The sequence below is a fragment of the Argopecten irradians genome, chromosome 9 (assembly GCF_041381155.1).
Source record: "Argopecten irradians isolate NY chromosome 9, Ai_NY, whole genome shotgun sequence".
NCBI classification, from domain to species: Eukaryota; Metazoa; Mollusca; class Bivalvia; order Pectinida; family Pectinidae; genus Argopecten; species Argopecten irradians.
In genome coordinates, this window is record NC_091142.1 from 19,831,144 (window position 1) to 19,934,697 (window position 103,554).

General features: G+C 36.5%; 7 protein-coding genes across 7 annotated transcripts; 3 read left to right on the top strand and 4 right to left on the bottom strand.

Annotated features, from left to right (window-relative positions):
• The first annotated feature begins 33,784 nt into the window (after positions 1 to 33,784).
• Positions 33,785 to 43,918, top strand: LOC138330862 (ras-like protein family member 10B). Its single transcript, XM_069278364.1, has 2 exons — positions 33,785 to 34,238; positions 42,967 to 43,918. Exon 2 carries the CDS (start codon positions 42,984 to 42,986, stop codon positions 43,617 to 43,619), a length of 636 nt encoding a protein of 211 aa, XP_069134465.1. The 5' UTR covers positions 33,785 to 34,238; positions 42,967 to 42,983; the 3' UTR covers positions 43,620 to 43,918.
• A 14,994-nt stretch (positions 43,919 to 58,912) lies between these two features.
• Positions 58,913 to 62,636, bottom strand: LOC138331722 (complement C1q tumor necrosis factor-related protein 3-like). Its single transcript, XM_069279474.1, has 2 exons — positions 62,310 to 62,636; positions 58,913 to 59,667 (listed from the first exon to the last, which is right to left on the bottom strand). Exons 1-2 carry the CDS (start codon positions 62,551 to 62,553, stop codon positions 59,276 to 59,278), a joined length of 636 nt encoding a protein of 211 aa, XP_069135575.1. The 5' UTR covers positions 62,554 to 62,636; the 3' UTR covers positions 58,913 to 59,275.
• LOC138330609 (uncharacterized) lies at positions 62,564 to 74,652 on the top strand. The gene is made up of 3 exons (XM_069278168.1): positions 62,564 to 62,580; positions 64,932 to 65,133; positions 74,505 to 74,652. The coding sequence occupies exons 1-3, from the start codon at positions 62,564 to 62,566 to the stop codon at positions 74,649 to 74,651; spliced, it is 366 nt and encodes a 121-aa protein (XP_069134269.1). The 3' UTR covers position 74,652.
• A 3,144-nt stretch (positions 74,653 to 77,796) lies between these two features.
• Positions 77,797 to 79,895, bottom strand: LOC138331723 (complement C1q tumor necrosis factor-related protein 3-like). The gene is made up of 2 exons (XM_069279475.1): positions 79,558 to 79,895; positions 77,797 to 78,558 (listed from the first exon to the last, which is right to left on the bottom strand). The coding sequence occupies exons 1-2, from the start codon at positions 79,799 to 79,801 to the stop codon at positions 78,167 to 78,169; spliced, it is 636 nt and encodes a 211-aa protein (XP_069135576.1). The 5' UTR covers positions 79,802 to 79,895; the 3' UTR covers positions 77,797 to 78,166.
• A 2,973-nt stretch (positions 79,896 to 82,868) lies between these two features.
• On the top strand, positions 82,869 to 86,384 carry LOC138331724 (collagen alpha-1(VIII) chain-like). The gene is made up of 2 exons (XM_069279476.1): positions 82,869 to 83,209; positions 85,618 to 86,384. Exons 1-2 carry the CDS (start codon positions 82,933 to 82,935, stop codon positions 86,007 to 86,009), a joined length of 669 nt encoding a protein of 222 aa, XP_069135577.1. The 5' UTR covers positions 82,869 to 82,932; the 3' UTR covers positions 86,010 to 86,384.
• A 3,476-nt stretch (positions 86,385 to 89,860) lies between these two features.
• LOC138330610 (uncharacterized) lies at positions 89,861 to 91,175 on the bottom strand. Its single transcript, XM_069278169.1, has 2 exons — positions 91,044 to 91,175; positions 89,861 to 90,746 (listed from the first exon to the last, which is right to left on the bottom strand). Exons 1-2 carry the CDS (start codon positions 91,173 to 91,175, stop codon positions 89,877 to 89,879), a joined length of 1,002 nt encoding a protein of 333 aa, XP_069134270.1. The 3' UTR covers positions 89,861 to 89,876.
• Positions 91,176 to 92,591: 1,416 nt separating this feature from the next.
• Positions 92,592 to 93,769, bottom strand: LOC138330611 (uncharacterized). The gene has a single exon (XM_069278170.1). The coding sequence runs from the start codon at positions 93,765 to 93,767 to the stop codon at positions 92,592 to 92,594; it is 1,176 nt and encodes a 391-aa protein (XP_069134271.1). The 5' UTR covers positions 93,768 to 93,769.
• Between the last annotated feature and the right edge of the window lie 9,785 nt (positions 93,770 to 103,554).

Here is a 103,554-nt window from a genome sequence, read left to right on the forward strand (position 1 = left end):
CAAAATTCTCCAAAGAATCATTAGGGACAAACTCGTAATTCATATGGACGAGAACCATCTCTTCACAGAACATCAACATGGCTTTAGATCTGGTAAATCGTGTACTACCAACCTATTGGAGGTCCTTGAACATTGGGCAGAAGCCATAGATAAAGGGAGTAATGTCGACGCTATTTATATTGACTTCAGTAAAGCTTTTGATAAAGTCCCTCACAAACATCTACTTAAAAAACTAAAGGGTTACGGTATCACTGGAAAAGTACTGAAGTGGATAGAAGACTTCCTATCCAATCTACAGCAACGAGTTGTTATTCATGGTGAAACTTCTGGACTAGTAGATGTGACCAGTGGTGTACCACAAGGTAGTGTCTTAGGTCCTGTTCTATTTCTGATATATATCAATGACCTGCCCGAAGTTGTCCAACATAGCACCATAAAATTATTTGCTGACGACTCTAAAATTTTTAGAAACAATAACAACCCCACCAAGTCTCAAGAACTTCAAGCAGACATAGACAGTGTAGTCATTTGGACTAGAGACTGGAAAATGGCCTTGAACACTAAAAAAATGCAAACACCTCAATATAGGCAATCTAGAACAAGACACGCATTATTCCTTCCCACAAAGTGAACAAATAGAGAAGGTACAGTGTGAGAAAGATTTAGGTGTACTTTTCGACAACAAACTTAAATTTAGTCAGCATGTTAGTCAAGCAGTTAATAAAGGAAATCGCATACTGGGTCTAATATTCAGGACATTTGTCTATATAGATATAACTATGTTCTTAACCCTGTACAAAAGCCTAATTAGACCTAACTTAGAATATGCAACCCAGGTTTGGTCTCCACTGCTAAAAAAAGATCAGATCGCTCTCGAAAACGTCCAACGTAGAGCCACTAAAAGAGTTCACTCTATTGAAAATTTACCATACCATTCAAGACTTAAAAAGTTGGGACTTCCCACCTTAGAATATAGACGTAAAAGGAACGATGTGATCGAAGTCTATAAAATTCTGAATGGTATAGATAAACTAGATAAAGATAAGCTATTTACAATGTCTTCAGCTAATACTAGAGGTAATAGTTTTAAAACTCTTTAAGAAACAGAGCAGGACTAAAGTCACACAAAGTATATTTAGTCGGCGAGTGGTAGATTCATGGAACTCCCTTCCCAACTTCGTAGTAGAAGCCCCTACTCTGAACTCGTTTAAAAACCGACTGAACACTCACTGGAATTCAGTACCATGCAAGTTTTACCCCAGTTTTTATATGGCACAACGGACAACTATTACCAACATGTGATGCCTCCTAACATCAGCCATGTATCTCATATTACATTGAACTTGCAGAGTCTTTTACATGTGAAATCATGACATAATAATGTGTCTCAAAGGACAAAAAGACATATACAAGTTTACTGTAACAGATTAATGTACCATGATTAAAGAAAAATTTAAAATATGACTGACATTTTTTCATCCACAACTTACATTTTGGTTCATTTATAAGCCCCTTCTCCACTTTGTTACAATTATTCAAGCACCCTGGGTGCTAATTATAGCGAATATGGTATCAAGACACCATAACCACTTAGCCTCCCCAGACTAGAGATAGAGCACTGTATAGTAAATGTCCAGACACTGTAACCATTCTCCATAGACTACCAGTGGACATGTTATAACTCTTGAAATTTGGAGAAAGTTTCTACCATCCCAACTGGTTTCATCATTCTTACATAAAACTTACATTTATCTCCTATGTAACCACTGATTTTGGCAGCAGTAGTAACGGGCCTATGGTAGGCCCACCCTGACTTACATCACCACACATCTAGAGTCTGATAGACCTAACAGTGTATTTTCCTATTAAATATAAACCTGCCTCCCAGCAGGCTATAATTGAGAACACATCACAGTGGTTATAATATCTGTTTACTACTACCAATAAAAATGAGAAATAAGAGAATCCGAAGAAATTAAAAACTGTTTCTCATAAATTCTTTGAACAAGTTTATAAAAAACAAGGTTATAAAGTACCTGTAAGATGTACGTCTGATTCGTGAATACTTGAAAGTCTCCTGTAGCACTGGAACATGTAACTCATATAACACATATAATACACGTTTTATCATGGTGTTTTATCAGGCTATATCCATTCATTCACTTTTTTTTCAAGATTTTTGTTTTATTTTCCACTCACTTATAATAATACAAATGTAATTCGCAGGTAATTCGCAGGTTTTCCGGCATCATTGGAAGTCAGGAGACTTATGGAGAGGTATGATGGGCTCCGTGATTGCGGTGACTGATAGGGGGTTTTTTAATCTATGGATCATAATCAACATTTTTTTGGCTAAAGATATGTAAATAAAATATTGATGAACACATTTCTGTTCAACTTGTTAAATATTAATTAACATATTAGAGCTAACTTCATTTAAATACTGCATTGTAAAATATTATGTGTATTTAAAGGGACATAAATCTAACTTCTGAAGTCTTTGATTTTTACATTTTCTAGGGGAAGCAACTCTGGTTTCCATATGTTGTAATGAACTTGGATTTTTTTTCTGTGTTTTATTCCCAAAAGAAACACGGTTTGAATATTTATTGAAAATTGGCTTGATTACTTGTATTCTAAGAAAAAGGCAGAAATGGAACAAATGAATATTTGATTTGAAATGCCAATTAACACATACATCTGGACATTTTCGTTTTATGTGTCAGCAACAGACATTGATAAAATTGTGCCAGAAGATTTGTGGCTCAGTCTGATTTCTTTAATGTGTCAGTATAGAAAAATTCTTATTAATATCTGAATATGGTAATGGTTTTGTAGATTGGAACAAAAGATAGAGGGGTTTCAATTTGTGAAAACATTTAGTAGGGATGTTGTTTAACTTTGTTTTTATATCAACTAGAAACTAATTGGCTATATCTCTTGACATCATTATAATCGAGATGCGGGCTTTTTTGCCCTATAGTAATTCAAATCGCCTTTCGGTGTCCGTCGTCTGTCTGTCCTTCCGTCCCGTCCGTGTACGTTTTTTTTCTTTTGCCGCATTTTTCAGAATGTATGGAAGGGAGTGGAGTAGTAGTATTTTCCCCATATTTTACATGATGATTCAACCATCCAATCCTAGATCTGCCTTGGTAAGTCTGTTACCAGCTTTTCAGGCTGAAATTAAATTAAAAAAAATCGGGGCTCATCTTGGATTTTAACATTTGGGAAAAAAAAATCACAATGTTGTTGCTCTTAACTGATAACATTTTGTTATAACATTTTATGATGCAAAGTTGTTCAGAATTAAACAATAGGAGTTGACTGTCCAAAGTAGGTAAGGGTCATGGGAAACAAGGTTACTAAGTTCAAAGGTCAAGGTCATAATTTATTTTGAGTTAATTTGTATGACTCTTAATGTATATGTTAGCTTGGAATCAGGATTCCAGTTAATATACTTGGAAGGACTTTTTCCAAAGAATTATAATAATGTACCAATCATCGGTTTCCCATTAATATTGACATTAATTATTTATTAGGCAAACATATAGCTAACACGGACAGAATTCGTTTCAAAAATACTACTGTTTCCATAGTTAATCATCGGGTCAGCACCATGAGCGGGCCATCCTTTCTGACGTGTCAGTGTTCTCTAGTTGCAGAAAACTTGTGATATATCTAACATATGAACTCCAATTGTTATAGCTATATCTTCTTGACATCATTATACATCTTTTTGAACAATGTTTACCAAATGAAAGGCTTTTTCATCATTTTATTACTGATATTTCCCACCCCCAAAAAAAACACCCCAATAAATAAAAACTGTAAGAGAGAATATTTAAGTAGTAAAATGCAAACAGATTTTGAAATAAATACGTTCTCTCGCTTTAAAAAAAACAAGAAAAACAATTCCATGACTAACAGATTCTGAAAAAGAACTATGTGTCATCCAGGATCGATTTGCTCCTATAAAAATGAGAGTGGTGGAATTGAAACCATGGACCGTCTGCCTCTTTACCTTGGAAAGTAGAGTGTTGGAAATTAAACCATGGACCGTCTTCCTTTTCACATCTGAAAAGGCTTAAACAGCGCTAATGTAGACAACAGTTTGATATCCCCGATCTAGTATATTTCACATGGAACATATTGGTTTCCCATTGGTGGATATTGATGACTGGGCTCTCCAGACTAAAATGTGTTTTTAATGGTCAATAAAGTAGAGGCTACTTTTCCATTGGTCCATTGGGTAACATTGTGTATATGGGTCTGGAGTAAAGACCATCCATCTCCGTGATGGATTGTAAACACACGAGTATCTCACCACAACACTGTCGCTCCACCATTGGTGGGTTTTGGTCTTTTTGTTCTTTATTGAAAATCTACCAATGGGCAATTCTACCAATAGGCAATTCTACCAATAGGCAATTCTACCAATAGGCAATCCTACCAATAAGCAAATCTGCCAATAAGTAAATCTACCAATATACCGATAGACAAATATACCAATCGACAATTATCTATCAATATAGGCAAATCTACCAATAGGCAAATTCATAGTAGGTGATTAATTTGTCACTGACTGAATTAGCATATTAAGTCCTCATGTCAGCTATTTTTAGCTCACCTGGTCCAAAGGACCGAGGTGAGCTTATGGGATTACCGCAAGCGTCCGGGTCCCTTTCGTCCGGCAACAATCGACAACAATCGACTTACTTCCATAAACCGCTGGTCGGATTTCAACAAAATTTGACTGGTAGCATCCTTATGGGCTACTAACTGAAAATTGTACAAATGATGGGGCTGACCCCCCAGGGGCCTGAGGGGCGGGGTCAAATGGGGTCAGTTTGGCTATTTCCATATAAACGACTTCTTCTCTGAAACCAAGCATGGGATAGCACCCATAATGCAATGGTAGCATCCTTATAGGGTGGGGATTCAAAATTGTACAAATAATGGGGCTGACCCCCCGGGGGCCTGAGGGGCGGGGTCAAAAGGGGCCAATTTGGCTATTTCCATATAAAACGACTTCTTCTCTGAAACTAAGCATGGTATAGCACCAATAATGCAATGGTAGCATCCTTATAGGGTGGGGATTCAAAATTGTACAAATGATGGGGCTGACCCCCCGGGGGCCTGAGGGGCGGGGGTTCAAAAGGGGCCAATTTGGCTATTTCCATATAAACGACTTCTTCTCTGAAACTAAGCATGGTATAGCACCCATAATGCAATGGTAGCATCCTTATAGGGTGGGGATTCCAAATTGTGCAAATGATGGGGCTGACCCCCCGGGGGCCTGAGGGGCGGGGTCAAAAGGGGTCAATTTGGCTATTTCCATATAAATGACTTCTTCTCTGCAACTAAGCATGGTATAGCACCCATTATGCAATGGTAGCATCCTTATAGGGTGGGGATTCCAAATTGTGCAAATGATAGGGCTGACCCCCCGGGGGCCTGAGGGGCGGGGTCAAAAGGGTCAATTTGGCTATTTCCATATAAATGACTTCTTCTCTGCAACTAAGCATGGTATAGCACCCATAATGCAATGGTAGCATCCTTGTAGGCTGGGGATTCCAAATTGAGCAAATGATAGGGCTGACCCCCGGGGGCCTGAGGGGCGGGGTCAAAAGTGGTCAATTTCCATATAAATGACTTTTTCTCTGCAACTTAACATGGGATTGCGCTCATAATGCAATGGTTACATCCTTATAGGGTTTGGATTCAAAATTTTGCAAATGATGGGGCTGACCCCGGGGGCCTGAAGGATGGGGTCAAAAGGGGTCAATTTAGCTATTTCCATATAAACGACTTCTTCTCTGCAACTGAGAATGGAAGAGCACTTATAATGCAATATTAGCATCCTTATAGGGTTGGGATTTGAAATTGTACAAATGATAGGGCTGACCCGGGGCCTTAAATGGCAATAGATGCGAGGTCAAAAAGGTCAATTAGGCTACTATTTTCATATAAATTACTTGTGTCTCTGTATTGGATAGCATATTTGTATGGTATCAATAGCATCATTGTATGATTGTGATTCAAAATTAAACTTTGGGAGTCAATTTTGCTTATTTTTCTTATTGTCAGAGTCTTGTGATAATTACTAACAAAAAACCAGGTGAGCGATACAGGCCCTCTGGGCCTCTTGTTTAAATATATATAGGTAACAGACATATGATAAGTGTCTCCTGACATCGAAGTCTGTGAGCCATTGATGCCCTACTGGACCTTTTTTAAACATACCACACCGTAATGTAGGATATTCTGGGAATTAATCTACAAAATATTTGCAAGTACTCGTCATGCACATACATATCTCGTGCAGAGGAGATCATTTTTATAGAATTGCGAAAATGCCACATCAGATAAATCTAAATCAAAGCAATTAAGCTACTAACAAGAACAATATGGCTTGCATTGACTCACTGGCCATCTTAGAATTATGAAAAATCCTGTGCCCAAAAGAACACTTACCATTCTATATCAATGCAGATTAGAACATGTGACAGAAAAATTAACTTTATACACTTCATTTCTTTTATTCGAGAACCCGATATTAAACTGAACAAAGGTTCTCTTGTGTGTCAGTAATTGAAGAAACATTTTATTTTTAGCCCACATTTCATCAGATGGTGAGCTATTCAAATTCGCCTTTCGTCGTGGTTCGTCGTCCGTCCGTCCGTTAACAATTCTTGTTACCGCTATTTCTCAGAAAGTGCTGAAGGGATCTTTCTCAATGTTCCCCTAGGGCGGCTAGTTGTGCATATTGCATTTTGGGACCAATCGGTCAACAAGATGGCCGCCAGCCAGCCATTCTTGGATTTTGATAGTAAAAGTTTGTCACCACTATTTCTCAGAAAGTACTGAAGAGATCTTTCTCAAATTTCACATGTAGGTTCCCCTAGGGCCCTAGTTGTGCATGTTGCATTTTTGGGATTGATTGGTCAACAAGATGGCCGCCAACCAGGCATCTTGGATTTTGATAGTAAAAGTTTGTCACCACTATTTCTCAGAAAGTACTGAAGAGATCCTTTCTCAAATTTCACATGTAGGTTCCCCTAGGGCCCTATTTGTGCATGTTGCATTTTGGGATTGATTGGTCAACAAGATGGCCGCCAACCAGCCATCTTGGATTTTGATAGTAAAAGTTTGTTACCACTATTTCTCAGAAAGTAATGAAGGGATCTCTCTCAAATTTCATATGCAGGTTCCCTTAGGTCCCTAGTTACTCATATTACATGTTAGGATTGATCGGTCAACAAGATGGCCGATAGGCCACCATCTTGGATTTTGAAATTGAAGTTTGTTACCGCGATTTCTCAGAAAATTACTGAAGGGATCTGTCTCAAATGTCATGTGCAGGTTCCCCTAGGGGTCTTGTTGTGCATATTGCATTTTGGAACTGATTTGTCGGCCACCATCTTGGATTTTGATAATTGAAGTTTGTTACCGCTATTTCTCAGAAAGTACTAAAGCGATCTGTCTCAAATTTTTTATGTAGGTTCCCCTAGGACTTTAGTTGTGCATATTGCATTTTCAACCAATCGGTCCACAAGATGACCAACAGGTAGCCATCTTGGATTTTGATAATTGAACTTTGTTAGTGTTATATATCTCAGAAAGTACTGAAAGGATCTTCTCAAAATTCATATGTAGTAACATGAAGTAAAAGTTTGAAAAGCAGAGAAAAGATCCCTCTTTCCCATTATCAGACATAGATCATTCTTTGGTGGGAGCCAAGAGTGCCCTCTTAGGATCTCTTGTTTAAATGTTTGCCTGAATCTAAATTTTCCTGCACATGTTGTGGCATTTAATGACTTGCAGATAGAATTTTCTTATTTCTTTAACGGGTCATTTATGTTGATTTACCCATTTTTTGTAACGCAAAATAATACGAGGACTGTACTCGAGTATAAAAGCTAGAGTAATAACAGAAGTACTTTACAGTGGCACTTTATGTTTTATCTAAGTGAGAAGAACAAGTCATTAATGTTGTTTTTTTCCTATACTGATAGTGAGCCTAATAGAATCGGTAGATTTAGCTCTGACACACGATTCTTTGTGAGACTCCGAGGAACCAAGGCAATTGTCCTGTCCAGCATGCTACATAAAATAGGTCTTTATAGAACAAGTGTGAGCTAAATCGTTATTCCATTTCAATTATTAATAGGATTTATCTAAATGGAATTGTTCAGTGAAGTAAGCATCAATCAACATGTTTTTTTAAAAAAAAAAGAGGTTAAATATTTATTTTTTTGAAATAGTAACTTAACTCTTGGTTAGTTTGCGTATTAGGCTCTATGTCCTATTAACAACTACGGTCATTAAGGGCGATCTCCCCTATATGCAATATGTAATAGTAATACTTAGAAGCTATGTGGGTTATCCATGTCTCGTAATGATAATGGAAGTTAGAGATGCTCCACCGCTGTCAGACCATAAACGATACTTATCATGTGAACAATAATTGGGATTTTATCGTGAACAAATATGATGAATGTAAACAAAAAATAACATTAGATTATTTATTTTGCTTTTCGGTACATGCGTAATCTGTACTTCATTCCATATTGGACATAGTACCATGGATGTTTTCGGGACGCATTTTTTTAAATTTTTGATGTTTTTATTTTGAAGTAACACTAGAAGCTCACATTTAACTTATAACATTATAAATAAAGAGCTAATTTGAAATTTAACCTTCTACTGTTATAGTAAGTACTTATTTTAGTGTTCCTAAGCGATAATCCTGAGCCTTTAAGGACAATGAATAATTAGCCGCACTACCCAGTATATATATATAGTTCACCTATAAAGAGTATAATACATGTTTGACATTTACGAATCCCCGTGGGTAGTATATTGTACGGTACTATAATGTTAGTAACATTTTCCGCTTTAAAATGGAATAAAACACGAATGTTCGTTTCTATTATGATGTTTATTTATTCGGCGCAAAAATATTTGATCTTAAGGATATTAAGACAAGGAAAGATATAAATGAATTTATGAAAAAAAATCTATTTTGATTGTAACAAGCATTTTCATTAGCAAAAAACCTTAAATGAATTTAATTTGGAATATTGAAGCGATTATTAGATTGAATTATAATGTTTCATATCTATAGATAAAATTTTATGCTATGGAGACATAACAAACATCTGACGAACACTAAATTAAACGGAAATTTTCATCCTACATAACAAATTAATTTTCTTGTGACCTCTGTGCCGCTGGACTTATGCCATATAATCATAAACATGCATTAGTGGTTTTATAATCATTACCAATTAACAATGTTTATTGACCAAAAAGAGAAAAGACTATATATTAAACATGCTATGGGAAAACATACTGTGGTAAAAAACAACGCTAAGGAGCAATTGTCATATCATCAGCGATTAATTATATATGACTGTACACCGTTATTATAGGTTATTTTCGCCAAAGAAAGAAATACCCAAAAAAAAATATTTTTATGCTTAAAATGCCATAATTAGGTCTTCTGTATTGTTATTTCTGAATTACATTAGTCAATTATTTTCGATATGTTCGGTATTCAAATAATGATAATCGCGAACTGTTTTTGGTATAATAATTATATAATCCCTTTGTATTGTGAATCAAGATCAATTAGGTCCTAACTCTGCCATTTTTGCCATGCTAATATCTAGGACATGTTTAGAACGGAACGAGGTGATTGGACCCCGTAATAAGGCCATGCATTGCATGTCAAACATCAAGAGTAGCAATTAGAACCAATATCAGAAAGCCTGTGAAGTCACTGGTACGTCTTTGAAGCTTACTTATCTCGTGTGCGTGCTGGTATCGAGTCAGATCCAGCACAAGCTGTATCAAACAGAGCACATATTAGTCAGTAGGAATTGACTGTGCTTAACAGGTCTGTCAGCGTGTTTTAGTGGACCTCATTGTTTTAATAGCAGGTCAAAGGGATTATGATGGTAACACTATCGACAAGAATATGCTCGAGGATTGCTGTTTCTGCTTTCCTTGATGAGGTAAGGGTTGTTGCGTTGTATTATTGTTCTCTGTCATGTTTATTTTATATAATTATGCTGTATGAAGAACGTCTGATTTTAAAAGACGCGTGTTCACTTTTTATTCAGTGGATAGATTCTCAGATTTTATTATTTTCTAATAATTATGTTTAACCTGTCTCCATCAAAAATCACCCTCTCGAAGAAGATAGGTGTTAACAAAACATGTTTTAGTGGTTATTTAGTTGTATGCATAATATCGAGACAATTTCTACTCCTTAGATTATTTCAACTTGTTTTCTCTTTTCGACAGCATTTAATATTAAAAATCATTTTGATGTACCTGAAACCATGTGCTCAACTTAACATTGATAACAAATTCAGGGAAAATTCCAATAATCGTGAGATTTAGGTCGTTATTTTTACAACTAGAACGCTTTGTTCCTGTTTTTACAAAAAATATCAGTATCTGCATACCAATCACTCGCCGCAGTTTACAAGCTCATGGTCATTTACTTAATACGTCATGTCAAGTTAAATTGAGGATCATAGCAAATAGTTGAAACTTTAACTGAAAAAAAAATATCGAAGTTAAATTATAAACATATGTATATTATTAAACGACTATGATACGCTACCGACATATCATACAGGCATGAGTGCCGAAAACATTTTCTGTTTTGTTTTATCTATTTATTTTTTGCTTTTTTGTTTTATTCAGCACTGTTGATATCCTGTTGTTATGCTGCGATTGTCATGATATTTTTTCAGTGAACTATTCTTTAAAGTCTTCAACGTTAATTTCTGTCTCAATTATGAAAAGTATCAACCCAACATTTTGTCGTTTTTTGTGTGACTACATGAACTGACGCAAATACGCGTAACATCCAGTATACTACAAATGCGAAGATAACACTGATGCATGTTATTTTACTGAAAACAACATTCCTGTATATACGTGATTAGATCTCTGTATCACTAGTATTGTGTTAAACCCCTACTTATCCCTATATTGATCTTAGCATATGTTCTTCTCTACATAAGCTTTTTTCTGGACAAACTGTTTAACAGCAGATGAGGAGAATTGCTGGGTTTTTTCTCCGCTCTAAATCGTCCTTGGTTTGACGTTGGTATTCCATGTTCATACATCACCGACTTGATTGATATGTAACTGATTCCGCTAGCCCGACAACTTCATAAGATCGTCTGCTTCTATCTACTTCCATGTCGTATAAGGAGATGCGGTCATTGTAGAAGATGTGTGAAACTGCTGAAACTCACAGCGGCCAGAATTGGGATATTTCATCGTTTCTATTATTTCTAAAGCAAGTTTATTCGTCCTAGCGTCTTCCTTCACGCTGTCTGATTGTTGGCCTTTCGGCAGGGCTCTGTCCCAAGGCCGATATACACCAAAGTCTATAATAAAAGCGGTATGTGATGGGCCTGTTCAGAATTAATGGAGTAAGACGATTGGTTTGCCCGTTGTTAGTGCTACCGGGTGGGTAGTCCGCTAAAACTGACCATAATCGCAGGCTCAAAATTCTGACTGATCGCCTGTTTATGGTCAGCTACCTACTGCTCTTGAAAAGCCGGGGATTGTAGTACAAATCTGGCGACAGCGATTATGGGACTTCTGTAGGTTTAATTGGGGTCAGAAAGGTATTGACAGTTAAAAGAAAACATTTGGCACTCACTTTAATACATGTCACATCCCAACTCATCACATAAATGATGCTATGTCCCTAGTTATGGTCGAGACGTCCGAGAATTGGGTAGCCATCTTTGAAGACTGAAAGTTAATTTTAACACCCAATCAGACAGCATGGATCGATTTCCGGTGAAATTCGACGATTCTAATTGGCTGTTTAAATTAACTTTTGGTCTTCAAAGATGGCTACCGAAACACTGATTCTTGGACGTCTCGAACATAACTAGAGACATAGCATCGTTAATGTGACGTTTTCCTTCAACTTTTACTTTTATTTGACCCCAAACCAACATGCAGAATTTTCATAATCGCCAGATTTGTACTACAATCCCGACTTTTTAAGAGCAATAGGTAGCTGACCATAAACTTTGTTTGTTTGTTTGTTTGATTAATTAACGTCCTATTAACAGCTATGGTCATGTAAGGACGGCCTCCCATGTACGCGATGTGTTGCGTGTATGTTGTGCGAGGTGCGTGTTTCGGGAGACTGCGGTATATTCATGTTGTGTCTTCTTGTATAGTGGAACTTTAGCCCTTTTTATAGTGCTATATCACTGGAACATGCCGCCGAAGACACCAAGCAACACACCCCACCCGGTCACATTATACTGACAACGGGCGAACCAGTCGTCCAACTCCCTTTTAGCTGAGCGCTAAGCAGGAGCAGAAACTACCACTTTTATAGACTTTGGTGTGTCTCGGCCAGGGGACAGAACCCAGAGCCTTCCTCACAGGGGCGAACGCTCAACTCAAGGCCAAAAGTGAGGCGGTGCCAAGGGAGGCATTAGGAAGGATAAAGTCAGTTAGGAAGAATAGAAAAGATAAGATCCTAAATTTAGTCGCCTTTTACGATCATGCAATAGGGGCAGCAAGTACAATTCTCACGCCCTACCTGCATAAAACAGGCGATCAGTCAGAATTTTGAGCCTGCGATTATGGTCAGTTTTAGGTGACTACCGGGTGGGGTGCGCTGTTTTGTGTCTCCGATGATATGCTTCCGTAGGATATCACTATATAAAGAGCAATTAATTCAACACGAATATGCCACAGGCGTAAAGTCATACAGGATTTTTCATAACAGTTATTGAGGTATTATTTCTAGATTATTGATTTGCTTCTAATGTTGCTGTGCATTTTCTGAATTGTTTTGAATTCCTAAACTCAATATATTTAGACAATTCCGCCAATAAGTCCATATGACTAAAACGATCTTATCTATATCACTGACTATACGAGATATTCGCATTATAGCCCGTAGTTATGATTTCTGATCTACGTTATAATTACATTACAAAACTGAATTTTGTTTTGTAACAGGCTCTTGCCCATGCCGTATTTACGTTGTCGTGTCGGCTGTTTCCGTTGACATATCGGCATTTGATTTAACACAGTGACCTAGTTGTGTTCTTGACAAAATATGAGATGTTGAGCTACTTCCTGAGTGCCAAGTCCTAATCCTAATATCAGCACTCAGTTGTGAATGACATTTTTAGACTTTGAATATCACAATGGCGTTTTGTGTAATATACAGGCACTGTCTATATGAACAATGCTGCATAAAGTGCGCATTTTTGCTATAGTGAATTAGATAGCATGACGATAATTTCCTTACATTGAGATCTGCGTTTGAACACTTTTACGAGTTCAAAGTAAATCAGACGTGACAAGCAGAGATCTATACATGGCTTCTGGCTTGCATCACTCATCCTCGGGGGACTTCCGAATGGGAAGGGTGCTCCATCATCATATTCATTTATATTTTACATTACTTAACCCAACATACGATAAACGCGGAATGATGAAATAAAGACTATCAAGTATATCCTATACCATTATCAACGGTGCGCGGTATCCTCTCGGGAGGTTTCGTGTCTGGAGTGTAACTAAAAATGCTGTCAGCTACAGTCAATATAGACTGATGTTACGTTGTGATGTTACAACGAGCGCAAAACTGAAATAAGGAATATGAAATATGAAAAAAATAACAAGGCAAAAGTATTGCTAAAACGATTTGTCAGTAATAAGCCCTATTCCAGACGATCTTGTCTGTGTTGTCTTGACTAATATAACAGTAACTCATAAATCTAAATCTTTGAATAAAGTGTTTGCCATATGAGGATTTTGAACTCTTCGGATTTGTAGAGGACACGCATAGCTCATATGTTATCAGTATAACATATAGCGTAGACGGCGTCGTTGCTAAGTGGTTAGGATGACCGAAAATACAACAAAACGTCGGTACCAAAACGTTAATTGAGTGCAAGTTACAGTCGATTAAGGCCATCATCCGGTGATTATGACAGATCAACCAATTGGTACTCCAATCTTGAGCTCTTTGGTAGCATTCTTAACTTTTTCGGCATCCAATGACTAGCTGCATATCAATATACCCCAATGGTAAATTATTTAGGTTGTCTGACATGCCAGTACCATCCCTTTATGGGTCATGGCATGTATGAGCAGTTACTAGACAATGTCCGCAGTTCAATGTCTTTCATCTCTTTCCAAATTTTAAGCAACCAATTAAATACGTTTTACGGTAGGAACTACGTGTGAACGAAATCAGTAGTTTATATGCAGACAAAATACAACATGCAAGTTAATAAAAAATAGAACTTCTTGCAATGTACTTTCCTACGAAAGTAATCAGTGGGATTTTTTCAGGGAAGTCGAGACTTTTGGCGCCATTCGATTTTTGTATATCGCCGGGAAGGACACACGTAGCTGAAATCAAATTGATTGCACAAATATATGAAGACATTATATGGTTTAAGGCAACGTCTAGCCGCCACAGGAACTAAATGGTCATTAGCCTTAATTGTTGTGAACAAACATATTTTTATGATCTCGGTAAGTGCTTTAAAAGATGATGATAAAGCCAGTTCGCACGCAAAGCAATCGCTAACAAAATATAGCTTGAATCGAAGTTGGACTAATAAATATGGCTTTCGTGACGTTTTAATGTTATTGTACTTGTTTTGTCAACAATTGGTTAATGTTAGTTTTTTTCGATTGGAATCGCTATTTCTATTAGTGTGGTCATGTAGTGGTTATATTTAAGAATACATTTCTATGTTATGGAGATTGATAGGAGATAAAACATAACATTTGAGCTAAGAGAATATACTAAGATTTTTGTGCTCTACCATAGCATATATATATATATATATTAACTATACAGGTAATCTCATCAACATTCCAAATTCATTGTAAGGCCAATCAGAACACGGCCAGTCACTTTTTGCTAAATATGAGCTAATAAAGTCATTTTAAGCCAATGAAATACCAGCTTAATTAAATGTATGTTATTGAGTAATAATTGCTAATTCATCCGATACCCATATACCATATTTTATTTTCGCTGATAATCAAATGTCAACTTGCAGATTACTTTTCATAATTTCTAATCATTGGACATTGTTAGGCCGTGTTTTTTCTTCTCTTTCTCATCAAAATTGAATTGAACGACAATTTATCATTCTACACTAAGATTGAATTTTTATTTAAATAAAATATTTAACTAAATTAAATAAATTGATTATATTATTTTCTTTTAATTCATGCATGATCAGACAATAAAAACAAATATATTTTATTCATTTACCGTTGAGGAAAGATAGCATTTGAGACTATTTGACTGTAAAATCGTTTGCAGCAGTTGCGATCCAGGAATGTTAGGATTAATCAAGTGAAATGACACATCTAGATCATAAGATGCCCACAGGCTATAACTATTGAAAGATATCAGCACACCCTTATCTTTGAATTTCAAGGACAAAATTGGGAAAATGAGGCTATGGAATAAAGAGGTTTTGTAAGATTTATCGAAGTTTAGTATGCCTTTGGTGATATTAAAATCAATAATTATATCATGTTTCAAAATCCGTTCATCAGTCTGTCGTAAAATGCAATTTCGTTATTTTAACAAGCTAATTTATTTATTCCATTTGTGTAACATAATCATTATAATCTTTGCGGCAGACCTTTTTCCGAAAACTGTTTGTATCGTATTTTTAAACATTTACGTTACATATTAACAATACCTTAACTTAAAAGCTACACGGTTAGTATCTACTGCGTGTATATGAGCAATCAAATGAGCTTTACAATACATTTGAAAAAAAACTCTTTCATATTTTGTTTCTCTGATGTTGTTTCAAATTTGCTTTACAAATTAGGAATGGTTTACAGTATGGCTGTTATCTCAAAACATTACGATCCTGGTACGACGAAATGAAGTTAAACTGTATCCTGTTTTTTCATTGATCCAATTTTCGCGACCACTTATTTTAAGATGACTTCAACCACCAGAGTGCTTTGTGTTGCTTGTGATGAATGTGTGTTTTGGAGGACTGTGGTACGATCGCGTTTTGTTTCCTTGAAGTAGTGGAAATATTGTCAATAGGACTAATTCATGTTATATGTTAATTCATATTACCCCGTAATATTTTTGCGGGAGTAGTATCTTCAATGGTGGTGGAACTTAACTCTTTCTTATTTTCCCGCTAAAATGATGTTAGCGCGGTAAACCATCTTTTAATCATTTCATCACCAATAGAAACAATAGTCCCGTCAAAACATAAATTAAACGCATGATACGTGAATTAGTCCAATTATAGAATGCTACAGAGCACGACTTGTCGGCTTGTCTCGAGGGAATTTGAAGTTCGACCTATAAATATGTTTCTGTGATGGTTATTCTAATTGCGTAATATCTTGCTGCGACTGAAACATGCCTTTTACGGTAAATGCTATTCTGTGTTTATCAATTTACTTTCTAATTCAGTAAAGCTAATGAAATGTACAGCGTTGCATATTCATCACTTATTTATGAATCGATTCCAATCAGGACGGCCTCTATACATCCGTGTGCGTTTCATGCCACATTACCTCTTTTCATGTCTTCATCAAGAGTTGTGCAACATCGTTTGAAACTCTGCACATTTTGTGATGATCTGCTTGCTCGATTGATATCTAAATCTGCATTTTTATTATTTCGCACCGGGTCGGTTTTCAAACTAGGCTTGTGTGTTAATAACGCAAAACAACAACATGCCAACAAATATATGAAACAATGTTTTGTTTAAAAGATGACCATTATTGAAATAGATTTAATGGCAAACAAACTGTAGGGGTATTTCATCAAAAAAGTAAATAATTCATATTATAATGTCATTAAGTTTAATGTCAATACTCAGTGTATATTGATAACAGAAAGATGAATTATTCATATTTTGTTACGTTTAGATCATATAACAAGATATGTTATTTTGATATATAAAACTCAATTTTCTTATTTCGATTATCAATATTTTATCATCAGTTATCATTGCATATTTTAAAAAGTCACAACAGTAGTCTAGGATCTGTTTGTAAACAACCATTGTCACCGCTATTTCTCAGAGAGTACTGAAAGTGATATGTCTCAAATTTCAAATAAAATATACTCATGGGCCTTAGTTTTGCAAATGGTATTTCTGGACTGACCTGACAACAGGATAAGGTAGTAATCTTGAATTTTAATAGTTGAAGTTTCTACCGTTATTTCTCAGAAAGTACAGTAACTGAAGGAATCTGCTTTGCATTTCACATATAGTCTCCTATACATACTTTATTTGGAGTGTTTCCTGTAATTGTAATACTACGGTCATCCTTCTGAATCTCACACTCCATCATTATTTTGTCTTTTATGATCTGTTTTATTAGTGCTGTAAGGTAAATGTAACAAAACCTGAAAAAAGAAAATATCATCAAAACGATAGCCAATATTATCTTGCACTGCAGGTAAAAAACGTACATAGTACATTACTTAGGGGCTAACCAAAATACTAAAAGACAGTTTCGTTCTTGCCATATATGTTTGGCGCGGAGTGTCTTCGACAACAGAAGAAAAACACATATGTAAATCAATAACACTGCAAGAAACGTAGTTTGTTTATTGCCGTTATACGTCCTATTCTTTCCGCTATAAAACAAACAACTGGCTGGAACGCTCCTAAAATGACAACACTGATGGTTATTAAAGACGTCATCTACCCTAAAAGTGTTACCACAAATACTTATTGATGTAAATGAGGCCTACTTTAGCCCCACACCGCTTCCGGTCACGTGTTTTGCCACTTCCGGAATCAGGAAACGTGACTCGGGGTTATAATCAAATGAGATTTTATGAATTCTGTATTTCTGTGTCGATACAATAACCAGATAAGTATGACCGCGATTTGTATTGATCTATCCCCGGGGACACACGGCTGCCGAGAGAAAATGGTCTCTGCGATATGCTTTGTTAGGATAACTAGCCTTCAGTCTTGTCGGTATCAGCCGGTGACTCAATCACATAATGGTTATCAGCAAGGAAACGATCTTTAGTTTAAATATGTTCTATAAAGATACATACTAGTGTTTTCCACGCAGCTGTAGTACATTCTCTGAACATTGACACAAAGAACGAAGCACAAAGAGTGCACAATTGATACTGTAGTTAAGTGTATTCTAGACTCATGGTTCAATAGAGATAATGTTAGCGTTGTAAATTCGTTTCCGTTTATCCTAATTATAAGAAAATCTGTTGTTTTGAATAACAATAACAGAAACCACACCTAGCCGCTATAGTCTTGAATCGACCAAATTCAACACATAATCCTATTGCCATCGGGTGTGTATTACACACGCATTTGTTGGTATAAAGAAAAGATTTTTTTCCTAAGCGGGTGCCAAAATATTTTTTTTTCTTTTTAGAATATAAATAAATGAAATACCTATCATTCATGTTATTCAATTGGAAGATTTGATGCAGGAACATATCGGGATTTAATTATTGATTATATTTTTGAAATATCCATTCAGAGAACATGTCATTCTTATGTAACGGCAAGTTCGATGATATTGTTACCGTTTGAGAATTATCCATGTAAATCTATCTTTGATTAAACATTCCACAATTTTAAATTTTGGATTGAAAGTTCGTAGTACGTAAAGCTAATTTCATTTTGAGGGGTGCTTCGGTCTTAAGTGGGTCTGGTCCACAATGTGCTGGTATTGATTTCTCCGTGCGTGGTGGTTTACCCGTACGTATATAAATATTGTAGGATTTGAATGTTGAGATTTGACCCTGTATTGCCTGTAGCGTCATACCAGTCGAAATCAGCACAATCAGCAGACGTATATTAAACGGCGTCAATCTAGGAACCCAACTCCATGATATCTCATCGACTTTATGTCATGTATACTGAAAGAGAAGCGAGCAATTCGATTTGGACGGTCGTCCAAGAAATTTGGCTTCCTAGTATATTTTTCATCCAATTTGACTTCTATACATCTGTTAGATTCCATTATCCGCAAAAATACATACACAGTACATATAACGAACGTAACATGGCGATAAAGTGTATGGTATAACATACAAGTCGTCTTTTAATTATATCACAAAGTGATTTTATTTTTCATAAAGTCAAGTATATTTTGTAAACATGGTATACATCATTGATATTTATTGAAAGTTATACCACTTTTAAGGGATCAACTATTTCCCAACAAAACAGTGTACTCTAAATAAAAACATTAGATGGCGCATGCCGATATTACACTATGTTTGGTATCAATGTAGCTCCATAATTTGATATCTATCCACGTTCATTGTCATGAGTCAACTTCAACAGAATTTGTTATGATGCACTCTCATAGATATAGCTAGGTCATAGATAAGATGTGATGTTAAAATGGAGACTTTAGTTTTACATTATAAGATGTAATATTCTAAGTCAAAGAGAGTGCTTATGCAAAGAGAGATCGAATCATAATACACAACAATTAGAGATATGTGGGGGTGACTGATAGTGTATGGGGTATGTATCGGTATGTGGGGGTGACTGGTAGTGTATGAGGTATGTATCGGTATGTGGGGGTGACCGGTAGTGTATGAGGTATGTATCGGTATGTGGGGGTGACTGGTAGTGTATGGGGTATGTGGGGTGACTGGTAGTGTATGTGGTATGTATCGGTATGTGGGGGTGACTGGTAGTGAATGAGGTATATATCGGTATGTGGGGGTGACTGGTAGTGTATAGGTATGTGTATGGGGGTGACTGGTAGTGTATGTGGTATGTATCGGTATGTGGGGTGACTGGTGGTATGTGTATGTGGGGGTGACTGGTAGTGATGAGGTATTAGGTATGGTATGGGTATGTGGGGGTGACTGGTAGTGTATGAGGTATGTATCGGTATGTGGGTGATGGTAGTGTATGGGTATGTATGGTATGTGGGGGTGACTGGTAGTGTATGAGGTATGTATCGGTATGTGGGGGTGACTGGTAGTGTATGAGGTATGTATGGTATGGGGGTGACTGGTAGTGTATGAGGTATGTATGGGTATGTGGGGGTGGACTGGTAGTGTATGAGGTATGTATCGGTATGTGGGGGTGACTGGTAGTGTATGAGGTATGTATCGGTATGTGGGGGTGACTGGTAGTGTATGTGGTATGTATCGGTATGTGGGGGTGACTGGTAGTGTATGTGGTATGTATATCGGTATGTGGGGGTGACTGGTAGTGAATGAGGTATATATCGGTATGTGGGGGTGACTGGTAGTGTATGTGGTATGTATCGGTATGTGGGGTTGACTGGTAGTGTATTGGGTATGTGGGGTGACTCGGTACTTGTAGTGTATGTGGTATGTATCGGTATGTGGGGGTGACTGGTAGTGTATGAGGTATGTATCGGTATGTGGGGGTGACTGGTAGTGTATGTGGTATGTATCGGTATGTGGGGGTGATTGGTAGTGTATGAGGTATATATCGGTATATGGGATGACTGGTAGTGTATGATGTATGTATCGGTATGTGGGGGTGACTGGTAGTGTATGTGGTATGTATCGGTATGTGGGGGTGATTGGTAGTGTATGAGGTATATATCGGTATATGGGATGACTGGTAGTGTATGATGTATGTATCGGTATGTGGGGGTGACTGGTAGTGTATGAGGTATGTATCGGTATGTGGGGGTGACTGGTAGTGTATGAGGTATGTATCGGTATGTGGGGGTGACTGGTAGTGTGGGGTATCGGGATATGTGTGGTATGGGTATGTATCGGTATGGGGTGATGGTAGTGTTGAGGTATGTATCGGTATGTGGGTTGACTGGTAGTGTATGAGGTATGTATCGGTATGTGGGTGACTGGTAGTGGAGGTGTATCGGTATGTGGGGTGACTGGTAGTGTGTGAGGTATGTATCGGTATGTGGGGGTGACTGGTAGTGTGTGAGGTATGTATCGGTATGTGGGGGTGACTGGTAGTGTATGAGGTATGTATCGGTATGTGGGGGTGACTGGTAGTGTGTGAGGTATGTATCGGTATGTGTGGGTGACTGGTAGTGTATGTGGTATGTATCGGTATGTGGGTGACTGTAGGTGTAGGTATGTATCGGTATGTGGGGGTGACTGGTAGTGTGTGAGGTATGTATCGGTATGTGGGGGTGACTGGTAGTGTATGTGAGGTATGTATCGGTATTGGGGGTGACTGGTAGTGTGTGGGTATGTATGGTATGTGGGGTGACTGGTAGTGTGGTTATGTATCGGTATGTGGGGTGACTGGTAGTGTATGAGGTATGTATCGGTATGTGGGGGTGACTGGTAGTGTATGAGGTATGTATCGGTATGTGGGGGTGACTGGTAGTGTATGAGGTATGTATCGGTATGTGGGGGTGACTGGTAGTGTATGAGGTATGTATCGGTATGTGGGGGTGACTGGTAGTGTATGGGGTATGTATCGGTATGTGGGGGTGACTGGTAGTGTATGAGGTATGTATCGGTATGTGGGGGTGACTGGTAGTGTATGGGGTATGTATCGGTATGTGGGGTGACTGGTAGTGTATGAGGTATGTATCGGTATGTGGGGTGACTGGTAGTGTATGAGGTATGTATCGGTATGTGGGGGTGACTGGTAGTGTATGTGAGTGGGTGGACTGTATGGGGTATGTTCGGTATGTGGGGTGACTGGTAGTGTGAGGTATGTATCGGTATGTGGGGTGACTGGTAGTGTATGAGGTATGTATCGGTATGTGGGGTGACTGGTAGTGTATGAGGTATGTATCGGTAGTGGGGTGACTGGTAGTGTATGAGGTATGTATCGGTATGTGGGGGTGACTGGTAGTGTATGAGGTATGTATCGGTATGGGGTGACTGGTAGTGTATGAGGTATGTATCGGTATGTGGGGGTGACTGTAGTATTGGGTATGTATCGGTATGGGATGACTGTAGTGTATGGTATGTATCGGTATGTGGGGTGACTGGTAGTGTATGAGGTATGTATCGGTATGTGGGGTGACTGGTAGTGTGGGTGTACTGGTATGTGGTATGTATGGTAGTGTATCGGTATGTGGTATGTGACTGGTAGTGTATGAGGTATATATCGGTATATGGGATGACTTGTAGTGTATGATGTATGTATCGGTATGTGGGGGTGACTGGTAGTGTATGTGGTATGTATCGGTATGTGGGGGTGATTGGTAGTGTATGAGGTATATATCGGTATATGGGATGACTGGTAGTGTATAGTATGTATCGTATGTGGGGATGATGGTAGTGTATGAGGTATGTATCGGTATGTAGGTGACTGGTAGTGTATGAGGTATGTATCGGTATGTGGGGGTGACTGGTAGTGTATGAGGTATGTATCGGTATGTGGGGGTGACTGGTAGTGTATGAGGTATGTATCGGTATGTGGGGGTGACTGGTAGTGTATGAGGTATGTATCGGTATGTGGGGGTGACTGGTAGTGTATGAGGTATGTATCGGTATGTGGAGGTGACTGGTAGTGTATGAGGTATGTATCGGTATGTGGGGTGACTGGTAGTGTATGGGGTATGTATGGGTATGTGGAGGGAGTGATGGTAGTAGTGTATGAGGTATGTATCGGTATGTGGGGTGACTGGTAGTGTATGAGGTATGTATCGGTATGTGGGGGTGACTGGTAGTGTATGGGTATGTATCGGTATGTGGGGTATGTGGGGGTGACTGGTGTGTATGGGTATGTATCGGTATGTGTGGGTGACTGGTAGTGTATGAGGTATGTATCGGTATGTGGGGTGACTGGTATGTATGGGTATGTATCGTATGTGGGGTGACTGGTAGTGTATGAGGTATGTATCGGTATGTGGGGTGACTGGTAGTGTGTGAGGTAGGTATCGGTATGTGGGGGTGACTGGTAGTGTGTGAGGTAGGTATCGGTATGTGGGGGTGACTGGTAGTGTATGAGGTATGTATCGGTATGTGGGGGTGACTGGTAGTGTATGAGGTATGTATCGGTATGTGGGGGTGACTGGTAGTGTATGTGGTATGTATCGGTATGTGGGGGTGACTGGTAGTGTATGAGGTATGTATCGGTATGTGGGGGTGACTGGTAGTGTATGAGGTATGTATCGGTATGTGGAGGTGACTGGTAGTGTATGGGGTATGTATCGGTATGTGGGGGTGACTGGTAGTGTATGGGGTATGTATCGGTATGTGGGGGTGACTGGTAGTGTATGGGGTATGTATCGGTATGTGGGGTGACTGGTAGTGTATGGGGTATGTATCGGTATGTGGGGTGACTGGTAGTGTATGGGGTATGTATCGGTATGTGGGGTGACTGGTAGTGTATGGGGTATGTATCGGTATGTGGGGGTGACTGAGGTAGTATGTGTGGTATGTACTGTAGTGGGTATGTGGGGTGACTGGTAGTGTATGAGGTATGTATCGGTATGTGGGGTGACTGGTAGTGTATGAGGTATGTATCGGTATGTGGGGTGACTGGTAGTGTATGAGGTATGTATCGGTATGTGGGAATGACTGGTAGTGTATGGTATGTATGGTATGTGGGGTGACTGGTAGTGTATGTGGTATGTATCGGTATGTAGGGATGATTGGTAGTGTATGAGGTATGTATCGGTATGTGGGGGTGACTGGTAGTGTATGGGTATGTATGGTATGTGGGGTGACTGGTAGTGTATGGGTATGTACGGTATGTGGGGTGACTGGTAGTGTATGGGTATGTATCGGTATGTGGGGTGACTGGTAGTGTATGATGTATGGGTATGTATGTGGGGTGACTGGTATGTATGAGGTGATGTATGGTATGTGTGATGTAGTGTATGTATCGGTATGTGGGGTGACTGGTAGTGTATGGGTATGTATCGGTATGTGGGGTGACTGGTAGTGTATGAGGTATGTATCGGTATGTGGGGTGACTGGATAGTGTATAGGTATGTATCGTATGTGGGGTGACTGGTAGTGTATGGGGTATGTATCGGTATGTGGGGGTGATGGTAGTGGTATGTATCGGTATGTAGTGACTGGTAGTGTATGGTAAGAGTATGTATCGGTATGTGGAGGTGACTGGTAGTGTATGAGGTATGTATCGGTATGTGGGGGTGATTGGTAGTGTATGAGGTATGTATCAGTATGTGGAGGTGACTGGTAGTGTATGGGGTATGTGTCGGTATGTGAGGTGACTGGTAGTGTATGGGGTATGTATTTGTATGAGATGTTTAATGGTAGTGGGGGATGTGTATTGGTATGTGGGGGTGACTGGTTGTATGTAAGGTATGATTTTATTGTCGTAAAAAGCACCTTTATTTTTCCAGGTATTCCTAATGACATTGTTCTACCTAATGTCTCCATTAACACTGTGACCGGGTGGGATGTGTTGCTTGGTGTCTTCGGCGGCATGCTTCAGTGATATAGCATTTAAAAAGGGCAACAGTTCCACTATACAAGAAGACACAATATGAATATACCGCAGTCTCTCAAAACACGCACCTCGCACAACATACACGCAACACACCGCATACATGGGAGGCCGTCCTTACATGACCATAGCTGTTAATAGGACGTTAATTAATCAAACAAACAAACAAACAAACAAACAAACCATTAACACCGCCTTACCTTTGGGTATTATAGTTGGCTGCTGATGCATCTGTCGGCATACTTTGCTTACTTATCGTCATAACAATGTTAATTTTAACCAAAAAAAGAAAGCGACGATTGTAATCTGTTTACACATTACTTCATATATATATATATATATATATATACCACGGTTAATATCTTACTTTTCTATATTTGGGTTGGTCAAATTAGGAATGCGTGAAATACAATACTTCAATTGATTATGAAGTTACCTTCTGCTGCAATGTACTTCGTCAGCATACCATGTCTTATGCGTTGATTAGCATGCATGATAATGATTTCCAAGGGAATAACCATTTGGGTCCACATTCAGAAAAAAAAACCCGATTGTCACAGGGGGGAAGCAATCTAAACCTTTATCCACCTAACTATCGAAAGTTCTAAATCGGGATCCATTGAAACCCTTAGCGGTGTTATTTTTGAAGGTCCCAAGAGGACAGCTATTGAAGCCTATACCCATCTAAATACTGGCGGAATGTGGCTATGCTTCAAACGGAGTGATTGGATCGAGGTTATGTAGTTAATGTTCCTGGCCGTTATAGGATTAATCAAGGTCCATTCATCAGGGCGAGCCTGACTCTATATGGATGCGTCCAATGTATTTATAGAAACCACAATATTGTTATAACCGTCAAGAGATGTACGGAAATACAAACATTTCGCAATTTATAAAATCCAAGGATGGACTCTTTCTAGGATTGTACATGTATATACAAACACTGTCTCTATTCATATATAACGTGATAAGATGTGTATCTAAACCTATCAAATGAACGAAAAGTTGTTCGTGTTTTATTTCAATGTTTAATTTTTAACTAATCCTCCTTGAGGTATCATGGAAAAACCTTCCGGTGAAGATTTTTGCTTACCAATCTTCTTCTTTATTATGTCTTTACACAGCCTTTAGTTCCACAGTAAGAAGGACATTGGCATATTCTCTTTTTCTCTTATTATTGCCTATCTTTCTACTTCCAATGTCTCACTCGCTTTTCACCCTGAGGTGATCGTTGTGGGTTCTATCCTAAGACACACCATAGTCTAAAATGTTGCAGTTATTTTTCCTGCTTTGCGCTCAGCATAAAGAGAGTGAGACAACCGCTTTGCATCTTTATATATTTACAGTTAGATATGCCTTAGTGAATTATCGGTGTCTTGGCGTCATGTTTCAGTAGTTCTAACATTCGAAAATAACAAAGCTTACTCAAACGTGCACTTATCATACACAAGACATGGTCCTCAGCGTGAATAAGAAGTTTACCAAAATTAGCCAACCATTTAAAATGCTTTCTGCTATGTCCATCGTGTAACAGTAATTAATTTTTTTGATTAGCACTTATTTTTGTAAATGGTTCATGAACCAAACTAAATATATTCAATTGCTAAGTAAAAATAATGAAATTGGAGTAACGTGACTTAGTTGGATGATATAGTAAAGTTAGGCATCTAATTAGAGGTTATTATGGCAATTGTGATATAGCACTCTTTATCAGCCCGAGACCGCCATATCAGCAAAGGGCCGCAATTACTTAATATGAGCTGTTTTAGAATTGAACGTTTTATCCGCTGTCCCACTTAATGTCTGCAACGGAAATCAAATTGAAGCGGTAACACTAAAATGTGGAATGAAAAACCCGGATGACGTGATATCAGCCCAGTCCGTTAACTCATATTTTACCCGATGTCAGTATAATGTGACCGAGTGGGGTGGTTTGTTCGGCGTCTTCTGTGGCACGCCTCAGTGAGATAGCACTGTAGAAAGGACAAAAGTTCCACTATTACAAGGACACACAACACAAATATACCACAGCCTAAAAAACATAGCCGCCCACCCACCGCAATCACATTGCACACATACAACGCCCTCCCTAAATGCCCATGGCTGCTACTATGACATTGATATAATAAACCTAGACCACACCAAACCTTTTGGTGAAATAATAATATAGATGATAACACCTCGTCCTATTTAACCATATAAGAGGCATAAAAATAATGCATTGGATGTTATCACTACGCTCACAGCTATTCTCTATACTCCAGGAAAATAATTGACGTAATTTTTTATCATCATGCTCTACGAAATTAGTCTGAATTGCTGAGTAATTGGTCTATTACTGACTAGACACGATTCTGGGTCGTGCCCGGAAGCTGTCTTTACGCTGAGTGAACATAAATGAACGTCTTGAGCTGAAATAACTTCTGCTATTTTGGGTTGCCCCGGCTTTAACCTCACGGCATTTTGTCACTTATTCTGTTCACTGAAAAACAGATGACTGTCAAAACACGCAATAGGTTATCCATATCAAGAAAAAAAAATAGACAAAATGTGTCTCTCTTTGTATTGTTTTGATAGTTTTTCTATCTAGATTGGTTTGGTTTGTTAGCCCTAACTTTCTATTAACATTTTGATAATTTATTTAATGACGGACGATCATGTGTGCTGGGTAATATGAATATTTGTATGTTTCGGAATGATGCGTTAAGTAGAACTCTTGTCCTTTGTATAGTGCTCACTGAAGTTGCCGCCAAAGATACCGACATAATACATTCTTTTGGTTTTATTAATTTAACGTCCTTTTAACAGCCAGGGTAATGTAAGGACGGTGTGTAGTGTATATAAAGTGCGGCGGTATATTCGTATTGTGTTTTCTTATATAGTGAAACTCTCGCCTTTTGTAAGTCACTGAAGCATACTAAATTGACAACTGCAAACCAGTCGATTTTGAAAGCCATTGGGGTGACATTGCAATAGGTGATGGAAAGTTACCCCGAATAAAGAATTAATGCTATTGAGTTTTTAGCATAACATTATACGATCAACCTATTTGAGATAATGATTTGTCAGCCTTCAATCATAATTATCGATATTGTCGTGGACATGACTAAATGCACACGTGTCTGAGGTAATAATCTTTGTCTCTGGAGTCTACTCAGCAGACTAGTTAACACTACGTTGATGTGTTTTAGTATTGCAGCACCATTTAGAATCAATGTTGTCATCACGTTTAGGCTATTATGCCAATATAACCGTTTGCTAGGTCAGGCTACCTAAAGTGAAAGGTTAATTTTCTGATGTCATGGATTCTACTTTATTGTACAACTAAATCGTTATGACAAAATTGTTTTGCATCCTTTAGGATATAAACGTTATTTTGGAGGATTTTTTTTTCTGTTTTGATTAATCTGACGGGTGTTTCTTCACGATGTATCAAAATACATGATGAAATCGTTTGTGATGTTGTTGCAGTTGTTTTATGCCTTAAATGTCCATTTCCCTGTATATACAACAGAGTCACGATCCGATCACTGAGCATATTAAATGATTTTAACAACACTTTACAATGTTACATCTATCTTAATTACAAGTGATTTTTTTCAGTCCGATAAGCGGTTCAGGCATTCAAGGAACTCTTAAGATAAATTTCAGGTCTTCATTCATACTCATTTATCATTGATATGTTTGAAATAATATTATATCACGCAATAATATCAAAATGAGACGATTGCAGTCAAAGTATTATTCAATCTGATAAAAGTACAAATTCTTATATCTACGTTGGATAAGATGATCTGAGAAAATCCTGTTAGGGGTCATGCCCAGGTGACCTTTGGAAAGACCAAATCAAATTGCTTCTGGTAAAAGTTTGACAGTGAATTTCAGATGACGAAATAGTTTGAAAATCTGTCAGAATTATTTCCCTGTACGTAGTCATCTCGCTAAAGAGCAGAATAAAGCTAATTGTATATGTATACTGGGGCTGATACAGTAATGTGCAGAAAATGGATTTGATTTGTAGTACACGTCGTGTAAAGGTCATCTGGACGCGACACCTTATGGGATAGTGTAAGATCCTCTATTGAACGATATGGTTATAAGGATCTGTATCTTAATCAGATTGAGCATTATTTCATAGGAAATCCTATCAGAATCGTTTAATATCTAGTCGCATATGGTGACAAAAACAACTGCTTATCCATGCACAATTTGTGATTTCGAAAAGTCTACAATAAAAGATTACGTAAGAGTCTTTTTAAATTGAGATTCTAAATTGTTCTAACGAAACCAATATCAAAGTGTATTAATGGAATATTTAAGAATAACGTGGTTGTTGCTGGTCTTTGCTCTGGTACGTTCGTTATGTTTGGCTTTAAAGTTCAAACAATGATGCAATGCCTTGTAAGGTCAAATACATCTATTTAAAAATAAATGACAATGCAATAATAGCATTATTGAAAGATTTTCATCGAGTAAACCTATTATACCATACACATAAGCCGTTATTGATTTATAATTTTTCGTTGAGATCGTAAATGTCAAAAATATGAAAGTCCTCTAGATAATTGGTCATTCAGACAGAGCTGTTGAGTCCATCGTATCGAACACGCAATAATTGGTATTCTTCGTGATACCTTGTTCAGCATTCATACATCTACGATTTCGAAAAGTCTACAATCTTATTTGAAGATCAATTTATTTATTATATCAAACGTTTTGAAGACATATCTAAAAGAATCATGATTGCTGCTGGTCTTTGCTTGGGTAAGTTGGTTATGTTTGCCATTGTTTGTTCGAACAATAATTGTTTGTTTGATTAACGTCCTATTAACAGGTAGGGTCATGTAGGGACGGCCTCCCATGTATGCGTTGTGCAGTGTGTATGTAATGTGGCGTGCGTGTTTTGGGAGACTGCTGTATATTCATGTTGTGTCTTCTTGTAAAGTGGAACTTTTGCCTTCTTTATTATTAATGCTATATCGAACATTTATACAATACGATGTATTTTAAGGAAATATTGTTGAAAGATTTCCATCGAGTAAACTCATTAAATCATACATAGTATCCGTTATTGATTTATGATATTTCGTTGGGGTCGTAAATGTCATAAAATGTGAAGATGGATAAATCTCAATATTACATCCTCTACATAATTGGTCATTCACACCAAGATGTCGAGTCCATCGTATCGAACACACAATTATGTAAGCATCGTTATACCTTGTTAAGGGTTCGTATAAGATATTATAAGATATGGTTGGCTGGTCTTAATGCCCGGCTATCAGCTAATGTTATTAATATGTTGCGTGTTACACGCGTGTGTGTCTTGAGATACTACGTTTTGTTCATGTTGTGTCTCCTTTTAATCATTATTGAATCTCATTGAATCACCTCCTACGTGTTGTGCATTTCAGAAGCGACCGTACATGTATCTGTTTTAGAAGATTGTGGTGTATTTCAGTTGTAACGCCTTGTGATCGAGCATTTACACTGCCTATTTGTTTGTTTGTTTGTTTAATTAAATTAATGTCCTATTAACAGTCAGAGTTATGTAAGGACGGCCTCCCATGAATGCGAGTGTATGAAGTGAGTGGCGCGTGTTTTGGGAGACTGAAGTATAATCGTCGTGTGTCATCTTTTATAGTGGAACTCTCATACTTTATAATGAAATATCACTGAAGCATGCCGAAACAACACACCCAAGCCGGTCACGTTATAATGACAATGACAGGACCAGTCGTCCCTTTCCTCTAATGATTACTAAGCAGGAGCAGCAACTACCACTTTTGTAGGCTATGGTGTGTCCGGCCACGGGATAGAGCCCAGAGCCTACCTTACAGGGGTACCGTAAAAATGGAACGTAACAGAACTGAAACGGCTGTTAATTAACTGAGAGTATATACTCAACAATATATAAACAGTCAATATACCTAATCACTACACCATACTTTATAACTATTGTGTTTTGATAAACGCAGTTTCAGTAAAGGTACTACACCGCTGATGAATAACATTTTTTTCTCCATCCAAAACATTAGCATACAAACTAGTATTTTTCTTCGGTTACAGACGTTACTTACTTTTCACCATTGAACACTTGAGTGTCTTATTTTACTTCAAGATAAAATATATTAGAAAAAATATTTGCATCCCGAAAAATAGTCTATGACACTATGTTCTATCAATATGGAATACAGTACTGAACATCCACCAAAAACAAAACAAGATTTGATATGATTTGTTTGTGTTCATTAAAGATACATGTTAAAGAGTGAACAAGACTTATTGTTCAATCATGAGTATCGTATATGTTCTTGTGGCGGCGGTCGAGCATCTTTAAGACATTGAAACAAAGATAAGTCAGTTCCACAAATTATATATTTCTATATAATCGGTATCAGGCTATTGAAACTTTCAATGACATCATAATAAATCTGACATATTGCGTATTAAAACTAGAAAATCAAACTGGTTTTGCTTTTTAAATCCGATCCGTGTCATGATTCTGCCTCTGTCTTCTGACATGAGTCACGATATGTGATGTAAACAGTGGTACTACAACATTAAGTAATTGGTATGCATGACCATATACGTAGTGCCATCACGACATGCTGATGACAGAAATATCAATTTTACACTGATTTGTAAAGAAAATGATATATGCCTTCCTGAAAAGTTTGACCGAGGTGCTAAACTACAGTCACATCAATAGCCTCTTAACATGAATGACAGTTGTCTTCTGCAGAAATGTACAGAAATAATGTGAAGGCTTGTCGAAGGCATTTCACCATCGACACTTTGTCCAGACGAGAGAAAATGAAGTTGTCAGGGACAATCATAGTCCTGTGTGTTGATGCGGAAACTACAGATCTTCGCCTGGTCTAGGTTTGACCAAATGCTCGGTCGCATTTAAGGATTGATTATGCACACTTAACATGAAGCTATTGATTCCAGCAAATTACATCATAGCTTACACGAATACAGTTATGTTCGTTTATGCTCATCTGCCCTTGACATTAGTCTAAATTTATATATTAAAGAGGAAATTATGAATATCATAATTAGAACACCACCAAAAATTCAGTTAATCATTATTGTAATATTTGTTTCTTGGGTTGTCTTGTATTTTCCATTGCCAATTCTGTATCATGTAACTGTTTTTATGTATGTGTGTTTTGAAAAAGGGACAGGGTGTCTTAAACATTTAAACAATATATTTGTTTTCTTCCTTGAGCTAACTTACTATTTGCATTTTTTCTTATCCTATAGACATACATTGGTATGGATCTTATGTTACCCGAAGATCTCGTTAATACCATATTACCGGTAAATACGTAAAATTCGTGTATTCCTATTGTTAGATTTAGCCTATGAAGTATTATAATATAGTATACTGTAAATGATTATATTATATTTTTAAAACTATGGAATAAACAACAGACAAAAACAGATGACGAATCAAGTTACTCCAGCCACAAATCTTATACTTAGATACCCGAAATACGAAATATCAGAGTTGTGAAATGAAACATAAGCGTTTGCTAAATATTTGAAGAACTCGAAATAAGTAATTAATCAAGGCAGGAATCCCACGCTTAATTACGAAATATTTAGGTGATAGATATACCGGTTCTTTTGTGACATTTTTCCGTCTTCACGATTTTCGAAAAATCGAGGAAAACTTTTTACATATTTCCGGTTGCAATTTACGAAATCGAACATCCTTTGTGCTTGTTGCACGAACATGTCATTATCCTGCTCTAACAGAGAGAACGCTGTATTGCCGAGGTCGACAAATGTTATACTGAGGAACTTTATATAGAACACGGTTAATAAGACATACAGTATCAAGCGAGTTAATTAACGAATAAATGAACAAAGTAGTTAAGCTTGCCAGATTCTGTTACAATACACACAATAGAACCAGACATGCATACCTACATGTGTAGACCCAATAATAGTCTTAAACGGACTAATACATCCGTCTGATGAATATTCTATAGAGATTAAAGCCGCGTAATCACAACGACAGACACTTCCTGGAGATGTGATAAGGGGGATCAGGAAGGATAACAATCAATAAAGCACGGAAGGAGATGGTTTGCTGGCCTGTTACATACAATATCAAGTTTGGCATCGATAACTTTCAAGATTACGGTTGTCAGTGCATTATCTTGGGGATGGGCTGATAATTGGAAGTTATTTCCTAATTTGCCTTTAATTGCATGCATGTTCATTATAGCTAGTATTGTGTTCTTTGTTTTACACGAGACCCAGTAATCCCAACGGGGATGTAGGTGACATCGGTGTACCATGCCTTTTCAGCGGGTTATATGATAGGTAAGCGTAGCAACTATATACAAACACACACTGGTTACAATTCGTACGCTTCAAAAGTACATTATGTAGAGAAACATTACATAACAGGCTGTTGTAATTGTTCTTCTTTGTACATTTACAAGACATTGTTGTTACAAGTAACAAGGAACCTTGATTCTTATGATACTGTCCATTTGAATCAAAATTACTAATGAACTAATTACATTCACTAGAAAAGAAATGATGTAGTTGTCAGGGTGTCATGGATACTGTATGTACCAATTGTGATGTAAGAGACAAAGCGATTCGATGTTAACATATGCTAGCCAATCATATATGTAATATGAACAAACATTGATGAAATGAGGCAATTGTGTCACTACATCAGTCAGATATAATCATAGGAAAATATCACCTGATCGATCAATTGCTTACGGAAAACTAGAAATGGCTAACGTATATCCCCGCTATTCCTAATCTGACACCATGGCAACCAAAAAATCCTTCATTTTGTTTCTATGGTAACTGTTATAGAAACATGTGCTGTTTTAAACATTGATATGTTAGAATAATTGATCCAAAATCTTTTTATAAAACATGTACATGTTACCATGACACCAAAGTTTCATTAAATTGAACCAGTTGCTTAAGATGAGTTGTTCGGATAAGATATTTTCTACAGACAAACAGACTGACAGGCTATTCCAGTGTCCTTTCCCTATAACTTCGTTGCGTGTGGATATACTAGCACATATACGCTTTATTTCAAATTTGAAGATTCGCAGAAATACGACTAAATTTGGACGTGTTGACAGTTATCACACTAAATTAAATTACAATCCGTGTGTTGGTACACGTATTAGATGTATTATAAACACGATAGGCTAATGAAGTCCCCAGGTGTTACTGGGTCTGGCGGTCTATATAACGACTGGACATAGATTTGACCAATCAGTGGACAATACGACAGTGATAGCGGTCAGCTCGGAGATTAAACACTAGTAATTAAGTGCCCATCATCTATTGACCGGCGCTGGGCTTACTGGATAAAGGCTTGCGTTATGGCATTCAGCTCGTGAAGGCCTTACATATATGTGTCGAGAAAGTGCAACAACGGAACTTGATTTATGTGTTAGTCCATGTACAAATTTACTATTCTGGAGACTGTTAATGTTTGTGATCATATGTTGCATTCGACGAACTTGTAATGTGACAGATAATGTTCATGTGCAACAACTAGCTATCGGGCTTTCTACTGAAGGAATCGATTAGTATGGAATACATATGACAAGGACTTCATAATTACGACTTATATGATTAATACTCCCACTGTGTTGTTTTGTTTAACATGTTACATTTACTGTGCATCTGTAACTTCTATGCGACTGTATGTAGTTGCAGTGACAAGCTTCATATACAAAATGTATAATGACTGCAAAAATGAAAATTCATTTGATTCCCGATAGGATGAGGATTCTGAGGACTACCGGATAGGTGAGATTGTTGTCAAAATCATTTATCATGCCTATTCAATTGTTCAAGACGTAAGTTGTTGGTTAAATATTTTTCCTGGAAGATTTAATATTAATTTATGCAAGTTTTAATTTTCAATATTTTTTCGTGAAAATTAGGTTTACTAAAACTTTTCTTTCATTCTTTGCATCCACAAATTACCTATTAGATGACGGAAGTTTTTTTCATATGACATGGATCACCATTTCACCATTAATTGTGATTTGTATAGTATCATGCATTGAGACTTTATTTTGATTACATGTTAATATTGCCTAATTCACAAACGCCTTTTAAAAAGATAACTTAGATGTGAGAATCCAGAAATTTACAACGCTACACTACTGATGTTAAATGGTATCCTTCATACCTATTTAACTATTGTCGCGCGCTCGGAATATTCTCACATATGCACCAATTAGTACAGGTATATACGTATCCGATAACGACCGACACACGTGTTACGAATTGATTTATTGCTCATTCCATTCTCATTTGGACAGTGCTAACTACAATATTATAGCAATCTTATCGACCCATTGTCCATGAAGTGTGGATATTGCTTGGCTAGCTTGCGTGATGAAACAAATACAATAAGAAATCCAGTTGTCAACCATCAACTTTGGTACATGTAGTTTATTATTCAGTCCAATTTGAGGCCAACTTTGGTTCATATAGGCTAAATGTTCCCAGTTTTGGACTATCCGTGGGGCATTTAATTTGTCTGGTCTAATTTGAGGCTAACCTTGGTACAAATATGCTAGTTTTCGCAATATTTGACTATACGCGATATAGCTACGTTAGTACAAATTGACTTACTTTTTCCAGTTGACTCCACACTGGAACATATGCATGATTACCAATCATGTTGATGATAAAATGACGAAAATAAACCAAGTAGTGCAGTTGGTAGCCTTTCTATGGCAATCCTTAAAAAAGATATACTAACCCGTTTTTTTACGGTGCTCCTTAGTGGTTTTCTAGATAGTTCGTAAATTATGCATGCGTATATTCCCATAGTGAATCCATATGTTTAAATTGTTAAGTGGTTAATGTATTCAAATTGCATTTCGCCTCTATTTGGTTGTATTCCAAGGATAACATTACACAGCCCTAATACGACATATTGTCGTGTACCACATTGATTTATAGTATTGTCACATTATGTATCATATGCTGATACAATCTGTTGCCAATGTTCGCTTTTATTCTATTAATAAATTTTTAATTATACAAATGATTTACATAAAAAAATAAACATGCTTTCACTACCATTTAAACAAACCAACTAACAAACGTCATGAATCGGTATCGGCATGCATGAAATTTGGAAAAGTTTCTTCAATGCTTAACCATATTATAGTTTTTCATCTTTTCGTCATTGTTGTAAACTATTCTATCTATTACTGTTTTAGACTGATATAACAGGAAGAAACAAATACTGGTTTTACTTGCATCAAAACCATTAATCAACTAAAGGAAACAAACGTTTGCGATAATTGAATCGAAGAAACAACACCTGCTCGCCAATCCTAATAATATAAATTTGCATTTGGTGCGATGTATGTGAGTCGCTGAGCGGACATTTTGTCATGAATACACGCCTCTGATAACGACTATTGTAGCGATAAGAGAAGTATTTCTTCTTAACTAAAAACACATCTACCTGCTACAATGACCGATATGTGTTTTTGTTATCATCCTTTGAAACAAAAGACTATTGATTTATTACCTATTTCACAAAACCTTTGTATAATAACTTGTTACAATGGCAACCGCAATTTTCGGAAAATAAATAATTCCTGTACATGCCTATACCTTCCTAATGTCCTGTTCTGGTTTTTTATTATCTTTATTCTGAGAATAAAAGTAAACTTGTATTTTACAGATTTTATCTATACAGGGAAAATATAAAATAAGCCTAGTAATCGAGAGTTCATTACGTATGAAATCATCAATGTGATGACAAATGTTTGGCTTTCCTTTTTTGGAATGCTCTCCAGTAGAGGCACAGTGTCAACAGATTTATAAGATGATGCATATGATGACAACATGAGAATGTTATCAAAATAGTGTTATATTAGTATCGATTAGCGAATTGGTGTTCGTGATGCCCAATGTTAATATATGTTCATCAGTCAGTGAAAATTTCATTAGTCGACGTAATTATTTGATTTATAGTAGAAAATCACATAATTAACACTCATTTGTCGATGCAAGAAGGTCAAGGTTGGTTGTTTAATTTCCTATGAACAGGTAAGCTTAGGTTTGATTTAACTGAGACCATTTAAGGCAGGCCTTTCCTGCATTGTGTGGATATCTGTGTATGTTGGTATATTCATGTTGTATATTCATGTTGTAACTATTTACAATAGTGAACAGCTATGGTATTTAAAGACGGTCTCACCTATATGCGATATGCTGCTCAAAGAATTGCATATATTGTTTGGACATTGCGGTATATTTGTGTTGTACATCCTTGCAATAGTGGAATTTTGTCCAATATATAGTACGATTTCTCTGAAGCATGTTACCAAAGACTCCGATCTGCAAACTCGACCCGGTCAATTTTAAACTTAGATAAATTCCAAACATTTACAAACGATTTTTGAATTGAACAAGATATATCCCGTATGGGTAAAAAGTATCGAAACTAAATATACAGTAAGTACCTATTTCATTCATTAAGTATTTCATATGCTTGTTTGATATATATCGATGTATTTTTTACAACACGGTGTCCTTGGGAGATGTCATATTTTAACCAAGAAACACAAGTCCCTCTCGCGTGACTGACCAATATCTTCCGACACGAATGCGCTAATTCCTCTTGGTTTTCCAAGATCTGGTCACACAGCAGTGTTCTAGCAAAACTGTCCTTGCCTCGTCTACGCCCCGCGGCGATCCTTTCGGATTCAGCTGGGTACACAACATTGAGCATGGTAGCTTCCATTACAACATCCGTTCTACTTTTACTAAGAAGCTTCCCTGTTGTTTCCCCATTTTCTTCTATAATCCTTTCTGCTAATTGCGGCACTATATTGATTATTATTAGTACATTTATGTAGATAGACTCACTTATTTAAAATATCCACACGTTATTGTTATTTCAAAAATATTATCGCAATAATGTTTTAAATGACATTTTAATCAGATTGATGATATACTGCGAGCGTCTGTCCGTAGACCTCCTTTCTGCCGGGCCCCTCCGGCACCGAGCCGCCAATGGTTTAAACAATATTGTGTTAATTTAAAGCTAGTGACGTCATAGTTTAATCACGAAAAATTAACACATATATGAATGCTTTAAGTTTAATTTCCTTCTTTTAAATAGATCATTTGATTAGAAAAAAGTCAAATGCAATTTTAATCATAACACAAATATAATGGGTGTAGTCCGGATTATCGTATTCATCATTAAAGCAATGAGGGTGGGTATTTAATTCTCCTCTGATCGCATCTCATGAAAATCTATAAATATGCTAGTTTCTTCTTCTACTTTAACACTCAGCATAATTGGAGAGAGAGGACTTTGTTAACCGTTGCCATTTTAATGTGACCGGGCGGAATGGTTTTGACTGCATCTTTCTTTGTTTAGTTTAGTATTACGTCCTATTAACAGCCAGGGTCATGTAAGGACGTGCCAGGTTTGTTGGTGGAGGAAAGCCGGAGTACCCGGAGAAAAACCACCGGCCAGCGGTCAGTACCTGGCAACTGCCCCACATGGGATTCGAACTCGCATCCCAGAGGTGGGGGGCCTGTGATAATATGTCGGGACATCTTAACCACTCGGCCACCGCGACCCCTGTATCTTTCAATATTTCTATAAGAAGTGCCATAAAAAAGAGAGACAATGTACTGCAGCTCCCTCAAACATAGATATTCATAGACACACACAACACTGGTGGCGTCCTTAAATATTATCTTAATTGTTATTAGGACGTTAAATGTAATCAAACAAAGCAGTGTAATAGGCGGCAGTTATTGCACTTACATCTGAATCGCCCTTAATCGCGATTCTAGTTTTTATTTCCTTTGTTTGGGAAATAATGTTCAAATGGCGGCAATCATTTATCACAATAAAACATTCAATTATACATTTGAAATTTTTGTGATTTTCCTTCTGCTAATTTACCTGTGTAGAACTTTTGTTTTGTGCTTCCTGTATTGAAGCTAATGAATTATCTGAAAAAATGATGTTTACAGTTTTCTTTATCGAATACATTTTCTTTACCGAACAAACTGTAACCACCATCTAATCGATATTCATTTGTAAATCTGATTTTTTTAATGAATCAAACCGACTAGCATAGCGAGATGATAATATCACAATATTAAAGGGATATTGACGATTGTAGAAAGGAAGAAAATTGAAGTCAATACTATTTCTGGATGGCGTTGATTAATGAGGTGTGTGGGTCGGTGTTGACAGATAACAAGTGTTGTATTGGCTATACGTCTATATACTCCCTCACCAGCATTACCGTCGACCCTAACCATTGTTGTAGTAATAATTGGCTTTGGTAGTGCGGACGTTGACACCCAGTATAAGACAACCGGGGTTAACAAACAGCAATACATATCGATAATAACAATGATCTGCAGCAAGCCAATCGTCTGTTTTCTTTTTTACCTAAGCATGAAGTGTCGATATGGTAATGACGAAGGTTAGGGCCTATGTATTGCGATGTATTACGTAGTGTTGCAAGCCAATCGTCTGTTTTCTTTTGTACCTAAGCATGAAGTGTCGATATGGTTATAATGAAGGTTATTATTGCGATAGATTATGCAGTGGTGCAGTTGTAAGTCAATCACCTGTTTTCCGTTGGAACATACACATGATATATACGTGATATATTATGAAGCGTTCCAATTAAAATCATTTAATTTGGAACAACACGATATAGTCCTGTCTTCATGGAGACCAATTTATATCTCCGTCCGCCAAACATCCCAGAAAACAAGCCAATACACATCATCCAGTATAAATAGCATACTTCACTTTATAAGGATGACTGTATAGCCACAATGTTTCATTGAAACCCCTCCAGCAGTTGAGGCGGGGTAATCGGTCAATTATCTTTTTTAGCAAATTTGAATAACCCTACAGTGGCGTATTCAGAAAGACATATTAACAATCATCAACAATGTATAAGAATTAATGCGAAAGTTTTAGTTAGAGTTTTGGTGAAATCCCGTCAGTAGTTTAGGGGGAGTAGTACACTGTAGGTAAATCGTTTTGTGACAAAGGGACATAACTCTAAAAGGCGGGAAAATAACTTCATATCAATTTTTGAGATGTCCTTAAATCTCTCGTGACATTTGGAAATGCTTAACTGTTCTGTAGATTTAATGAAACATGGGTGTGACCATATATCTTCTTTCGCAGACACTACTCGAGGAAAATACTGATAAGTTATAAGGATGGTTTCGTGTACTGGAAACATTACATGCAACATACAATCATCCTTTCCGTACATTAAATAACAGTTGCGTATATGTTCCGTCTGATTAAATTTTAATATCTGATTTTACATCACTAATTAGGTCTGTCTCGCTGACATTAACACGCCGTCGCGGGAAGCTATAGAAGATAACAGGCTGGCGATAGACATATATCTTATGTGTCTTGCCAATTTTAAAAGAGGAACATTGTCCAATACTGCAAAATAACGCGAGACCAATCATTCGGATTTCACACCTTCATGCGCTTATATATCAAATCTCATGAAAATCTCGTAATCCGGAAAAGGATTGTTAGACGGGAAGGTGGCGCTAGACAACCTAATAAGGTTTACATCACAAACTAGCAGACTAGATCCCACAATCACTCGTTTAATCGGATATTGGTACATTCACTTGTATCCTTAAAATGAGTCTGCTGAGAAAGAAGCTTCCGATTAAGTTGTAATCACGGAGCGGAACCGACTACAGCGGACAGTGGTACCAGACAGATAGTGGCTTAATGTTGTCTCCTGTGTCGACCAACCCAAGACATATAGGAAATTAACTTCCTTTTAGTTTTGCGAATTGTTGCTTACAATGCAGAGGCTTCTCAATGTAAAATTAACGAGAAGCGCATTCTCTTTGGAGAAAATTAAAACCAGAACTCACTTGTGTACCTGTTTTGATTTTCTAATCAGGTAAAGGTAATTACAGTAATTCAATATTCTTATCGCATGTTTGCATTACGCAGTCTAATTGATTTTAGCGCCGCAAACGTTTAAATTCTGAAACAATACACTGTAATTTCTTTTTATGTGTCTCTATTTTCAACTGAAGACCTGAATGAAAGTTCAATACAAAAAAAACATGTGTACATATTTTTTGTAAAGACTAAGACTGTGATATATTATTGCTACGTAACCTGTAATGGGCAGAGCATCCGGCTAGCTTTTGGAGGGAGGGTTAAACTCTCGCTCTGGCCGATACATTTTCTTATGCCCAAATACCCACGGTTGTGATATAAGGATTTCATGTATCCTTTGAGAAAAAAAATGAAGCGAAATTGGACTTTGGTCATCGGTGACAAAGCATCTCAATTGGTAGATCATACGTATGGTGCTATGTGTTTCAGAGTTGGAGCCCTGGTTTGGCCGCAACGTCATCTCTCCTGTGACAGAGCAACTTTTGGCATAAGCTATTTTTAGCCATTGTGTCACTGCTGTCAAATATTTACGATTGCCAAAGGTCTAACAGTCCAACAACCATGCGCTAATAATATTTTGTTTGTTCGTTTGACTAAATAACGTCCTATTAACAGAGGCATGTAAGGACGGCCATCCATGTATGCGTGTATGAAGTGTGGGTGTGTGTTTTGGGAGACTGTGGTATATTTGTGTTGTGTCTTCTTGAAAAGAACTCTTGCCCTTTCTATAATGATAAATCACCAAAATACCCCCACCCGGTCACATAATACTTGCAACAGGCGAACCAGTCGTCCCACTCCCTTAAGCTTTATGCTGACAGCGAAGCAGGAGTAGAAATTACCACTTTTATAGATTTTGGTGTGTCTTGGTCATCTAAGCGTCAAAACATATATGGAAGGTCATCAAAATGGAAATGTTCTGCCTTTATTTTACATTAGTTGATATGCATTCGAGGCAAGTATATATTGCCACCAAATTATGTTTAGGACAAACTTCATCACGTTACAATTAATTTCAAGCGTTAATATCGAGAAGACTCGATATATATTTTGACGTTTTATTCATGAACTCTTTTAATTGATCATGGAAGAAAATTTGATTGCACGAAATAAACACGGCGGCAGAAAGGATTTTTGCTTATTCTTTACTATTTGAAATATTCACTATTTACCTTTTGATGTGTCGGCCATCCAAATTAACCGATTCCGTATTACAAAGTCCAGGGAATTTATTACTTGATATGTACACAATGCTTTTCATCATGGGGAAGAAAGTATGCGGATTTCTATCATACAATTCTCAATATCCACCAACCACGAGTGTCAACACTCCTATATAGTAGTTCACTTTGAACGCTATATTTCGTAAAGTGATGCTTCAGATTAATTTGCTGTTTATGGTAGAGATCAATTCTTATGGTTTTTAAGATAACGAAGTTTCCTGTTAAAATAAAATTACAAATAAACACATGACATAAAAATCAATCCTTTCTTGCGAGAACAAACAGCTTTGTAATATTATAATACAAAATATACACATTTAATTACATGTACTGTCAATGAGGTTGTGTCTTAACTCATATTCTAAAACCACTTATTTATACATTTATATAGCGATTTGCGTTTTGAATTTGGTATGGACAGGTGACTTTTATGAAAGGTTTCACAGTACACTATTCTCAATCTATGCAGTAATTTCTGTAGAGTCCAACCAAGTTAGCTCAACAGCGCTCAACATCTACCAAAGATAGCGTTGAGAAAAAATACATCGTCTGGTAGGCAATATCTAGAGTTGAGTTTGCCTGCAAAAGTGCTTCTGGTTGAACACTAAATGTACGGAACTATCCTCAGCACTGTCCAGACTCACAGTTGGCTGTCTATTAGGTCTAGCCGCTGTACAATCTCAAGGGAAAGCACCTTGCTTATAGAGATTTACGCAAAGTAATTGATTTAAGAAGTAGTCGCCATATGACGATACTTGTTTCTACTGGTCATGCTTATTACCAGCCGATCACAACATTAATCACGGGGAATTACCTCCCTTACTTATCTACAGATTTACCAATAGTGACCACTAATATCCATAATACATTCGCCCAGGCTATCGATCGATGTCCAGTACCATAGCTGCCATATTCCAGCTTGCTCCAATTATGAGAGTTACTTCCCCCTGCAGCGATAAAGAATGAAGAATGTGATTTAAATGTAGCGACTGAATGATTGGGAACGGCAGCTTTAAGAAATTCTTCTCTAGGGGAATGACAACTTCTAAATGGCCATATAAAAAACGGAAACCAACCAAAGAACAATATTTAAAATCGTAATTTAAACAAAAAATTTAAAAAAAAACCAAATCAACAAAAAAGTAAAGCATAAATGAAATATCAAGTGGTAGATTTGTATGATAGATTATATCGTTTTCAGCTGCTGAAAATATTTCAAAATGTTATAAGTGTAAATCTGGCTACGTCTCTGAATTTAGTTTAGCATACATTATCGATATCCATGTGTACTTATTTATAAACCTGTGTATATTTATGAATGTATCTTTGTGTTTTTCAGAATGACCACATGTAACCATGACAACCTCTCATCTGACCGTCGACTCGGACCAGCAGAAGATCAAACTTGCTGTGTTAGGGGCGCCTGGCGTCGGAAAAACATCCATCGTCAAACAATTTGTGTGCAACAACTTCGAGGAGGATTACGAGCCAACCGACCGGAAACACGTGTACCTTCCTTCTGTCATCATCAACGATCATCTATATGAGCTCAAAATCATAGATTGTCCATACATTCCATATTTTCCCGTGAATTCGTTGTATGAATTCACAGACTTCCGCGGTTATGGATTACGAAATGCTACGGCCTATATTTTAGTGTATGACGTCACTTCCGAAGATAGTTTTCAGTATATCAAATCACTACGAGATCAGATATTGGAAAGTCGTAATATGCACGACGTTCCGCTTTTCGTGGTTGGTAACAAACATGATCTTTCGGATGAGCGAGGGAAATTCCGACGAGAAGTCGCCAATATAGTGAAAAAGCAGTGGAAATGTGGCTATGTGGAATGTTCGGCAAAATTTAACTGGCACATTGTGTTACTGTTTAAGGAACTCATGAAAGCCGTCGACTTCATCGATTATGGCCATAAACCGACGGCAGTGAGAGTGCAGGACGCTTTACGACGAAACAGATGCGTTATTTTATGAGATTCGACAGTCGATACATATACAACATAACATATTCTATTCCTTTTATTTTCCGCCTGTGCAAATATAAATTGTCTTTTGCCTTTCAGCGTTCGTTGTAAACTTAATAAAGACGGTTTTAGTGCATAGCTGGGGACGGAGATCTATATATATTATGAAACCATAAAAATCTATTTTGTTTGCTACATGAAAGGTTGCGACTGAACATGTATGCTGGTATCGTAACGGTTGCTGTTGTAGGTGATATGGTCGTTTTGTATGAACTATAATCTGATAGGACAATAAAGGCGAGCATTAAATGAGGAGTTTTATATCAACCATAACGGTGTGTTTACAAATAAAACACGGTGTTATTGTCTGTATAAGTGTTTCATCTTGATTCCTATCGAGTATATTTGTACATCAAATAGAACGTAGTACCATATTCATAGATCATTTTCAAAACATTGAAAAGCTATTGAGTGAGCTCTGATTGAAGTGCAGTATAAAATCATTATGATACACCAAGAATTCATTTTTCCACATTGATATCATAATGATATGAAAAATGTAGGGAATTACGTTCTAAATCACGATGTCTCCATTGGCGTGCAAACATCACAGAAAAATACTTCTATTTCAGTACGTATGATATTTTAATGTGGAGAACTAACAGAAATAGAAACAAATATAAAATTCATTTAATTACGTAAATACTTCTAATGCCAATAACAATTACAACGTACATAAATAGCAAAAGAATAACATAACAGAATTTGAACATACAAGAGTAACATGATTGAGAGAAGATAGATACTTCGAAAAGAAATTTCGTTATAATAATGAGAACAAATGTACGGTAAAGAAATGAGAACAACCGAATAAGTATAATTTAAAATTAATTTCAGTGGATGTCTTCCAAACATTTATGAAGGATATTTATTTTTGTAGTCTTCTTTTTATACATGTATATGGTTTATGTGATCAGGCTAATTTACATAACATAATATACTAAAAAAAGATGATTGTGAGTATAAAATTTAATCAACGAAAATGCGAAAGCTATTTAATTTAAATCAGGGTGATAATTCGCTGAGTCGACCTTCTTGAGAATGAAATACACCAAGGTTTATCTAGATTTAGGAGAATTCCTGATTTTTCGGTCAATCTGCTATTTTATTCCAAATCGTTATTGGAAATCTCAAGTCAACCCTCCTAAATACAATACACTGCGCTGTTATAGGTCGTGAATTTAATCTAACAGATAACGATGCATCGTCGGCAAAAAAGCGGGCATGGGCCTCACATATGACAAATATGTGACAAGATTTATAGCAGATAAGCAGATTTATAAGAGAAAAGCTCTACAAACCATAACACGTGTGTGAGCATATAGATTCCAATACATTAAAGTATCCCTCGCGCCTCCATGCAGGCAGTCATGTTTTAATTATCGTTATCAGCAGAATGATATTTGAAAATTTCTCCATAGTCGAAACGTGTCATCAGGATACACCTTTAAATAACTACACAAAAATAAGAACGACACAATTAATACACTGGTCAAAATGCTAAAGTACACGGCACCGTCAGCCGTGACGACATGAATCTTGTTGCCAAAGTCATGGCACATATTCCCGCGCATTTTTATACATGGCATGCTACCAAGTTTCCCGCCTTTGTGGATTCGAGAGAATAAAGATCGAAAATATTCCGATTGAATATATATCTTTCTGACTTCTGACGTGTATATGACGACTATCGATATATTGATAGACAAACATCCACTAATAGTGTTGAAGAACTTGCAATTTATAAATAGTTAAAAACAAAAATATATAAACACTTTTAATCTCGTTCTGAGGTTATAATCTTAACTATATTTACATCTTTATATGTAGCTGCATTCGTCTGAGGCTTTGCCTTCAATTCATATTAGAATCTTAAATGGGGCTATCAAGTGAAATATTTTGGAATGTGAACACGAGGATTACCGAGGGTTCACGCTCAAAAACTTTCTCGAGGGCTGAGATATCCCTGTCCACTTGACATATCCATATTTGAATCTTTTCTACTATACGTAGTAGAAAATATTACATTTCTGTTGCTTTCCAGCTTTTTCATAGCGCCATCTTCACTCTTAATTAAGACCGAAGCTGAACTTTGAAATGATTTTGCATCACGGAGGAGTTCCTTACCTTTCTCAGTGGGTCTTTGACTTACCAGCGTGCAAAACGGCTATGATTACAACATTTAGTATGGCACATGTAAACAGAACAGTTTTACAGTCACTTAATGTTATGTAAAATTGTACCGAAAAAGACAAAACAAATCCCTTAATATCTTTTTAACTAAGCTTTCTTCTATTTAGGTTGCAAAATGACAAACTTTTCTCAAATTTCACAAGAGAGCGGTAAAATGTTAAAATTTTAATATGAAATCGTAGCATTGGGTCATAAGTTGTCTAACAGTAAAACAAGACAAATAATAGACTCGTATTGTTACAGAAAATAATTATGAATGGTATATATTTGACCAATAAAACGATACGAGAGGAAATTATGGTTTCGACTACTTTTATTACATGTATATGTACACACACATACGTGAAACCTCGTTATATTTTTTTTGTAATAGATACTAGGTCAATTAATTTTAGAGAGCCAATCGACACCGAAAAAAAAACCCAAATTTATATACACATAATAAAATGATGGCTAAAGATACAAATTGTTCAATCGGAAATTTCAATCATACCGGTAAGCTTTTATTCTGATGAAGTGATTTTTGAGCTACCCATTAGAGCTTTGGCGTGTTTACTGGAGGGTATCACAGTGCCCGACCACTTGAAATCGGACTGTTTCGACGGATACCTAGTGATATTTATACGGCACGGTATATATTGTACCATGTCCCAAATCAAATAGTTTGTTAATAATAATACTTTTCCTGAAATTGGGTAGTATTATATTGGGCCGCGGTGGCCGAGTGGTTAAGATGCCCCGACATATTACTACAAGTCACCTCTGGGATGCGGATTCGAATCCCATGTGGGGCAGTTGCCAGGTACTGACCGCTAGTCGGTGGTTTTTCTCCGGGTACTCCGGCTTTCCTCCACCAACAAACCTGGCACGTCCTTACATGACCCTGGCTGTTAATAGGAAGTAAAAATAAACAAACCAAAAATGTATTATATGGCAGGCCGAGTTATAGAACTTGACACAGTATTATATATAGAGAGAAAAAATGGTTATAGAACAAAGCCTGTGGTTGTGTAAACACTTCGTAAACAATATTGACAAAAAACAGATGTAGTGTTCACTTTTACCAATTAAAACAATAACAGCTCACACATACATATAAGCTCTAGGGTTTTAGGAGTTCATTGAGCTTTTGCGTTTGAACTACATGTATGCTGACATATATAGCCCTTGTTATACCAGTGTCCATTGCACGATATCAGAGGGGTTTCACTCACCAATGTGACCGAAAACCAAAGTCAGGAACAGAATAAATCCCGAGACTGAACAGACTGATGATAAATAAACTCATTGGTTCCCCTCTTCAAGAGATGGACTTCCTATCAGTGGCAATGGTATTTAGAACACTTGGAGAGAAAAAAAAACAGGAATAAAATAGTCTGTTTTTAGTCTGTACATGTATGCTATTGTTCATGTGATTCAAGAAATAAGTAAAAAAAAATTCAATTGGCACAGATACAAACATTTCATTGTTTTATTAGTTTTCAAAATGAAACTCCCTGATATCGAAATTAGGAATCCCTGGGACTCTTGAAACAAATTGTAAGGGAAACCCGTGTAATCGAAGTAACTTAATCATTTGTCATGATGATGTTTACACAAAACTAGAGTTAAATGCGAACATTCTGTAATCTGAAGAATCTCTAAGGAAAACCAAATGTTTCAAGACTCAACACAATAATGATAATGATATAGATATTAACCATTCCAAACATTACTGTGAAGGTGAGTTAAAAAAAATCCGCCGACGTTCCGATTTTTTTCACATTTTTGCAATGTAAGATCAAGGTACATATTTTTAACTAATTTATATGTGCTTTTCATCTATTTTGTATTTCTAACAATAGGTCTTTGGACCTTAACGGTCATCTGAGTTCGTTGAGAATAAAACAAAGACATATATATAATAACTGATAAACTGGCCCTTGAAGTCGGTCAGTTATTTTATAAATTTGAATTTTCAATCTATGAAGATTATTTACTTCCATCAAACCTGTGAACTCAGAAGAATTTTTAGTAATCTTAAGTCATTTTGACCCTGTTTGGCCCCGCCCATCTGGTCAGCGAGCACCAATATGGATTTTAAAATACTATATCTCTGGTTAATAATCCTAATCAAGTTTGACTTATTTCCTATGAAAATTGAGCAAATAATGTCCATAATAAACTAAAGTAAACTTGACCCAGGGTGAAACGCGAGACCCTAGGGTCATATAATTCACAATTTTCATAAAAAAGACACCTTAAGGCCTTTCCATCTATATAAAGTATTTGATTCTACCATTTCCAGAATTTAAGAAGATATTTGAATGTTTTGCCTATTTGCCCATTTAGCCCCGTCCTTCTGCCCCCACGGGGTCGGCCAGGACTAATATGAATATGATATTAAAATTGTATCATAGCCTAATAATTCTAAACATGTTTGACTCATTCCTTATGAAAATTGAGCATAAAATGCTCATGAATATATTTTCCCTATATAAACTATAGTAAACTTCAACTCCTGCCCAGGGGAAAACGTGAGACCTCAGGGTCATACATTTCATAATTTTTGAAAAAAAGACCTTTAGACCTATCTATCTATGAAGAGTATTTGATTCTACCACATCTGTGTGGAGAAGATTTTTGACAATTTAGTCAAATTTTACCCCTTTGGCCCCTTCCACAGTCCCCAGGTAGGGACCATGTTATTCACAATTTTGATTGGCCTTATGCCTTAGAAGGTTTGCAACATTTTATTGAAATTGCTTGAGATGAAAATGTAAATTGAACGACGGAAAACTACGAACAAAAGGCGATTAGAATAGGTTACTAGAGACTTCATCTCAGGTGACCTAAAAATCTAAAATAAATGACTTAAATATAAAGTATATGATCTACTCAAATGATTTATGAATAAAACATGCAGAATATTTAACAAAGGCTTGCCTACTTTGGAATGTCTTTGCAAGTAGTTTTAATGAAAATGAATACGAAGAATTCAGGCCCTTTTTGACATCACAAATGGAGAAAGTAGTGTTATTTTGTAAATGATAAATGATAGTACTTTCTATATCCAAAGTTTCAAGAAAATTTGGTTGTGGACAGTTTCTATTGGATTTTTAACATTAGCTTGAACACCACCTTTATATTCAGTCAATCTGATTAAAAATACGTATCCTTAATATCACTGCATTTGGTATTAAACGGAGTGGTTATAAGGATCTGTATTTTAATCAGATTGATATTCTATGATCTTACATTGAAATTGGGCAAAATATTCTATAAATACTTCTGGTCACCAGTCATTATGGCATCCAAATGATCGTCATACTGAATTTGGGCTAAAAACTAAAGAAAAAAGGGGAAAAAAATGTCAGTATGATATTGAAAGTTGCTGCAACAACACATTTGAATTGTTTCATTTAAAAGTGCTGAAATTGAATACTGCAAGGCAGTATGCACGCATTAATCCGAGACTGGTCGAACTAGCATAGCTTTATGCTATTAACTCTTGATAAGTTATTGCACTTAATTGACTAAAATATGTTATTACTAGGCAAATGTTTAAGCTCAAGATTTAATCTCAGCAAAAATATAAAATTTATAGTAGATTTTGGAATTTTCTAACACCAATCTCGTTCAAATTTCTGCAAAGTTGTACATGTATGAGACTAAAATAAGTATGTGATTTCGTCATATACAAGACCGTGTTGCCTGTTATGATCAGCGATGATTAAAGAACCTTTAGGTAAGAGTAGGTTGACAGCTTTATACTTATATGGAAATCATTCGTCTTTGGATTTGCTGCGCGTATAGTCCACCAATGTATTGGAATACTTAGTGTCCCGATACTTTTAATATCATGAAAATCGTGATATACATCGCTGTTCTGTTTTGACACCTTCTTCTACACTCCGTCCATCAAGGGAGAGATTTGGCTAATAACCACTTGGAGACCTTGTCAGTTCAACACATCATATCTTTGTTTATTAACATGGCGTTATCACACACGAACGACGAATTTTTTATAGCCCTTTCCCAGATGTAATCATGAGTCTGTTTCAGTTTTCGAAACAATGACAAGATTTGTAGCGGTGAGAGATTATTCTGAGTAATTCGGAAAACTAGTCGCTGTCATGACAGGAACGCGATAGCAAACTCTATTCCCCGCGGTACTGCTCGTAAAATCACACCAACTGTAATTTAGTGTTATAGATTTTGTCTTACATATACGTTTTATTCTGAAACGAAATAGCTTCTTTTCAGCTTGCTATAAGATGTGTTTTAAAATGAGTCAACATTTTAAGGTTATATGCGTTGTTACTGGGCGAAAATTACATTTTCGTCAGTAATTTATCGGAAACCATACGGATTTAAGCTATACAAATAATTCAACGGCACGGACAAGCATTATGATTCTTTACAGATTAGACTTTAGACAAAACACATAATTTATGTACCGATCGGTAAAAGTTCTTGTTTTAATGCATTATTAGATGAAAACAAATTTGAAGAAATCCCTTGATATTATACAAATATCGACCTGTTTTCAGGTGGATATGGTGATTTATCAACTCGAGGAAGTGATATTACCCGAGGCCGAAGGCCGTGGGTTATATCACTTTCGAGGGTTGATAAATTACCGTATCCACTTGAAAACCGGTCGATATCTGTTTTATTATATGGCATTTTACATGATGTAAACCATTTGTTTACATGTATATGTACATGTATTTACCCTCGGGATCACAAAATGTTGCAAAACCCTCGGCAAGCCTCGGGTTTTACTACATTTTGTGACCCTCGGGTAGAATATCCCTATCCTTCATATCCTCATATGAAAGAGTCTTATAATCTTACATAGCTGTCTTTCATGGGACAACTCTATCTTACATGGCCAGCTATGTGAGAAACAGTGTATCACTGTACATTTGGTTTGGTTTATTGTATATTTACAGCCAGGGTCACTTGAAAATGTCACACCGCTGACGAATGACATTTTTTCTCTATCACACACAGGATCAGACGATTTAATAGTTTTGCTAGTTACAAAAATGCTTACTTTACACCATTATCCACCATTTAAAAGTTTCAGCTTCTTTTTTACTTCAAGATGAAAATATTAGAAAAAGTTACTTGTGTTCCGAAAAAGTCAATGACACTATGCCCTATATGGAATGAAGTTTTGATTGCGCATCCACCAAAAGCAAAACAAGTTAGTTTACATTATTTTTGTGTTAATTATATTTTTGCATTTAGATTATTATACACAAATTAAAGTTTAAAGGATAGGTATCGTTTGTTTGTTTGATTGATTGACTATCTTAACCTCCTATTAACAGTCAGGGTCATGTACGGACGGCCTCCCATGTATGCAGAATCGTTTATGCTCTATCGGCGGTGGAACATCTTTAAGGATGGTCTTCCGTGTATGTGGTGTCTGTGTGTATGAAGTGCTTGGTTTGGGAGACCGTGTCATATTCGTGTGGTGTCTTCTTGTATAGTGGAACACTTGCCGTTTTAGTGCTATATCACTGATGTATGCCGCCGCTGAAGTCACTAAGAAACACACCCCACCCGGGCATATTATTCTGACAACCATTCGTCCCTCTAGCTGAACGCAAATGAGCACAGTGATCTGATAATTAGTTACAGTTTATATCAATTCGGTGCTTGAGAAGTTTTAGACAATTTAGGGGTCTATGGATAAAAAAAATCGGTAAAACTGTACTCTTCATGTACTTTAGACGAAAAGGGTGGAAAGTTCGCAAAAATAAAAAAAATCTACACTTATCTAGTTTTAGCTGCTAAAATTCATATCGCAATTAAGTCCTCACAAAAACGGTTTCAATTGTTAGGAAGAGGAGCATTTTCCTTTCATAATTATCATACATAACTACACAATAAAAATGACACAAGTCCTTAATCGGGCTTTTACAAAAGCGTCCTCAATCGGCTTATGAAATCTTTCCCTGCATGTAGGGCGTTCTAATTGTATCTGTTGCCCCTATTGCACGATCATAAAAGGCGAATTAATAAAGGATCTTTTCTTTACTCTTCTCCCTAACTGTCTCCTTTGACACCGCCTTACTTTTGGCCTTTTGTTGAGCACTCGTCCATGTGAAGTACGCTAAGGGTTCTGTCCCCAGTTCGGTTCATTAATTAACAGTCAGGGTAATTAAAGGACGGTTTCCAATGTATACGGGGTTTTGTTTGTTATTTTGATTAAATAAAATCATATTAACAGCCATAGTCATGTACGGATGGCCTCCCATGTATGTGGCGTGTAGTGTTATGAAGTGCGTGGTGCGTGGTTTGGAAGACTGCGGTGTGCTATATCACCGCATGCCACCGAAGACACCACGCAAAACACACCACCCGGTCACATTATTTTGACAACGGGCAAACCTGTCAACTTGTTTAATGTCTTCGGCGGCATACTTCAGTGATATCGTACTATAAAAAGGGCAACAGTTCCAATGCACAAGAAGACCCCACACGAACATAACGTAGTCTCCCAAAATAAGCACTTCGTACTTCACAAACGCTACACACTGCATACATGGGAGGCCGTCCTTACTTGACCGTTTCTGTTAATACGACGTTAAATTAATCACACAAACAAAACTTATCGCATGCAAGCTCACTCTCTGCATATTGAATCAGACCGTTATAGCGCCGTTCCAAGAGGAGATAGACTTTATACTGTTTGTGACAAAAATAATGAAGAAGATAAAATATATTTTGTTATTCCCTTCTATAAGTGAAAAGAGCTTAAATATTCTGGGGAAATATTTGACCCAGGCAACAGAAAAAAGGAAAATTCTCATCAATCTGCAGTAGTATAGCATACTCATATATTAGTCAATTTGTTTAATTTGTTTAATCTTGACATATAACAATGATAATTGTATTATGTATTTATGTATTGGTTAAACCTCTGTTCTGCATTGCATTTGGTAATAAAAACTTGGCAAGTTGAAGCAGGAGTTTTAAAACTACCACATTAAGTTTTATTGACTTCGTTTTGTCTCGGCCAGGGGAAAGAACCCAGAGCCCACCTCACAGGTGCGAGCGCTCAAGAGGGCTAGATATGACTTGATAAATCAAAGTCTTCAAAATGAAGCCTGGGAATCAATTATAAGTAAAAATAAAGATTATGATGAAGGGGTAGAATTTTATATAAAAAATGGAAGGACAACATCACTGCTTTGTAAATCTGTTAATGATGCATATGAAAATGGAAAACTTTCAGACTTTCAGTTTCAAGGTATTATTACAGGTTTGCCAAAATCATTATTAAATATAGACTACAAAATAGCAGCAGCAGCCGGTGCAAATAGAATGAAACCAGTATTACCTCCTATAGTTAGCAATAATTCAATTTTGCTTGTTACGAGCATTTTCATTGGCTTAAAAGTTTACTTTATCAGCCCATAAAGGAAAAAAAAGGCGTCGCTGTTTGTGACGTTACTTCTAATTAGTTGAGATGACGGCGTAATGATTTGATAGACAAAGGAGTCCCAAAATGAATTTTAAGTATTGAAGAGATTGTCTTTAGTAAATTTATAAAATATATATTTATAAAACCAATGAAGAGTAAAGAAAAGTGGAAAATAAAATTAAATTTATTGGATACCTTAAACATGGATACATATATATATATATATATTTCAATACACACAAGAAACAAAGTTACAAGCTTTCCAGTATAAGATTCACCATAGAATACTACCAACAAAATCATTTCTTTTTAAAATAAAGTTGAGACAATAACATATGCTTATTCTGTAGTTGAGAAGAAGAATTATTGAAACACATCCTCTTCAACTGTTATTTCTCTAATTAACTTATACAGGAATTTAATGCATGGTACTGTGAAAATAATGTAATTGAAAATTAATTTTAAGTGGATCTCATGTTATGTTTGGTACTGAAAAAATACCATATTTATACAGTCAAATGTTAAAACATACTTTCTCTCTTTCAGTTATGTATATTGCCCTTTACAGAAGTCATCAGATTAGAAAATATATTACAAAAAAGTAACAAACTGAGCAATTTTTTTTCTGACAAAATGGGGCCATTTGCTTTAATTTAAGTAATTTATGAATTATCCATATCAGAGTGCTTTCCTTTTATGTTTGTAAATGAATACCTGAATAACACTGTGCGCCTGTTTTGTATGGTAAATTTATGATTATGTTTTGATGATGTCTTTTATGTTGAGTTTTATTTGTGATGTATACAAGATACATTGCACATAAAACATTTTTTCTGTTATAATATACATAGTCTAGAGCATGTTACCTGCACCAGAGAGGGTCTGAACCATCTACAATAAAACCTTTTTCTCTCTATTATTATTATTTTTTTATTTTTTTATTTCTTTTTTTTTCTTATTTTTTTATGAATTAATTATTCAGTTATTTTCAATTATCCCTCTGTTTATTTTATTTACTCATTTATGTTTTTGGTTTTACAGCAAATATATAATAAGACAAGAGGTCCATGAGGCCTTGACGGTCACCTGAGTGCTGCAAAAGAAAGAGCATTGCAAAGTTGGATCAAATCTGTAAAAAGTATTTACGAATTAGAATAAACTTTAAAGTTGAACCTTCATATTAGAATTTTTAATTTTTGTTTTTCATTTTGATAGTTAGTGTATTATGTTATCAAACCTTAAAATTCCAATTTGCTTTGCCAACGTTAAAGAACAAAACCAAACTAGCAGTCAGTCAGTATCAGTGATTTTAAATTCAATTTTTATTCTATGAAGAGTATTTGGTTCCATCAAACCTGTGAATTCAGAAGAATTTTGAAATTTTAGCCTTTGTGATCCATTTTTGCCCCGCCCCTAAATCCCCTGGGGGTTGGACAGAACCAATGTGGATATGACGATAAAATGCTGTCTCCGGCTAAAAATTCTAACCCGGTTTAACTAATTTCCTATGAAATAATAACCAAATAATATTCATAAATGTGTTTTTCCTACATTAAACTATGGTATAATTGACCCCTCCCTCATAAATCATTTATTCTAGTTAAAATCACACCTTACTTGAAATATTCTAATGTTTTGATTTGTAATTTGATGTTTAATTTGTAGTTATAACATGTACATTACTGGAAGAGGGAAAGGGTTGATATAGGCACTGCCTGTTACCCAATCACATTGTGTTTAGTTTATATATACAATAAAATGTTTTGAATTGAATTGAATTATAATGTTAATGCTATATATAAACTTTAAGGTAAAAGGGAATGGAAAATCTAACAAATTAACGTCCAAATGTAATTACATCTTATTTTATAAAATATTAGAATAATTGTCATTAAGTACATGTATGTCTTTAATCACTTTAGTAAACATCATATAATATTTCAAAACCAGTCAGGATTTCGTAAGGAGACTCAACCGTAAACCAGTTACTTTCTTTATATATCATTGCAAAAAAATAAGACGATGAAAAAGATATCATAATTTGTGTTATACCTGAAGCATCCGATAGTATGACATAAAGGGTTATTATACAAACTTAAAGGTAGGTTTCACCCAACCAAATATTTTTTTTGTAAAATTTATAAACGGAAGAAAAGGTGAAAAAAAACATATTAAAAACTCCTCAATTAAATTTCTTAATGGGTATGAGATTGAACAAATGTGTCTTGAATAAAAAATCGAAGGAAATCCTTGATTTATTATGATCGTCAGGCTGACAGGATTGTATGAAAATGAAGCTGCGATGCATTGTGTTGTCGAAATTTCGCGCATGCGCATTGTTACGCACTAAAAGTAAATAAAATGGCTAACCGAAAGCGTGTGAGAAAAAAATGTATCAGAATCGCCATCAACAAGTAGGAAATTAGAATGGAATCGGTAGCACCCTAGAATATATCTAGGGAATGAAATTCAGAGTTGGCAATGTGACAATAAGAAACAAGAGGCCCATGGGCCTTAACGGTCATCTGACTCATGGCACAAAATAACAAAGTCACAGTATAAAGTATTGGTTAACGATTAATATAAACAATACAAGGAACTCATTAGTTGAATATGTAAGTTTCTGAAATAGGTTAATGTCATTTGTTGAACAAACTTGGTAGCCCTTCATCCATATATGGTTGTGACCCATTCAAGGATTAAGGAGGAGTAATATTTTAAAGCCAAATTTCAGCAAAGCTCCCATTTGGACCCCCGCCGTTCTATCCACATGGGTCTTACCTCGGTCCTTTATAAAATATGATTGTCCTCACTTAAAGTTCCCCCTTCTGAGCCCCGCCCCTCTGTCCCCATGGGTCGGACCTAACTCTTTTATATTAAATATGACTGTCCTTTCCGGCTCCTCTGTCCCAAGGGGTCGGATTTATATACTCGTTTATATAATATAGTACAGTCCTTCCCCTATGTTTTACACAAAATATGTAAAACAATCCACTCCAGGGTTAAGGAGGAGTAGGATTTTAAAGCTAAAACAAGTACTCATTGTAATGGACACCATTACATAATCCCCCAAACGACCCTCTCCCTCTCCCTCCCAATCCCTACCTGCAACAAATCAAGATTGCAGTTGCACACTGTATGAACATCTTGGAAGAAATTTTGAGGTACTTTTATATCAATGAATTGAACGAACAGGAAGTTGGCCTAGCGATAATCTCTCAATTTTTTTATCATATTGATCAGCATCCCTAAATACTCCTTTATACTAATTTTGATTTAAATCAGAGACAGAAATATAAAAACAGGATGTTGGCCCGGCTGCAATCTTGGAATACCAAAATCGTAGCGAAAATGTTTGCATGTAGTTCGCCATCCCATAAAATTCCTATAGACCAATTTTCATTTAGATCGGAGACTGAAACCTGAAAACAGGGAGTGGGCCAGCGGCCATCTTGAAATACTAAAATATTAACGAAAATGTTTGCATGTAGTTCGCCATCCCTTAAAACTCCTATAGACCAATTTTCATTGAGATCGGGGACCGAAACATAAAAATAGGTCGTGGGCCAGCGGCCATCTTGAAATACCAAAATCTTTACGAAAATGTTTGCATGTTGTTCGCCATCCATTAAAATCCCTAAAGACCAATTTTCATTGAGATCGGAGACTGAAACCTGAAAACAGGAAGTAGGCCAGCGGCCATCTTGGAATACCATAGGCTTTACGAAAATGTTTGCATTTTGTTCACCATCTCTTAAAAACCCTATAGAACACTTTTCATTGAGATCGTAGACCGAAACTTTAAAACAGGAAGTGGGCCAGCGGCCATCTTGGAAAACCTTTATATAAAATATGGTTGTCTTTTACACCAAATATGGATGAAATCCATCTAAGTATGAAGGAGGAGTAGGATTTTAAAGCTAAAATTAGGAAAATTTCCCCTTTTGCAGTCCCATCTCTTAGCCCTTAGGGGTCGGACCAGGCTCAGTTATATAAAATATGATTGACCTTTTCTAATGTTTCACACCAAATATGGACGAAATTCACACAAGAGTTAAAGAGAGGTAGGACTTTAAATAGCCAAATTAAGAAAATTCCCCCTTTTGGGGCCTAACCCCGCAGCCCCTAGGGGTCGGAGCAGGCTCATTTATACAAAATATGATTTCCCGTTCCAACAATGTTTCAAACCAAATTTGGTTGCCATCCATCCATGGATGAAGGAAGAGTAGGATTTGAAATCTAAAATTAAGAACATTTCCCCTTTTGGGGTCCTGCCCCTCTGTCCCCGGGCGTCGGACCTTACTCTTTTATATAAAATATGATTGTCCTTTGCCAATGATGTTTCACACTAATTATGGACGAAATCCACACAAGGATGAAAGACGAGTAGGATTTTAAAGCTAAAAGTATGAAAATTTCCCCTTTTGGAGCCCTGACCCTCTGTCCCAAGGTGTTGAACCTAACTCTATTATATATTAAATATCATTGTATTTCCCCAATGATGTTTCACACCAAATATGGATGAAATCCATCCAAGGATGAAGGAGGAGTAGACATTTAAATCTAAAAATAAGAAAAATCCCCCTTTTTGGGCCCAATCCCTCAGCCCCTAGGGGTCAGAGCAGGTTCATTTATATAAAATATGATTGCCCTTTCCCAACAATGTTTCAAACCAAATTGGTTGCCATCCATCCAAGGATGAATGAGGCGTAGGATTTTAAAGCTAAAATTAGGGGACAGACCCGGCTCATTTATATGAAAAAAATATTGTTTTTCCCCAATGATGTTGCACACCAAATATCGATGAAATCCATCAAAGAATGAAGGAGTAGGATTTTAAAGCTTAAATTAAGAAATATCCCCTTTTGAGGCCCCGCCCCTCTGCCCCTAGGGATCATATCTTACTCATTTATATAAAATATGATTGTCCTTCCCCCAAAGATGTTTCAAACCAAATATTGAAGTAATCAACTCGAGGGTTAAGGAGGAGTAGCGTTTTAAATGCAAAGGTTTACGCACGGGGCACGGGGCACGGTGCACGACGACGAACAAAGCATGATGACTTTTTTTTGAAAGTTTTAACACAAACCTTTTGTTTATATTCTTTATAGTAAAACCATATATTTTCTGAAAATAACGTTAAAATCTACCGAGGAAAGAGTGATTTTTTACGCCTCACGAAGTTCTATTGCTTGGGTAGCCATGTAATTCAGCCTCGGGCGGCATGAATGCACTGTACCACATTAACCGTATATTATGAACACCTCTATATATGAGAGAAAAGTATATATTCATGACTTCTGCTAAATGCAAAGCAGCTATAGCAACCAAATTTTGTTCAGTCAACTATATCACAGGGTTCGTAACATATTGTTGTCGCCTAATAACCATGTCATTATGTTTACTATAATATACCAGGTACAAGGAGACCTCGCGTGACCGGATTCAACTTTGCAAAAACACACACGTTTAATCGTTTTTGACATTTTCCTTTAAAACGCTTATTATTTGTATAGAAAACAATACATATAACAAACACAAAAATCTTTAAGGCATTTTAAGAGGCAGAGCATGTCTGAAACATCAATAAAAAGAATATATATCATGAAATTTGTAAGCTTTATACAGAAACACAAAGACACGTGGAACAAGAGATTGATAACACAACTAAGGAGATGATTTAAACGATCTACATCAAGTGAATGCAATAAACAAAAGTATCTCTCTCTATATATACTCTCTCTCTATATATATATATTTACCAATCTGGAATTTCAGAATAGCACAAGTCCTTTTTCCTGGGTTTTTTCCCAAAACGTTTCTGTTTTTGCATTTCAATTGTTGATCTATCGATTTCCATAAGGTATATTTAATTATAACAAATGAAGGGTATTAAGGAGAGAAGTACTTGGATAATAGATATAGGAATACAATGTTAATATACGTCAATTGGTCAGGTGACTGGTACAGTTGTTGACCGTTTTGTAATATTAAATTTTGTACCCATTAAAGGTAGAGAGGACGCCTCCATACAGATAGCAGGAACTTGAACCCGTTATGGCAACATGAACGACATCTTCTTTGTTCATCTCTATAACAGCAGAGTTTCCAAACGTAAGCCTTCCATATGCGGCGTAGGAGTAGGAACTCACAACGGTTGCGTTGTTATGGAAGAGGGTAAGGTAGCAGGATTTTGAGTAAGAGTATGTGACTCCTTGGTAGTTGAAGACATATACCCCATCAGCTTTCGATGTGAAGACTCCTGTGTGTTCATTGTATGCTTCTCCGACATTTGAGATGACACTGGAAAATTTCAGTCCGCCGTTGGTTCGACCACTGACATACGTATCCGATATATACGCACTGAATGCATACTGATCTCCTGAAACCATATGTATTTGAAAGAATAAAAAACAGTAAAAAAAGGACATAGTTATCCAGATCCCCCGCCAATGGAGATATCAAAGCTGAAGTAAGTGTGATTGTGGAGACTTATGTGTATGAAAAAAAACAGGAAAAAGGAAGTTGAGCTAAAGAAAGATGGAGTATAATTCAAGTAGAGCGGGGCTGTAATTGTTGAATCAGGTTGACATTTATATTAGACTATATACACAAAGATGGGTGGAATTTTGCAAAGTAACATTTATCATTTACCATGTTATTTTCAGCAATGTTTCCATGGTAACGGAAAAAGTGCAAAAAATTAAAAACCTAAAAATAGCAAACGGTACTACTAGACCATAAAAAGAATGTGTCTATGAAGTTTCGTGGAAATATCTCTGCTGGTTTTAGAGTTATGTTCCGGAAATGAACCTGCTACAAAAATCTGCCATTTTCAGCAATGTTTCCATGGTTACAGAAAAAAGCACAAAAAGTGAAAACCTAAAAATAGCAAAAGGCACTACTAGACCATAAGAACAATGTGTCTATGAAGTTTCATGGAAATATCTCTGCTGGTTTTAGAGTTGTGCTACGGAAAAGATTCTTACACAAAAATCTGCCATTTTCAGCAATGTTTCCATGGTTACAGAAAAAAGTACAAAAAGTGAAAACCTTAAAATAGCAAAAGGCACTACTAGACCATAAGACTAATGTGCCTATGGAGTTCCTTGCATATATCTCAACCGGTTTTCCAGTTATGCTGCGGAAACGAACCTGGTACAAAAATATGATATTTTCAGCAATGTTTCCATGGTTACAGGAAAAAGTGCAAAAAATGAAAACCTAAAAATAGCAAAAGGCACTACTAGACCATAAGAACAATGTGTCTATGAAGTTTCATGGAAATATCACTGCTGGTTTTAGAGTTGTGCTCCGGAAACGATTCTTACACAAAAATCTGCCATTTTCAGCAATGTTTCCATGGTTACAGAAAAAAGCACAAAAAGTGAAAACCTTAAAATAGCAAAAGGCACTACTAGACCATAAGGCCAATGTGTCTATGAAGTTCGTGGAAATATCACTTCTGGTTTTAGAGTTATGCTCCGGAAACGAACCTGGTCCAAAAATATGATATTTTCAGCAATGTTTCCATGATTACGGAAAAAATGTAAAATATGAAAACCTAAAAATAGCAAAAGGCACTACTAGACCATAAGACCAATGTGTGTATGAAGTTTCGTGGAAATATCTCTACTGGTTTTAGAGTTATGCTCCGGAAACCATTCGTTCGGACGGACGGACGGACGGAACCCATTTGTATATCCCCCGCCAACTTCGTTGGGCGGGGGATAAAAACCTCATTGAACTATTCAATTGAAGTGAGAAAATCAAGAAAAGATTTGCATTTGTTTTGATATTCTTGACTGAATAAAAGCACACAAGACTATCATTGTAACAATTTAACTAATCTATGAGCAGCAAGAAAAATCAGTTTCTTAAATAGGCATCAGTTGTAAATTGCATATATCAGTAATAATAAATATAATATATTGAAATATTTCAAGATTTTTATTTGTGAGTGGATTCACCTTAGACGAATGATGTTTTAGCTCACCTGACCCGAAGGGCCAGTGGGCTTGTCATGGCGCGGCGTCCGTCGTCCGTCCGTCTGTCAACATTTCCTTTAAATCGCTACTAGTCATAGAGTTCTGCATGGATTGTAACAAAATTTCGCCACAAACATTCTTTGGGGAAGGGGAACAGAACTTGTATAAATATTTGGCTCTGACCACCCGGGGCAGGAGAGGCGGGGCCCAATAGGGGAAATAGAGGTAAATCCTATAAAACGCTACTTGTCCTATAGTTCTGCATGGATTGTGACCAAATTTGGCCACAAACATCCTTGGTATAAGGGGAATAAAACTTGTATACATTTTGGCTCTGACCCCCCGGGGGCAGGAGGGATGTGACCCAATAGGGGAATAAGAGGTAAATATTCAAATTCCTTCAGAAAGAAACAATGAACCTGTATTCAGAACATAACTTGGCATTACAAACCAGGTAAGAGATACAGGCCCTGTGGGCCTCTTGTTTCATCTACTATGAACAAAAAAAAATAACAACAAATTTGATTATCAACCTAGAAAAAGCCTGTTCAAGTTCTAAACACTCCCACAGATGGTGCATACGCATTGTAACTTGATAAAACAAGTACAATTATAAAGATTATTTAGCCATGCGACATTTTTGTGATAAGTGAAACAGCCACCTTAAACAATATACACGGTTTATGTAGTACCAATAGTGTAACCCCTACCAGCACCTCCCCACAGTTACGATGTCTTATCCACTTCTCAAGGTGGAAACGTGAGAACCCAGAGTAGTATAAACCATAGCGAGACATGTTAAACAGAAACAATGAAAAATTCGATGTTTTAACACAAATTTCACAATACTAATAGAAGAAAAACTTAGTAAATAGGATTAAAAATTATAACTGTAATTATCAAGATGCCCGCTTAGAATTGAACCCTCTAAGTTTTGTATGACGACGAATACAATAGAGCTGGAATCATCTTATTTACATTGTGATTTACACAAGGAACACAATAAATTACTCATTAACTAGTAAATAGTCTGTACCTGTTGTACCGGACGGTCCCTCGGATTTGTCTGGGTCAAGTTGATCATCCAGCTTTTTCATTCTTCCCTCTAGCCTGTCGAGTTTATCCTCCAGGCGGTAAAGAAGGCATTCATATTCCTGTTTTGGGTCAATGGTGACTTCAGCCATTGCGGAGTTCAGTATTGTTTCTATGTTTGGACTCGAAGAACCCAGACCCGGCAATGTGACGGCGAGTGCGCTGAATAATGTTACTATCATTATCATGATTGCGATAATGTTCGGACTACAAAAGTAAACTCGGAGAAGTCTGTATGCTAATCCTCTAGATAAATACCTTGAAGCTGTGGTGTTGCTCCTCGAACTTTCGCATGATTTTATAGTACAATATATCGATATAAACTCTTGGATCCTAAAGCTGTCGCCATCATCAAAATTATCGTGTATCTTAACAAGGTAACGAACAAAACGGCCTTACGTTTCGTCTTTGACAATAATATGCCTAATGTATTAAACAAGAGATAGATACTTCAATACTATCCCTGACTACGATATTTTTCGCAATCGATTAACATCACAAATAGGGGTATATGTTACTGGACTTGGGCAAAATAATTACAGTTTCAAGCAATTTGCGATAAATTCCTTATATGCTGTGAAGTGCCATCAGCAAACGTCATTTCTGATAAAATTATAATTGATTAGCGAGTCAAGAAGATAACATCTGGGATAAAAAGAAAATTTAAAATCAGTCATTCAAATCAAAGACAAACTCCATTTGAACTAAATAAAGAAACGCATAATTTGTCTAAATCCTACTCTTTAATAAAACACACGCTAGACACCACTTGCACGAGAGGCCGTCCTTACCTGACCATAGCTGTATCTTAAAATGATCATAGTTGTTAATAGGGCCTACATCTTATATAAAACGGGCGTAAAATTTACTGATCTACGACAGCCACCCAAGTATTCCCATGTGTCAGGGAACCTTCCCTCCCCCTCATTCATTCATACTTATTGCACTCATTCAGTGTCACTCAAAACCCTTTGCTAAATTGAATAAAAATCTTCATTGACATCTTGTGGATTTCTAAATATCGACCAATCAGAAGCTTTAATTTCATTACTATGGCAATGGGGCTGTCGGTAAGTGGTACCATTGTGCTCGGTACCCACTTAAGCTCCACCGCCGACAGAGCATAAATTATATTCATCATTTGAACAATAACTGGTGTTTAATCGTGTATATATATATATGTCAAATTAACACAAAAAATAACATAAAATAATTTATTTCGCCTTTGGTGCATGCGCAATCATTACTTCATTCCATATAGATATTGTGCCACGGGATTTTTTCGGGATGCAATTCATTACTTTTCATATTTTGAACTTGAAGTAAACTTAAAAGCTCAATCTTTTCAATGGTGGTAATGATGTAAAGTTAGTAACTTTTATATTTATAACTGAAGAATAATACTAAATCCGTTGCTTCCGTTTTTGATAGTGAAAAAATACCATTTGTCAGCAGTGGAGCATCTTTAAATATAACCGATCGGAAGTCAGACAACTACGGTCATATCAATTGACGCATGCATCCCTTTGTACCGTGCTGAGTATTTGTGCAAAGTTTATCAATATTCGTGCAATAGACTTTTAGCCATCAACTGGGCAAATTTGTGGAGGAATAAAGAAACAAAATAAGATACAAAATAAAACTTATACGTCCCCTAACTTGTTTTTGGTGGCTTAATGGCTTAAAACCTCCGCAATTCTGCAGATATTTAGTATGTTCGAATTTGTGTAAACTTTATTATTCATATAAGCGTCAACAGTATCAATTTATCAGATTTTATCTTTTCAAAATTGATTAAAACACATCGAGAGATGTTTTCATTTTGTAGGGGATGTTACCGTTTATATCAAATGCAAAGTCAAGTTACGTGTTACATGGTCATTCTGATACAAAAATTTCATGATACAAACAAAACGATATAGCTCTTAACTCTTAACTTTATATGATGTGATTATATTTTGTTAATTTAGGCACTTTTGGTAGAACAAAAGTGCAATTACTTTACTGACATGTAAAACTGCAAAGATTTGTTACAAGATATGCTAAATAAGATGATGGTAATAGCAGGTAAAATGACCATTCAGTTTTCATTTTCAATCGCTGCCTTTGGAACAGTGATCAGATTTGAAAAGAAAACGATAATGTTGATGATGAAAAACCTGTTAAAGAAGCCAGTCGGTTTTCAAAGTTTCAACTTTTTATTAAACTCTATTTGTGAAATTAAGATGAGGTTTATAAAACTACTTTAATGTAAGTTGATACTGCTAATGACGCAACCAAACTATATAAAGTAGAATCAATTTTCATCCTATGATTTGATGATCAAATAGTTTTTACAAATCAAAGGTTAAATTATAGTGTTCTTGTTTGAAAGCAAAACAATTAAAAATAACTGTCGGAAGTTACCTGATAGTACTATAGTTGACGACAGATTGGAATCACAAGACAGGCATCGATATAACACTATAAAAGTGAAGACTTTGTGAAGCGTCAACGGAGTTTACAGGTTGCTATCTTAGCTCGACATTCACGACAGCTGATGATCCTAGTCAAGATGATGTTTCAGTGTTTTGTGTTTTCCTCCTGTCGGCAACATCAGAGAGGACAACGTCACCCTTATCAAAGGCAGACGTAGCACTATCTTCAGAGGTCACTGTAGATATGAAAGGGAAACAGAGAATCCGGAAAACAAGTACGCATGTCTCATGTACCGCTTAGAGGACAAGTTGGATAGAATGGAGGAAAATATGGCGGAGCTAGAAAGAAAAGTAAATGCTAGCACCAGTTGCTAAGTTTATCTGGACGACGGACGGACAAAAGGTCATCCTGACGGGAACGGGGTGAAGGCAGTGTGGTTTTCATTTAAATATATCTTTATTAAATCAAAAGATTTAATTCTGGATCGGGCAGCAAGCAATAAAGCCTATATAAACCCTCTCCACATGATTGTATGCATGTATTACAAATGGTATATATACAATTTAGAAATATATTTCATCTTTTAAAGCATATTTACGCTGAACTAGATCTATAAAATAATATTAAATCAATTTAAGGATTAACAAAAATCATACGTATTACTGAAAGTACTAATAAATACTTATTTACATACATAACTAGAAGATATTACCTATAGCGATATTACCTATACATGCATATCTTCCTGTTCTATTAAACTTTAATATTTAAATATTTGCTTAATAAAAAAATTATGATTTTAGCTTAACTGGATTTTGATTATGATTATAACTTAAAACTCAAAACTTAATCCCTTAATGTCACTCTCACTCCGGACGTTTAATGTAACTAGGCAGCACTAAAATATCCATAGTGTTTTACCACAAAGTGCCTACCCAGTCAAAAATATTCGGAGTATGAGCAACATTGAGGGAGTAATATATAAATACTACCTGTATTAGAGGGTGACAGTGCCTAGTGTCACCCCGAGGATATCACTGTCACGGAGCTTTTCGTTCATATAGTGATATTCCAAGGGGTGACACTAGGCACTGTCACCCTCTAATGCAGGTAGTATTTATTTCATTATACCAAAAGTCTAGAAACAAAACTAGTTTTCAAGTATTTGCAACCTATTGAAACATTTTAACTGATTTTAGCAAAAGTCGAACAGTCACCGTCGGCAGTAGAATAGCATATCAGCTTCTACTCAGTAGCGCTAACTATCACTGCATTATAAAAAAGAATACTCACAATAAGCATTAAGTGAAATTTCTTGTTGTCTTGTCTCCTGCGTTTGTTTAAATCTTAACGTTTTTGTAAATCTCAATGAATTTTGATTTCGTCCCGTCGTCTGTTTACAACAAATAGCAACGTAACGAAGACGCTTGAAATCGCATGTCTTCCGTTCACCTAATCACCGACGGGTTCCTAAAAAGCAACATATAGCGCTTTGACGGTAAGCGAAAAGACATGAACGAAAAGCTCCGTCCTTAATATGATATTTTTATTGATTAACAGAATAATTTGGCAAAACTATTACTATTTAGCTCCAGATAAATTTTGAAGCGTCGCTTCAAAAAACAAAGATGGCGTCGAAAAAAGAAACGAGTGCGCATCTTTTTCGGGCGGTTAATATTTTGCACTGTCAAAATACACTATCACCCGTTGCTAGGGGGTTGCTACGAACGTGTCTATTGTTTCATATTGTTCTAATGTTACCTGCCGTGTGATAGTGTAATTACCAAATATCTCTCGACCAATCAGAATGCAGGATTCTCACCTGAGGTATAATAAACAATTATATCTAAATGCATGAATATTCATTTTTTCAACTCATAAAGAAAAGGGATTAATCAGTGTTATTGGTTTATTCTTCACATTCACGTTTTCATCTGTCTTAGAGCCAAGTCACATCAAAAATATATGATACAGTAAAGGGTAGGTGGAAGTAAATATAGTTTTAATGCAGTTAAAGTAATCAATATATCAAGTTACTTCAAAATTAAAATTAACAATAGCTCTAAAGTCTACTTGTTGATTCAATGTAATATCTGAATGTATGCACACATTCCAGAATTAAGCTCCTAACTGAGGTGATTTCTTCCCCTTCATAGATGTGGATGAATGTTTAAGTTGAGATTTAACTTAAAGAGGCTCCACCGCCGACAGAGCATTAACGGTATTCATCAATTTAAGAATAATTGGTGTTTAATCGTGTATATATATGTCTAATTAACACAAAAATGATATGAAATGATTTATTTTGCTTTTGGTGCATGCGCAATCAATACATCATTCCATATAGAACATAATACCATGGAACTTTTTCGGGATGCAATTAATTATTTTCAATAATTTGTCTTGAAGTAAAGTTAGAAGCTCAAACTTTTCAATAGTGGTAATGGTGTAAAGTAAGTAACTTTTGTAACTAAAGAAAAATAGTAATTCGTCTGCTCCTGTTTTTGATAGCGAAAAAAGGCATTTGTCAGCGTTGGAGCGTCTTTAAGATTTAGTTGGATATCTACTTGCAGATGAGACAGAGAATCAACTAAGAGTTGTCTTTCAATTATAAATCTTGGACAAAATACTGCAGTCTTCCAAATCACGCACCTCGCACAACATACACGCAACACACCGCATACATGAGAGGCCGTCTTTACATGACCATGGCTGTTAATAGAACGTTTATTAAACAAACAAACAAACAAAATAGAAAGAAATGAGAAAAATCCTCAACAGAGCTGCCATAGATACAAGATGCATTATCAATAAGATGATCTCTATATAAATCTGAATTTAATTGACTTGCTTGGTTTTTAAGTTGGCATAAAATAATATTACATGATCTAAATCCACTATATCTGAAAGCATCGGTACATAATTCATCAGCAATCGTGGGTATGACATGACGGACTAGCTCCCGTTTTTGGTTCACATGGTGATCTCATAGCATAATAATTACAATCAAGTCTATTCCAATAAGACATTAAACTAGGATAAAAACTATTAAAGTATATTGTGTGATTATTCGTTCTAGTAGGAATTGGCTGATGCTAACATCGATAATAAAAATTAATTTTTGAAGGACGTCCCCTTTTTAGTTTTAAAAGGTGGTCGCTAGATGCAGGTATAGTGAGCTCGTTCCCATGGATTTTTGTCTGTGACTTAATCTATGTCTTATCCGAGGCGACAGATCAGCGTCTTTGGCAGATGTATATTAATTTGTATATTTTTTGTTATCACTCCACTGAACATTAGTTTTTCTTCGTGTGCGCGGTGTTAAAGATCTAAAAAAGTCATTCTTGATGGTCAAGTATAATACGAAAAACACATGCATGTTTTACAAAATAGAGTCGTTCACCATTTATGTTTTAACATGTTTGGACGGATTTACGGTTCATGTTTTCTTAAACACTGCAATATAGAATTGTAGTTAACAGTCTCATCAATACTATTTAACCATTAACATAGAAGATATGACTACTTTTGGTGTAAAGTACTGATGTGTGTGTTACTGTGTTTCTGACAGCAAATCTGGAAATGTACACAGTGTAGAGAGTATTATGATATTGCGCGTCTTTTTTACAAGGATACTTTGAAATATCTCTTCTAGTTGATAAGTTAAACATTGTTGACTGTGACGTAAATGTGTTTCTTTGCTAAAATAATCCAAAGATGAGGAATTAGTTGTAATAGTTGCAGAAAGTCACTTGTAGTTCCAGTGTTACACTTCGGTTGCTATTTAAAGCCAAATATACGAGATATATGAAAACTAAAGTAGTTGATTTCGACTTTGTCGTATTGTCGCTTCTGCTAAAGCGATGATGATATGATCGACAGTGTGCTAAGCGAAGGAAAAACTCCGGCCCGCGCCAATACGACAAAATTATGCGACAATTCGAGAAAACAATGTTGTGCCATTGACTGGGTATTTTTTCGCTCCGCCCACTGTCAGGTCTCGTATTGTCGCATTGGCGCATTTTGCATTGCGATTCTGAACTGTTTTATCCAATCTATTTTCTGCTTTGTTACTTATGTGACATTTTTATACCTTTTTTTCGATGTATTACATGTGTGTTTTATTCCCTATATTGCATTTTTTGGACTTTCGTTTATAAATCAGGAAACTAATTAAAACGTTAAACCCGCTTTAAAAGATCGTCTGGATAAAAAGAAACGATTACACGCGACAAATAATAACTGTATATATGTACGTGTATTATGTTTTACGAATCATTACTGAATGGAAAGGAAATTGTAACCAGCGTAAGTGGCTGTTTTCGTGGTTCTTTGATGCTAAATATATTGGAATAATCCATAGCAAGTTCATTGATATAGGAATAAGTTATTTCCCGTGTGTACACACATGACTATCGAAAATATGCTGTTATTTTAACAATAATACACGAGCCACCAAAAATAGATATTGGATATTAGTGGTGACGACATCATTTCCAATTTTAAGTGTTAACGACATCATTTTGATATTATATCTTAATATGAGGATTATGTATGTAATTCAAAATTTAACAGTGATTAATTACAATATGCAACATCATATAACAAAGTATTCAACATGCGACATCGGAAATGTGCAGAAATGTTGGATTATTTACACAACCACGCTTGATTGTGTTAACGATATCAGGCACTATTTTGAAATTGTGTTGGAGTGTTTGAAGAACCGGAGAGAATTGTAACACAAATAACATTTGCTATAGTTACATGGAAATGTCCGGGATACAGTGCACTCATTGTCTTATTGAGATTGTCGTTATTGGTGACACAGCATACAATTTTCTACCTTGAAGCGAACAATTTTCCGCCATTTTAATTGCAACGGCAACCATGTACATTTGTTTTTGTATGTGACATAGTTTCTCCCCCGTGGTAAATGTCGTAAAAATTCCACCAGTCGCACCACTGCCCTTTTCAATCACAAAATTGAGAAAACAAAGAAATTTATTCCTTAATCCCAATTAATACTCATTAGTTACATTAAATATAAAGTAATATATGATTTTATGACCTATCCATTGTAGAATATTCAAAATCTTGAATCACAATAACAAAGTATTTCGAAATTTTAGGGAATTATCATTTACTTTTCAAGCTAGATGATGATTGCAACTGCATTCTTCGAAATATTTTTTTTATATACAGCTGAAAGGCATATAAAGTGAAATAATAACAAAATTTAGAAAAAAAATGGGTGGGAGTAGATTATCATATAAAAAAATAAGGTTTTTACCAATTTTCACACATCCAGAATATTTAGTACATATATGTATAATGTTGTTTTTTTTCTCCAAAATATTGTGCTTTCAAAGTGTTGGCAATGGCATCAAATCACGCCATAACAAGTTTTTAGGTCATCTGACCCGAAGGGTCAGGATGATCTATAGTCATCGTGATTCGTCCGTCGTCGTCCGCCGTCCGCCGTGCGCCGTCCGTCGTGCGTAAACTTTTTCCTTTAAAACGCTACTCCTCCTTAACGGCTAAGCGGATTTCATCCATATTTGGTGTGAAGCATCATTGGGGAAGGACAATCATATTTTATATAAATGTGCTTGGTCCAACCCCTAGGGGATGAGGGATGGGGCCCCAAAAGGGGCAAATTTTCGTATTTTAAGCTTTAAAATCCTACTCCTCCTTCATCCTTGGGTTGATTTCATCCATATTTAGTATGAAACATCATTAGGGAAGGACAATCATATTTTATATAAATGAGCCTGGTCCGACCCCTAGGGTCAGAGGGGTGGGGCCCCAAAAGGGCAAATTTTCTTAATTTAAGCTTTAAAATCCTACTCCTCCTTCATCCTTTGATGGATTTCATCCATATTTGGTTTAAAACATCATTTGAGAAGCACAATCTTATTTTATATAAATGAGATTGGTCCCACCCCTAGGGTCAGAGGGGCGGGGCCCCAAAAGGGCAAATTTTCTTAATTTAAGCTTTAAAATCCTACTCCTCCTTCATCCATATTTGGTGTGAAACATCATTGGGGAAGGAAAATTATTTTTTGATATAAATGAGAAAGGTCCTACCCCTAGGGGCTGAGGGGTGGGGCCCCAAAAGGGCAAATTTTCTTAAATGTAGCTTTAAAATCTACTCCTCCTCAACTCTTGAGAGGATTTCATCCATATTTGGTGTAAAACATCATTAGGGAAGAACAATCAGATTTCAGTATTCCAAGATGGCCACTGGCCCACTTCCTGTTTTCAGTCTTCCGTATCTGATCTCAATGAAAATTGGTCTATAGGGGTTTTAAGGGATGGCGTACAACATACAAACATTTTTATAAAGATTTTGGTATTCCAAGATGGTCGCTGGCCCACTTCCTGTTTTCAGGTTTCAGTCTCTGATCTCAACAAAAATTAGTCTGTAGAGGTTTAAAGGGATGGCGAACAACATGCAAATATTTTCATAAAGATTTTAGTATTCCAAGATGGCTGCGAGCCCACTTCCTGTTTTCAGGTTTCAGTCTCTGATCTCAACAAAAATTAGTCTGTAGAGGTTTTAAGGGATGGCGAACAACATGCAAACATTTTGGTAAAGATTTTGGTATTCCAAGATGGCCACTGGGCCAACTTCCTGTTTTTATATTTCGGTCTCTGATTTCAATGAAATTTAGTATAAAGGGTTATAAAGGGATGCTTATCAGTATGATAAAAATTTTGAAAGATTTTTGCTGGGCAAACCTCCTGTTTTCAAATTTTCGTCTGCAATTCATTGAATGTAAAAGTACCTCAAAATTTCTTTCAAAATGTTCATACACTGTGCAACTGCATTCTTAATTTGTCGCAGGTGGAGATGGGGAGGGGGAGGGAGAGGGTCATTTGGGGGATTATGTATTAGTGTCCATTACAATGAGTACATGTACTTGTTTTAGCTTTAAAATTCTACTCCTCCTTAACCCTTGAGTGGATTTCATCCATATTTTGTGTAAAAGATCGTAGAGGAAGGACTGTCATATTTTATATAAACAAGTTAGGTCCGACCCCTGGGGACAGAGGGGCGGGGCTCAGAATGGGGAATTTTGATTAAATTTTGCTTTAAAAGCCTACTCCTTCCTAACCCTTGAGTGGATTAATGCATCCATATTTTGTGTGAAACATCACTGGAGAAGGACAATCATATTTAATATAAAAGAGTTAGGTCAGACCCTAGGGGACAGAGGGGTGGGGCTCAGAAGGGGGAACATATTTTATAAAGGACGAGGTAAGACCCATGGGGATAGAACGTCAGGGGTCCAAAATGGGAGCTTTGCTGAAATTTGGCTTTGAAATCCGACTCCTCCTTCATCCTTGAATGGGTTAATACCATATATGGATGAAGGGCTACCAAGTTTGTTCAACAAATGACCTTTACCTATTTCAGAAACTTACATATTCAAAAAAGGAGTTCCTTGTATTGCTTATATTAATTGTTAACCACTCCATTATACTGTGACTGTTGTTTTGTGCCATGAGTCAGATGACCGTTAAGGCCCTTGGGCCTCTTGTGTTAAAAAATTGATAAACATTATGTGATCAATCAACTGAAGTTTGATATCGATTTTTTTTAATTTTCTTCAGAATTTTCGTGAATTCCATTAAGGTTAACTAAGATTTTTTTTCAGTTTAAAAACTAACAGCATCATGTATGGTTAATGAAACAGTTAAAAGTTTTTGAGGTCCACAGTTTTATTTTTTATAAGAAGCTTGGTGTATCGTTAACACATCATACTATCAATCAAAATGGCTTAAAGCTTATCATTTCAGGTATTAAATTTTATACGAAAATTGGTTATCACATGAATTGTACATGTCAGGGGGAGCAAAATTAATTAATTTATACGTGACACAAAGCTTAGTAACATACAGTTTATGTAATACACTGCATCTAAATGATTTCCAGTTTGATCAGACACTCTCATTTCCTGTTTGACTGTTTCTCCATTATCTCTGTACGATTAACCCAATATCTATCAATTAACATTTTCTAATTATCAAATAATACTAACATTGAATTCAAATATGATAATTGACGTCAGATATAATCCAGTTTTGATGATCTACTTACAGATAACGTGTATTTTCATTATCAAAACTGCTAAATTCAGTTAGTTATTTTACAAGATAAAAGGCGTATTTGGCATGAATATACATGTATCTTAATCTTAAATGATACGTAAATGAGTTTCCCGACCAAATTAAACTTAAAATCTAAAACAATATAAAACAATATAATATGTAAAAGTGGTGAGATTTACATTTGTTAGCATGAATCAACATACATGTTAACTATCAGAAGTGTTATCCCTGCAAATAATTGGACTGCTGTAGGTTTGTAACATGATCAATGGAACCTAGTAACTCTTCCCTTTCAAACCACACAGTTACAGAATCCCATTTTAATCAGTCTCTTCAATGTAAATTTACTCTATATTTACAAAATAAATCATTTGAACAGGACATATTAGTGAAGCTACCTCAAATACAAAACAGTTTATTATGGTCTTAAAACACCCAAATGTTTTGTAATTTTGAACTTTTAAACTTTTTCTACAAAGTATCACTAAATAAATCAATTTGAAATCATATCAAGCGTTACAGATGAGTACTGAATTATATATTAATGTTGATAAACATATTCATAGCATTATGTAATGTTGCTAAACATAGACCTTGCCATATTATAACCTTTAAATTTGCCGGTCCACATTTTTTTCTGAAATTTTCACAACATTTACTTCAGTTAATGAGCCAACTTTTTAGAAAATATTTTGTTGCACTCGAACCAGAAGTGGGTGAATCACAATTTTTGATAATAGACATGGCCGAAAATAACACCCAACATTTCACATTTTCTGTCTTAAAAATGTAACCAAAATTTTATTAGTTACATTTTGCCTTCGTATTTGTTATCTTAATATGTAATTATTTATACTCTTTAGAATAAAATACAGTTTGATAAAATTAAACATTATTTTGATACATTTTTTGGATCAATAAGGGAACCCTGTCATACACCTCCGCTGGGCAACTTTAATTTGGCCATAGCACAGACCCCTGGGACATTTAAATTTTTTAAACGTATTTCAAGGATTGGCATTTATGTTGTTACATGTAACATTGAGTTTTAATAAAATAAGTTCGTTGGCAAATTTATTCTAAATCCATGGAATCTTTTTAACCTGTGTTTTTATCAGTGTCTGGCACTTATATATGTGTCGGTATATCATACTATGAGATTAAGTAACATTGTGTATATATATATCTCCTGTTTCCTTAGCAACGGAAAAGGATTTCAACATTAATGAAATGACTGTATATACATTATTTTAAGCAACCGGAAGTCCATAGTACGCGTAGGAGTACACTATGTCATTGTTTGAAGAAACTTTAATACATCTCCACAAGCTAGCCTTAGCTTACCAACGATGTCAACTGAGCGAATACTGAGCGAAAAATTTCCATTGTTCGTGAAAGAGGTCCTTTACCCATGGCATCATAAATATTGGTGGAGATATAATGAACATACTGGAGTGTTTATATCACAGCTAACGGCTTGTACGATTTCACCTATAAAGGCCTTTGGTATGAGACCAGAGCGTGTTCCTTCCTGACCCTTTTCCACAACAACGGTACTCTCGTGAGTTGTTGTAGCTACAGTAAATATAGATATCCAATGAAGGTAAACAGCGTTGTCGTTGAACTGGGAAAGTATGATGTGGTTCACGTTGGTATTACGGGATCAAGTGCGTGTTACTTGCGCGGTGGTAAATATGTGACCTTCACTGGAAAGAAAATTGGAATAGACAGACACATTGACAACAGTTAAAGGCTCCCGACCGACCTACGTTTACTAAACTTTTATTCCTCTGACGTAGATCAGTGTCTGCTTATGAGATTATTCCATATAAAACCTTTATCGATATCGCTTGTTGTTTGATCTTTTTTTCCTGACTGATGTTTTTCAATAAAGCCTATGATATATTCTACTTTACGCGTTCTTCTTAATTTTATGTTGATGCTTTATGTGTTGGTGATTCAGAGTCAACAAATATTACAAAGGTTACTTTTAATATCCCCTGGTAGTATTGTATACCCTCTGGCCCAATATGTGGTTAAAATTCTTATGTTTAAGCCTGTTATCAAACAATACTTTATACGTGAAACATAGTACATCCACACAACGTATCGAAATGGCTGTTAATAAGGATACTTAGTGGAAACAGAAATACCAAATGTCCCCCATGAACGTTGAATACAGTTAATAATATATTACGTGAAAGTGAAATTAAAGGTTTGTTAAATATATTAAAAGTCGGCAAGGGTTCGTGTCTTCATTTGTTATGGTTATGGTTCTAATACTGTGTGTAGACCCAATTGTTGTTTACCTTTTCCCAAATGTATCTATCCAAATGTATGGAAAATGGATAACGTTATACCATTAAACAAGAAAGATGATAGCTATTATCCGTCTAAATTTATATCAATCTTTTTTATCGATATTAAGGAAGGTGTTCAATTAAATGCATAACTTTTTTCGAAATATCTCTGTTTTATTAGCATCAGTCAGGTTTCATGCCTGGGCATTCTACAGTACATGTATTCCAACTAATTGAATTGTATCAAAAATGTGAATGTCCCTCGAAGAAAGAATGACATTTGTTTAATTTTATGATATTTCTTAAGCCTTTGATGGTTTATTGCATTGAGGACTGCTTCTAAAATTGTGCGAGGTGCGTGTTTTGGGAGATTGCATTGAGGACTAACAGCTATGATCATGTAAGGACGGCCTCTCATGTATGCGGTGTGTTGCGTGTATGTTGTGCGAGGTGCGTGTTTTGGGAGACTGCGGTATATCCATGTTGTATCTTCTTTTATAGTGGAACTGTTGCCCTTTTCATAGTGCTATATCACTGAAACATGCCGCCGAAGACACAAAGCAACACACCCTACCCAGTCACATTATACTGACAAAAGGAAAGGGATATGGTTTTTCGGGGATCGTTCTTGTAAATGACTTAAAATATCTTGAAATCGTAGAAAAGAAAGTCTTTGTTAATAAGTGTTCTTCTCGTTTAGGTACTATTGAAGCAAGATTGCCTCAAGGCAGGGAGGTTTACCATGGGGAACATGACATTATATCTAGGTTCAATCCACGTCATATTCTATTCTACCATTATGTAAGATACATAACTTCATTCAAGTAAACAAAATAGTGTTTCGCGTTGGCTATTTCGTTTTATAGGTATAAATACATGTGCATGTACATGAAAAACAGGTATACATGGAGAAACAACTTAAAAGAAATTTGAATACACACGTAAAATGTTGAGTTTGGCATCCATTTTATATTTTTGACAGATGGGATAGTTTTTTCTGTGTTAAAAGATATATTCAAATAAATATGATTTCAAGATGGCGGTCGTGCTTACCATGAATTTGAATTTCAGATCGACCAAAATGATAACACTTAGATGGAACCATGTGAGAAAGTTTCAGCTAAATCGCACGGGTAAGTTCAAACGTGTAATAAAGATGGCGGCTGTGGCGGTCACCTTGGATTTTCGATCTACCTGTAAACAACACTAGTCAAGAACATGTCAGGATCATTTCAGGCCAGTCTTAATTATTGTGAGCTAAATCGCAACGCTTGAAAATGATCGTAGTTCAACATGCGTTTTATGATGACGGTTGTCTTGGATTACTTGAAACTTGCATGGAATTATCCTGACATAGTCCCGACAAATTGTTGTTATTTTTCGTTTCGATCTAAAATCAAGATGGTCGCCAAAACCGCCATCTTGAAAACATATTTTTGAATTTTTTCTCACGTTCTTCCACTGCGATTTGGTCGAAACTTGCCTGAAACAATCATGACATGTTCATGCAGTGATATAGCTCTACAAAAAGCGCAACAGCTCCACTATACAATTAATTACAACATGAATATCCCGCAGTCCTCTAAAACACATACCTGCATTTCACATGCAATTGTGTAAACTAGTGTCTTTGCAGGTACAGGGAACGTTTGCTTGACCCGAGTTTCTGCTCCTGTTTAGCGCTCAGTATACAGGGAGTGGGACGACTGGTTCGCCCGTTGTCAGTATAATGTGACCGGGTGTGGTGTGTTGCTTTGTTTCTTCGGCGGCATGCTTCAGTGATATAGCACTATAAAAAAGGAACAGTTCCACTATACAAGAAGACGAAAAAGTTTTTCCAATCGGGTCATTTTGTTTGTTGTTTGATTAATTAACGTCCTATTAACAGCTATGGTCATGTAAGGACGGCCTCCCATGTATGTGGTGTGTTGCGTGAATGTTTTGCGAAGTGCGTGTTTTGGGAGATTGCGGTATATTCGTGTTGTGTCTTCTTGCATAGTGGAACTGTTGAATCGAAAAACATCAATCTGATTAAAATACAGTTCATTATTGTCACTACTTTTGAATATTTGCAGTTTGCACTGACATGGACTCGATAACCATGCTTTCTAGTATTATTATTATCAGTGTATAATGTTAGCACAACACGCGCGGCGATTATATTGTTACGTGAATAGTCGATGGCGTAGCAACGTGAGGTCATGACCCCACTTTTGGCGGGAACATATGAATGACTCGATTCCAATCAGCTGTTCAATCGAATTCTTTGACGAAGAAGGGAGAGAAAAAATATGTTTATTTTAATAAAAATATGCAACTGCCGCGGGAAAAAATAATATTATTTTACTTGAAAAACTGTAAATATAAGGAATGGAGCCCATTATCATTATAGCCTCATAACCTCAACAAAATAAACATCTGATTGGGCGTTGTCAGATCTTCTCTTTAAAGGCGTATTTATAAGGATCTGTATTGTAATCAAATAGCAAAAACATACACATTGAGTCCTTTTTATGTTGTTTGTAATTCGTGGATAACAATTTATGCTTATAACAAAGTAATTAGCATGCCCGAAACATCAACAATAACAGTATATCATGCAGTTTGTAAGCTTTATTCAGAAGCAGAAATACAAGGACATGGAACAAGAGATAGACAGCACTACTCTGGAGATTATCAAATTGTTCAGATGATACAACATAAAGTGTAAGTAGCAACTAAAGGTAATTATATATATATAATGTTTTTTATCAGTCTGGAATATCAGGTAAGCACAAATCATTTGTCCTGTTTCAATTGAAAATGTCTTTGTTTTTGCGTTTAAATTGAACTATCGATTTCCATATGGTTATGGCAAATAAAAACTATTTAGAAGTGAAGAACCTGGATAATACTTATAGAAGTACAAAGTTAATGTTTGCCGATTATTCGGGACACTGGTAAAGTTGTTGACCGTTTTGTTACATTAAAGGCTGTACCCATTAAAGGTAGTGTAGACGCCTCCAAACAGATAGCAGGAACTTGAACCTGTTATGGCAACGTGCACGACATCTTCTTTATTCAGCTTTATAACAGCAGAGTTTCCAAACGTCAGGTACCCATATGAGGAGTAAGCGTAGGAACTCACAACGGTTTCGTTGTTATGGACGAGGGTAAGGTGGCAGGCCTTTGAGTAGTAGCCTGTGACGCTTTGGTAGTTGAAGACATATACCCCGTCAGCTTTCGATGTGAACACTCCTGTGTTTCCATTATATGCTTCTCCGACATTTGTGTCGACACTGGAGAATTTCAGTCCGCCGTTGATTCGACCGTTGATTTTCGTTTCTGATATATGAGCACTGAATGCATACAGCCCACCTGAAATATAAACAAAGAATACGTATACAAAGAAAAAAACAATACCAGTAGATTACTTATTAAACAAATATTTGAATATGAATTAAAAACAGACCCAAGGGCCTTAACGGTAATTTGACTACCTTGGCAAGAGTCATATAGGAAATTAATTAGATATGGTGTCACGGTAGGCATCTTCGATTTGGGATCAACCAGATATCTAACAACACTTTGTCAAGACAATGTTGGGAATCCTTTAGGTAAGTTCAGCTAAATTACACTGGAAGAAGTTGAGAAGAAATTCAAAATGTGTTTTCAAGGTGCTGGTTGTAGCGGCCATCTTGGAGATCGTATCGACCCAAAAATAACAACACTTGGTCGGGATCATGTCAGAATCTTTTCATGCATATTTCAGCTAAGATACAGTAGAGAAATGTAACAATGAACAATCCGTTTCTATACGGGATGGTATTTTTTCTCTATCTAAAATAGGAGCAGAGGAATTAGTAATTTTCTTTATCTACAAAAGTTACTTACTTTACACCATTACCACTATTGAAAAGTTTGAGCTTTTTATTTTAAATCTAGATAGATATATTAAAAATTATTAATTGCGTCCCGCAAAAAAATCCATGGCACTATGACTTTTATGGCATTAAGTACTGATTGCGCATTCTCCAAAATCTAAAGAAATATTTTGTATGCATTTTCGTATTAGGTACATACATATAAATACGATAACACGTCAGTTACTGTTCAAATGATTGGTATCGTTAATGCTCTGTCGGCAGTGGAGCATCTTTAATCATTTACACACATTTCACGGTACTTAAGAAGTGGGGAAACGTAATAAATAGGATTAAAATATAACCCTAATTATAAAGATGCGCGACAAATACCCTAATTATAAAGATGCGCGACAAATACGATTTATTACAAAAAACCCATCTTGCATGTATTTACATCGTGATTTATACATAAAGTACAATAGTTTGTCATGAACTAGTAAAAAGTACGTACCTGTTGTACTGGATGGTTCCCCGGACGTGTCAGAGTCAAGTTGGTCCTCCAGCGTTTTCATTCTTTCCTCTAGCCTGTCGAGTTTGTCCTCAAGACGGTAGAGGAGGCATTCGTATTCTTTTTCTGGTTCGATGGTGACTTCATCCATTGCGGAGGTCAGTGCTTCCTCTATGTTTGAAGTCAAAGAAGCCAGGCCCACCGATACGAAGGCGAATGCGCTGAATAATGTAACTATCATCATCATGATAATGTTCGGACTACAAAAGTAAACTCGGAGAAATCTGTATGTTGTTTCTCTAGATAGATACCTTGAAGCTGCGGTGTTGCTCCTCGAATTTTCGCAGATTCTTATAGTACAATACATCGATATAAACTCTTGGATCCTAAAGCTGTCGCCATCATCAAAAATATCGTTTATCTTTACAAGGTAACGAACAGAACGGCCTTACGTTTCTTCTTTGACAATAATCTGCTTAATGTATTAAACAAGAGATAGATACTTCAATACTATCCCTGACTACGATATTTTTCACTATCGATTAACATCACAAATAGGGGTATATGTTACTGGACTTAAACAAATTAATTACAATATCAATCTATTTGTGATGAATTCCTTATATGCTTTGAAGTTCCATCTACGTACATTCTTTTTGATGAAATTATAATCGAATACAAAGTATTTAACTAATAAATCAAGAGGATCTATTTGCAGAAAATATAACATCAGCCATTCGAAAACGTAAAATGTTATTTGAAACAAGATGCCTAATGGGTCTGTATCGCTCACCTGTTTCGTGCTAAAAAAACAAGCTACCAACTTGAAGGCTTTGGAATTTAACTTAATCTATTTATTTCTACAGATGGATTTTAAAGATGCTCCTGTATTTCCTCCCAATCTAATTGAAATACAGATCCTTATAACCACACCGGTCAATCGAGTATCCGACAACATCCCATCAGGGGTCATGTTCGGATGACCTTTGTTCCACGTGTACATCAGATAAAAAGCATTTTCTATACATTGCTACAATGTGCATCAATTGACAACACCATTTCGTCCCAGTTTACATACAATATAAGATTTGTTGTGCTGTTTGGGCGAGATGACTTCGTACATAAAAATAATTCTGACAGCATTTACAAACTATTTCGTCCAATAAGAGTCACATTCAAGATTCTACCAGCAGCAATTTGATTGGCCATTTCCAAAGGTCATCTGGACACGACCCCTAATGGGATGTTTTCGGATCCTCTTATCCAACACAGTGATATTAAGGATCTGTATTTCAATCAGATTGCTATCTAAATCAAAGCTTTTAAAAATAGCATTGATTTCTTAATTAACAATGCATTTTCGCTTATTTTTTAAAATAAAACGATTTAGGAGTTTTACCCCGGAAACAATATGAAATTTGGTATTTTGATTGATTTTCCATGGTAACAGATATAAGTCCGAAAATGGAAGGTCCGCAATAGCAAAAGGCAAAACTAGGGCACTTGTCCGACATCTACAGAAAGTTTCATCGAGCTTCGTTGAATGGTTTTGGTTGGAGTTATAGCCCGGAAACAAAAAGAAGCAGTAATTTGGTATTTTTGTTACCAAGTTTCCATGGTAACGGGAAAAAATCGGAAATGGAAGGTCCGCAATAACAAAAAGCACAACTAGGGCATTTATCTGGTGTATACAGAAAACAACCATTTCAATAATTTTATATAAACCACAGTGTTAATGTTTGTTCAAGTATTAATAAAACCGATAATATTAGATAGCTATAATTAAAGTCTCGATAGAAAAAAAGTTTGGGTCCTTCAGGTCAAAGTCCAACCAGTGTAGCCATTTTGAAATCAGGCGCATTTTGTACTAACAAATCCTGAAATTCAAATGTTTTCACCTATTTATTATAAAAATAATATTTAGAACCTAAATCTCAATCTGAATTTCCAAAATCATATCAAGGTTATCTAGGAATAATTACCTGTCAGAAAAAAAATACTTTTAAAATTCATAATTAATCAACAAGGACATAGTCATTCAGATCCCCCGCCAATGGAGATATCAAAGCTGAAGTAAGTTTGATTGTGGAGACTTATGTGTATGGAAAAAAAAAACAGGAAAAAGGAAGTTGAGCTAAAGAAAGATGGAGTATAATTCAAGTAGAGCGGGGCTGCAATTGTTGAATCAGGTATACAGCCTTGACATTTATATTAGACTATATACACAAAGATGGGTGGAGTTTTGCAAAGTAACATTTACCATTTACCATGATATTTTCAGCAATGTTTCCATGGTAACGGAAAAAGTGCAAAAAATGAAAACCTAAAAATAGCAAAAGGTACTACTAGACCATAAGACCAATGTGTGTATGAAGTTTCGTGGAAATATCTCTACTGGTTTTAGAGTTATGCTCCGGAAACCATTCGTACGGACGGACGGACGGACGGAACCCATTTGTATATCCCCCGCCAACTTCGTTGGGCGGGGGATAATAAAAGATTGCCAATCCACGGCCGGGTCAAAATTCTTTCCTGGGCTCAATCTTGTATAAACAGGGGCCATTTTGAAGATATTTTTTTATTTAATTGGTTGTTCCGTACATAAAGTTTCAAGGAGCTGCGTTGAACGGTTTTTGAGCCATAGCCCGGAAAAGACTTTAATTGTCAACATCAATTTATTAAAACACATCAAGGGATGTTTTCATCCTCTCGGAATCAATCTGTAGGGGATGTTACCGTTTATATCATTAACAATCTAAAGTAACGTATTACAAAGATATCATAATACAAACAATACGACATGGTTCTTAGAAACTTCATATGAGTAGATCAATTTGTTTAATTTTTGATAATTGGCGCACCTTTCGCAGAACAAAAGTGCAATTACTGACATGTTACACTGCAAAGATTTGATAGTTATGATGATGGTAACAGCAGGTGAAATAGTTGTTCACTTTATACATTGTTGTATTGATCAGGTTTGAAAAGAAATTGATAAAGTTGATGATACGATGATATAGAAAACAACCTGTTGAAAAGGCGAATCTATTTCCAACGTTTGAACTATTAATTAAATGCTATTTGTGAAAATAAGATGAGGTTTACAAATTAGCGTTAGCCAGTTGATATACCAAAATATATATCAAAAGTTTACTTTGCATTATTTAAAAGTTACATAATAGGACTATGAATTAACCTTAAAGATAAGTTTTCAAAAACGGCTTTTGAAGTAACATAACGGTTATTGATAAACCTAATGTTGGCGACAGATTGGAATTACAAGACAGGAATCAATATAGCACTATAAAAGAACAAGAATTTGCGAAGTGTCAACAAACCTAGCAGGTTGTTATCTACGCTCGATATTCACGACAGCTGATGATCCTAGTCAAGATGATGTTTTCAGTGTTTTATGCTTTCCTCCTGTCGACTATTCTAGCGGCAACTTCAGAGGGGACAACGTTAGCCTTATCAACGGCAGAGGTAGCACTTTCTCCAGAGGTCACAGTAGATATGAAGGAGAGCACAGAGAATCCGGAAAACACGTACGCATGTCTCATGTACCGCTTAGAGGACAAGTTGGACAGAATAGAGGAAAAGATGGCGGAGCTAGAAAGAAAAGCGAATGTTAGCACTACCGATGAACCACATGAAGGTATGTTGATTTAGTTAGTTTATATGCGATGAAAGAATATGAACATTTGAAAGGTATAAAGTCTGTATAAATAGAAAAAAATCATATTTACAAAATAAAGTTCTTTCCTTAAAATAACCAAATTAAAATTATGCTTGCTGCCCCTATTGCATAGACTAAATTGAGGATCTTATCTTTTCTTTCTTCCTTCCTCACTTCCTTTGGTCGAGACACATCAGTCTTTGATCTTTTGGCACAGAAAAAGATTTTAAAGCGTTCTACATATATTTCTCTGCCTCTCTAAGTTTTAAACGTTCGATATGTACCGACTTTGGTAAAGTTCGTATTCGCAAAGTTATTGAATAATGAAATAACAAGAGGGTCATCTGACAGGGTCATCTGACTACCTCGGCTATAGTCAAATTAATCATATATGGTGTCATGGTAGCCAACTTCGATTTGGGATCAACCAGATCATTCCATGATCATTTCATGCAAGTTTTAGCTAAATCGCACTTGTAGAACTTGAGAAGAAGTTCAAAATGTGTTTTCAAGATGGCGGCTGTGGCAACCATCTTGGATTTCGGATCGATCCGAAAAATAACAACACTTTGTCGGGACCATGTCAGGATCATTTCATGCAAGTTTCAGTCTAAATCGCACTGGTAGAACTTGATAAGAAATTTAAAATGTGTTTTCAAGATGGCGGCCATCGTGGATTTTGGATCGACCCGAAAAATAACAACACTTAATCGGGACCATGTCAGGATCATTTTATGTAAGTTTCAGCTAAATCGCACTGGTAGAACTTTAGAAGAAGTTCAAAATGTGAAAAGATAAGCTTGTCGGTCATGTGATGCAACTCGGTTTTTTTATATTACCCCAAAGTTTGAAATATGGCATTGACTTTTGCGGTTCTTTCAAAATGTATCATATTTCATGCGACATTTGCCGTTATGTCAATAGTATATTGGTGCTTTAATGGATATGAACCATCCTATGTAAGCATCCATATTCACAAATTGTATGTTTTTGTGAGTTTGTGATAGTAAAAATTACAATAAATACAAAGTGGTAGTTTCTACTCCTGTTTAGCGTTCAGCATAAAGGGAGTAGGACGATACTCAGTCTGTGGACACATACCATCATGATAAGCTCATATAAGCCAGAAGAAAAACGTAGGTCGTGTTCACGTCAGTCACATGGTACGATTCCGGCAAAACTCGAAGCTACTGAACATGGCGGTGATTGAAGGCGCTTTATTCAAAATCAGGAATATATGATATATGATCCCTAGATTTCGGCTCTGTTATAGACCGACATATTCTTTTGGATAGTTAAATCATCAAGGTACATATCCATGTTTAAACATCAAATGTTTAAGCCATATATCGTTACAGTGAAATTAGCTGATCTAATCAACAAAACTATTCACTAGCCTTTGTGAAGGAATATTGATACACATAATATATACATTTTCGTGTCGATGGATTTGTTCTATGAGTAATTTAGTAGTATTGTTATGTTGTTTTTGTTTTATTATTTACTTATATTTCAGGTGCGATGTATGCCTTCAATGCTTATATATCAGATACGGCTGTCAGTGGACGAACCAACGGCGGACTGAAATTTTCTAGTGTCGTCACAAATATCGGAGGAGCATACAATGAACACATTGTCTGATTATCTATAGTCATCATGCTTTCTCCGCCATCCGTCGTCCGCTGTCAGTAAACTTTCCAACTTTTTTAGGTTTTGAAATCATTCTGACATTGTCTCAACATAGTGTTGTTATTTTCCAGGTCGATCTGAAATCCAAGATGGCCGTCAAAGCAGCCATCTTGAAAACGCATTTGCACTTTTCTTCTCAAGTTCTACCGGTGTGATTTAGCTGAAACTTGCATAAAATGATCCTGACATGGTCCCGACCAAGTGTTGTTGTTATTTTGTAGGCCGATCCGAAATCTAAGATTGCCGCCATAGCCACCATCTTGAAAATATATTTTGAACTTCTCAAGTTCTACCGGTGCTATTTAGCTGAAACATGAATGAAAATATCTTGATATGATCCCGACCAATTGTTGTTATTCTTATGGTCGATCCGAACTCCAAGATGGCCGCTACAACCACCATCCTGAAAACACATTTTGAACTTCTTCCGGTGCAATTTGGCTGAACATGCCTAAGATGATCCTGATATTATCTTGACAAAGTGCTGTTACCTGTCTGGTTGATCCCAAATCGAAGGTGGCTACCCTATCACCATATCTAATTAATTTCCTATATGACTATTGCAAAGGATGTCAGATGACTGTTAGGGCCTTTGGGGTAATTCTTATGCCAATTGATTGTAATTCTTATGCCAAGTCATTTACTGGTATTGTTGGGTTTTTTTTCTTTGTGTACGTATTTTGTTGCTTATATTTCAGGTGGGTTGTATGCATTCAGTGCTCATATATCAGAAACGCATATCAGCGGTCGAATCAACGGCGGACTGAAATTCTCCAGTGTCGACACAAATGTCGGAGAAGCATACAATGGAAACACAGGAGTGTTCACATCGAAAGCTGACGGGTTATATGTCTTCAATTACCAAGGGGTCACAAACGCCTACACAAGACAATGCTACCTTACCCTCGTCCATAACAACGCGACCGTTGAAAGTTCCTACGCTTACTCCCAAAAAGGCTTGCTGACGTTTGGAAACTCTGCTGTGATTAAGCTTACCAAAGGAGATGTCGTACATGTTGCCATAACAGGTTCAAGTTCCTGCTATCTGTTTGGAGGCGTCCACACTACCTTTAATGGGTACAAAATTTAAAGCAACAAAACGGTCAACAATTGTACCAGTCTCCTGACCAATTGACAAACATTACCCTAGCACTTCTATGTGCATTATCCAAGTTCTTTTCTCCTAAATGCTTTCATTATACCATTTTTAAATTGATAGTTTAACCATTTAAACGCGAAAACAAAAACATTTTCAAATGAACAGAAACATTTGATTTGTGCTAATATGAAATTCTAAATTGATAAAAACATAATATATATATTCAATATATATAAATGTAGTTGCTGCATAAACTTAACATCGTATCATCGGAACGTTTAGATAATCTCCTAAGCAGTGATGTCTATCTCTTGTTCCATGTGTCCTTGTATTTCTCTTTCTAAATAAAGCTTACAAATTGCATGATATATTGTTTTTGTTTATGTTTCAGACATGATAATTACTTCGTTATGAGTATTAGTCGTTCGTTATACACATATTACAAATATCGTATCAAACAAAGTCAAGAAGGACACGGTGGGTATGCTTTTATAAAGTCGAATCGGGTCAAGCAAATGGTCCTTGCACCTGCTATATATACTAGAACATAATTGCATGTTAGACGACAGAGATATGTTACAACCCGTTACAACATACGAGATAGGTTGGGAGTTGAATGACATGAATGTTAACTTGAGATTGCTGATTTTCTGCTTGTGAATCATTTTCTTTATTTACGATATTTAAGGCGTGTTACAGATTTTAGAAAAGAAAGATAGATGTGGTTCGCTTGGTATTGTTTTACATAAAATAAAAAGACCTCTTTCACGAACAATGGAAAGAATGGTTTGTGTCTCAAATCCATCATATTTTGTTGTTTTTCAAATATCTAGTACATCCCTCATTCAACTATAATGACTTTCTATATTTTTTTGCAGCTTTAGTTGCCATGGTAAACATCCAAATATGCATAAAATATGAAAATGTGGAAATTTTGACAATTTCGGGCATTTTTTGCTAAGTTTTTTGTCTGTGAAACTATACAACGCATCCATGAACAAACTTAATATTTACTGAGAATATGTATGCACTTACAAAATGTCTTTAGGAGAAATATACAGTTTCAAGGATGCACCCAATGGTTTTTAAAACAATTCCTAGCGAATAATGCCCAAAATTGCAAAATGTCCACATTTTCATAATTTACGCATTTTTCAAGTTTCCATGGCAACTGAAGCTGCACAATTAGACAACTAGTATAACGATTGAATTAGGAATTTACTTAATATTTCGAATTCAATTATATAAATACTAATACACATTTTTTAAAACTTAACGAATTTGGGGGCCAAAAAGAGCCCAAACCATATTGTACATAGACGTTGCCCACGAATCAATATAATTAAAACTAAATGTCATGTAGCAATCCTTGAAAAACGTTTAGAAATTGAAAAGCCTATATAGGGGCCTGTGCTAGGCAAAATTAAAGTTGCCCAGTGGAGGTGTAAGACAGGGCTCCTTTTTTTATCCAAAACGGTATCAGAATTTTGTTTTATATCGTCAAACTGTATTATTTTCTCATGAATAGAAATACATATTATGGTCCCAATTTTGTTGGAAAATATGACAAATACGATTTTCGTTATATCTTAAAGATGGCGAAATTCTGAGTGCTATTTTAGGTCATGTCAATAATTACCAAATATGATTCACCTGCTTCCAGTTTGTGTGCACCAAAAAAGCTTTCTACAACGAAAGTTCATTAGAGGAAGTAAATATTATGAATATTTCAGAAATATCATGAATGAATAAATAAGAGAGGGGACGCAACTCTTGCCCACAAAAAAGAATTATTTTAAAGGTCCACTACCTTTCATGAGCAAAATTTTGAAGGTTTCTTGAAGACATTAATAACAAAAGAAAATATGTATCGATGGTTTAAGCTAAGTAAAAGCACCAAACATCTGCAAGATTTTCTGTGTAATAAACGAGAACAGTGGAGACTAGGTTCTTTGTTCTGCCGTCTGGCGCAGTGATAGTCAACTACCGCGCGGTATTTAGGACGACGGCAGAAACATAAAACGACCCTATTTATGAGAATTAATAATTTATTTATTCTAATTAAATTACAGTGTATTCTTAACCACTCGGCCCCTTTCACAGTGTATTCAGAAAGGGGCCGCGGTGGCCGAGTGGTTAAGATGTTCCGACATACAGCATTACCACAAGCCCTCCACCTCTGGGATGCGGGTTCGAATCCCATGTGGAACACAAGCCCTCCTCCTCTGGGTCTCGAGTTCGAATTCCATGTGGGACAGTTGCCAGGTACTGACCGCGGGCCGGTGGTTTTTCTCCGGGTACTCCGGCTTTCCTCCACAAACAAACCTGGCACGTCCTTACATGACCCTGGCTGTTAATAGGACGTAAATATATACAAACCAAACCAAAACAGTATTCAGAAGGTGATGGTACGTGTGTTAGTAACGGTAAATTAATAACTTTTGCGATTTATAAAATTATTGGTCTAGTTTTGCATCTCCATCTTAAAAATTAAAAGCCATTTCGGAAAGGTAACGGGCCTTTAACATACCAATGTATCAATTTATCAAATTAAGAAAAAAATAATTACAAAATGTGACTTGGCTTCGTCAAAATTGGACACAACAGAAAATTGACCTTTCTGTATAACCCCTTAAAGAGAGAACCTTGCTATCGTGTTATATCATAACCACATATATATTTGTGTCTACAAATGTATTTTGTCATATATAATCCCATTACTCAAAATGATAATCGTGGTCTGAATTATGAGCCAATAAATGCAGCCAAGACTTGGTATAGTAATATCTATATACACGAGTGGGACTCCAGTTTACTGACACCAAGTTAGTTCGCGCGGGAAAATTGACATTGTAGTTGAATGAACAAGTTTAGTAATGGAAATAGTTTAAAAAAATCTTTTAAACGTCTGGATTATCAATGGGAATCTAAAAAGCTATTTAAAAACCATGCGCTTTTATTTTCTTTTTAAATATGTTGGGACTGTTTTTCATCACATTGACCTTGGCTGTTCAGGTTAAATGGTTGAAACGGGAAATTAAAATCTAAATTATGATTTACTTTGAAACAGAAAAAAAAATGTAAATATTACAATTAAAGGATTGTTATAATTAGATAACATTTACTGGAGATATAAATGCAATCTGGGTGGCTGATAAATATAAAAGCACCCGTAATCCTAAGGAAAATAAAACTTACCGGTCGTGGCTACCAGCGCCTGAGGTTCCAAACTGACACGCCTTCTTTCTTGCTGTAAATGGACTGTGCTTCACCCATTAATGGCAATGACCCTTTCTTTTGTAATTACGCTACAACCCAGATAACCAACTAGTGGTATTCTGATTTTATGTCCGTGCCTATAATTGAAATATGTAAAAAGTAAGCGATATGTCTTTGAAAGAATGAGATCTCCCCCTCATCCGAGCTTTAGTGACGGATGAGGGTGATTCTTCTGTATCAGCCTGAGGCTGAGGGAATAAGGAGCATTCCTGTATCCAAGCCAACGTAACCTCGTTTTAGAGACAAAAATATGCAAATGAGATGGGTCTATATCTGGTCAGACACGCACAAGATCGCCATACTTCAAAGTAAAAACACTGTTTACATCAAGGGCAGGGCCCAAGGGAGGGCAAAGAAACCTTATTCCCTCAGCCTCAGGCTGATACAGAAGAATCACCCTCATCCGTCACTAAAGCTCGGATGAGGGGGGAGATTCTTTCCGTATTGCGCTCTTCCGCTTCCGGAATAAGGAGCATCTTCAGAGGATGGAAACAGTGATAAAAGATAACACAACAAGAAAATAAGTTCATAAGTGTAATGAAAAACACATTTCAAAACTATACATCATGATACAACAAATTATGCTGCTGTCTGCAAAACTGAATTTGCAAAGACACTACCATCACTAACATCCCGCTGATAAAATGTCGCGAATGTACGCGCCGAGGCCCAATTGGCAGTCTTCAGAATGTCACGTAACGGAACACCTGCCCGAAAAGCCTGAGAGGAGGCTGCTCCTCTAGTAGAATGTGCTTTAAAAATAGGATCTATGCCTGCTGCCGAAAGAACCTCCTTCACCCAACGTGAAATCGTAGATGGTGACACTTCATCGAAAGTTTTATAAGAAATGAACAGTTTCCTACTTTTCCTCCTCTTACGTGTAACCGACAAATATTGTTTTAACACTGTCAAAACGTCCAACGTAACGTCTTTCTCATAACGATATAACTTCACCACTGTCGACGACTTCCCCGGTTTAGAGGTTTTAAGAAGAGCTTTAACATAAAAAGTACACGTATCGCCCGACCAAGACATGCTGTCCACATCTAATGCTGCTAATGTCTGACACCGTTGCGCCGTCGTCAACGCAATTAAACATACCAATTTCAACGATAAATCCCTCAAAGATAAAGTTTCTATACACGGTAGGTTCTTCAGATAAATCAGCACCTTTGAAACATCCCATGTTTCCACATACCGAGGCATCGGTGGGTTCTCGTTAAATAACCCCTTTATAACACGGGAGATTCGTTTACTGTTCAAACACACATTACAATTTAATAACTCGAGAGTTTGTGAAAGCATAGATCGGTGCGTGTTCGCCACGCTATAAGACCTGCCCAAAGACACAAGATAGTCACAAATTACAGCTTCATCGGTAGCCCGGCCTGAAAAGCCCTGGTCTGTGAACGCTGTCCGTAGACGACACAAGCGGTCAGGTTCAGTGTCCTAAACAGACGATGACAAGAACCATCGTGAGGTAAAGTTATCAAATCTTGCCAATGAGGAAGTCTAGCTGGCGTGTCAATAAATCAAGTAAAGTGGGAAACCACGCCTGACAAGTCCAGTTTGGTACAACAATAATAGCTCTAGATATCCGATCATCAATCACCTTTCTCAAAACCCTCCCAATCAAGCAGAATGGAGGAAAAAGATATGGTTCATAATCTGACCAACATACTGTGAACGCATCATAATTCTCGGACCCAGGGTCTGGGCCCCACGAAACATATCTAGATAACTTACAATTAAATCTGGATGCGAACAGATCAACATCTGGTCGAAAGAAATGTCTGCAAATTCTCTCGAAAATTTGAACATCGAGACTCCATTCTGTTTGAATCGAAAATTGTCTCGACAAAGAATCTGCCTCGACATTTTCACAACCTGGTAGATACTTGGCAGTTAGAAAAATCTGTCTATCGTAGCACCATAACCAAATATCTTTGGCTAGATAATAAAGATCACATACGGTACCACCCATATTATTGATGTAGGAGACTGCTGTGGTATTATCACATTGAATAAGGATATGAATGGCCGATCGCTTTTTACAGAAAGCATGAAGTGATAATTGGATAGCTTTTAACTCCAAAAAATTTATATGACATTGTGCTTCTTGTATAGACCAAAGTCCATTAACTTTCTGATCATCAAACACCGCACCCCATCCTTCTAGGGATGAATCAGTTGTCAACAAACAATCTGGTTTATCAGGACGAATAGATTTCCCATTTGAACTGATAAGATTCTCATTCCACCAATGAATCTCTGTAATGCTTTCTGATGAAAGAACGACAAGGCCTTCATAGTCATCACTGTTTTCTGATAGACCTCTCACTTTATCTGCTTCTAATGATCGATAATACAATGGGCCAAGTAACACTGCCCTGAATGACGCTGTACAACATCCAATGAAAGAAGCCAATTTTCGTATTTGAACGCAGGGTTCTGACAGGATCTCTGAACATTTCAACAAGATCTTTTGGACTTTCTCATCAGGTAAAAATACCTTGAACTGAATGGAATCTATAATATAGCCCAAATGTGTAATAACCTGTCTGGGGTCAGTAACCGATTTCTCATGATTGACCTGAAAACCTAATCTCGCCAGAATATCGGTCAACGCAGTAGTGTCCTGGTGACACCTATCTTTCTCAGAAGCTCTTCTCAAAGAATCATCAATATAATAAAATGTCGAAATGCCCCTGCTTCGCAGGTACCCATAAATTGGTTTCAAAATCTTAGTAAAAACTCTCGGTGAGCAGGCTAACCCAAAGGGTAAAACTCCGAATTCATAGAGTGTCTCTCTCCATTCAAATCTGAGCAATTTCCAAAAATCTGGACTAATCGGTATGCTAAAATACGCATCTTTTAAATCAACAGATGTAAAGAAATCGTCTCTTTGTACTGACAGTAGAATAACATCCAAAGTTTCTTGTTTGAAGTGCTCATAAGCAACCCATTCATCATTCAGATCTCTTAAGTTTATGACTGGACGATACTTTCCATTTTTCTTCTTAACTAAAAAAATATTTGACAGAAATTCACCAGGCTCATGATAACAAGGAAAAATCGCCTGTTTAGACAAAAGTTCTGATACTTCCTTATCAACCAATGACATTTCATCTTCTGAGAAAGATATCGGTGCTGGCACACTATATTGACAAGGCCACTGTTTATCAATCAATTCTATCTCATAACCCTGAACTGCGTTCAAAATCCAAGTATCGGATGTAATACACCGCCATTCATCAATGTGATTGGTAATCCTACCAGAAGGCACACTTACCTCTACTGGTTGCTCTTGTTCTGTGACTGTGTGTAATTCTGACTGTCTGGGGAGTTCTGGTGGAACTGTGCATGCCTTCGTCCCCGTCGGTTCCCGAATCGTCCCCTCTGGAACCCTCTGCCTCGCCCCCACGGAGCCTGCCAGTTTTTTGTGACATACGACCGACCACCACGATAACTAGGGTATCGATTACCCCTTCTCTGTGTACATCTGTTCAAGTCATCCAACTCTTTAATTCTCTTTTCTACTCCCTCACCGAACAATTCTGATGTGATAGGTGTATCGGCATTACACAGTGGGACTAAGTGTCTATAAGGCAGCGACGGCCTCATAAAGAATCTACGCTTCACTGAAATGTCATAATGAACATTACACAACAAGCTCATGCCATCTTGGAGCAACTTCTTGATCATTTGTCTATCGTCCGTATCGGGGACTTTGATTTTCGGAAACTTTGAAATTAACTGTAAGAACGGCACCATACTGTGTGCCAAAAGACGTTGAAAGTCTTGTAAGGTTCTGTCCGATGTCTGGGCAGCCGGCCCAATAAAATTCCACACCGCGTGATTCGTGTGAGGCGGCAAGATCGCATCAACATTCTCCGGTACCCGGTATGTTTCATTTAGAGCAGTAACATCAGCTCTGGTCCTCACCGCGTGAGAAACATTGTTAGCCAATTTTCCCGAAATGGCCGGCCCGAATTTCGCTTTATCGTAAATGTCGGATAATTGGAAGATCTCCTCTTCCATTTCATCATTGTCAGAGACCGCCTGAACTTCCGACTCGTCATCAAAAAGAGAGAAATCGTCCGCCTCTCTACCAAACACACCACTCTGTCCTCCATTTTGATTGTCCTCTCGCGAATTCACGTTCGCCTCGAGATTAACCGACTTTCTCGATTTTTTACTAGAATTCACGTTCTCATCTGTCTTTCCATCGGAAATGACCTTAGTAAGGTTTTGAATTGCCGACAACACATTATCAAGCTTTCCATCATCTGTGTTGCGTTTTCTCTTTCTACTTGAGTGTTCGGTATTTTCCGTCTGCGACGGTTTCACTTTCGATTTGTCAGCCTTTTTACTATCTTTCTTTTGAGACTGTTGCCGAGTATTCGAGGCTGGTGGTTTAAAAGAAGAACCCGGTGCCCGGGACTCGTGTATTTCGGCTGTAACTTTCATTTTAGAACTAAGGGACTCTCTTGTAACATTTCTAATTCTTCCTCGGAACCAAGTCCGATGGACACATCATCACCCGAGTCCGACATATTGTCCAACACGTGACCTCGCGTGAGGCCAAGAAAAGTCTGAAAATAAACACAAAAACCGAATGTCATAACGAAATAAACACCGAATTGTGTAGATAAGACCCGAAATTTCAATTGAGAAAACTCATAAAGAAGTGTGCGTGCCGACAAATGTCTCAGGACTTACCTTTACGAGGTGTACGCTTTCGAGCTCAAAAAGGAAGATGGCGATCTTGTGCGTGTCTGACCAGATATAGACCCATCTCATTTGCATATTTTTGTCTCTAAAACGAGGTTACGTTGGCTTGGATACAGGAATGCTCCTTATTCCGGAAGCGGAAGAGCGGAAGAGCGCAATACGGAAAGAATGAGATTTAGCCAAGTTGTTTCCTTGTTTATTATAATACTTGGTTTTTTTTTCGTTTACCTGCCATTTGCATCGCCATCATTCTCTTAAAATATCAGTCGAACACCGACAATTAGTAATTTTTGCTGCTGTTTTTTAAATCTAGCAAGTACATGTATCCAGTGTAGTGTTGAATTTAATGGTGTTAGTGTCTAGTGCGTGTTGGCTGGTGAATCCATTATATTTATTTCATTTCCGGTTTTCTGCTTCACATTATCGATAAGCCTTTTGGACATATCGTATTTATATCCCGATATGTCCACCTCGGCACTTCCGTTAAGCTTTGAGTCAACTTCCGTCCTTGTTAAAACTTGACTTCCGGTGTCATAACACTAATGTCTAGTTGTAAGACATGGTGGAGCTGTATTGAACTTTACAACTGAATGATTAATTGGCGACCATTGGCCTTGACAGTCTTGATGTTAGATACTTATCTATATGTGGCGTTGTACGGATTACTTACAACTGATAGACTAGTCAGTATATGATACATAAAGGAAATACGTTCTTCAAAATACTGGTTTACATCTGTGTTAGGATCAATTCTTGAGGAGTTGATGTACACTTTACCGTATAACCTTTCGCTTAGGTATGTAATACAAAGTTTTCATTAAAAATAAAGAGTTTTCTCTGTTTCTTCTATATTGTTTACTAATCTGGTTGATATTGTTAATGAATTACATTTGTAAAAAAAGGTTATTCCCTGGCCAAGACTCACCATAGTTAAACGTGATATAGTAGCGCGTTAGAATTGTACCTGCTGTCGGGCTAATTGAACGGAGTGGTTATAAGGATCTGTATTGTATTCATGTTGGTCCAACAAGTCAGCGTACATGTATTACAGTATTATCAGCCAAAAAACCGATTGTACTAATTGTTATGGAAGGCCCAAGTGCATGTCACTTATATCTTCGTGGTAAACATGTGGGATCAAAATGGGTGATCATAGCTTGATAACCATGTGTCACTCAAGTTGCATAAATGCTTTTTACGTGTTTCAAATTCATGCTCAATAATGTCATGTACATTTATTTACAATGTATGTATCTCGCGATCTACCTTTGAATGGAATTGTGTGCTTCCTTGGGGCAGCGGTGGCCGAGTGGTTAAAATGTCTCAACGTATTTCCACAAGCCCTCCTCCTCTGGGTCTCTAGTTCGAATTCCATGTGGGACAGTTGCCAGGTACTGACCGCTGGGCTGTGGTTTTGTACTCCGCTTTCCTCCACCACCAAACCTGGTACGTCCTTACATGGCCCTGGATGTTAATAGGACGTTAAACTAACAAAACCCGAACCTGTATGCTTCCCATGAGCAATGTGTGGCAATTGTTTTACTCAGCTCCATACCAACACATGTTTTATATAAATGTCTTTGAGATTTTATGGTTTTCACACTTGCTGCTGCCTTCAATGTTTCGATCAATATGACGGATTTCATTTCCACGTTCTCTCATCCCATCTTTGTATTAATTTGTTAACACTACTCCCCTGGTAACCATATATTGCATGTGTTCTTAGAAAGCCCCATTATTGTCCATCAAACTTCCAAATTATTCCCTTGTGATAACCAAATAATTTGTCTTTTCAGGAAAATGCCATACTCTGTCCTCTCCATTTTCGGATGTTAAGTACAACACCCATTTGCAGTAAATCAAAGAAACTTGCTTTTCAATTCTTTGAATCACATTATTCTAGTTAGATTTCACTAAGTTTCTTCCATACGAGAAAATCATAATTCCATTGTTGTTTTGTTGGTTTTTAATGAAAATGTAAAACGAGATTAATAATTCTGTAGTGTCGCAAAACAGGCATTAGCTTATCGTTAATTCTACTCTTATCATCACCTTCTGAACAATTAAATAAAGTTGATTAATTTAAATGAATTAAATTTGTATTTACTCAACGCGGGTCGTCTTATGTTTCTTGCTGTCGCCAAAATTACCGTGTGTGAGACGAAGTCTCATGGTGACCTATTTTAATCGCCTTTTGTCCGTCGTGCGACGATCAACTTTTTACATTTTCGACTTCTTCTCCAAAAACTACTGGAGCAACTTCAATGACATTTTGCACAATCCTTCTAAGGCATAAGGCCAATTAAAAGTGTGAATAACATGACCCCCCACCCCCCAGGGGGCTGTGGGAGGGGCCAAAGGGGAAAATTGACTAAAATTTCAAAAATCTTCTTCTGAATTCACATAATTTATTATATGGTAGAATTAAATTCATAGATAGAAAGGTCTCAAAGCCCTCTGAAAAATTGTAAATTATATGACCATGGGGTCTCGGGTTTTCCCCTAGGGTGGGGGTTAAGTTTACTATAGTTTATATAGGAAAACACATTTTTGAGCATCATTTGGTCATTTGTAATAGGAAATTATTCAAACGTCATCAGAATTATACCTAGGAAATGGCCATTGAATCCTATTAACAAATTTTCTATGACTGACCCCCAGGGGCCTTATGGGCGGGGTCAAAATGGCTAAAATTTCAAAATCGTCTTCTAAATTTACAGATTTGATGGAAATAGATACTCTTCATAGATTGAAAGGTTTGAAGGCTCTTTACAAGAATTGTGAATATATGGTCCTTGGGTCTCAGGTTTCCCCCTGGGGAAGGGGTTAAGTTTTGTTATAGTTCACATTTTTAAGCATTATTTGGTCATTTGTAATAGGAAATTAGTCGAATGTTATCAGAATTATCCCTATGAAATGGCCATTGAACCCTATTTACAATTTTTCCATGACTGACCCTCAGGGGCCTTAGGGGCGGGGTCATATAGGCTAAAACTTTAAAAATTCTTCTTCTGAACTGGAACTGGTAGAATCAAATACTCTTCACAGATGGAAAGGTCCTTTTTCAAAAATTGTGAATTATATGACCCTGGGGTCTCAGGTTTCTCCCTGGGGAGGGGTCAAGTTTACTATAGTTTATATAGGAAAAACACATTTATGAACTTTATTTGTTTAGTTTTCATAGGAAATTAGTCAAACTGGGTTAGAATTATTAGCCTGAGATAGCATTTTAACATCATATCAATATTAGTCCCAGCTGCCCTTTAGGGGCCAGAGGGGCGGGGCCATAAGGGGGACAAAATGGCAAAAATTTCAACAATCTTCTGAATTCACAAATTTGATGGAACCAAATAATTTTCCTAGATTAAATTTTTAAAATCACTGACTGACTTCAAGGGCATGGTGGGCCAATATATAGTGTTTACATATCATTGCTTCATTCGGTATCCGAACTCAGGTGACCGTTAAGGCCCATGGGCCTCTTGTTTTTTTAACCTCATCTTAGTTACCGATATTTACTTTCTAACGTTATTATTGTTTTTAAGAAACGTTTATCTTTGTTTCGGAAAGGTAATGGGCCTTAGTTATTTACATGTCAAAAGTAACCTGAACCTGCCTCTCATCTCAGGTCGTTTTGCTTTATTTTTTTTTTAATTTAATTATGTTGGGGTGTGCTGTTTAGTGTCTTTTGCGAGATATTCCTATCATACAACAAATGTAACAATAATACTCTGTGGCACAATACAAACAGACATGTATACCAAAGTATCACATCCACCTACATATTGAAGACAATCCTCTGAATTTGCGAAAGATGATCCTTGAATCATCAGCCATTATAATAACGGCTGTTTTTGGTATTTATGATGGATTTATAAAATCTGTTACCTGTAAATGATAGAGATCGGGTTATCTCAGTCTCGGGCTAAGATTTTGTAATCCCAACCAGGCGTTAGCCGAGGTTGGGATGTTACAAAATCTTATCCGGAGACTGAAATAACCCGATCTCGATCACTTCAAGGTAATATATTTTTTCTCGTGCCTCTAAGATATAACAATACCCATCTATATATGCGTTGAGAGTGTAAAATTATCCCGTATTGGGCCTCCTGGTTCAAAGCCGATTAACAATTTAATCTGCGCTTCGATTTCAGTCATTCCGCGTAAAATATAGTTCGGTTATATCAAAGAAGAACGATGATCAATCTGTACATACTGTTTTAATAATTAAAAACAACAACCAGACAATGCATGGTAAATGACTTAATGCACATATTTCTAATGATATTGATTATCTGACGCGTGTGACGTCAACGATTCGAGAGTATCATGTCACATGCGCGGACTGTTACATGAATTGCGAAAAAAATCCGCCAAAAATCACGTAAATGTACCAGAGAGTTCGGACGAGATAGAATAATCTAACACCGGGTATCATGTGAGATTTCCTTGTCCGAGGTACGAGAGATATATGTCAGTTACAACAGTTAAGGACAGAAATTTGTATGTATGGTTATTTTGGTTAAAGTCAAACAGCCAGGGTCACGTATGCAACATGTTGTGTGTGTGATGTGCTAAATGTTTTGGGAGGCTGCCTAATTTTTTTGGAGGCTACGGTATTATTTTGGTATCCCCTTGTAATGCTGAAACTCTTGTACTTTTTCATTAAATAATACTATCTCTCTGAAGTGTGCCAAACAACATACCCCGCGTGTTCACATTCACATATTCATATTTGAAATGTAGTAGAAAGTACTGATGGTTACTATGACATATTGTGTAAAGTAACCACTTACATGCGTTCGATCTAATAAAATTGCCAACAACTTGAAGAAACCAAAGCTGAATTAAAGAAATTCTCAGGATTACAATAAATACTTTTAGAACCCCTTTTAAAGGATAGAGCGTTATTACTTCGCTAATGTGAGCATTATACTTCTCAATATTGATTAAGTGTAATGTTGACTTAGTAGAGCTCTGAAAATGTCCCCGATTGTGTACTGGTGACAGGGTACAACTGTTCGACAGATGGAAATTTTACGGGATATAACCGTACGCGTTATAAAATGCTTTTAAGTTTGCATCGCAAACCAATGATGTTACTACAGTTGATATCAAGAAAATGTCACATTCAAAAGTTTACTCTATTCTTTACAGCAATACTTGAAAATGGCGGACCAAGCAGCAATAGAAGACCGATTTGTGTTGTTAAAGTGTAGCGATAAAACGCAGACATATCGGATGGCTGATTTAGGTTGTGCAATAATATTCACGAATGACTGATATTTGTAATTATTCTTAACAAAATCGAACCCATGACATATTGTTTAGTAAAAACTGTCAAGCCAAAAAAAATATGTCCATTTGGTCATGGTGATATATATGATATTGTATTAATATCCCAGGCAACCTATCCGGAGTATATGATCCGATGAATCCGATAGCTTTTTAATCTTTTACTATATTTATCTGCATTTGTCCTTGTGGTTGCCTTAGTTGTTTGCCCTGTGAGGTGGTCTCTGCAGGTAGGGCGTTAGAATTGTACTGCTTCCCCTATTGCATGATCGTAAAAGGCGACTAAATTAAGGATATTATCTTTTCTCTTTTCAGTTTAAACATATTTTATTTGAACAAAGTCAAAAGGAATTAGGCACAAGTTATGCAACTTAGAATTGCCCTCTCCCATCTCCTTCCTAACTGACTTTACTCTTCCTAATGGCTCCCTTGACACCCCCTGGCTGAGACACACCCAAGTCTATAAAAGTGGTAGTTCCTGCTTTGCGCTCAACATTATGGGAGTGGGACGACTGGATGGCCCATTGTCCGTATAATGTGACTGGGTGGGGAGGTGCATTTGCTTGGTGTCTTCGGTGGTATGCGTCAGTGACATAGCACTATAAAAAAGGCAAGTTTTCCACTATACAAGAAGACACAACAGGAATATACCGCAGTCTCCCAAAACACACATCTCGCACTTCACACACGCAGCACATTACATACATGGGATGCCGTCCTGACATGACCATAGCTGTTAATAGGACGTTAAAAAATCAATCAAACAAACAAACAAAGCGCTACAAACGGACATAAGTAATATATCCCCACACGGAATGTGTTGAATTATAGAAAGGATGGCAGGAAGAAGGAGAAAACGAAGTAAAACCTCGTCACCTAGCAAAACGCGAGTACCACTAACCATACGAACAGTAGTACACCCGCGAACACTATTTTTACTGATTCATTAACTAACATACAAACGTATTAATAAATGTCAGACGCTCACAATTCCCTCCTTGGGGTTCTACAATGCGCATTTTGCGTATCAAATATACAGATACATAAATGTAAGTGCAGGCTTGTGGGCCGCCATGGCCAGGATCTGTGATAACGGCACCTCGCCCATTATCCTTCCCAATCCCAACGCAATCAGCGGCACCATCTCTAATACCTGCAGTAGCTTTTTAAACGATGACAAAATACATTCATATTTAAGCGAGAAAATTAGCAAAATGGATACATTTATTGGAGAACGGCTGCCAAAGCTTGATCTCCTAGAAACTATTCACGAACTGGTGAAACAACGGTGGATGTAGAACAGTTGAAAGAAATGATATCGACATAGAGTAACGTTTCTATTGCATACAAACGAAAAATTGATAGGGGGAAGTTCAACTTGAGGGGAAAATCTCCCTCTATGAAATGCAACCTCAATGTAAATGATATTGAATACAGTGACCTATGCTAGGAAATGTAAACACAGAGCAAGTCTAAAAACATTTAATAACTATGTATCGATGATATATCGGAGCCATTCCCCTCCAGAGTATCCACGGTTAAGAGAACGGAGAGATAAAATCATTGCCAGATTTCCAATTAATTCCGAAAGCTTTTGACTCCATACAGTGGCATTTCCTAGATAAAGTCATGGAAAATTTTTATTTTAGGTATTCAATAAAAACATGGTTTAAAGTTTTATACATGTATGTCAGAATTTTTCAGTGTTCGTCGTGGTTGTCGTCAAGGCGACCCACTCTTTCCATATCTCTTAAAGCAAACACAGACGTTAAACCACTGAGAATGTTGGGTAAAACTTTTCGTTTAGGACAGTATACAGATGACTCTTACATGTTGTACATGATAGTTCTAGCCAATCTTTATATGCCACTGTTGAAATATTAATGCTATTCTCAATTTTATCATGTTTGAAAATGAAATAATACGAAGTCTAATATCTACTGACTAGGTAGTAAGAAATATTAAACGGACAGAATTTAAGAAGATTTAAAGGAATTGTTACATTTAACATTACATTTTGCCCACGAACCAATTTGTACTACGACAGAGAATCTTTTAGATACAATGTACATGGGAGGCCGTCCTTGCATGGCCCTGGCTGGTGATATGACGTAACGGTGGGGTTGCATATCAGTCCACGCTCCGATTTTTGGTCACATTTTGCAGTCTAGGTACATTACTATTTATATGTGCTTTTTATTAGGGATTTCTATTTACGGATGGAAATCCCTTTTGTTATTGTTCTGTTTTTTCTTATTATTATTAGGGATTTCCATTTACGGATGGAAATCCCTATTGTTATTGTTCTGTTTTATTTTATTAGGGATTTCCATTCAGGATGGAAATCCCTATTGTTTTTGTTCTGTTTTTTCTTTTTATTATTAGGGATTTCCATTGAGGATGGAAATCCCTATTGTTATTGTTATGTTTTTTCTTATTATTTTTCTTTTTTTTTTCTTATTTCCACAAATCTTGTTAGCAGGATATCTCACGAACGGAATAAGGTACGATGCTCAAATTTGGACACGTTATGTATGTACATGAGTGCTTGAAACGTAAGTTCGAGTTTGTACGATAAGGTTCAAGGTCAAGGTCACAGACGTAAAAAAACAATTTTTTTGGAACGAAGTTTAAGCGCTCATAACTTCATTACCGTACGGTGTACATCGTTCACGTTTTGTTATTCAGATAGATCGTGACATTGCGCGTGCTTTTCCCATGCCATGTTATCAGAGATTATGTCAAGGTCAAGAGTTCGCTACGGGGTCAAACAAAGGTCAAAAACGAAATTCAACACAGAAAAGTTTTGAAAGTTGGATATGAAAGGGCATGCCCTCAGAAATATATAATGACAAGTTTTAAGGTCATGTGATCCAAAATGGCGGAGATATAGGCCTTTGAAAAAAGGCTATTTTGGCGTTTTCCCGCCAAAAAATTTAAAGGTTTCAGCGCCTTTAATACTTAACACACATGCTTGATTTTTTGTATAGACATAGCATGGACGAATGTCTACAGAACTTATGCTGTTTTATTGACCTTGACATTCATTCAAGGTCACAGGGTTCAAAAAGCTTTAAATCTTTAAACGACATCTTCGTAATAAATAAGAGGTGTAGAGCGCTGAAATTTGGAGACGTTATGTACGTACATGAGTTCTTAAAATGTTCTCGATTTTGGAGGATAACGTTCAAGGTCAAGGTCACAGACGTAAAAAACTGCTTTTTTCGAACGAACTTTAAACGCTCATAATTTCATAACCGTACGCTACACAACATGTATTTTTCATTCTCCATGTAGATCACGATAATTCACGTTTTTTTCTCATTACATGTTATCAGAAATTATGTCAAGGTCACGAGTTCACTAGGGGGTCAAATGAGGTCAAACAAAGGTCAAAAATGAACTTTACCATAGAAATGATTTCGAAGGGCGCATATGAAAGAGCATGTTCTCAGGCACATAAAATGACCAAATTCAAGGTCATATGATCCAAAATGGCGGAGATATAGGACATCAAAAATCGAAATTTTAGTTTATATTTGCCCTTGCCCGAGACGTTTCAGCGCCTTAATACCTGTATGTACGGTGTTGATTTTTCATACGCTGTGTTGTATGAACTTTTGTCTTCAAAACTTATGAATTTAAAGGGTTATATAGAAAAATGGCGGAAATATAGCTCTCCAAATATGGCAATTTGTGTCATTTTCCTTATTTTTGTCCGTAATTTGTGAGCTCGTAGCACCTTTATCATTTATTGTAGGGTGTTGATTTTTGTAAATATAGACATTGGCACATTCTCTGTACAGACTTTTAATTTCAAAGTCATGAATTTGAAAATGGCGGAAATATAGCTCTCCGAATATGGCGTTTCGTTCATTTTTTAATAACGTAAATTTTACCGTAATTCATGAAATTTCAAAGAGAAATGTTTTGAATTGGATGTGAAAGATCATACTCTCAGACACATAAAATGACCTAATTTCAAGGTCATAAGATTCAAAATGGCGGAGATATAGGACATCAAAAATCGAAATTTTAGTTTATATTTGCCCCTGCCCGAGACGTTTCAGCGCCTTTACCTGTATGTACAGTGTTGATTTTTCATACCTATGTTGTATAAACTTTTGTCTTCAAAAGTTTATTTTTAAGGGGTTATATAGAAAAATGGCGGAAATATAGCTCTCCAAATATGGCAATTTGTTTCTTTTTCTTATTTTTTTCCGTTATT

Bases quoted from the DNA above. Each gene is read 5' to 3' on its own strand.
- LOC138330862 (XM_069278364.1), top strand. From the start codon at position 42,984: ATGACAACCTCTCATCTGACCGTCGACTCGGACCAGCAGAAGATCAAA.
- LOC138331722 (XM_069279474.1), bottom strand. From the start codon at position 62,553: ATGATAATGATAGTAACATTATTCAGCGCACTCGCCGTCACATTGCCG. The intron at 59,668-62,309 runs GTACAGACTATT...ATATGGTTTCAG, and splicing joins GGGACCGTCCGGTACAACAG to GAGATCAGTATGCATTCAGT.
- LOC138330609 (XM_069278168.1), top strand. The intron at 65,134-74,504 runs GTAAATGCTAGC...TATCCAATGAAG, and splicing joins TGGCGGAGCTAGAAAGAAAA to GTAAACAGCGTTGTCGTTGA.
- LOC138331723 (XM_069279475.1), bottom strand. From the start codon at position 79,801: ATGATGATGATAGTTACATTATTCAGCGCATTCGCCTTCGTATCGGTG. The intron at 78,559-79,557 runs GTACGTACTTTT...TTTATATTTCAG, and splicing joins GGAACCATCCAGTACAACAG to GTGGGCTGTATGCATTCAGT.
- LOC138331724 (XM_069279476.1), top strand. From the start codon at position 82,933: ATGATCCTAGTCAAGATGATGTTTTCAGTGTTTTATGCTTTCCTCCTG. The intron at 83,210-85,617 runs GTATGTTGATTT...CTTATATTTCAG, and splicing joins TACCGATGAACCACATGAAG to GTGGGTTGTATGCATTCAGT.
- LOC138330610 (XM_069278169.1), bottom strand. From the start codon at position 91,175: ATGTCGAGGCAGATTCTTTGTCGAGACAATTTTCGATTCAAACAGAAT. The intron at 90,747-91,043 runs GTAAGTTATCTA...TCGTCTGTTTAG, and splicing joins GTTCGCATCCAGATTTAATT to GACACTGAACCTGACCGCTT.
- LOC138330611 (XM_069278170.1), bottom strand. From the start codon at position 93,767: ATGAAAGTTACAGCCGAAATACACGAGTCCCGGGCACCGGGTTCTTCT.